Source organism: Aythya marila (genome assembly GCF_965140915.1).
Source record: "Aythya marila genome assembly, chromosome: 2".
NCBI lineage: Eukaryota > Metazoa > Chordata > Aves > Anseriformes > Anatidae > Aythya > Aythya marila.
This window is the reverse complement of record NC_139043.1, coordinates 26,471,931-26,616,109: the sequence shown is the minus strand read 5'-3', so window position 1 is coordinate 26,616,109 and position 144,179 is coordinate 26,471,931. Positions and strand designations below refer to the sequence as shown.

The following is a 144,179-nucleotide window of genomic DNA, read 5'->3' as shown; positions in this document are numbered from 1 at the left end:
CAGGGAAAATAGCCCAAACCGTAGGCTGCTGGAGGTGCTGCCCTGGGCTGGGGCAAGGTCCCGTTCCCACCACCACCAAGCTCTTCCCTTGAGTCCTTGAGTTGAACTCAGTATATTTATTTAATAAGACTTATTTATAAATATACACCCCAAAAGCACTGTCCCATAAATACTAATTGCAAATCAATCAATTTTCCTCTTGGACAGCCTCCTGCTCATGAATCTCGCCTTCAAGACCTAGTGCTAGGTCTGGAGTTGCAGCTCATCCCCTCTGCTTTACCTGGAGTGCTGCCTGCCCACGCTGCCGAAATGCCTCAGCCTCGGTCACTTGCAGGAGAGGATGCCTGCACCAGACTTGCTGCATTACAATTTCTGAATGACTTTGTGCACATACAAGAAACATCCCCCTGAACCATGTAGCTTGTGTGTCTTGTAAAAATTACTTCTAAATCTTACATTTCCCTTGCAGCTCATCTATTATTTGCGGGGAAAGCAGAAAGTTTCTTTTTATTCCTGTCTGTCTTCCATTAAACTAAAGAACTCTATAAATCAATAATAACCTTTTAGAGATGAACCTCTTTGTAATTATGTCTCCAAAGCCAGGTAATTGTTTGCATATTTTTATAGAGAAATAAAGAAAGGAAACATGTGTTCAGTGTGATTGGGAAAGGAAAAGAAGAAAAAAAAAAAAAAGGAAAAGGAAAAGGAAAATAAGGAAGGATTTAAACTGGTTATCAGCATTCATCACATTCACACTTTCCATCGATATTTTCTATTACTTGTAGCCAATTAATTTCTTTTGCACAAGACTCAAATCACTCAGCCCGACAAGAATACAGGCGCTGGAGAGGGGAAAGTACAGTGTATCAATTGGGATCTGATTTGGATTTTATTACAATATGGTCTTTATTAAGGATAATAATCTACAACCTCCGAGTTAGGGGAATGTTTGATTTCAGTCAAATCAATCTTTGTGTATCTCCCTGATGCCTCGGTGACATTTCCCAACAGGAAGTGGCTAAAAGCCCAAACGGGAGTGATCTCAGATTAAGAAACAACACAGACATCTTGAAGGCACTTGGTTTGTAGACCAAGATGACAGCAACCAGAGAGCCCCGGGGCACTTTTCCAGGATGCCTACTCCCTGTGTGCCAGCCATCTGGGTTCGTTTAGAGCCCCGGCCTGCCTCCGCCTGCGAGCGTGTGTGTGCTCGGGGTGGAAGCAGCGGCGGGGGCACACCGTCTCAGGTTGCAGGCTTCAGTGTGGGCTGCGCTGGGGGCTAAACCCTCCTGCCTGGACCTTCTCAAAGCGGGCAGCATCATCTGCGAGTCCCTCCAGAGGAGCAATTTCAGCAGGACCAGCTGCAGGGGGGATGTTTAGCGTATTCTTTATTCAAAGTGAAAGATGTTAAGCAGGAAATTTCAGAAGCCCTCTTGTTCGGAGAAAGGGAAAGGAGGATCAGGGGAGAAAATAGAAACTGGAAAACATCCATGAAATTAGTCCCAAATCATTGCCTATCCTGATCATTTCCTGACAAGCTGTCTGTCACATATTTGCGGCAGGTTATGCAGAAGTCTCCTTTACCGGTAGCACATCTACATGACTAATGCAAAAACTCAGCTACCAGCAGCTCGGAAATGACATCCGACGATTTGTTTTAGTTGGAATTAATTTTTAAAAAGGAATGTAATATTTTTTGAAGGGAGAACTCACATAGGATATGGCCAGCAGACAGCTCCAAGCAATACATTCCCTCACCTTATTGCCTTGGGAGCTAAGAAATTTAAAAGGCAAGTATATGAAGCCGAAGACACTGCCCTGTCCCCTGCCCTGCAGGCAGCTCTGTTGGGACCAGCAAGCCTTGGCGTGACTGGGAGAGGCCACCGAGAGCTGCCCAATGGGTAGGGATCATACCCTGCTTCCTCTGGGGATGGAAAATAGGCAGAAATTCAGAAATCTGATGTCGGTTCTGGAGAACTGAAGCCAGAAAAGTTCCTGAGGGGGAAAAAAATAAAAATAAGAATAAGAATAAAATGGATTTGTATCCTGTCAAATGGAATTGTTGCAGGGCTAAGGAAGGAAGGATCCAGTAGATCATAGACATTAAACATGCAGGACTGAATATATAACAGAAAAATCAATTGTTTCTTTTTTTTTTCTTTTAATGTGTTGAATTGTAATGGAAATAAAACAAATGAAAAAAATTTTGACTGTGATTTTTTTTAATTAAAGCAAACAAACAAAAAGTATTTTTAGAGTTGTTAGGCTATTCTAATTACATTCAGTGGGTTTGCTCAATGTTCTTCACCCAATTGCACTCTAAGGACCTAAATTCAAAAATAACAATGCCATACAGGCAGCAGGCCATGCTGTGACTCTAGGATTAGCCACAGAGCACGCGGCACAAAGTGGTGACCCAAATTCATACAACTACAGCTCGGCTGGAACTTTTTTTTATCGCAATAGACAGAAGCAGGAGAAAGCACCCAGAGAGAATGGATAGTGCTGCAACTCTTCCCAGAAAGGGAGGGTGTTTCTCAGCTGTAATCTTGATGTCTATCTGGTTGTGCTGATTACATCAGTAGGTACCAGATTTTCCAGTTTCAGGTGAGATCTTGATGGTGATGATTTCACTAGTAGGTCTATGCTTCTGGCTGGGTCACCAAGGTATCTCCTTCACGTGTTCTGTGGGACAGGTGGATAAGAAAAAACATCGAACTCCTGCCACCCTGTGCCATGCCTGCCAAGAGGTGTCGAACTTTTTAAACTAAGAAAGCAAAACCAGAAAAGAGTCACAAGCGTGGAACCACCTAGCTGTTTCATTTGTGTCCTCACACACTACGTGGCAACATGTGCAGAGAAGAGCCAGCTACCACAGTGATGGGCTCACGCCACCTCAGGGGCACAATCCCACCCAGGAGAGCAATCTGAACTAATCCTGCTGGCCATTCCTCAGGTTGTCTTGTTTTTCTTCTGATAAAAAGGCACTGTTAGTGCCCTGCTCTCTTTTATATGATCAGTTTTACATGTTTTTAATGAAGCAAAAACCTGCTTTCTTGAGCTGTATTGAAAAAAAACACGATAACAAACAGTACCTGCTCCCCACGAAGAATGTGGAGCAAATAACTACACACCTGAAATAGTCGCTGAGGCACACGGGAGGAACCAGAAACAACATACAGGTCTTTGCAGTTCCATTTCTGCGTCGTACCAGCTGGTGCATATTGAATAGCACGTGGAAAAAAAAAAAAAAAAATGATTGGAATGAAGCTGCCTTAAGAGAAAAATTGCAAATTCGTTCCTTAAGTAGCTCCTCTGAAGCTTGTGGAGTTACCCTAGGGATGGATTTGGTCCGGTATATGTCAACTGGCCCTGAGACATAATTTGAACTTCTACTTTTGCCAAATGAGCAAATATACACACACCATTTATTGCCAGTTCTGTTGGTTTAAGAGGTGCTCTGTATTTCAAAGCTAACATTTGTACCACTTGTTGCTGTGGTTGTCTCTTATTAACACAGCAAATAGCTAATGAAAATCTATGGCCTCGGAAAAACCCAGCTCATAAGTTTGGACTTTAAATTAGTCTGCCTGTCATATATACGCAGCACGGTACCCCACCACTTTTTGTCTCATTCAGTCAGCCCATTTATAAGGACACGAAATCACTGGGTACAAAGGTTGCAAGGAAAATTTTTTCCAAGAGGAAACAAGCCTGGCTCAACGGCAAACAACTCATGCTCTATTTAAAGTCAGGCAGCACTCATTTTTCATGCCAAAGAACCCGATTCATCCAGGGTGTAACTCCACAAACACCAGCGGAGTTCCACCAGAGACTAATTTAGTCCAAAGTGCTTAAAAATCATGCTTAATTTATACACATTTCAGTTAGGTCTTAATGCTGGCAGCTCCACACGGCCTTCCCTGTGCTTCACCTGCGCTATGGCCGCCATCTCCTGCAGCTTATGGTGCCACGCTGCTGGCTCCCTCCTCTTCGCCCAGCAGGGCTCATCTCTGCAGTCTTTCATCAGTGCACTGAGGAGATGGTGGAAAGCCATCTCCTTTCAAACCCATCCTCCTCCACAGCATCACAGAATGGCTGAGGTTGGCAGGGCCGTCTGGAGGCCACCTGGTCCCACCCCTGCTCCGGCAGGGCCACCCAGAGCAGGGTGCCCAGGCCCATGTCCAGGTGGCTTCTGAAGATCTCCAAGGAGGAGACCCCACAGCCTCTCTGGGCAGCCTGTGCCAGTGCTTGGTCAGCCACACAGCACAGACATGCTTCCTGATGCTCAGGGGAACCTCCTGTGTTTCAGGTTGTGCCCATTGACTCTGTGTCACTGGGCACCGTGAAAAGAGCCTGGCTCCATCTTCTTTGCACCTTCCCTTCAAGTGTTTATTCATATTGGTGTGTTCCCCCCGAGCCTTCTTTTCCAGGCTGAACAGTTCTGTCTCTCTGCTTTTCCTCACAGGAGAGATTCTCCAGCCCCTTCCTCATCTTCATGGCCCTTCATCAGACTCTTCTTAGTGTGTCCATGTCTTTTTTGTACTGGGGAGCCCAAAACTGGACCCAGCACTCCAGGTGTGGTCTCACCAGTGCTGAGTAAAGGGGAATTAAATTCCTTCCTCGAGTGTCCTCTTCTACAAAAGTGTGATGCTAGTCTGCCTATGACAAGCTGACCAGTCCAGCAGGAAAGTGTTTCCAGTTTCAGATAGACTTTTTCTGAGATGACACCTCTTTCAGGGATGCCAGGTTTACTTTGAATAACAATGTGATGGTTTGTAAAGCCCACTTAGCGCAGTTTTTCATAGCCCTACTTGCAAGGATGCATTTGTGGAAAGCAATAATAAACTGTGTCAGGTTCATCTGAGCCGTAACTCCCTGGACTGTACTTAACCTGTAACGCTTAAACAACATCAGAAGCTCAGTTTGTCTAAAATGTCTTGTAGTTCCATTTAATCTCAAATATAACACGTCCGTCACTTAACGGGACAACATTCGACTTGTGAATGTGCACTCTCAAGATGCCATTTACACACGTCATTAAGGTATGGCCCACTGGTGAGGGGATTGCATCCCAGCTGTAATCACCGGCCTATCCCTAACGTGAGCTATAGGCAGGTTGTGGGTTTGTAGGAGCTCCTCCCGGGATAATTAAAGCACTGAGCTGTTAGGATTTTTTAAACAAGGTTTCTGGCCCTTTACAAAACATGTGTGCTATATATCTTAAAACATGACATGTTTTCCTCAAGGAGTTCCTTGTCAAGAATCTTTGTATTTAATAGTGGGTGATGATGAGAATATGCCCTAAATGAAATGTAATTGAAAATGAGATTATGTAACTTTACTTCCTCTCTAAGTAGACTTTCCCTTGACATATTGTAGTCAGGTTTTGCATTGAAGTCTTTAATGTTAAACAAGCTGACAAATACAAGATTTCTTTGAGAAATTAAGCAAAAAAAAAACACCACTGAAATCTGATTTACATCTGCTAGTCACCTGCAGCAAAGGGGAGCAGAGATGTGTTCCAAAGTCATATACTTGAATGAAAAAAAAAAGCCAGTGGGTGACAAATTATAAAAAAGTTAGTTTAGAGAGAAAAAATCCTCATGTCACTCAAATAAATCAGACATCAAAACAAACAAGCTTTAATTTACTAATTACCCTATTGGTTGTCAAATAAAATTTTAGTCACTATTAGTGCAGCTGCATATTCTCTTTTGTAACAGCTCTTGAAGAAAACGGACTGAGTTTTTCTCTAATTGTAGACTGTTAAAGTGTATGATTTTTTTACATCCAGGCTTGAGAAGATGAGGAGGTATTTTGCTTGAAAGTTTTCCTACCATTTCAGCAGGCAAAGCAGAGTCTGGTTAACTATTCTCAGTGAGACAGTAATCTGAGTTTGTCCGGCAATTCACTTTCAGACCGAAAAAAAACAAGCTTTAATTTACTAGTTTGAACAACGAAACAGCTTCTACACTTTAGATGTCCATACAACATCAGAACAATAATGGAATTTGTGGGTTACAAAATACCAATTTCCAAAACCACTGGAGAGAAAAAGATTTGGTGCACTGCTCTTTTGCAATGGACCTGGTTAAACTTTGTGATTCTGCAAGTGAGATTATTTCTTGGAAAACTGCATGTGGGAAGGTTCCTTTTTAATTTTCTTTTTTTAGCCCTTTAAGATTTGCTACTTACACTGCTTAGTGGTTAAGGCAGCAAAAGTATTCTTTTATCCTTACAAAACCAATGGGAGCTTAATAACAGTCAATAGTTTTATTCACCATTTTTACCATAAGCACGCAGCAGTAGAAGGTACCAAATTCTGTGAAGGCTGCTGGCTTCCTGAGTTTCATTGAAACAAAGTAGATTTTCCTCACATGTCTTCTTCCCAGAAATGATGCTGATACTTGCTCCATCTTTCTTTTCTTTACTAGAGGAATAGTCCTTGAGCACAGTCCACGTGTGAATGACATGATCAGCAAAAGTAATTACAGTATCAACAGGAGCTAAGTTTCTGTCAATACTGCTGTTTCTATGTCAGTTTTCAGTTAAACTGAAACACTTTAAAAAATGTCTGGGGATGAGATTTTGGCATCCAACATTCAGATTAGAAACATTTTTTTGCTGGGGGTGGTCCGCACTGGCCATGTATTTAACATCTGTATATCCAGGTGAAAGGAGATGCAACTTTGGGTAGGGTAATTGCTCCCACTGGGCTGTGGAAGTTACAGTAATGCACTCAGGGGAATTGCAGCAGCTGCATGGCCAAGGAGAGGAAAGAAAGAAAATAACTGCTGATCTTTGAGCAAAACAAACGAACAGCCCTAAAATTATGCTGCCGCAGCATGCTGGCTTGGGTTGTGCACCTGAGACCTGACACGCTGGTCAAGCCTGTGCAAGAGGGGACACGGTCTTGGCCTGAGCACTGTGTTCTACCACTCCACTCTACAGGCAGATGGGAGGTGACCCCAATGGAGGTCCCCTTGTCACTGCCCTACTCTCCTGCCTGTGGGGCAGGCAAAGGTGGTACAAAAATTCTCTCCGATGCAGCTGCTTTGCATATCAGCACCTATGAACACTGCAAAAGATGATCAGAATGGTCTCTAAGTTCAGGGATGGTTTCTTATCGGTATGTTTGCATCTGCTTAGGTAGGCTTGTTGAGTGTTTCATGACTTGGGACAGCCTACAGCACACCTTTCCTTATGTGAGAACCAAAGAGGACTTCTACCAAATATTCCTTAGCAAACAGGCAATTCTGTCTGTCTATACCCTTTTCTTACATTTCCCACATAAAATTGCCATTTTCTTTGTCTGCTGCAGATAAATATCAATTTTTATTGATTTTTGATTTTATCGATTTTTGATTTCATTGATTTTTGCAGCTGAAAGCAGTCGAGTGCAGCCAGCCATTCGGCAGCCACAGCTCCTTGCCCGTGGAGGTGAAAGCCAAGAGCATCCTACTGGGACCCCCATGTGCAGAATGTGCATTTCAACCATGGGCAGTGTAAATATGAGTGCATGCGAACAGGACTGCAAGTGCTATGACGCATTAACATGCCAGGGAGCTGATACCTGTTTCTAGGGCTGCTTGGGGCCTCTGGATAAATTTAATCTGGAAGCCAGCAACCTTCTTCCACCATCACCCAGCAAGCAAGGTCATTAGCTCAGGCATGCCAAGCAGAGAAGGCTGCACTGGTTTTGACTTATTCCATCAGTGTTCCAGGTGGGGCAAGTAGGACACCACCACGATGGCTCACATAGCTCCAAACTCAGCAGGAGCTGAGGAGCCCCAGAGGTGCAGCTTGGCAGAGAAGGCCTGGGACAACCGCCCTGCTCAGGCTCCACATCAGGACTACTTTGGCTTCAGCCTGTCCACAGGGGCAAGGGGCAGTGGCTGGGGACCTCCAGGAAATGTGCCCAGGGCTGTTCTGGCTCAGAGGCCGGCTGGCATGGGAGGGCTGTGTCCATGCTATTAAGCTGTCCGTCCCCCCAGACCATTGAAAAGGACGAATGATTGATTTCTAGTGCCTGGAAACATTCTCCAGTCCCATTTAATTTATTAGCACAGACAGAGTCGATCTGAACCAACTGACAACCAAGTCCAGACAAGGAGCTGCAGTCCAGCTGTTCAGAGGAGCACCGCCAGCCACCCACAGCCAGGAGGCAGGAAAAGGGGGATAAGGAGTTTTGCTCCAACTTTGCTGCCTTTCTCTATCTGCTGTCCCCTATCCCAGCCAAATTTCTTTCTTCTCCTTTTGGACTCACTGGCTTTAAGTGGAGAATTGTTCTACTTGTGAGCACTCTGCCATTTCATCAGTGTTCTGGGTTCATTACATGGGATGGAGGCTGAGCTTATTACTTATAACATTTAAGTTGATGCTTACACCCACCCTCCCCTACCTCCAGGCACTAGATTATTGTTGCTTATGTTTTGGAATAAACCCATGTAATATCAGAGCTAGATTTTCCATTGCATTAACTAAATTTGTTGAAAAATGTGGAAAAAGCACTTGTCCCCAGCCTGATACTCATTTTACAGCATGCATGTTTTAACCAACAGAAGGGAGAATTCATGATGATGGGAGTGCAGTTTACCAAGAAATTTTTGATGACAAGGCTGTCAGACCCTATCTTACAGCCTTCTCCATTAGGAAAACATTTTCCAACAGCCCCAGTGGAGTACTCCAGCCTTTCCAGTGAAGCTAACACCCTAATTCTTCTTTTCTTTGGGCTGGTCTGTTTCTTGTACTGTCTTTGTGTACATATGGCATTTTCTAGCCTGATTCTCCCTTGCGGCACTCAGCTGGAAGCTCTTCCACCCAAGCTACTACCTACAGGCATGGTGAAAGTGGGACACAAAGCAGCCAGGGTCAGACAAAACATAGGAAGAGTTTGAATAGAAACTGTGAAGAGAAGGGAATAATTATGGCTGAAACTGGAGTGGAAGCTTCCCTCCTTTTTCTCGCAGGGTGTTCCTGTCCGATGTTTGCTCCATTTTTTATCTTATCCTCCGCACTCTTTTGTCCTTGCATCCCCAGGATCCCTTCTTTTCTGTCAGTGCCTGAGTGTCCTGGCCTGCTCTGCACAGTGCATTCTTTGCTTTTCTATTTCCCCTGTGCTTTCCTCATGTAGCCTTATAGCTTAGAGAAATGAATGTAAATTTTTTCTTCCATTACATGTGGCTCATTTTCTTTCTATGCTGCATTTTCTACTTGTTATCTGTATTTGTATGTAAATATCATTTCAAGTTCCCTTTATATAAAAGAGGGGCAACGAGCACAAATGGCCAGCAGAGCTATTGAAAAGCCACCACAGGACATACATCTGTATGAAAGAATACACTGCCTTTTGATACCAGTAGTTGCAAGGTCATTAATGGCAGGGACAGGAGACAAACAGTGTTAATAACAGGCTAGTAGGGAGCTGAAGGGGCTTCACGCTTCTCATGAAAGCTTTTAGAATTTTATTCAAATCCTTCCTGACAAGAAGGGGATGAGAGAACTGGGAGATTTCTTCCATCCTAGTCATTTCTTCAATACACCATAGCTAAAACAGAACACTGTAAGAGTCAGTGTTTCCTAACCTGGCCAATTAATACGCTATGCCTTGACCACAGAGGTGGTGGAGCCACCTTTATCTGCCCTCTTCTAAATGAAGCCCTCTGAACCCATAGGGGATTTAGATTATAACTTTCAGGGCAATTGCAGAGATTCTGACTAGATGGGGAGAAGAAGGATTATGAAAGAGAAACAGAGAAAGATATGGTCTGTTTCCTCAAATGCTCTCAAATAGTAAGTACACATACTTACAAGACTCATCCACCTCGGTGGAGACATATGAGGTGAGGTAGCTCATTCCCATGTGATGGTGAACCAGAATTTGGCTCTCCAATGTAATTGCTTTTACAAGTTGGGAACAGCATTTTCTTCAACAATAGTTCAATTAAGAATGTCAAGTAGTTGGGATCTGGCTTTCATTTCTGCTGTTTACTAATTAAATTTAGGTGGGATTAGACCTCTATGAACTTCAAAATGAGCAATTGTGATCAGCTGGTCAATGAACAGCTGATCAAGAAAGGTTTGCTTAATTAGGGAAGAAGAGTAATTAGCTTGTCAACATTTAAGCTCCAGAAAGACTACATGGAAGGATTCCTATCACCGTATTTATTGACCTTTAAACCCTTCAGCTCTTCTGTCATTGATGTTTAATCGAGTCACTTAGGCTGTCAGGCTAATAACTAAGATAATGAAGTAGTCTAGGACCTTGCTTTACTACTTTGTTATTTTAACGCTAATTTTAGAATGCCAAAAATAGGTTCACTAAAAATAAGACGTTGTGGGTGGGTTTTTCTCCTAAAACAATTGAGCTTCTGTTACTTCCCTCCTGGAACTATTGGGGCTTTATTAGTTTTTGAAGAAATTCTTTTGTAGTAAAAGTTAATTGTAATTTTCATAGTGGAGGGCTTCATAAACCAGTTTCACATGGCAATTATATTTGAGGAATAAAGAAGGGTAGGATTTGTTGTTTGTTTTCAAATCCATATGCCTAAACATGAAGGGAATATAATGCTTACGACATAGTGAAGGTAGCAGGAAGATGAATCATTTTATTGAAGGGCTATATCTTTAAAAATCAAAGTCATTGAAGCAGGAGCAAACACCAATAAAATGCTTTAAATGTATGCATGAGGTCTTCGTAAGGTTCTCTGGGTGCTTACCTGAACATTGTTTTTCAAACCTGAGTTGCCTGAATTTATTTTTAAATGTGATTTTGTTAAATTGTTTTCTGTGTATGGAGTACTTGGGGCTCAGACAATGTTGATGTATCTGTGATTTCTTTATTTACCCTTAAGTTACTGGTATATATTCTTAATCTTATACCCATTTTAATATATCTGTATTTTAGTATAGACAGATTAAATCAGTGTGTGATTGTTAAGTCTTTTCAGGAAAAAAAGCATGCTACTAGAATCAAATTCTGAGGAGAAACAGAAAGCATTTGAGTATGTTTTTAAAAATACTTGTTTGACACACATTTTTAGCAAATCGCTTTCTTAAAAAATCTTATTTTCTTTTGGTTCTACTTCCAGACTTTTTTTTTCTATGCAAAAGCACCATCTCTGCTGATACTCTTCACGTCCAGAATGTTATATCTATTTATGAAATTCTGGTTGTCTTTTAAAATAAAGTACACTTTCTTTCCCAAAACTAGACAATAAAACACACTTAATACCTGTGAAAAATTCTATGAGATTTTAGGTATTAAACAACATTAAGGGAAGTGGTTTTTTTAGTAAAATGTATTGGAAAATGTTTTATGTATCAGAAAATTATTTCAATGGGATTTTGCTTAATGTGAGTGGAAGAAGATAAATTCCTTACATTTTGGACATTTTTTACAAAGTGTTAGCCCATTCTTTTTGTTTTGAAACTGCTCACTATGCCAGTTTGACCTGTCAGCTTTGTAGTAATAATGGTGCCTGGCCAATAGGTCAGCAATTGCTAACTTTACTTTTTCTTCCTGTCAAAGAAAAGTACTTTCTTGAGTTCCCATCTCTTCAGAAAACATTCACCAAAATGAAAGTTATGCGGATAGCCTCAGTCTGTGCCTGACAGGTTTCCCAGATTATTATTTTGAGTGCCCTAGGTAGAGGGAATAAAGCTACTACTACTCCCAGATCCTGCAGAAACCCTTATCATGGAATCATAAGATGGCTTGGATTGGAAGGGACCTTAAAGATCATCTAATGCCAACCCCCCTGCCATAGACAGGGATGCCAGCCACTAGATCAGGTTGGCCAAAGCCCCATCCAGCCTGGCCTCAAACACCTCCAGGGATGGGGCATCCACAGCTTCTCTGGGCAGCCTGTGCCAGTGCCTCACCACCATTTGACAGTGAAGAATTTCTTACTAGTATCTAATCTAAATCTATCCTCTTTTAGTTTAAGACCATTCCCCCTTGTTCTATCATTATCTCCCCCAGTAAAGAGTCCTTCTCCATCCTTTTTATAAGATCCCTTTAATTACTGAAAGGCTGCAATGCATCCTCCCCAGAGTCTTCTCTTCTCCAGGCTGAACATCCCCAGCTCTCTCAGCCTTCCTTCATAGGAGAGGTGCTCCACCCCCTGATCATCTTTGTGGCCATTGAGCCAAATCCTTGTCCACTGGATGGTCCACCCTTCAAATCTATATCTTTCCAATTTAGAGATTAGCTTATCATGTGGGACCATGTCAAAAGCCTTACAGAAGTCCAAGTAGATAACATTGGTCGGTCTTCCCTTGTTGACTGATGCAGTCACTCCGTCACAGAAGGCCACCAGATTGGTCAGGCACAATTTGCTCTTGGTGAAGCTGTGCTGGCTGTCCCGGATCACCTCCTTGTCTTTCATGTGCCTTATCTATCCCAGCCCCACACTGACTTCTGATTTAATGCTGTGTGCTATGTCTAAAAAAAATAATATAATAATAATAATAATTAAAAAAAAAACACCTTTGGGCTGAAGCCATATCTGTTTTATTTGTCTGGTAGCCACTGTGCACACATTAAGACACAATACAAATGACAGCAAGGTCTTTGAGACTGGTTCTGTTGTTTACTGCACTTTCATACAGGGCTTAAACCTGGTGGCAGCTTCAGCGTTAAATAAACCATAACACTACTATCATCTTGCACTGTAGTGACTTACACAGTCTTCTGGGTCACATCCTTCTTCTTGTGGATCCCTGGTTTTGAATGAGATGAATTTTCCGCTTTAGGGAAAAATCTTTTCTGGAATTTCTTCACCGTTACTCCAGGCCATGCAGGCTGTCAAAGGCTACGTTCAGCAACAGACTTTTATCTGACCACACTAATGGGGGCTGACCTCTCCCCAGCCTCCCGAAGATACAGCTTCCCTCAACCCTGTCACCTTCTGATGTGTTGATCCCTATACTTCCTTCTGGTATCGCCAGCTGCTGAAGCTGGAAGGCAGCATGAGCATCAACCCTGTGCATATTTTTTCTGTCTTCAGTCTACAGCAATGTTTTTTGCCAACTGTCCCTGAGTTTATCGGGTTGCAGTTTTAGGGAACAAGGTGGGTTTGGGTTAGAGATTGGTTGCTGTTGGACATAACCACATTTTGCAGGTGTACTAACCCATCCCACACTTGCCAGGATTGCTTCCTGGGCTTCGTGCCGTGAAGTGCAATGGGACTCAGGGCTGCATTTTGCAGCTGCTGATAGAAAGCAACAGGAATGTGCACGTCTTGGGGCATGGTTCCTGCATGTCGATAGGTTGAGGTCAGTGGCCATCACAGGGAGGCATAACCCTGGTAGAATATATAACAGGGCATTATTCCCAGTATTTCCCATATGGAATAAAGGTCTTTTGCATGATCAAGTGTACATGCACAGATCACATACGGACAGTGGACTTGGGGTGGAGGGGCTATTTCAGAATAAAATATGCTCCTATAGAAATGCATATCCATTACTATGCCAAGAGAATAATTGTATTCTCATAATTGTAAAGGTGTTCTGGTATTCTACAAATGGTGAATTTCATTTTATTTATTTATTTTTTATTTTTGCTTCTACAGGAATGTTACGTGAAGCCCATAATTCATCTGCATCTCCAAGTTATTTCTCTGATGAACACTCTCTCTACTCTCTAATTACATTTCTGAATGTGTCTTTGACAAACACCTGCTAGCATCTCTGTGCTCATTACTTTTGGAATGGCTGCTGCATTTTGCTTTGGGTTTTAGTTTGTTTGCATCTTCTCTTAGCAGTTGTTGTCAGGGGATTCACCAGTTTCACCCAAACTTGCAGGCCTTCCCAGCTGCCACAGGCTAACCAGTACCTCATTATGCTGGGCTGACATGAAGCCCAGCCTGATGGCTGTGCAGCTGAGAGCTGCTTGCACCACAGATTACTAGGGAAGGAGGCTTGTGTCCATAGCTATGCTGCTTTGATGCCCTGGAGCAGAGTTAAGGCCATGTGCCCTGGCTACACATCACCTCCACCTTACCAGAGCTCACAAAAACAGCCCCACACAGACAGAGGTACAGGACACAGATATTTTCCATACTTAGCACTGCTCCTTTGCATCTTTGTCTGCATGCCAGGCACCCTGCAGCACCTCCAGGTTCTCCTTGATCCTACAGCTGAAAGCGTCCCTGCCTGGAGCCACCTCCACCCACCACCACACACCTCCTGCCACAACACATCTAAGCCCACGCCTCTGTGCACTTGGAGAGTCTTTGCTCATCTGGACTGGCCATGCAGATGTCCCACCAGCCCTGCCTTGGCCAGGAGGATGGATTTCTGGGACCATAGGAGCATTGATGCCACACTAGACTACCAGTGCACTGACTTTTTTATCCAAAAAAAAGGGTTTAATTTTGGCTCTCAGCAAGATTAAATTTACCTCATCCCTGAAGAAGCCCAGCCCTCCAAAAATCCCAGAAAAGTCCTCCTTTCCCTTCCCAAAAGGCTGATGACATAATTCTAAAGCAACACTGGATTCTGCTCTGGCCAAGCTGTTTGGATCCACCAGAGAGAAGCAATGAAGACCTTGGACTGTGGGTCTCAGAGCAGATGGCGGACATGAAGGGATGCACCAGCATGCACTGGCTGCAGTGCCCTGCAGAGCAGGAGAAGAGATGTCTTGGTCCATGAAAGCACTGGGTGGGACGAGCCAGAGATTAATACTGCAAAGTATAGGAACAAACTAGCAGAAAGCTAGCCTCAAAGTCAGGCTCCTGTTCCCTCTTTCACAGCAAGGTGCTGGTGAATGATGTTACTGGTCAGGCAGAGTGCCTTGCAAGGAGGAAAGCTTTAGGCTGAGATCAAGAGCTAGAAAAGCTTTATAAGATGTGCAGAAGATGTAGGACAGGAACAATGCTCAGAGATGCACGAGACACAGCGTGACAGCACTAGGGCAGCAAGGTGGGACAGACATGTCTGTGTGAACAGTGATGTGTCCTGAGTGGCGCTGCATTCAGCAGCAGCAGGACAAAGCTCAATAGACATGGGCTCCCGTTTTCAGGCTACTGTGAAGGATTAAGTGACTGGTAGGAAACTGCTGCAGATTTGCTGCTTGATTTTCCCAGTCCTACACAGATGTCCTGAGTACCTTAAGGCATCTCCCTGGCACTAGGTTTAGGCACCTGAATCCTGCCCTAGATGGCAGTAGTAGGACAATGAGAGGCACAGACCATTCTTCAGTGGGTGCCCTACCTTGGAAGTGACACAGCTGCGTGGCTTAATTCTGTATTTCACACAAGTGCACATGAAAATGAAAACTCCTCCAGGTTGCACTGCCAGCTGCAGCTTGTATGCACACCGAGATGAAAAGAATCAGTATTTTTACTCATAGTCAGCCAGCATGCATTTCTCAATGAAATTAGGATTTTTCTTATCTGTCTTCTATAGAACATAATTATATGAGCTACTCCTTAAAGGATAGACTTCAATGTCTGATACTGCCCCACTCTGGGCTTCCTGGAGCCCAGGGAGCCAGCTACTAAGCTGCCTGACACTCGGTCAGATTTACAAATAGCCCACACCGGTAGGCTTGTGACTTCGGTTAGTGCTGGTTCAGCATCGCCGTGAGTAACACTGCAGCCACTCATTCACCCTCCTCTATTTGCATTCCTGGACATTTCAGGAATGCATTTGAGTTAGATTCTTCACCGCAGCTGTATTGACTCTGAAAGAGAAATGCTGGCCTTAAAAAAAAACACCTCTAGCTCTGTGAAGGGATTTCCAATTGTGAACTGAACTTCTTTAATGGCAGAAATATTAAAATTCTCTTCTGCTATTCAAAATATGTAGGATTTGTGGTCTTATGAGCTTTGCAAATCTATTCTTTTTAAAAGAAAACACATTAATTAGACTCTATCTGCCTGAAAAATATTTTGGCATGAAAAAAATAAAATGAAGTGACTAAGAAGAATTTAAAAGAAGCTAGAATCCTTGCTACAGATGCCTTTAATCTTAAAAAAAAAAAAAAAAAAAAAAAAAGCTTTGCTTTTATTTATGCATTTATGTTGGAGGGTGTATGTGTGTGCATACATAATTAAGATATTTACTTTAAAAGGGTTTTAAATGTATTCACCAGTTTTACTTTAATATGGATTCTTTTCTTACAGTTGGACTCACCGTACTTTAGAAGTTAATAAATAAAATAGTACCAAAAATTACAATGCATATTTTTAAATCTCACATATTTTAAAAATAACTGCTTTTTTCCTTTGTGGGAATGCAGTGGCATTCTGCCACTGGCCATGCGCAGAACTGCCTGGCTGTGGGATTTGCTAAATAGGCTTAACTGACACACATTCTCAATGACTATACTATTTAATGAATTTGACTCACATAAGTGATAATACAAAGATGGTGTATATGCAACTGACATGTCTTAGGGGATAAAGGTTTTGCTAGCTCCTGAAGTGGCATCACTGTGTTTTCCTGACAACGGCATTGTGACTGCGTTTTTGGATATTTGAGTAAAGAAAGGGTTTGCATTTGCAGAGAGAGATTGGTTTTCCCTGGAATAGCAAAAAGTCCTCTAGGTGCTGAGCTCAGCTTACATAAGATTTTTCTCAGAAGGCAAGCTGGGAGCTGGCTTTATGTGCGCAAGTTAGTATTTGTTCCCTTTGCCAAATCCTTCCTACTTTTGTATACCAAAGTGATCACTGCTTTATTATTTTGAAAACAATAATTTCAGTCCATATTTCAGCCATCAGTTTCTGTTTTCTTCATTTTTTTTAAATTTTTTTTTTCCCTTCTCTTGCTTTACTTTGCACTGTTTGCCTCTGTGCAGTGACTTACTGCACACATATATCCCTGGCCATAGCCCAAACTGGTTAATTATACTCTTCCTACCTCAGATGATTCACCCTCTGCTTCCAAAATGTGAAGCTGTTCCTTTTTCCTCTCCTAAGCAGTCTCATATAGTGCTGCCGGAGAAGTATCTGCTATATTTAAGTGGTATGTGTGGCTATATTTCACTGATGTTTGAACAAGCCTTGTCAGGATTGTTCCAGATGAAAGTGCGTTAATTCCTGTTATTATCAGGCACAAATGCAACAGAAAAACTTTACTTCAAAGTGGATGCATACTTTGCTCCCTGAGCAAGTTGCTGGATGTGACAGCCGAAGGATTTTGGTGCCGCTTGTCTTCTTCAGCATGTTACTGGAATACAACGCCTGGCTGCAGCATCCCAGAAGAGATTAACTTCTGAACAGCCTTGACTTTCCAGCAGGCTCCTCTGTCCTGGTTTCAGTTAGCACAGAATTAATTTTCTTCCTAGTAGCTGGTGGAATGCTGTGTTTTGGCTTAGAATGAGAAGAGTGCTGATAACACCCCGATGCTTTAATTGTTGCAGAGCAGTGCTTATACTAAGCCAAGGACATCTCAGCCTTTGCTCTGTCCTGCCAACGGGCAGGCTGGGGGGTGCAGTAAGAGCTGGGAGGGGACAGACCCAGGACAGGTGACCCAAACTAGCCAAAGGGGTATTCCATACCATCTGACGTCATGCTAAACAATATATAGGGGTGGCTAGCCGGGGGGGGGGGGCCGGACTGCTCGGGGTTAGGCTGGGCATCGGTCAGCGGGTGGTGAGCAATTGCATTGTGCATCACTTGTTTGTACATACTATTATTACTTTCGTATTATCACCATTGTATCATCATTATTATTATTGTTATTATTATTTTTGTTATTTTTTTTCCTGTCTTATTAAACTGTCTTTATCTCAACTCACGGGCTTCACTTTCCATTTCTCTCCCCCGTCCCAGAGAGGGAGGGGGGAGGGTGAGCGAACGGCTGCGTGGTGTTTAGCTGCCGGTCGGGTTAAACCACGACACTCCTCTCAAACCAGGGCCATGGCACTGCCTGGTGGAGAAGGTGTCTTTGAGAAAGGACTTGAAGTCCTCTTCTCACTTCCTAGTTCCCAGCAACTGAACATGGAAATAGAAGACAATGAGATCTTCCAAAGTAAGTAGGATTCTTCTAAAGTGATGTCTGAGGGTCACAAGATATTTTCAGAATGAAAATTCTTGTCAGTAGATATTGTGTCAGCAAAGGTTTTTAAAATCTGCTAATCTCAACGCTAGGCTCTTATGAATAGGCACTTCATTAAGCAAAACCATGGTGCCACGACTCCCAGCTGTGATTTAGCTAGAAATGCTTCAGAAGTGTCTGTTACTGGAGTATCTAAACACTGCAGAGCCACCCAGAAGGACAGCAGATCAATTCAGTGATGAGAAGTCATACAGTATTTCAGCAGATACAATTCTATTCATTTATTGTTGTACCCCACTGCCAGCCATTGTAGGAAACAATGAATGTGGTATTCAAAAGTTGCAAGGCTCCTCCTAAATATTAACGAATAGCACTGGATCAAACACCACTCTAAACTCCTGTCTCCCAAAGGACCCTCAAAAGACGACGGCCCCACACGTGCAAGCATAGAGGTTATGTACCCACATGGGACCTTCATGGGGGAAATGGTGCTCAGCTTGGGAAAACACAGCACAAAACATCTGAGGAAGGAGAAGTAAAATACTCCAGCGCTGGAGCTGCATGTCTGCACTTGTTACAGGAACATTCCTGTAGATGTGTGCCCCATCATCATGCCAATCCCCACCTTCCACTGCCTGAACAACTTTAAAAGCATAATGTGATTACATTAGACCTGACTCCAAGTCATTGAAAAGTACAGTCACCTCATGTCCTGACAATTTGCCACCTGAAGCAGCTTTGATAATGTTTAGTTTTTCTTAATGGACAGAAGGAGTGTACAAAGAGGTCACCCAGCTCTGCCATTGTCCTCGTACCTCCCTTCATGACCCCCGCCTGTGTCAGGGCCTTCTCCGGCCACCCTGAGCACAGGCCTTGCTCAAGGCCTACATCACCTAATGATTGTCTGCAGGTATTGAATGAAAACAAAGATAAATCAGCCTGTGTGGCTGTATGCAATCTTTTCATGCTGCTACTACTGGCAGAAAATCTTATTGATCAATGAGCTACAAATTTAAACAATATTGAATGAAAACCATGTGCTTGTAGTATGCTTTAAAGTTCTGGAGCACTTGGGGGCTGGTGGAAGAGCAACGGGAGAACCACAGGGCTTGGACGTCTCCCTGGAAAATGTGCCATCTCACCTTCAAAGTGGACATATCAGAGCACTGTCAACAAAAAGCACTCACACAAGTCTCACTCATTGCACTGCAGCACTGGATTGAAGGAAACGTCTCGTCAGAACTCACTGCCAGTCCTCAGAAAATGTGGCAAGTGAAGCAAGGACAGGGAACTGCTGGATCATGACAATGAAATGCATTTGCTAAATGCTTCTTCTCTCAAGTCCCAGCAAGGTATCCCAGCATATATCTGGAATGTCTATAAAGACTGAAAGTCATTTAGCTCAAGCTTGGTGGAACCTATTACAAAAAGAAGGGCTGTAAAAGATAATGAGTTTAAACTTGTAAACTGGTAAAATTGGACATTAGGAAAACAAAATGCCTATCTTTTATGTAATAGCTTATATGTTCAGTATGTTAGCACAGAAGTCTTCACATTAAAAGAGGGCTAAATATGTTGCTAATTCTTTCAGTTTGATTATGGATTTTAAAAAGCATCAGACTCAAATGATTACAAAAGACTTTGATTTTTTAGAGAAGATTCTGAACCTCAAGCAAATAAAAAGCTTACACTCTTTGAGCACTTTTACTCAAAATCCTTGGGCATTCACTCCTGGTGGTAGTGGGTTAAAACAGGGTATGTCAGGCCTGTGCCTCCCCAGGAGAAATACCTACTTCTATTGTAAAAGAAATTGTGTGTCACTGTGGAGGTCAAACATTACCTTCCATTCTGGAAAAGAATCAAGATGTAAAGAGTTTTAGATTCTATATATCACATTGCTTTTTATTATTTAATGGTACAATAGAAATCATTTTGTTTGCTCTATCCTTAGCCTCCTTTCTTGAATGCAAAGAATGCTATCTCCTTCATCCACCAACACAAATTTGGGTAGTCTTCCCATAGAAACCAGACAGATGAGTGGGGAACAATGATCAGGCAGTTTCAGTAGAGGTGTTTGTGACTCTTCAGTGCTCAGTAACAATCTAAAGGGCATGGAACAATAGCACCTGAGATTTGCACATGTATTCACTTCTGATTTAGCAGTTCTCCCACAGAAGTAAAGGTGAGTCCTTCTTGTTGCAATGGCAAATCTCATTGGCATCAAAGGGAAAAGGATTAGCAAAAACTGAGTGCTTTTGAAAATCCCATAAGTACTATTTTAAACCTAGAGAAGAGTATTGGAAGGAGATGATTTGCTTTTTGTGTTGATAAAAGACATTTGCGGTGCAAGGCGGAGTGCTCTGCGCTGTTCCTTCCCTCTGCAAAAGCACCAGTTACCGTTTTGCCCTGCTTTTTCCTGTTTCCTCTTCACACCATTACCAAGGCAAAGTTTGTGGTGTTTTTGTCATCGTTTGACAAAAATGCACCTAAATGACCCGTTGGAGCCTGCTGCCAAGGCCACGGTGCGGCTGGCTGGCAGGGCCACTGAGGGAGGCTGGCAGCCAGGGCCTTCTCCCCGCCACCATACACCTTGTCCCACAGCAGGCCTGTGTGCTCCTGGGCCAAGGCCTCCCACCCAGGCGGTCACTTCTGGCCTCCAGCAAAACAGGACAGTGGTGAAGAAGCCCGCTGGTTGATTGACCCCATCCGCAGACAGCTGCTGGATCCATCGAGGCATCAGCACCCACTGGAGGCTGTTTATTTTTTTCACGTCTTTTACTGGCTCTGTGGCAAAAGCTCTAAATACTGCCTTTTATCCCTCTTAAAGCTCAGAAGAAATGTGAATGTTGTCTCAGTGCATTCGAGACTGAACTCCTCTGAGAGAAAAACAAAACACATTTCGCATCCAAATATTAAGAGTTTTCTCCAGCATGTGTGAAGGGCTCTTTATTTTACAGAAATATGAAGTGGAAAAGGTCCATGACCCATAGCCCCACTGATGTGGGGTACTCGTACCCTCTGTTTGGCCGAGAGCAGCAGTAGGGATGTTTGTTAACCTCCCAAAGAGCGGAAATTTCTGCATCTACAGTATATTTAAATCACTTCCAGCAGGATGACTGAACATCCAGATACAGGGCTTGGGTTCAGCTACTGACAGCAGGAGAGACCAGGAGAAAATAGAGCAGAGGGTTATACCCACTGAGGGACGAGAGGGGTTGGGAGGAGATCTTGGTGACACCCAGGTGTGAGGCCAGGACTGCAAAGCTCAGCCAGATGCTCAGTTCAAGCAGACAGTTATGGAAAAATAACAGAAAATAAGTGGGACCTTAGGGAACACAGCAATTGTCCTTTTGGAATTTCTCCACTTTATGAGATAACCAGGGCATGGTTTGCATTAAAAGGCTACTAGTGTGCACGTGTAGAGTATTTGCTTTCTCACACTGAATGGGTGCAGCAATGGCTCAGCAATGTGCATGCTGGAATTAAAAGAATATGTTTGTTCATTTACTCAAACACAGGCTACTAACACTGTCTCATAATACTGTATCCTTCCAGTCTTGTGGCAGAAGAAGATCAGAAAATAGGAAGGGCACTAAAACGTGCATCAGTCTTTTATTTCTGTTTTATCCACCACCACCCCTTTTTACAACTTTTCTTGCACTACACTGATTTCCACTCCTCCTTGTCTCCAAAACGTCACCTCCCAGCAGAACCACCTCTGCTTCACAGCAACCATCAGGGTGCATCATGAAGAAGAGGTGGAGCTGGCAGGGATGCTGCTGAGAGCCCCCCACACACTGCATGCACCACTACTGCCCCTTCCTCTCCCACACCTTCCCTGCCCAAGCCACAGCTGCTCCTCCTCATTTTGGAGATGTCCCTTTTCTCCAAACACTGGGGTTCCTATCGTTTAACATCAGGTGAATGGAAACATTGATTTTGTGTTGACTTAGCCCCAGCTGCTCACCTCTGGGAGCCAGAGAGTGGCTCAGTGAGTACACACTGGGCTAAGGAAAATCTGTTTTGATATAGCAATTGTAAAAACTGACATGTAAATATGAATGATCGTACATGCTTGCAGTTACTAATTTGTGCTAGTAGGTAAACAGAAATGTCAGCGGTCAGGGAATAAACAGGTTTACACATCCTGTGTGGAAACATGGGGCTATGAGCTTCTTCCATTGTTTGCTATTTACATTATGGAAATCAAATTGACAGTCAAGATGCCAGAGGTTAAAAATATTCTGCAAACTTAACTGAAAAAAAAAAAAAAAAACAAAAAAAAAAACAAAAAACTGTCAAGAGTTCAGGTAGCTTCTATTTTATTTTATGTGCTGTCAGTAATACATTCGCACTTCAAGAGCCTCTCGTATAAATATTTGCTTGCAAATGCCAGCGGAATGGAAAACTACATAGTGACTCCTGATGCTTTGAATCAGGGTCCAAGGCTAAATTGACCAACTGTTTTAAATGGACTGCCTTGGTAAATCTGCTGCCTCATTTTCAAACAATCTCATTTACTCTTTATCGGCCAAATATTTGTGTAAAAACTGTTTATTTCTGATTTTGAATAAGTCTCTATATTTCCAAGTATCTGCAGTGGTGCATGGTGATCTATCCTAGGGCTGTATTTTCAAGCATCATAAATCAGAATTACTACACTGAACTTAAAGGAGAGACCTTTGTATAAATGAGCTGAAGCTCTGGCCAGCCTAATCAATGTGAAGGATTAAATATTTTATTTTTAAACTGTTTTGTAAATTCAGTTAAACTGTGATGTAGTGGTAGTACTGCAATTGGTAATTGGCTTCTAAGCTTTACCAGATTCTTATCGTAATAACTGTTAGGAGGCAAATCAGTGGCATTCAGTGATGACTTACAAATATGCTCTATAATATCTTCTTCCTTTTGCTGTGTGCTTTTCTGAGGTTTGGGGTCTGAAAAATTAACTTTGTCTTCCCTGTGGACTTCTGTCTGAAACCTCAACTGTCTAGAGATCAAAGAAGATCCCTTGTCTGTGTTGTCATTTTGAGTGACAGATCAGCAATGTGTAATTCAGTAGATCAGCCCCTACTATGAAAATAATAATACCTCTTCCTTAGTTAGATCGGTAGAATCAAAGTGCTGGTCTAACACAACTTAATTTCATCCTTCAGAAAGAAGTCTTTCTTGAGCTCACTATAACTTCAGAGATCTTTCTTTGTAGCTGTTTCCTAATTAACCATTTCACTGCTCAACCCTGTGCTTTGATTGTCTTTTATCACCATACTGCATTTTATTTTTAATTTGCTTCCCTTTTCCCCTTTATTTTGATAGTTGTGATTTATTTTTGTTTTTAATGAAACAGTTCAGAGGGAAATCATTGTATGGAGTCCACCAGGAAGCAGTGAATGTGGCAGCATGGTCAGGAAACCCAAATTTATGCAAAATCTGCCAAAAATGTCAGTCAGGTCTCCCTGAACATCTGTGTGTGTCACAGACTTTTTCCTGGCATCACAAGAAGACATTTCTACATGCTACGAGAGAAACATGCTTTGTTAAAACTCAAAACTTGTGAGGACATAAAGTGCTGCTGAGATTTTGGGCTGTAAACGGAGGTGAGTTGTCTATGCATTGGAGGGGGGAACCATATTTCCATTTTCAAGGAGAAAAAGAGGTAGACAGCCTCCCTCTTAAAAGTGTGGCCACAACCTTTCTTGCCAGGCTTACCCTTAGATTTTTGCCAGACTCTCACCTGTAGACATAATCAGTTCTGAGCACATTGGAGGTGTGAACATCTGTATACACACATGGAAAAATTCCAGCAGGTGGGAACATGCAGTGTAACATTTGCTGTCAGAAACAAACAAACAAACAAAAAAGTGGTAGCTCAGCTTTGTAGCTGGAAATTGCAGAATGGCCATATGGGATCAGCTGGTCTGATCCGCATTAGTGACCAGTGCCAGCTGCCTCAAAGGGAGATGCACAAATCCTTACAATTAGCATTTACAGGATAATTTGTCCTTGTGGCAGTTCACCTCTCCTTTTTGCTTGTTAAGGATGTCTCATGCAATGGCACGTAAAGGGTCAGCACTTCTGAAGTTCTCACTCAGTTAAAAGATATTTTCATGCAACTAAAATTTTACATAGATCTGCTATTCATGTAAATGTCCAATCTTTGTTTTGTTTTCTTTTGTTTTGTTTTGTATTTGTTTGTTTAATCTTGTTAAATCTCTGGCATCAGGGTAACTTTAGCAAGAGCTTCATAGTTTCAGTAGCACTTGCAGGAAAAGGAGAAGTTCTGCCTTGTTGAATGCTAGAAATGCAAATTCTCTTTCCAACTCTTGCTTTTCAGAAAGATCTGAGAATTGCTCAGGTTTAAGTCAACTATTCAGAAGAGATGGCTAGGCCTAACCACACCAGTCCCAGCACCCAGTTCATTGTTTCACAAGCACACTTGTAAACTCATGTGGGACAAGAAAGCAGCAATCAGTGTCAGAAGGAAGGGGGCTTTATGTTTGCAGAGTCCTTTGCATCACCTTGCAGGAACAACAGAGAGGCCCAAAGAAATATTAATAGTACATCGGCCAATGGGAACTAATTATTTCCATGTATTTTCTTTTTTCTTTTTTTCTTAACTTCCATACTTTGGCCAACTTTTCAGTTGTTCTCGACAATGGCTTGTACTGTCCTTGACTCACAGTGTGAAAGGATTATCTCGATTGAGGTCACACAGTAGATTCCATTTCTCTGATTGCTTGTATAGTTCTTCTCTTGTCCAAGAAGGACCCAACATATGACTCATTTGATGCTTACTTTGTTATTAATACATATTTGTGTTAATTGTGGTCCTAGTTAGAAACCTGACTTGGTCCTAAAGTTAAGACTGTCTGGTGTTAAGCCCAGTACAAAGACAGTTCTTTTTTGCACTAATGCACTATATAGCAAGTACATGTTTAAGGCCACCTAGCATTGCCAGAGTAGTACAGGAGAATCAGGCCCAGAATATCTGTGAACTTCTGTGTGAAGCATGGTTAACTTTTCTCCCTCAAACTAGCCAACAGTGAAACAGATGCTGTTCTGCTGTCTTATGTCACTATGTCTAATACTTTTGCACTGTCCCTTTTTCACTGCAAGCTGTCCACATGAACCCCTTCTTTCATGTCTTCAAGCTTTCAGCTGTCTGTGCCTGCAGTTACTGAGAGGAGTGGAGGAGTGGCTGACAACGAGCTGTGGCACTTCCTCGGTCTCTTGGGGAAGTCTCTCCACATTTGCCTAATCAAGCCACGTACACGTTATGTCATGGTGACATGTCATGTCAGCCGGATAATAAGGTGCCACCACTGGATCTGAGGCAGTGCAATGAGATATTCCCCACCATTCCTAAATGCCCTGGCTGGCTTTGCAGGTAGAAGCGTGCACAATTTGGGATGCAGGATCTATGCATAGTCTATAAACTGCTGTATATCTGAGGGCAAGGTGAAGCAATAAAACTGAGTGTATTAAGAAATCAGTCCACTGAATTTCTTTATTGGTGATATTTCCTCCTAATACCTTTCCACGTGCTTGAACTGCTCTGACATTTTCAAGTTCCTGCACCTAAAATGCTGGGATATTCATTTCCATCTGATGAGAACAAGAGATTGTTTCATGTCACAACATTGGATTTGCTCAATTTGCCCAACCAAATTAATATCAGGATTTTGTTTATGATAAAAGTTCAGGATGCTTATTAACTTCTGGGAGAAAACACAAAAGCTCTATTATATACTGTATTAAAACAAAAAATCTTTGATGTATTCAGCATGTAACTTTTTGAAGTTTCAAATGCAATACCAGGTGAACCGTGGCACGGAGAGCCTTTACTTTGGTCTCTGCATCTATTGACCTGTGATCTCATGCAATAAGCAACTAATAAAAACATAATTTAGATACTGGAACAGATTTCCTTATAAAATTAGACTTTTTTCCTCCTGTAGTATCACAAGTCAAAGTATGTTTGTAATTGTTTTAGCAGTCTCAGAGTCTCAGCAGACTCTGCATGCTTACAGAAGTTAAACTACTTTCAAAGGGAATGGCAAGCTGTACAGTCACAGAGAGAGAGTTTAAAACCCCTCACATTCATTAAAATGCATTTGAAGAATGATAAATCTTCCCTACATGTCAGACAGCCATCTTTTCTGTTTTATTTTAAAAGCTACTTTTCAGAGATCTGAGAGTAAACAGCAGGCAAAGGCTTCCTTAACTGCACCTTTTTTTACTTTTTTCCCTCTCTCTAATAAAAGAGTGTTTATGGCTTCATACACAGGACTCGAAAGAAAAGGATGTGAGTAAGAAAGATTAAAGGTATAAAATCCACAGGCTATATTTAAAAGTAACTTTAAGTAGCTTTATTCAATAAAGAGCATGAAAAACAATTCATTCTCCTTTTAGTTTAAATCAAACTATTGCAACTTCCTTTTTTTTCTTGTTTATATAATGTTATTAGTTGGCATCAGCTTTTATCTGAACCTAATGAAAGTTTGGGAAAACCTAAATACAGTAATGGAATTTTCTGCATTAATTGAACACACAACATCTAATTACAAGTTTTAGAAACAATTTACCATTTGCCTAGAAGAATAACCAACTTTATGCAGACACAGCATTGTGATGAATTGATTCTAATTTCTTGGTTTCAAGCAGGGTAGCTAACTGTTTCTACTGTCAAATTCACGATGCTGAGATGTTTGTTTTCATAAACACAGATTATTCAGAAAGAGAATGAAAGTCTTCAAGCATTGTAATTGTCACCATTCATTGACCTCGCTAAGCTAGGAAAAATTCATGCCAGCTCAGGGTTTTCTTTCCAACTTGCTTACCCATAAAATTATAAAGTGCCATCTCTATATTGTCCTCAGTGAAGAACCACATCATTTATATATTCTTACCACACAGTGCTGAGAATGCTACACTAATTTAGTTGAAAGCAGAGATAAAACACATCTAATATGTTTTGTAATTATGGCAAGTGACTTTGCTCATTCTCTGTGTTCAGCCATCCTTCATATTCAGGGCAAGGGGAACAATGTTGCTCTATACTCCCTTTGCTATGTGCACCATGGAAGTCATTGCCCTTTTTAATATCGCCATCCAGCTCCCAATAGTCTTCTCACCTCCCTTTTCATTCACAGTCACAGCTAGGCTCTGTGAAAGTCACAGTGACTCTCTCATGCTGAGCCACTCTAAATCCACTACTCCTGATGCCATCTGACCTTCTAACAGTGATTTCCATGAGAGGGAGATGTGCCCTAAATGATCTGGAACTGGGCATTTTCCTACTGTCTTTCTGCCTTTCCTACTTTTCTACACACACACACAAAGCCTTTGGGTGTAAATATGTACCCCTTTTAGAAGGCATCTTGAGTCTGCTCTGAAAATAGGGAACTTCCTAACAATTTTAGAGCACCAAAACCCACCATTAGCTTCTTACAACACAAAGCAACTTCTATGGAGGATACCCAGAGAGGCAGAGCATTACCTGAGGATATTACCTAATTTCAATTCTTTCTCTCATAAGTTTTCTGCGTGACCTCAGGACATTCTCTTAGGATAAAATTTCCAAGAGGGATTTGGACATTAAGCCTAGATCTATAAAAGGGCTTATGTGATTAAAATGAAACTTAGGGAGGTTTTAAGTACCTATGACCGAGACTGCAATCTTGCCAATTCCTGCTCAACTACAGATTAACCTCAGAGGCACCTAAAGAACACACAGGTCTGAATTTTTATCTTTTCTTAAAATGCTTTAGAGGCAAAAGGTACTGCTCTGGGCATGCAAAAGACATAAAGACACCCATTCTGAAGCACACAAACTTCCTAAAGCAGCATTCATGGAAAATAAATGCCTAAGGAAAGGCCCAGTGGTTTGGCTACAGGAACTGGGCACCTCTGTTTTCTTCTTATTATGGGTTTGTAAGTGATAGGGACTTTCAATTAACAAGGAATTAACAAGGTTATGATACTTAAATATTTCTAAGCCTAATATTTTTAAGTGTAGAACAGCCTCAGGAAACGTTAGTGTTTTAAGTGCTACACTGTGATAAGAGCTGGAATTGCCATGAAACAACCACCTTAATATGCTGTTTCTTCTCTGAAATTCCAAGGAATTTGGAAATGAGTATTTCCTTTTTTCTTAAGCTATGAAATCAAATTTGTCAGAAAAAGTAGAGCAAACAAGTATCAATGTCAAAAAAAGAGTGAGTCTTCAAGAATCTTTCAACACCTGAGTGGTATATTTGTTGTGGTAATATGACAGTTATTTGCTCAGTTATGTGTTGGTCACAGGAAATGATACATATTGTAGTTTTTAGGAAATCATTACATTTTGCAAAATGTTTCATTGGTATGCTGGTCTGCAGGACATTCACACAGGACAGAAATCTCAATGTTGCAAATATCCTACAGATGTAAAGGGTTATTGACCTCTGTCACCATACATAGATAAATAAAAAATCTTAAAATTGGAACATTTCTTTTCAAGCTCACATATTTAAAGATGGTGGGTTTTTTGTTTGTTTGATGGTTTTGTTTTGTTTTTGTTTTCTAGGTAGCTGTTTTACTAGGAAATAAACTGTATTCATTATTTTATGGATTATTTCCTCCCTGTTTATAATTGTTTTGTCCAAAGGAGTTTATATAACTCTTAACAAAGGATCTTTGGGAAACATTTTTCTTTGGGAGCTGTTTCATGGTCTCACAGACACTTCTGCTTGGAACTCACTCTTGTCATTCTCAAAAACATTATTTGTTAAAATAATCACATTAATTTTTAATCCTTGCAACCATTCCCTTCAGAGGCTTTTCAAGGTAACAGGCAATGCTTAATCCACTGCTTAATCCTCCTCTGTTAGGCCTCTTCTGCAGCCGCTCACACATGCTAGCTATCTTATTCTTTTGCTCCCCTGGCTTTCTAGTCCTAGGTGACCAATATGAGAATACCATGAGAGGATCCCAGTGCTGAGCTTCAGGCCAGGCAGCTCAAGAAGCTGGTAAACTTACCTGTTGGTATGATTTGCTGGTACTATAAGCAAGAGGAGCAGTATACCTGGGGGGACACCTCCACCTGAGACTTCTTGCTGTTCTTACACCAACTTCTTTGCAGGCTCCCTGCAGGATTTCTCCTCCAAGAACTCTGAGGAAAAAGAAGCAGCAGCTTGGTAACGCGCAACATTTTGCACTGCAAGTAATTCAGACTAAATCATTGCTAAGCCCTGTTTTATCTTAAATATCTTTGCCTACTTTTTGCTAGCTCAAGTAGCTCCTGCCTGCATGCCTTCCTGTTTAGCCACTCTCAGCTGGCTGCCTTGGCTCTGTCGGGGAGACTTTTCGGCTCTCTGTGTGTACTGAGTTGGTTGTTTGGTTTGCAGGGTTTTCCATATCTGAGCTCAGCTGTGTGGTTTGTTTAGCTCTTGGAGACTGGGGTTGGCCATTTGAATTCCTAGGTCTTGTGTGTCTGAAGTGAACCGGTTTGGTTTTGCAAAAATATTCTACAGTATGACAGCCTCTTGAATAGTAAATCAGTGTTCAGCAGTGATGACAGACAGTATCCACAGGAATTGGGTAATCAATGGAGCCTCAAGTAATTGGCATGTTAATGGTAAAAAAATTAACTCATTCCAGGAACATGAATGACATGGATTCTTGAATGGTATTTTTTTTTTTTTTTCCAAAAAGGTTGTGATGTCAGTATCAATAATTGGCCCATAGAATATTAGCATAATGGAAATACGAGCAACGGATGGGTCCCTCGGGGAAGAAAACAATCCATCACATGAAAACATAATGGCAAACTGGTTACAGGATAATAAAAACAACATATACTTAAAGACTAAAGGTTTATTTGTATGTTACAATTACTACTAAACCTCTTAATGTATAATTACTAATCACGTAATCAAGTGTTTGGATTTCGAGCCCTCTTGATGACAGCAAATTAAGACCTTTTAAAACTGGAAGCTCTTTGGGGCAGGTGCCTATTTTTGAGATTGGGCATGGACACTGTGCTGCACTATTAACACCCAGTTCTGTGCTTAGGCTGGCTCAGTAATGTGAATAGTCAGTAAACCCAGACTTCTGAAGCACTCAAGATGAAGAAGGACTTGCCTTCTAAAGGGTCTCATGGTATGTAACAGTTGGGTTATGTACCATGGTAAGCCATGTATAACACTCAGATACATTGCAAGTTGTGACATTTATACCTGTGTATCATTTCACTGACCAATCATAGCATTATTTTTCCCTTAAAAAAAAAAAAAAAAAAAAAGTTATTTATCATAATATATATACATTTTTTAAGTGTCTGAAATGACCTACTTCTGAAACAACATGACTTTACACACCTTGCCAACAAGAAAGTATTGATAGAAACTAACAGTTAAATTCAGTTTTGTTGTTTTCCATAAACTAGGCTGACAAGAAAAGGCTAACTTCTCTTTCTAGCTTTCCATGGAATAGGAGATGCTGGTTTAGTCAGGAGCTGCGCTTCCTTTACTGTAAGAGTCCTCTGTTACACATAAATTAGTCTGTATAAATATGAACTACACTTGAGAAAGTTACTCCAAAAATATTGGGCTGCTGATATCTGACAGTCATTCAACCAGTGGGAGGAAAGATGTATAGCACTGTCGTTTTTCACAGAGGGAACAAAGGGACATGCTAAGTTACCACGGCTCTTCTTTGTTGATGTTGGACACTTATTCTGGACAAAGTGATCCAGAGGAAGATAAATAAAAAGACTTTGATTTTTCAAAATAGTGACTTTGAAATGTCCGGAAAAGAAAAATAAAGAAAGCCAGTACCATGTTACCACATGCCAGGAGACAGTGGTAAGTTTTTATTTTTATAGCACATTCTGGAAAACATCAGGGAAGGAAAAATAATCATAGAATCACATAATTATAATCCTCTATATTAAGAAATAAAATACATTTTTATATCACTTTTCTTATGTCATATTTTAGACCCTTTTGTATATTTTTGATAATTAACAATACTAAAAATTAAAGAGATTAGTGAAAAATAAATGTAAAATACATCTGCATTTTGATGGAAGGAAACTATAATAGTAAATCTGTCTCAGTTCCTGAGCTTATACCTTCCAAAGTGATCTGTGTTGTTTCTGTTGGCTGTAGTGGGCCTCTGGAAACACGGGAAGCTCTCGCCACGTGTTTGAGTGCAGGATTGAGACTTCATGTGGTAGGTCTTTGAATGTTCATCACTTTACACAGAAAAGGCTCTGGTCTACTAGTTACCACACTGTAACCAATGCAAGACTAAAAAAAGGGAAAATGGAATAACTGCATCATTTTCATACTCACGTCCAAAATAGTAAGCCCACTAAAATGGCAGATATATTATATAGTTTCTCTTAGTTTACAGTGAAAGTTGCTCTTGGACTTTTGTGGAAACCTTAAATCTTTCTTCTGTGGTTTATAAAAAGCTCTACTAGTGATGCAATCCTGAATGACCTCTGGAGACCTCAGCGTACTACCTATGCAGGTTCTTCTGACCATGCTGGAGACCATTTTGACATTGCCTTCAAGATCTTATATGTGAAAGGCTAACTGTCCCGTGCTGTAAAACCAGTCTGGTATTTCATAATGCTGAGCACCTTTGAAAACTGAGTGCATCTTGTAAAAAAAAGAAAAAAGAAATAGCCAAGGTTTCTCAAGGCTGGGGAAAAAACAAGCCAAACTGGGGCTGCACAAGACTCATGGCTACAAAATGTCTCATCTGATGTGAAAACGTGACAGAAGGGCTAATGTGTGCCCATAGCAGATGTATCACACCAGTTCTTCATTACTGAACACAGATTATGATAATTATCTACTGACAATTCCACTAAAAGATATCACTTTTATATCAATGCAAAGGTTATTCTTACATAGCACAATGTACTGCAGGTTGAGAGATGCCTGCATGCTCTCACCAAGCTAACTCGGATGTCAAAAGCAATAGGATATTTTTCAGCATTGATGCTAGCATTAAGACATCCCTGCCCCCTCAGAATGGCTCAAGCCCAACCAGGAAGGAACAAAAACTGTGACCAAAGGGACAAACGCTCCACAGAAGAGATTCTCAGAGTGATTTTTCAAAGACAAAGACAATGACAAGTAGATCTCGAACATTAATGTAAGCTTGCCATTTTGCCTTAAACATAAATAAATAAACAAATAAATAAAGGTATTTGAAAAATCTTGCTAATTATATCACACCTAATACTGAGGGCCCAATCTCCACTGGAGCCACTGCTATTAATATAGGATGAATGAACAATAAGACCAATAACTAAGAACAGCTGAAGTCCTAGACTGGTGTATTCAAATATTAATAACCCATGGGCTTTAGGAAGAAGAAGAACCAAAATGGTCATAAAGTTAAAGGCACTTTCAAAGTAATGCAGAAGTTTGAAATTGCATCCAAATCTAAACGAGGAGATAAACAAAGCATCCAAAAGAGGGAAAAATGGTGAAGTAATACAAAAAGAGAAGTTTTTATTTCAGAATGTATGCATAGCACTACAGTCTTTCCATCTAAGGCAGTATGGCATTCTTATTACTCAAAAGTAGTCATTATTTCAAATCATAATAAAAATACCCACACCACAGTTCTAATGAAAAAAAAAAAAAAAAAATCAGACCAGAAAGGAAAAATCACTGAACAGAAGTTATCTTCTCTTGGCTCCAGCAGCATTTTCTAAAATTCAGACACAAATTGTGGGCTCAACACAGTTTTATTCTAGTAAATGTAACAGGATCAGATCCTTAGTATTCATGACAAAAAAAAAAAAAATAACAATTCTTTTGGATTTTTACTGACTACCTTAATGCAGCAGCATTTTGTAGTAGTGTGTTCTAAAACGTAATTATGCGCAGTGGAAAAGGCCATCTCTTTTTGTAGTTTTACATTTATTGCCTTTCAATTTCTTTGAAAAGCAGTCTGTTCTTGCATTTTTGAGACTACGAAACTCATTTTTTGCTAGAACAATCCTTTTCTTACAACATAACTGCCATCTTCTTAGTGAAGGAAACACCTTCAGTTGTTTTCTGTGCCCCCTGAGACTCTTCTCCACCCTCTAACAACTGTTGACCTTCTCTTTTGTTTGGTTTCACTTGATCAGTGCTTTGAGATTAACGTGATGGAAATCGAATCTGATATCTACAGGCAGATACCCATGAATGCAACTGTATCAGAAATGTCACAATTGTTTACTGCTATCATTCCAATTATATTATAAGACCTATTATCTGCTTTCATTCTTAATAACCTACCCTGCTGTTTGCTTTTGCTTTGTTTTCTCCCTGATGGACTTTGATGTTTATAATAGGATGCTGAAAGCAGTCTAAGGAATCTAGGTGAGATGGAAAGGGGTAAAAGGAGCAGGTACCCTTTTGCAACAATTTTCTGCTTTTCCCTTAATCTCACAAAGTGTTGTACACCAGCCTGTATGGAGAGAGAGGAAGTAGACAGGCCAGTGCTTAAAATATATCCTTCCTACTCACCATCATTCCTTTTGTTTTGTTTTGTTTTGTTTTGTTTTGTTTTTCATTTTTTCCTGTAGACCCAAAGGACTTAAGTTCACAAACTTTTGAAGGGATTTCCTCACTATTCCTTCCATGCATATTTCTTCCTTCCCCTTACCTCTAAAAGGAATCCCTATAGATGCCAAGTTTCAGCTAGCCATAGCTGGAAACAGACAAAATAAATTCGCACATAAGCAAAAGAAAATTCAGGTGTAATATTATGAATATTCTCCTAATACAAGAATTTCTTATTGGTTCCAAGAAAAATGCTGAAATCTGTATAACCTGCATCCATTCCAGCAAGACTGGACAAACCAGTAAGAAACGCACTGAATGGTCTTGTCCACAGGATGAAAACGGCTTAAATACTCTGCTATCTTCAGTTTCTATAGTTTACAAAAGACAGTTTTTTGACAAGCAGACATAATCCTATATATGAATATGGATCTGTCACAAAGCTCATAGCAACTGCTCAGAGTTAGAGCTCACAGTTATCCAGCTGAAGAGACATTTCTGTAAGTTGCTCCCTGAATCAGATATGACTATGGGAACACCTGAGTGAAGAAGGAGAGTGATGATACCCCTGTGACTGCATTTTCATAGCCACTGGTTGACCACCATCAATGCCAGAACATAAAGTGTGGGTAAATTATCCACTTTACTAAGTGCTGTAGACTGTATACAGGGTTTGGATCAATGGCTTATTTCTCTTCAGAGTCTTCTCCACTCCAGCAAATGATCCGGTTGACTTCAGAAGGATTCTAACTCACATGAATCAAGACCACCAGATCTGCTCCTGGAGAGCGTGATTGGTTTCCTTAATGAAATCTTACCCCAGGCATCATTAATTTTAATTTGAATTCTAAGCAATTGCTTATGCTGTCACACATCTTTTGGCTGCTTGGGACCTTAAGGAAAATACACATCACAAAACCATCCCATCGAGTAAACATGTTTGTGACCTGAATCTACTTTTGCTTTCTAAAGGCTAGTTTGAGAGAGACACAAAACCTCAGACTCCTCCTGGTTCATTCATTGCAATTGTTGTTCGTAGCTGTGGTTGTTTTCTTTTGGACACTCATTCTCCTTTTCCTGCTCTGTGGCCTGTTTTGCACAGTTCACTCACTCAGGCCACAGAAATAGCTTCCCTCGGAAAACAACACTGGAGATCTGCAGCTTAAAAATGTCACAGTGGTACAGAAAAGATTGCAGAAAAACATTCAGGGAAAAAGATGAGTTTTCAGAAATGCTCTTCAGCTTAAAAAGTGGTCCTTTACAAAATGGGATACATTGAAGATAAACTGAATTTCTCAGAGCTACATATACTGCCATGTAATGAATGTACTTTTTGTGTTTATTTGCTTTGCATTAATGAGTACTAGAATTTACAGTTGATGGCAAAGACTTCAGGTTAAAATTAGAGCACTGTATTGTTTTGTTCCTGGAGGAGTAGTGAATATTATACAACCAATAATTATTTATAATTAAATTTATTTATAATTTATTTATAATTAACCAATTAAATCTTTCTGTTCAGCCTTTGGCTAATTCTTGATTAAATGTGTTCTTCAACAGCAGTAACCTTAAACATTTTTTTTCTGTGTATCTATTCACAATCTTTTCCCTCAGCTTCCAGCTAATCCAGCATGACTGCCACAAACTGAACTGAGAATTTCCACCAGGGCATCAGAAGAAAACAGCCACATATATGTGACTTCTACTCCTGACAACTGTAAGAATACACTGCAGAACATGAAAATTTCAGTTCCCACTAAAAATCAGTGGTGCATATTGCTATGCAACCTATTTTCTTGAGTTAGTAACAGGACTGTGCAAACCTAAAGGTGGGATCTGTGATCCTCATTCATACTGACTTCCAAATTCAGGAGCAGCATCATTATTGCCAATTAAATTATTTGTCCTTTAGGGTACTGCTCATCATGAATGGCACAGATCGAATTCCCTGAAAAAAAAAATATTAAAAAAATCATAAACAGTATACCTCTACAGACCAATGCTATTTCAACCACTAATGTTGAAGTAAGACCTGTAGTCTATTAGATTTTGTTGTTCAATCTGGGACTGGAACTTCTGCATCAAAAGTTGTATTCAAAGTTTTTAATTTTCCCAGCAGTGTAGAATTCATATTTCTTTTGCATTTGCATATATAAGTTTGCAGCCCATTTTCACCCTACATCTACAATTAATTCTAAATTAAAGAATAGTTACAACAATAATACAGGATGCCCTCTGAAGCAAAAGACAATGAAGAAATCAGTGATGTACTGTACAAATCTCGTTTCTAGTCAGAATGTTTTTTAATGTTATACAATGACTTCCACAACTGTGTCAAAAACAATCTTGCTTCAGAGACTTTGGTTCTACCTTGCCAAAGTAAATATTTCTATCTGTTCTAATTTCTATCATTCTCTATGGACCAGTATACCTGTATGAGGCTTTACAGTGTCTTATCAATGATTGTTTCAAGCAATGTCAAGGCTGTCTATACAGTCCATTCTGTGCAGTCTTTTACCCTTCTAGAATAGTAAGCATATGAAGCATTTTAATTTGGAAAAAAATACTCTTTTTTCTCTGAGTTATTTTTTGTAACTTCTCTATTTCTTCCAAGCAGGTGGGATCTTCCATCTAGCATGTAGATACAACAAGCAATTATTTATTTTTTACACAAATAACTTAATTATCATAAAACTCAAGATAATTTTTTATTTTTCTGGCATTTTCAATTATAAAATCTTATTTTCAATTGCTTATATATTAACCCATCAATCCGGTCAAGGATCTTGCATGCTATCTGGCTAACTGATGGTGAAATTTTTAAGAAAGTTTTAGCAAAAATTACCCAGTCATTTGGGAGAACAAGAAAATAAGAATGTTGTTTTCAATGCTAGAAAGTTTTCAGAAATTTAGCTGTGGCATCCACCATACTTTGGAGCAGATGAACAAAGACTAATAGACCGTTCATGCTTGTATCAGTCAGGCATGTGCTTTTCTGTGCTTTTCATTATCTCATGCCACTGAAATAAACTGCACAATATTAAAACTTTGGAAAATGTGAAATCTGCAAATTCTTAGCAATGTTTTGCTCAGGGTTGGTACCTAAATTCTTCAAATACTTGCTCTAAATGGAGCCAGCAGCTGAGGGCTGCAGACTCTCTGCACTCCCATGGAATGACTGTTCTTTGCTACTGTTGGCTTACATAGAACTTAAGATCCAAACTCAAATTAGGGAGTTTCTGTTCTGCTTCCAGTGCACAAAAGAGGACAAAATGGCTGGACTAGGGCAAAGGAGAAACAAGTAAGAACTGTTGTGTTGTGAAACTAGCAGAGTATGCAGTAAGAAAACTGAGACTGAGGAATAGGAGCCATTGAAAAAATGTAAAGGAATTGTCCAATGAGTTCAAAAACTGGCATAAGAAGAAAACTAGAACTGAAGAGGGATGAGGTTGCAAACACGAGGATTAGAAATTAGTCAGAGCTAGGACTCATTTCAATGAGTGAGCACATTCACTGGCTGAGAGAATGCAATGAGGACCAAGAAGAGAAAGGCAATCAGCCTGAGAAGGGGTTTCATGAGTAGCTGAGGCCATAGAACATCTGTTGGGCAAAGATCAAGCCATGAAAAGGAGGAAGACTAGATGATGAGGTAGTAGATGAAAGGCCAGTGTGGATTTGTGTATGACTGGGGCAAAAAAAAAAAAAAAAAAAAAACAAACAAACAAAAAACAAACAAACAAACAAAAACAAACAAACAAACAAAAAAGACCTAAAAATACAAGCATTGGACTACTTTACCTACAAGAACTGGAATACTTTAATGTGTCCAATGATCCCAAATTTTATTTTCTGCACCACAACAAAATGCGACAGAAATAATTACAAACAGTAGACACCAAATTAACTGGAGAGCACCATCATTCCCTTCCGTAGGTATTTCTGAAAATTCCACTGGCTGTCCTATACCCTGCTGAAAACCACACTGAGAATCTGTTCAGTGTCCTATGTACCTCTCGGATCAAGGCCTTTGAGGCAAAGGAATGCCAATTTATGTCCTTAAAACCATGGCTGAGCTATGAACTAAGCTCCTCAGCTCTTACAGGAACAGGTCAGATGAGGACATAAGCAGTGGCATTGCTCTGGGTGCCTGTATAGGAAGGCTTGTGCCACCATAATCTATTTAAGAAAATAAATTTTAAAATAAATAAATAAATAAAAACACCACACTTCTGCAGTCACATTCCCTACCATTTCACCATCCTTTCATGCATCTGATCCAGAAAATTTAGGACCTCTCTTTAGGCAGCACTAGAGGGGTTATGAAAAAGACCTGACTAGGCATTTTGGACACTTGAACAGAAGCTAGGTGCAGGTCGGTTATGTAAAGACAGCCAGAGGCACTGGGCTAGGCAGAGCTGGCAAGAGAACTTGGGATCACCTTCTGATACATAGCAAGTAGCTGACAAGTAATGATTAACAGACTCCAAATATCAACTTTAGACCATGTAGCTGTGGTCAGAATAAATGGCTCGTGTTAATGATTTACATAAGCAGTTCAATGTCGGTGGCACTGAGGTAAGTATCTTTCATTTTAGTAAGGAGACTGAACAGCCTGAAGGGAAACTGAAAGTTCAGCTGTTGTGATACTTGACCTAAGTACCTAACGTTTCTCCCTGAAGCATAGAGTGGTGTCTCAGTGGTATCTGTTATCTTAGAGTAGTATCTTAGAGTGGTATCTCCGTGAAATATAGAGTGGCCCAGGCTTAGCTGCTTCTACATAACCACACATGGATTGTGTTTTATTTTCCACTGAGAGAAGGCTCTGACTTGGACTAATAAGACTTCCATAAGATTTGATTAGTTAAGCTATTAAAACTCATCTATAATGCCTACAGCTTAACTTAAAATGCACCAATGCAAAATGAGATAGACAATCCCACAAAAACTGATCTGATCTCATTTTCTCGGTTCTTGTCCAAAAAGCACCAGGCAATGGGCTCTGCAACAGGCCCTGCAGACTCAGGCCCTGCAGAGAAAAGAGGAGAGCATGCCCTGGAAATTAAGGCTATTTCTGTCCACATCCAACTTTGGCAGCTTATAAGTCTTCTACTTCATATCCAGTACAACAAAGGAATAGAGAAAAGGCTGTCAATTTGCTTAGTTTTAAGGGCAAGTAAACAAAGGCCTTAATCATCACTATATAACTAGGAACTCCTTCAGGAGATAAGTGTTGCATAAGAAGTGTCATTTTGAAACTTCCCAAAGCTAAGGAGACTCAAAGATACAACTATGGGACTTCCAGCTGCTACATACTATACTATATGAGTTTCTGAACAATATAGCAATAACAGCATGCTCCTTCAGGAGTTCCTTAAAGCTAGCATTCCTGCCACAGGCCTTCCTATTAAGTAGGCAGCGATATTTTCTTGAGTTCCAAATGTTCCTCAGGTTCAGCTTCTGCAGAGACCTCATCAAATCCAATCTCAAAGTCAAAAATGGAAGTGAGTGGGTGCACAGCCAACGAAAATGCCAGCCTCTTATGGAAGAGCAACCAGCTTGTAGCTCTTTGCTTGTGACTATCACCTTAGCTTCTGAGTGGTGGCCTAGCAATCAAGAAAGGTACTGCTTTCAAACAAAAGTTGCGCATTTTCCCTCAATCAATATACTCCACCTATTTGCATTAACTGGCTGAATCTAGGAATGACCCTCGTGCTGATTTCATGTACTCTGCACTGACAGGGAAATACCAGCAGAGTTAAGTACACAGGACGTGGGTGCATTTTATGATTACTTCTCCAATGCCCCTACAGAAGCCCAAGTTAATGGATTCCCTCACCATGGACACCTCGCAATGTACACTTTAAGTCACTGTATGAATATAAACAAGCAAAGCAGTACATGAAGAAGTTTTTCTCTCCACTGCAGCAGAGACAATTTTATTTATGTTTTCCCTTTGCAGGTTTCTCTCTCTGTCCCTGGAAAAGGACTCTTTGCTGACTTCAGTCTGACTAGCCCTGTCACTGTAGTAGATGCTGTGGAGGAGATGAACTAGATTTCTTTCTGCTTCATACATTACTATTTGCCCACAAAATCCAATACTAGACAAATCATATTCTCAGATGGGAATTTACCCATTGATTTCAGTAAGCATAGCAATGGATTTTCTGTATTTATTGTTTAAATCTTGTTTCCAGCAGAAATAGTGGCTAAACACAAACAAGACATCTCTTGCAGTCCAACTGTCAGGAACTCAACTGAAGGTCCCTAAAATCTCCCTTCCATATGCAGAGAGTGAACATTCAGCTGGAAAAGCTCTGGGACACTGAACACAGAAGTTGCATGACACATTTTTCACCACTGATCACACAATTCATCCTGAAACATCATGCCTGCTTCTGAAGAATGAAACCATAGATCCAGATGGTTTCTTCCCACCTCCCCAAGGTTTATTCCAGCCACACCGAAAACAACAACAAACAAAGCTAAAAAAGAGGAAAGAAACAAGCAAAACAAACAAGCAGAGCCACTGAGAAAGTCTGGTTTCCTGTGGATGCTTCTGAAGTTTAAGAGATCACTAACTGGACTGACACATTCCCCTGTGGTTAGACTTTTGTAGTCTGTTCTTGGATATGGATTCTTTGGAGTCTATTAAGGGATGAACTTACAATGTAGTCTATTCTTTGGTGGAAGCAATAAGACGCCTTTATTCTTTATCAGGCTGCTGCTTTTTACAAAATCTGGAGGAATTCAATACCTCTGAGACTGCTACTTTTCTCTCAATCCTGGTTGAAACTGGCTAAAAGCTGACTTTTGACCAGATACATAAAAAGCAATGTGATCATATTAACTGCTTTTCTTTGGTAATCAAACAAAAAACAAGTGCTCAAAATAATTAGAAGTTATCATCATCTCTAGCTAAACACACTTGCTATCAATGCTTCCAGTTCTGTACATAATTAAGAACCTTTTGAACTTTTGTCTTTATCCAGCTCATTTTAACAAAACTAATACCAAAGCTGGGATACACTGATAATGGAGAGCTGTAAATACCTAGGTGGGGGATATTCCTGGAGTCTATGTAAAACATTGAAACTAATGGATAAGCTCCCACCCGCTTCAATGGACTTTGAGCTAGACCACCTTTCTCAAGCTGTGGAAAAAGACTAACTCATACTGGGTCCTCTGGAAATGTGTATTTATAATTAATGAATCTCCATGGAAAATATTTTTTTTTTAATTATTTTGGTTGGAAAACCAAAGAAAATTCTCAATTTCAAGATGATCAAATATTTATATTTTCAGACACGTAAGTTAAATATAAGAGAAACTCAGTGCCTTGTACAAAACTTTGCAGAAGTTCCACTGCTTTCTGAAGAGTCTTGGCTAACAAAAAGACAGCAGTCCTCCTGCACACAATGTATGTACAGTGTGTACATACAGTGCAGACATCAACACATACATTTCACAGCCATACATATGTATAAAGTGAAGCCTAGTTTCATCTGTGAGGAAAGTCTGGTTAAAAGTAGCATGGCTATTCCAGTACAATAAAAATTTTGATGAACCGACTTGTTAATGGATTTCAACCAATCTTTTTAGGGATACTATAACAATGCTTTAAATTCTAGACATTTTGTTGATTGGGTTAAATAGCAAATTAATATATTGCATTGAAAATCTGATCTACTTTTGCTCACTATTTTGCAGTGATTGACAGATTTATTATATTTTTCTTCTCTTCATAAATGCTTCAGAATGGAGAAAATCTAACATATCTAACATATATATATATACATATATATATATTTAAACTTGGTGTTGCAACTTTCCTTACTTAATAATTAAAATTACAAATAAAAGAAGCTAGTTTACCCTTTGACAAACCTCACTCTTCTTAACTTCCATCTGTGAATAATGGCCAGTGAGCATGCACAGTGGCTGGTACAGATTGGATTTGGTGTAAAATGAAACAATTCTGCTGGCATTGTTAGAAGCTGGCATTTGCACTTATGCAAATTTTTTTTTTTTACTGGTTCAGAATAACAATGATTTAATGCAGCAGCACGGTTCAGCACTTGACATGCTGTTATTGTGTTTTAATCTGTTTTTAAAAAAATACTCCTTATGGAAAAAAAAAAAAAAAGACAGGAAAAACATAGGTAACTCCTGTATCTATAATATAATTTACATTCTGTACTTCGCTTTAAAAATGGGGTAGTATTAGTACACAGTATGATAAATATTCCAGGCATATACAACTTGTGCTAGGTGATAAAATATTCTGAGCATGTCCTAAAATGATTCTCTCATCAGAGATGGCTTGTTACCTCCACCATCAGCAGATACTGATAATTAATCAACTGAAATGAATCTTTACAGAATAAACAAATCTGTTATACATGAAGGATGATTATGTTCTTTTGGCTGTGAAGATTTTTCATAACTTATTCATGCCAATGGTGTGCCTGAGTTATGAAGTATTTCTCACTTATGAAATAAATATAGCATCCTTTGTTTGTCATATTATCTCCTCTATTTTCTGGGCTTTACCCATGTAAATCAGCACAAATCTATCAGCTATGCTGATTTACACCAACAAAATTAACCCCCTATTTGTAATATCGATGGTTCCATCTCCTGCGTTGTTTCAGATGCATTTCTAAAACATAGCATTGGTGAAGCATTTTCAAATGTTCCATCTTAACAATAATCTATGTGTAAATGCCATCATCAGCCTAAGTCAGAATCATAGCCATCTCTCCCCAGCTTTCTGAATTCCACCATCTCCTGGTAGACACAAGGCACTCAGTGGGGGACAGCATCATAGTTTGAGATGGGAAAGACATGAAAATATACTACCATTTGTATGGATTTTTAAATGAATCCATACTTATGTGTGTTGCTTTTATGCTCACTTTTCCTTGAACTATTTAAATGACCAGTTTGGTTTTTCACTCACAGGAGCACTGATAAGACAATGAATTTTAAATAGGAACGTGAAAGTATTTGAAAATCTTATGTTCTAAGGGACGGGAAACAATATGTTTGGCTGGCCTACTCAGCAATCACAGATAAACAGCAGGGTTTAAATCACAAATACTTGTGTGTTAAAAAAAAAGAAAAAAAAAAAAAAGAAGAAGCATTGACAATCTTCAGACAACATTATAAAATAACCTGAAGAACAGCAAATATATGTGAAGAAATCATGATCCGCTGTGAATATTCTGCAAAGAGAGAAAGGACTGTGAATGATTCATTCAGACTGAGTCATACTGGATTTTATTAGAAAATTCTCAGGGTTAGGCCTACTGTGTGAGCACAAATTCTTGGCTAAGATTCACTAGACCGATGTGCTAACTCACACCAGCCAGACTTCCTTCATTAGAAACAAAACAAAACAAAACACAAAGAAACTAAAAACAGGGGGGAAGAGAACCCACAACCAAACAACTACAACAACAACAAAATCAAACCCTTAGCCTAAGGAAGGAGATACTGCTTCATGTCTTTCCTAGAGGCTTCACTGAAGGAAAGGAATCAATAAAGGATTTTTAAGAACTATTCAAGCAAAATCTGCTCAGGAAAACCTTGAATCAATTGTGCTCATTTCTTTTGGAAGTTTAGGTCTTTGCCACAAGGAATTAGGCCATTTGTTTATTTCTAGGAGAAGCTGTACTTACAGGAAGACATACTTGGTGCAAGTTTTGTGGTAAGTTAATATGCGCCATACTATTCGTGCTACTGTATGTATAATATAACACAAAAGAAGCCATCTGGAAGAAAATTACTGTGTTGTGGGGCAGGCAGAAGGTATACTGAGGGAAACAGCTCACTAATAGTCTTGAGGGTCTTGGGTCAGCCTTTGCTTTACCTTGGTCTTTCACTGAGGTATTTGGTGCACTCAGATTTTTCCAGATCAGATTTTCCCACATCCAGTTATTTCCAGATCTTTACAGAACCAATAAGAGACTTTCTTGCCTTCAGGCTACATACTGCAATGCCTACAGCTTAGGCATCAAGTTGCCATTGCAAAATCCAGAACATTGCAAGAGACTTCATGGAAAGAATAATGAATGTCAGAGTAAGCTGCAAAACGGCTAGAAGTCTGAGCTCTGCTTTATAATCAATAAAAAAATGCTGATGGTATGGCATATACTTGTATCAGTCCTTAATGAAGACTAAACAAGCCTATGAGTACCAGGCTGTCAGCCTCTCCAGGGTGATCTTTAATAAACTCAGCAAAATCCTGTGTGTCAATTAAGATACAGTTGCTCTGTTACATAATAACCTACTACACACCAAGAAGTGAATCAGCTCTCATTCTCTTCTACAAATAAACAACCAAAGCCTCATTTTTCAGCTCATGGACAGAGGCCAGATACTAGGTTGTGACTTACTTTGGAAACAAGCTACAGATCTTCCTGCAGAACCTGTGCCCATATGTATAAACAAATTCAATTTACCCTATATCAGAAGAGGGAACAACCAGGACCATAACTCTAGGTTGTGTCCTGTTGAAGAGAAGAGCCTGGGTGTGACTATGTGCTGTGTCTTGTGACTATTACAAGAACAGAAAAAGCCATTTATTCAGGAGACATGACCTCCTAACTTCTTTGAGAAATACTTATATATTTTGTGATGAAAACTGACTCAGAATTCACATCTGCTCACATCACATCTTACCATACAGCATAATCATGCTTCTCTCTGATCCAGCTGATCTTGGATTCCCTTCCATACAATGACACAGCTTCGCTAAGAAGAATGATAAATGTCCCTCCCCTATTCCCCAGAGCAGTCCATGGTTTTGTGGTTAAAACATACTGAAAGGAATATGAAACATGGGCCTGAATCTAACCTAAGTCAATGGAGGACTTTGAAAACAAGTTGCTTATGCAGCCAAAGAGAATGCTGTAATCTACCACAGCCATATCACATGCCATTTCAAAAGCGAACATTAGCCTTCACTGCCTTTTATAGGAAGATAAAGAACTTGGGCCTGTGCATGTGCACTAGATGTGGACAGATACCTGCTGAAACCTTTATGCTGATTGCACTCAGGTTTTCATACAAGGCAGGGAATGACCTTCCAGCCTTGTCACGACCGAGACACTCCTGAAGGCTTGCTCAGGACTTCAGGCACTTGGAGCTCTGAAAGGCTGGGAAATGAAGTGCTAGAAAAGCTTGGGTGCTCTCACATTTAGGGAACAGTTGAAAGAGGCTTTCCAGAGTCACTGCTTTTTATTTACTTGACTATTACCGCCAGTCTACTTGAAACATGTTCAGGTTGTTTGTTTGTGTTTTTCCTTGATAATGGGCTCAAGACCACGTGGCAGTATAACGTGAGAACTGTAGGAATTTTCTTAGCTGTCTCAGTTTTGAAAAAAACATCACATTGAGGCTTGTTTTCACAAAAATAAAGCTCAATAGGACAGACTTTCAGCCTTGCATCTAAATATCCTGGCTTCTGTATATTCACAAAATGTTATATTTGTATTCTAAGACGATTGTTATGCTATTTTCTCTCTGTAATTTTTCCTTCCTTAGTGGCATTATTAAAATAATCTGAGATTGTTTTTGTTGTTTATAAATGGACTGCTATTATCTATTCATTTGTGACAAGGTGACAGTATTTATTCATCCAGTTGTTTGCAGATAGAAACTACATAATTTTTATTTTGTGTTCACTTGAAAAGGTGTGGCTGGAGGAAGGCTCCAAGTCTGTTGTGCCCTAACTGCTGTTCTCTAGGTCAGAGAGAACTGGGAAGAAGGGAAAGGCTGGGCTTTCTCGGAGAGAGCTGTGCACACGCAGCAGGAACAAGGATGCAGGGCAGGCAGAAGAGGGAGAGAATCCAGCAAGTGGGAGGGTTTGACAACAAGCAGAAACTGGAAGACTGTTGAGAAGTAAAGGAGGTACGCTGTCAGGTCTCACAGGTGATGGAAGAAACTTCTCAGGTACACAGAAGACTGTAGCATTTGCTGTAAACCAAAAAGTCATTAATTTACCGAAAACAAATGAAGTAAAAGAGCCATTCTCCAAAGATATGTAGAGGGGAAGGGCAGATGAGTTTATGAATCCCTTTCATTTCACTGTTGTCTCACTCTAAGACAATTGACGACAATCAATTGACGGGTTAATCGCTCTGGTTTATATTTTGTTAGTTTCATGCATGTTTCAAGCTCCTTGGCTGCAGGACCCACCTGCGGCCAGCCTAAAGCTTCCCCAGGAGCCGGAGGCCACGAAGCCAGTGCGAAGGGGCATCGGCAGGGCCAGCGATCACCCCCGTGGTGGCCAGGGCTGGCGTGCCAAGCGGTGTGCTGCCAAATGGCGTGCTGCTAAGCGGTGTGCTGCCAAACCTGCCTCGACAGGCGGGCGGCAGGCAGCGTGCAGACCGCCTTCGAGGCCGAGCACGTTGTGCTTGTGGTGGCTCTGGGCACGGCCACTGCTTCTCACTGGGGTGCTTGCAGGCCACGTTCCGGCATCAACAAAATTCGGCTGGTGCTGCCTGCTCCCAGGGCATCTCTGAGTAAAACCAGCCCCGGGCCGTGCCGGGCCGAGGCGTGCAGCCAATGGGCCGGGCCGAGCCGTGCCTGGCAGAGCGCTGAGGGCCGGCGCTGGCGGGCTGGTGCGCAGGCGGGGAAGCCGCCTGCCGCGGTCGGAAGGGAAGGAGGGAGGGGAGGGAAGGGAAGGAAGGGAAGGGAAGGAAGGGGGTGGCTGCGCCGGGCACAGCATGGCTGCCAAGGTAAGGCACCGCGGGCGGGCGGGCGGGGACGGGGCTGCGCAGGGAGCCCGCCGCTGCTCGGCACCGAGCCGGCGAGGGCAGCGGGGAAGGGGAGCGGGGAGCCGGGGAGCGGGGGGAGGCCGCCGGGCGCCCGGCTGCGGCTGCGGCTCCGGCTCCGGCTCCGGCTCCGGCTCCGGCTCCGGGCCGGATGGCGGCGGGGGCGGCCCCGAGCGGCTCCGCAGCGCCCGGGGAGCGGCGGCGGGGCCCGTCCCGGGGCTGCCCGGCCGCTCGCCTCCGGTGCCCTTCAGCTGCTCCCTGCGGCTCTGCCCCCGGTCCCGCCGCTCCCTCCCGCACCAGGCGGCCGGGTGCCTCCGGGTTAGGCTCTCGCGCTGCTGCAGGAGGGGAAATGGGTGAAATATTTTTTCATCGGGGCTTTAAGCGCACGCCTCCACCCCCCCAAAAATAAAAAGGCAGTGAGGTAGCAGCCGGGTGAAGGCCACGCTGGAAGCCGGCAGGTTTAGCTGTGGCTGTAGCGCTAGGCCTGACTTACATAAAGTACCGTGTGGCCAACACATCTGGTTTCGCATACAGAGGCGTTTTAAAACCCAGCAGCTCGCATCCTGCCCCGGTTGAAGCCAGTGATGACACTTAAATTGCAGAAACATCAAAAAGTGAGGCTTCGAGCAGCAGAGCCAAGCACACACAGGCCTGCTCAGGCACTGGCCGGAGATCCACGTGCCCGGCCCCGCTCAGCAAGGCCATGACAGAGCTGCTCCTGGCGATATCCAACTCTCTAGGAACTTGGCTTGTCCGAAATACAGCCAGTTTTAGTGGTTGGACAGCACACGATTCCTCTTTGCCATGGTATACAAAATACTCACCCCCCAACCTTACGTTTATTATTAGTATTAAGCTTTCTATTATTATTATTAGTTGCCCACTGGTCCATACGCACAGCGTATCACTTATACCATGAAACTCTAGCTGTACAAACACTTGAGTCTTCAGTTCACTCAATTTATGAAACATCTACTTTTTTTTTTCCTACATCATCTTTCCCTCTCCCTCTTAATCTGCGATCCAACTGAACCTATACTACTCAAATATATTTTTAAAATGTTGTATGCATAGCTAGTGTTTGTCTAATCAGGTACCTCATGCCACGCATTTGCATGGTGGCCTTTCACTTTGGTTTATCATAGAGGTCAGACCACCAAAATCTTTCCAACAGCGTGTTGGAAAGGCTAAACGCTCAGGGAGAAACTGGGCTGAATGCGGTATGTTTCAGATTACGTCCAGCTTGGCAAAGAGGCACCTAATAAAACAAATACTCAGTTGTTACTAGCGTCATAAAGTTCCTTGGTGCATTGCAAGACAGAGATACAGCACTTCGTACTGCAGGTTTTACAGCCCTCAGGTAGCTTCAGAGGAAAGCTTCTACGTGTGGTCTTGAATGACCTATGTTAAAAAAAAAAAAAAAAAAGGCAGCAGCACATGGTAGAACTGGGAGCAGCTAGAATGGATTAATTATTAAGTTACCTTGGGAGACTTGAAGGGTTTTTATCTTTTTGAGGTGAAATGGTTGCTGTTAAACTGTTAAACACAGATGACTTTCTATTTTTATTGTAGTCAGCGACAAAATGTAAGTAGCGTTTTGTGCTCTAACGGTAACGTCTGAGCTCAGGTTCTGCAAGCACACACATGAATAACTTTGCCACACAAACAGCTTCTGGGCCTGAAGTTATTCACATGTGCTTGCAGGCATGGGCCTTGATTTGTGTTCTAACTTCCTCACTGATGCATCTCAGTAATGTTTGCCTTTTTCACCTCAGCCAAACAATGGACTGGTGAGTTGAATGATTTTTCTAAAATTCCTTCGGTACCTTTTCCTTGCCAGTATCCTGCATGACCGCTTCCTTTAATTTTTTAATTACACCATCTTAGGCGTACAAGGCTTTGAAACTGAATGTAATTGTTCTTCACTTGCAAAATTCCACTGTTGACGTTTTAAGTGGACTCCAGGAATTCGGTCTGTCAGGAGGAAAACCCAAGTGGGATACTGTTAAGGCTGCATAGTTAAGCACTCGGGTATCAAGAAATGGGCAGAGCTTTTTGTGTGGAATCTTTAATGTGGATCACAGGGCCATGTAATTTTCACCACTGCTACTTAGTGTCATACAACTTATACAATGTTTATACAGTGTATAAGTTTTTATACCTATTACACATAAATGGCTTTTGGGAGCCTTTGGAAACATTTTCTGAAAATGTTTTGCAAAAAACTTTATTATTAATTATATTGGCACAAATTTCTAGTGAAAACTATAGTTGAGATGTTTCAGTAGACTTTTACCCCATTGATAACTAAATTATCAACCTAAGTACTGACTTCATTCCCTGAACTGCACAGAACACAGGCTATGTGGAAGACCTTTATGGTAGCACACGTATAGAGCAGCAAGGAACGTGTACACAGTGTCTCGTGCTTTATTTCTTCATTTTTGAGTGTTTAACAATGCAGGCGCAATGTTTTGTCTGCCCTTTAGTCACATCTAAAGAGGCAGGTTACATAATCTAGCTAATGCCACTTGCTATTCTCCCGGTGTGTGTCCTACAGCCAAGTTGGCCGTGCCTGCTGAGTGAATGTAAGCTGCCCGGGCTCGCACGCTGGTGCAGGGTGCTGGCCCTGGCAGCTGTATCAGGCATGTGCAAAGTGCGACTTGGTATCTTTTTAAAAGCCCTACTGCTTGTTAAAATATAAACGTATTTTCAGGGAGAGGTTCTGAGATAGTTCTTAATGAAACCTGTTCCCACACCTGATTTTCCCTTTGCTCCTTTGCAACTTTATCTGTTCAGCTTCAGGCCAGGGAGTGATATTTACAATGGGAGAAAGTATGCATGTATATATACGTATATATATAAACTTTATATTTCATAACCAACAAGCTACATTAAAAAGCTAAAAATTGTATTAAAGCAAATTCTGAACTTGATTAATTTCTGTAGACTCATTAAAGCTTAGAAACAGTAAAACACCATGGGCTTTGCATGAAAGCACTTGCTCACCATTAAACTTCACCTCTGCCATGGACAGCATGTGAATAAATTTCGGCATTTGTATTGAACCGCATAGTACTTATATAGGATAAGATCTTTAAGTACCGTGGTATCTCTCTCATTTTCTAATGTAATTCATTTCTGTGCATGCGTGAACTTTTATCCATTGGGCGCAAGCCGGTTGCCTCAATTGTCTAGAATGTATAAGTTGCTTGTTTAAAGATTACTGTCTTACCAACAAAGTGCAACGCAAATGTCACGTGCTAAAAAAAAATAGTTGTAAAATGACTGTTCGAGTACAGGCATGAACCTTACATCAGTATCGGGTGGGACTCCTTGCATGCTTAATTTTAAGTGCATGCATCAATCTGTTGAAGAGCTGAGTGCCTGACTGTCAAAAATACATCAGTAAGGAGGTAACACAAAGAGATTTGTTGCTGACCTTACCAACATGACGATATTGGGGATGTCTCTAATGCTGGGGAAAGAAGCTTTGTTATGCAGTTTGGGTATATTTAACAACTTATTCTCTTTCTGCTTGTGTTGGTTTTCTGTTTGTTTGTTCTGAACTGTTAACTATGGAAGCTGTGTCAGTGGAGTTACGTGTTGTTTCTGGTTACTGTCGTGTTTACTATTAAAGATCTTAAACCTTGTCATGTCAAAAGTAGTTAGTGCCCATCACAAACTCCCTGTGTCTCGTGGTGTTCACGTAGTCAGACGTTTATTTCCCCTGAGGACCCCAGTCACACGAGGTATGTCACCTTGACTGAGCTCACTGGAGCTCTGGGAAGGAGCGATGCCGCTGGCCCTGGCTCCTTAGGCCTTGGGGTCTGGATGAGCAGTGGCTGAAATACGAACACCATGGCAGTAAGATTCAAAAAGATTGCGATTCTAGACAATGCCAAAACTATTCGATGCTGTTGCAACCATGCCATAAGGGTTGTTTTGCTCTCATGGGTACCTAGCGTGTTCCTTTTGTGCATCATCCAGCTGCATCGTGCCTCTTCATTCAGCTCCTTCTCCCGTGCTCCTTTCCTCGTGCTAGCAGCAGGGTGGGATGTGTCTGGGAACGGGACGAATTCACTTTTCTTGCCCTAGATGATGCCATTCTTCCTCCAGCAAAATGGTAGTGCAGAATGGCATTGTATTGCATGTGGATTCAGTGGACGCTCAGAAGGAAACAGGGGAGGGAACCGAGCATCATGATGGGTGCTGTGTCCACGAGGGGAGTGCAGCCCCTTACAGACAGATGCCAGCCACCCAGCAAGGTCAACGAAATTGTGGGGGAAGGTGGCTGGTGAGTAAGGAGAGAAGCAGCTCTGTTTCCTGGAAGCATCACCGAGTCTGTGTACCGTAGGTTTAGTAGTGTCATGACACTTAATTGCATCGTGATCACTTTTTTGGTCATAATAGTGCAGTGTGAGGGCTAAGTGGAAGTTCCCAGTGCTGGTCTGTACGGGCCCAGCAGTGCTTGCTGTGTAGGTTAACCTTTTGGAGCTGTACATAAGCGTGTACATTCTTAAATTCTGTATGTAGCATGCATGATTCTCTCCCCTCAGAAAAAAAAGTGTATTATTATGCTGCTAATGACTTTTTGCTGTGCCTTGACTTCTTAAGGCACCAGAATTGGCCTGGTAAAGGGACACTAAATTTATGTGGGAGTCATGGTAACTTCATGCCTCTTCTAAGTGCAGACTAGCACACGTGATGACTGTGACAGAAAGGAAGAAGGAAGCAGGCGGCTTACTCTCCTTCCCCCTCCTCTCCACCATTCTTACGCATTTGGTTTCATTCGGTTTCGTTTACTGCACAGTTCTTTGCTCATGCCATTTACCCTCCTGGGGACAGCTTGATCCCACAAGGTGAGTTGTGAGACCCACTGGCAAGAATAATCCCAAGGAGGCAGCCACCCAGGGAGCGACTCTTCTGGAAAAAGTGCAGAGAGCTCCCTTCTGGGAGAGCAGTTACCCTGAAAAGGAGCTTTATTTCTTTGTTCCTTTTTTTTGTCTTAGATGTGTTTGTCTGTTTTATGTACTCCTGTTTTTTCCCCTTTCCTTTACCAGAGCAAGGTGGGGGCCAGTTTGTGGATTTGTGTCTTTCATAGGTGAAATGGGATCGCATGTTGCACCTGCTGGGGGTTTTAACACGTTCTTGAAACCTGCTCTTTTCCTTTCTGGTGTCTCTCTAAGAGAGCAATTGCAGCGTAACCTCACTTCCAGGATAGCTCTGGGAAAGTGCTGCTGGACCCAGCAGTTATGCATATACCCTCACGTGCATCTCTTCCCTTGTGATAGCCACTGGAAAGTATTTTAAGTTACCTGGATCCTGTCACACCAGGAAATGAACTCCTCTTCCTATGCAGCTTTGTGTCCCAGCAAGTTAGAGATGCTTTGCAAGGTGTGCTTCAAATGACACGTTAAAGGCATTCTCCCTGACCTTGTAATCTAGACACGCTTACGTCCCTGAATGATAACAATGTGTCTTCTGACCAGCTTGTTTAGGCCAATATCTATTTTATTTATCTATGTTGTCCAAGGACTATGACAAGGAGGTATGTGATACTGCGTTTCCTGGAAGATGGCATGAATGTGCTGCTTAATTTTAGCTTCAGTGTTGCTTTTGATCTGTGCAATTGCTGCTGCTTTGGCTATAGAACGGCTCGACAGCGCTGAACAGACCCTGTATGTTTGTGTGGCACCAAACCTGAGCTTGTGTAAGGCTGCTGGGCACTTCTGTGATAACGCTGTTTTGCTTTGAGCTGCTGCACAGCCTTCAGAAACGTAGCAGCCGATGTTTTTATGGTGCTAGATAACTGTAGCTAGTAAGATGTAAGGTTGCATAATTTCTGGTGCATTCCCCTTCTGGAAAGTATCTGTATCTCAGGCATTTGTAGGGAGATAAAGAGGTCCTTATAAAAATACTCTATCTTCGATTGCTTTGGAATAAAGCAATTTCAACCGAAGCTTTGTTAAAACACTTAAAGGAACACTGCAAATGCATTTTTCATAACATTTTAAAATAATTTCATGCTATTTACCATACCTTAGAAACGTGCAATTGCAATTATATTCTTTACCAAAAATGTTACTCGGCCTGCACAAAACCCAGTGTGTTAAAGGATGAAATTGCTCATAGGGAGTGGGTTGTTGGCATTTTTCTTTCTCTTTAGAGAGAGGAGGAGAAAAAAAAGAAACATTTGAGAGAATGGAGGTGTGCACACATGTACAGCAAACTACATACATTTAGAGAAGAAAGAGGAGAAATAGAGCTTGTCACAAGGCTGACAACGACAAACTCCTCTTGCTGGATACTTGTGAGGTGCCTCAGCTCGGCTGCTGGAGCCGTGGTTTTGGTGTCCTGCAGCCTGTGGTGCCCCGTGAGGACTGCTCCCTTGCTGGCTCAGTCTTGGGGTCTCCCTGCAGCTCTGCCTTGCTCACGGGCTCACCTCTAGGGCCTGTGAAAACCAGAGCCTGGAACTGAGGCACAGAATGCCTTTTGGCCTTCTCTAGATCAAGACCTCCACACCTCACTGTTAGCCATTTGGCTTTGGCAGGAGAATTAGGAAACCTATCGGAGGCGTGCAGGACCAGGTATCAGCAGCAGGCAGCGTGCTGAGTAGTGGGCATCTCAGCTAGTGGGGGGGAATAACAAGATAAGGACCTCGGAGGAAGATCCTCAAGCAGCAAGCCGTACGTCTCTGCCTGAGGCAGGGCTGCTGCCTGGTTAGCCACACGAGGGCTGGGGGAGCAGGCCAGGACCCGCTCAGCTGCTGGTGGTGGGGGCACCCGGCTGGGAGGGGAGGTTTGGTTCTCCGGTGCCACCAAGCTTCTGCATTTTGCATGCCTGGTGCCTGGGCCTGCCACGCTTTCGGGGGGCTGCTGTGCGTGGTGCTTGGCTCGGTTTTGGCAGCGCCGGCGGGACGTGCCCCACGCGCGGCTCCTGGCTGGCTCCTGACATGGCCGCCCCTGCGCTGTGGCGCTGCCGGCTCTGCACGCTCCTGGGGCTTTGGCAATCCTGAAGGTCTTAAAACCGCATTTTGGCTCGTGGATGGACCATGTTTTGCATCATGCTCTGACCGGTAGCGGAGGGTGCTAATGGGCCTGGCCCTCGGGGGCTGAGCAACATGGATTTTGCAAATAGTCAACAAGCGTTTGATTTGGGGAGAGAGTGCTGAGGTGGGCAGGCTTCTGGCCAGACAGCAAAACCTCTCAAAAACATTTTAAAAATCATCTTAGTGTCATCACTGCCATGTGGTTTAGGAGGTTGTCAGTTCGTTTTTGGAGCCCTCAGCTAAGCTGGCCCAGGCCTTGGGGCCTGGTTCATCGCCTGGCAGTGCCTCCGCACTGATGCCGGCACTGAACCCGTGGTGGCCCTTCTGCCGGTGGGGAGGTGCCCCTCGGCTGGCTGAGGCACCTCTGTGCTTCCCGAACCTCCAGGCCATGGTGTTTTACGAGCCAGCCTAACCCTGAAGCTGCCATTCGCCTTGGATGTTATTACTAGGCACTTAGTAGCACAAGTTGGGTAATGTAAGGTACCTGTTTGGTTGGTTGGTGGTGGTTTTTCTTCAGCTTGCTTTAGGTCAGATCTGCTCCCTAATACAGCTCACAGTAAAACAGCACAGAAATGAGAAGGATTTTTTTTTTTATATATATTTTTAAACCAAAATTAGGTCTGTCCTGTTTTCTGTGAATCAGGCAATTCATTTGTTGACAGCCCTGATGAGGTAACTGTACAGGTGCCAGGGCTTTTTTCCCTTAACGTGAGATGCACAGGGCAAGAATGCAGACCCAAGGATGTAATGGTAAGTTCTGCATGGACAAAGCTGAGGCTGTCACGAAACTAGTTGCTTAGCTCATGTCCCTAGCATTTAGCTGAATGCCAGTGGGCAACAATCAGACTAAATCTTTAGAAGAGCAAAAGTAAAAAAATGGAACTGAAACACCAAGAAACTTTCCATTTAAACATTTATATTAGTTTCTTTGGAAGTCTTTTGTCCCATTTTCTCTCTGTAGCCCAGTAACTGCACTCACAGGAACATGTTGAAAAGGAAAATTTTGACGTGAATTTTCCACAGAAGCAAAAATAAAAAACAAGACTGCCCTTGTTGCGTTTTTTTTTGTTTTGTTTTTAAGGATGTCTCTCTGGTTGGCTTATTTATATATTCGAATGTGAAGTGACTTTGCTGTGGAAGGAATAACTACTGCCTTTTAGGCAAGTTTACAGCTGCATTTCCCTTGATTAGCCTAGTGGGTTCCTACACATTTTTCTGACAGTGCTGATCAGCTCTAGCTCAACACCGAGGGAAATATCACACAGAAGACGACCGGTGTTGTTTTTTTTTCCCTTAGCTTGGTAGTTGTTGAAGTACTGATACACCTTTGAATTGGTAGACACTGTGACCTCTTCTGAATTATCCATAATAAAACGTACAAAGGTAAAAATTAAAACTCTAGTTACAATGAGGCTGGGTTTTAGGTTACTGCTGCCTTTGTGACAGTGCACTCCACATACCCTTGGTCCCACTCCCTGCCACCCCCGTGTTAGCATAACTATTTGCTTTGTTCATCCCTTCCACAGGAGCCCCAATCTCAAAAACTTTGGACCAGGGCTGAAGGGAGGGGAGGTGTGTGTCCCTCTGGGAGTTTGTGCTGGGAGATGTTATGGGAAGGGAGGCACAGCCCTGTCCATGGTGTTTAGGGCTCTGAATCATCAGGCTGGCAATATAAGCCTTTTGGCTTGTACCAGCTGATATTTACATAGGCATTATTGCTAGCTGTTTCTTGGATTCTCTTTAGGTACTTTTATTTGCTTTCTGGTTTTGTCTGGTTTTAGATCTCCAGGTTTTGTTATTGTAGCTTTTTTTTATTTATCATATCGTAGTTAGAAAGCTGCTGTCCCCGCAGCAGCCTTTCTAGTGCCTGTCAGCCTGCTCTCCTCGTCAAGCAGTTGAGTTTACTGAATTTAGATGTAGGTTTTTTTTTGGGGGGGGGGGGATCTGGGACTTTTGATTGCTTTTGCACCAAAATGTTAGCTGTGGAAGCTGAGGTGAACCCAATTTTGGTTCTCACCCAAGCTCTTGATCAAGCAGTGCCGAAATAGCCTCTCCTTTTCAGTAGCTGTAGATTTTTGTATGAGCCTATCTCGTCTCCTAGGCCTTTCCAAATTTTCAACATTCTTGCTGTTAATGGTCCAGGTGGCTCTGGTGGCAACGAACAGGACAGATAACCACCCTTGAAAGTGTTACTTCTTGCTCCACAAGCAGTCCTTATGACAGGCTTGAAGACTTCTCAGCCATTTGAGTACTGTTTGAATTACTACTCTGGTTAAAACTAGGATAACATAGAAGAAAAAAAAAAAAAAGCTGTTAACACTGCATCTTACTGCATAGTTTAGTTAATTCTGCTGTGTTGTGGAGGGAAGCACACGGAGGTATGCCTGTCTTCATTCAGGCATGTAGGATCATCTGCTTTTTGAAGTGCGGTGCTTCACTGAGCACAGATAAAGGCTGCGCTGCTCCAGCACCTCTGCTCTAAATGTTGGCTCTCTGAGAAGTACCAGCAAAGCCGGTATCAGGTAAGCAGGGAGGCAAGCAGTACAGCATAAATTGAAGATGAGTCGCTGAAAAAGTGACCTTTTTGAAGCACATTAAATGCTTTTTAACCAGTGTACCTCATTGTCCCAAAGGTGCCAGAGCACAGATAGACTGACCTGCTGTGGGGTAGGTTTGGGTAAACCAGCAGCAATAATCCTAGAACCGTAGTTACCCCTAGAACTATTGGTGGTCTTCCGTTCAAAACAAAAATATTAAGATACCTCTTAATTAGAAATTTAAATAAATATATTTTTTCAATCTTTAGGTCCGACTGTAAATCAGTCCATGTGAAAGTATTATACCCTCAAACTCTTAACATCTAGTTTATAAATATATATATATCAATATAAAAACTTAAAGGCTTTTAAGGACTATTTTTGCAGTTATGGGGACATACCAGAACAGTAATATATGCGCTTTGTACAACCATGATTTTGATGTCCTTTACGATTAAGGCAATCGAAGAATTGTAAGGAGCAGCCATCAGTCCAAAGCTAGAGCACAGAAGAAGGTGCTGTGTGGCTGGATGACCATCGTTATTTGCCAGCCTTATAAGTAGGTAGCTGATGTTTTTTCTTCCTCCTCCTTCGGAAGCATCTATATTAGTGTCCTGGTGTATTAAAGCATTGGCTGTAGAGATATACAGCCACTAAGGAAATGTAAAGCATAATATCGCAGAGCAGTTGTAAAGCTGCGGAGGGAGGGAATGGGGTATCAAAGGCTGAATTTTTCTGATACAGCTGAACAGATTTATCTTAAATTGAAAAGTCTAGAAGGATGAGAATAGCAATATGTTGTATTTGAATTCAATTTATTTCCCCAATACAAATTATTCTTCCCGCCCATTTCTGACACTGTAATGATGTTGACACTTCATAAGTTAAAACCCATAAGAAACTGATTAGGTGGAGTTCAGGTTTGTTGTGTAAAATTCTGTTGGAACACTGATTTCTCCAGCTTTGTGCTCAATTTTATATTTATCTTTTCACATAATTCAGTTTCTGCAGCTGACTGTTACCTGATCTTTATTCACTGAAGATTTTAAAATGTTCTTTCCTGGAACCGAGCTTCATTTCCATCTGAGAGAATAAGTTTAAACTCCTCACAAAATAGAAGGTTCAAAGAAGGCTCCTTGGCAGGTTGGAGTCTTTTTTTAGTGCCGGCTTTGCAAGGAGACGAGGAGAGAACAACATCTAGCACGCTCTGTTCTTTTGTTTTTCTTTCTGGCATTGCACACTGGGAAAAAATATCTATAGATCTGAGAATATGGAGTCATGGAAGGGCACACATTTTTCTACCTTCTTCCTGATAGTGTTTGCATACTGCCTGAAAGTGCACTTAGTCAACAGCGGAGGATGCTTTCACGAGGATGATCCTGAGCCAAATGCCAATCATCCCGCCAGTAGGAGGAAGAAATTGTAATTGTCTTCATATTTAAGTTGCTGGGTTTTATCCCAACTTCTCTGAACTCTCTCAGCCAATAGAACCGTCAGGTTTTTTTTTTTTTTCTTTTTTCTTTTTTTTTTCCAGTCAATGGATATTTAATTCTGGGAAGTTAGCAAATGTGCCCATTTAATCTAAGTAAAGCAGTAAAGTAGAATAATTCTTGTAAGGAATAAATTAGAGCAAATTATTCAGTGTTGGAGTAGCTTGAGCTGCATCTGACTGCATCTTTCATCAAAGACTGAGAGCTTTGCAGTTAATCAAAATGCAGGTACCATCTCCAAAACAGCAAAAGCCATCAGCAGGATCACGACACACAAATTCTATGTCTGTGCAAGCCACTCTGGCTGGGAGGTCTGCATTCAAACGTGTGCGTGGTGCCTCCAAATCCAAGTGTGCATATAAATATGTACAACGTGCGTGTATGTGCATAGCGCAGCCCCCTCAGGCCTCCTGCACTGAGAAATGAGAATATGAGGTCTTCTGCCTTATTATTTCTTTCCATTTCTGTGCAGTTGTGCTGTGGCAGCTTCTTAGCTGAGTCTCTGGATGGGTGTGTGATGTTACAGAGCAGGAGAGGGACTAGGATTTGCCAGCTCTCAGCAGCAGGGCAGGAGGCTCCCTCCCGAAGGAGCTGATTGAGAGGCAGGTTGTGCAGCAGCAGCCGAGCATTATCATCTGTCCCTTGCTCTGTGACTTTCCTGTCGCATCCATCCATCGCACGACCTGTTACCTAGGTCTAATTTGGGGACGGAAGAAAATAGGTCTGAAAATTAACATCGCTGAGCAAACAGCGGGCCATTTGTTGGTGTAGTCATCTTTCTGTGCCTTGCAAACATGACCCGGGTCTACTCTTCCCCGAATCCCTGGCTACTAAAACCTCTTGGTCACGTGCTCTGTGATTGTAAGGCTTTATCATGTTTGACAACTCCTGCTTGGTGGAACATCACTGATTTAACAGAGCTTTGGCAGAAGAAACCTTTAAGCAAGGCACCGAGTCTGAAAAGCCATTAGGAAAAAAAGCGGTATGTAAAAATACCGTGTCTGGCTGATTCCTGCTCCCAGCCCATTGTGCAGGCTGAATCTGACTAGAGAAATCTTCACGTGTTTAGGGGAAGAAATTTTTGAATAATTTCGCATTTCCATTAAAATAGTTTTTGTCACTGACATCAAGTCAGCCTTCCTCCTCCCTGTCACTTCACCTGTCTAACGCTGCTTGCCATTGTGTGTCAGTCTAACTGGAAGCTACTTTGTGAAGATCATGAATTAGTCCCATGTTGATGCTGTACAAAAGGAAGAAAAACATGGCAACAACAAACTTCCTGCAGTTGCTTTTAACTCCATTCACACGCCTGAATCTCTTGATCTGCATCTTTTCTCTCAAGATTGACTGGTGGGAAGCAGTGGGTGCGGTCCTTCCTGCTTTCGGATGCTGTACTGCAGAAGTTTTGGACTTCTCCTTTCCTCTCAGAGTAAAGAAAATGAGAGTAACCCTAACCTCTTTTGATGCTCCTGTAGATTCAGTATTTTGGTTATGAGTAACCCAAACCAGAAGACATAATTCTGAAGTGTGTAACCATTCAACTCAAATACTGCATAATTAATGCAGCAATTAAAGCTTCCTTATTTTATATGCCATTGACAAGGATGGTAAACCAGCTTTTTCCTATTTCTTGCGGATGTGTGGGGAGGGAAAGAGGAGAAGAGGGAACTGCTGAAAAATGATGGAAACAGCATAGTATGGAGAACAAGACTTTCAAATGCATTATTTTCTGTTTTAGACAGTTTTATACACAATTGCTGTCTGCAGTTCTTGTATGGCTTAGAAAGCATGGGGGTGCTTTGTCCTGTGTGTGACCCAGAGTTTGATTAAATATAAAGTCATATCCTGACGAACAAATGAATCTACAATAAAAACTAGTGTAAGGTCTCCTGGCTATTCTGTTCACTGTTTGAAGGCTTCCTGGGCTGACACAGTTTGTGAAAGCCGTGAGGAGTAATCACGGTTTGATCACCCAGTGCTTTCATGAGGCAGAGCATCAGTTTTTGCTTTTCTAAGGCCTGGATCAACTGGCCAGAAAGGTTATTTGGGAGTTTTACCACGTTCACGTCAGTCAGTGGTAGAAGAGAACCACACCGTTGCATTCTCTCCCATGTTTCATCTTGTATTTTTAGATTTTAGTTTAACTGCAGTGTTAAAGAAAAAGGAAATCCTTTTCTCGACAAATCAAAATGATTTAATTAATTTTTTCTCTCTGCTAAAGATGCCTGTGTGAAAGTAATTTTAGGATTTTTTGTTTTGTTTTTATTTTGTTTCCTGTCTTTAAATCAGAGTACTCGGTTTGACATCATCATGATTTCCACAGCAACCAAATGATCTCATAAAAATACTGTGATGTGACTGTGCAGCACAAGTAAATGTAATGTTTTAATGGAACAGCTGTTGCTTTATGCAAATATATGTAATAACAGAGACTCGCTGAGGAGAAGCCAAATCATGCAAGCTAAAATCAGAATTGATTCTAATTAAAATGGATTAAAATGCTGGAAATGTTTCCCTAGTTTCTTAAGGAGAAATGAGAGGTTTTGAGTTGTTGTCAGGTACCTTACAACTATTGCAAATTTTGTAAAGTTATTGTGAACTTTTTGATAATTTTGGCCAAGTTGCTGCAAGCCAACAGTGGATCAACCTTTGGTAATACAATATCTGCCTTATGTGACTGATTTAGATCATCTGATATTCACATGTGAACCTGAAAATTATTTCCAAGTACACTTGTTAGTAGCTGGAGCCCTCTGTGCAGGCCCCTATCAAGAAGGAAGGTCACATTCCCACTGTAGCCTGTAGCAGCCGTGTAACCTGCCAATATTTAAGCAGCACGTTTGGTTATGGTTAATACTGAAGATTCTTGTTTTCTTTTTCCTTCTCATATTTCAGTAGCATGGTGTTATTATTTGCCCAAGTACCTGTTGGAAGGCTGCTGCTATTTTTCTTAGCTATGAGGAAAGGTTCCTGACTACAGGACTGAAGGTTTTCTTTGACTCCCATCCTTTACAGCCTTCCATAAGTTTGCTTTGTGCATGTGGTGCTGTCTGTTTCCATTACGCAGTTGTCTTTTGTTCTTTTACAGAGTGTAGAACTGGATCCATGCATACACAGGGATTCATGCCCACTCCCACACCCTTCCCAGCTCTCCGAGCTACTGAGGTGTAGCATTTTGAATAGAGTTGAATAGATGGATGTGGTTATAAATAGGAGCTTGGAAAGTGAACTTCTGTGTTCAAAGAAGAAAACACAACACTGAAACAAAATACATTTACCTGTCAGTTATTCCTGCATAATTCCTGTCACACAATTATTAGTCAAGGCATGAAATGTATAGGAACTGTTCTCCAGCTCATCGCCTCTTGCAGGTACTCACGAGTGTGAAGTCACAAATAACAGCAGCTACTCTCGCAACACCTTCAGCTCGACCTCTCCAAAAGTTTATAGCCACATCCATGTAATGCTTTCTTATTTCTTTATAATCATGAGATTACGAGTTACCTAAAAGCAGAGCATTTTGTGTTGACACCCCTCTACGGCGCTGCTGTCCCTGTGTGTTGTTTTCTTCAGAGAGCAGCAGGTTCTCGTTTGTGGCTGTAAAACAGTTCTGCCAGCTCACAGAGACCTTGTGTCACGGCATAACCTCCGCAACACTGACAGTCGGGAGAGAAAAGCCAGGAGAAACCTCTCGAAACACTGTTTGGGGTGTCTGTGGATGCCCTTGTTCTCTGGCAAAACACAGAGGGCTGAGGGCTGGGTAAAATTCATGTTGCCCTAATAGTCTGCCACTTCTCCTTGTTGATTATTGAGTGGTATTGGTGTCTATTTTTCTGCTGCTTCCAGGAACTTGTTTTGGTCTTGCTGTTACACTGGAGAATTTTGCTACCCTTTTTGTCTTTGGGTTAAAAGTTCTTTGGGTTTATGTTCCTGCTCAACATAAGCCCATAAGCATGAGCTTTACCTCTAGGAAATAAATTGCTAGTGCTGGGATAACTGCTGCTGGGAGCTGAACGTGAGGCTGGTGTCGTCCTGAGCTTATGGTCAGTGCACTGGTTGTGCAATGGCACTGTTGTAAGCCAACAAGCCCTGGGAGAACCAAAAGGTAAAGTCTATGAACTGGACTGAGGGAGCTGCCAAAGACATGTTAGCAGGCTGATATTTGTGATGCTTGGATGTGCCTCCAGTTCTGAAAGGTGTAAGGAAGCGAAAGGGAAGCAAAGTCACAGTATTAGCATCCATCATGTATCATTCACATGTGTTGAGCAGGAGAAGGGGATTTTTGAAAAACACATGTGAGTTGATGAAAAGGTCACTTGACCACTATCATTTGGAAACAAACAGGTTGTTTTTATTGAAGAACCCCCAATATATCTCATGTGCAATTACTGCAGTTGTTCAAGTGAGCAGTGATCTCTAGTTTAAGAGTCAGTGAGATATATTAATAGTACGTAATGCCATAATAAAACAGCTTGCTTGTGGATCTTTGGATTGCAATACTGAAGTAAAAACGTGTTGTAGAAGAGGTATGAGACAATTTGGGATACTGCTTTGAGGAAGAAGATGGACTGATGAGCACTTTATGGTAGGTGGCGAAAGTGGTGGAAGAGCTGACCTTTCCCTCCTAGCAACACGAAAAGTTGAAGAGAGATTTCATTTATTCATAGAGTTGTTTTCAGCTTCAGTTTCTTGCCGTAGCATAGTGCTTCACCTTGTATCACAGGAATTACAGCAATTACTTCGTTGTCCTAGTCCGAAGGCTGCCTACCAGCTTATAGTCCGGTTTGTTCCTAAGTATATCGTCTAGTATGTGCTTAAATTTTGAAGCAGATAGTACAGGTTGCAGTGTGATGCTTGTCCCTTTTGCTAAACGTTTTTGCTGAGCAGTGACTGTGCCTAGCTATTTTTACCTTAATATTGGGCCAGCTGTATGGTCCATCTGTTTTTCAGGCCTTTAATTAAGAAATCTGTAGAAGTACACAGTCTAGATGCCTTTTAACAAAGAAATAATTAACTATTCTTTGAAATTCTTATACTAATTTTCCATAAGGTATTTCCTACTCCCACCTCTGTTTCTGGACCTATTTGGAAGCATTTGAGGAACTGGACAAGTTCTGTATTTGCAAGGTGACGAGAATTTTCCTGGGTGTACGTAATTGTGTGTTGGTCCCCTGATCGGTTTGTATCTAAAAACACTATCGTTTATTGGGAATGTCCTTGTGCAAGAACCAGCTTACAAACAAGCCAGCTGCAGTAGCTTTGGGACTTTGAAGGTAGGATCAAAGGTAGCAGGTAATTGCCCAATAAAGTAGATCTGCTGGCTTTGATGCACTTGGGGAAGTGAGGCTTCCACTTACCATCGTGCAGAAGCTGGACTGGGCATTGTCCAGAGATTTGTAATTGTGACAGGCTGAAGATGGACGAGAATAGTTTGAGATTGAGATTTGCTGTCTCTATCAGCTAGCAAATTTTTTTTCTCCTTTAGCACGGTGGGAGGTAGGCTCAGCACAACTCTGGTTTCAGGAGCTTTATTCAGTAGCTCTGCATACCAGATCAGCCTGTAGAATCCAAGAAGACTTTGTTGATTAGTGTTAACAATTATTTTTCTTGGCTTCATGGTCCACCTTATGCGTTACTAGACAAAGGAATACAGTAACTGCTACTTGGATTGGTAAACCTACGCTTCTGCAGAATATAACTGTAAGCCCAGTATGTTCAACTGTGAGGATGAAAGCTGTTTTTAGAAAATAATATTTTTTGTCTCAAGGCTGACCATGTTCTCACCGATCAGACTGAATGCAATAGGACTACCTGCCTAGTACTTATCAGCTTCTCTGACTTTCCTTCTTACCCTAACCCTTGAGTAGATATGCCAAATGCTGATTGTATTTTCCTAGGAGAGAGATGCAGCGTGCTATGAAGGAGGTCTGGCAAGAGGGTCGCTTTGATCCGGCGTGCTGTGCCAGCTCTCTTTGCAGTTGTCTGGTTCCCTGCTCAGTGAGTTGGTCCACATCTTGCCTGCAGACTTCCCAGTACTGCTGAACTCTGCACAGATGGCTTTCCATTTCAGATCACAGACAAGTCCTTTTCCTTGGAGTCTGTGCAGAAAGAATGACAGTGCTTTTATTGAGGTGAGAATAGGCAGAAGCGTGCTGGGCTAATGGAAAAGGATGACTGGGGAAGCTGAAATAGGAAACAGTGCCCTGACAGATGTTGGTGCGGAATACTTACACAGTATTAATAGACTTCTAGTGTGAATTCAGACTTGGTGAGTAGCTGCATTTTACCCGGTTTCTGATATTCCAGTCACTCATTTAAACAAGAACGTAAGGTCAAACCCTGGCTTGATCTCCTCTGGAGCTGCAGATTTTGAGTGTATATGTGCACTTTTAGCCAGAAGGAAAGGTTATGATGAGCTAATCTGACCTCTTACATCAACTGGGCCACATGTGTTTAAGTCTTACAGGTGGACTCAATAACTTGTGAGGAAACCGAAGAATATCTCGAGAAGACATGAGGTTTCAATCTTGGCTTGAGGACTTTTAGTGGTGCAGAGTACATCATGTTCTGCAGTCATGTTTAAGAATGGAAGTACTTTTTAAAAAAAACAACTCTAATTTCAACATGATGCTACCAGAGTCTGCGATCATTTCTTAGGCCTTTCAGCAAACATCTCCCAGTACGTGCTTGTAGATAGCGTGCTCCAGAATTAATTAGACTGAGCGTGGCAGTGAGGCAGCCCTGCCACAACTCCAGTTCTGTGCTTGCAGCCCTGAAAGCCAGCCGTAACCTGGACTTCATGAAAAGGAGCGTGGCCAGCAGGGTGAGGGAGGGGATTCTGCCCCTCTGCTCTGCTCTCCTGAGACCCCACCTGGAGTGCTGCTTCAGCTCTGGGGCACCCAGCACTGGAAGAACGTGGGCCTGTTGGAGCAGGTCAGGAGGAGGACCACGAGGATGCTCAGAGGCTGGAGCACCTCTCCTGTGAAGACAGGCTGAGGGAGCTGGGGTTGTTTAGCCTGGAGAAGAGAAGGCTCCAGGGAGACCTTACAGTGGCCTGCCAGTACCTAAAGGGGCCTACAGGGGTGATCTTTAAGGTCCCTTCCAACCCAAACCACTCTATGGTTCTCTGAAAATGGACTGAAATTAAGATCCATGTGCAATGAGTCCAACAATATGAACAGCTCAAGGGTGTAAATCAACCTGGGCGTTGCTGTCCCTCACTGAAAGAGCTTTCCCTCTCTCTGTGCTCCCTCTGTCTCCCTTTGCTGAACAGTATTGCAAATGGAAGAGCTTAGGCATTTTTAGTTCTGTTCTTACATTGTGTGTGGCGTACAGTGCTGGCTGGTTCTTCTTACCTTTCATGTATCCACCTTAGGAATGAAAATCCCTGTTGATGTTTTCTGATGTTTCTGCCCAGTCCCCTCTGCAGCATGTTCTGACTTTGCTATAATTCCTGTATGCTGTGTTGTCTTTCTCTTTTTTTTTTTTTTTTCTTTTTAATAAATGTCAGTTGTTGGAGAGCTTTCTTCACTAAACTAAAAAGTAAATTTTTTTTTCAAGTGTTAATGTCTGTTACAAAACATCTTTTTGTGAAGAGCAACAGCAAACCTTATTTCCCTCAGGCCTGTTCTGTCAAATGCCTCCTCACACAATTAAAGAGATGTCACGTCTATCAGCTCATAGCTGGATTTGGCTTTATGGTGAGAAAACAGAGTAAGATAGATACCTTGTTCCAGTAACAAAACATGTCATGTAAGACCGGCTGTGTGGATGTTGAAACATCACCTGAAGGAGCAGCAGCTTGTGCCTGCGGGGCAGTTCTGCTCAGCTGCTCGCAGAACCAGGAGCAGTTTTCAGAGTGGTCCTGAAAGCAGTGCTTTGACCTTGTCCAGAAGGGAAATCTGCTAGCAACGTGCGGCATCAGGATCAGTTCTTATGTCTGTGTGTGCAGCCTGAGCTTAGCCCACAGTTGATGTGGATGGAAAGCTGAATTCACTATTTCTCTTAGCACTGGTAGAGCTGCATTTGCACCAGCCTTTCTGAGCTGGGACATCATGGAGGATCTTTTCCTTGCTTGGGGCCACACGGACCTTTCAAAGCAGCAGCTGGTGGATGATGCACTAACAACCCCATTATGGAGAGGTAGCCATCCCCTTCCTCTCCTGTTTCCCAGGAAATAGGAAAATGTGGAAATGGGCTGCGGGAAGTGCAGAGAAGCCATGGTCTGCAGCCACTGCTTGGGCCTCTGTGCATTCACTGACCTGAGCAGATGGACCATAAGCATGTTTTTGTCTCGAGTTTCCCAAGGTTGTTGATTAAAGTGAAATCAAAACAAAAATGAGTGGAAGTAAAATTATCAGCATGTACCCTTTTCCTTTGGTCTTCTCATCCTTGCTTTCTTTATGCTTAGATTTCTGGGACAGTGTAAAACTTTAAGGTGGATGAAAAGTGGTCCTGATAGTATTTTTAATAGATACAGATGTTTGAGGTGTCTTCTGTTTACCCATGTAGAGGTAAGATTCAGTGCTGCAGCAGTATAGAAATGCTGTGGGTTTTTTTTCCCTCCACAAAGCTCCCAATTGCTCTAGAGTGTTGGATTTTTGCAAATGGGGTTAAAGTAAATGTCTGCTTATTACACACTGAGTATATTTAGAACAGCTTGTACTGTAGCAAATACACATTTTTAGTTTCCCAGCTTCACAATTATACTTTGATTTTTTGCAACTGCCTCCACACAGATTTCTGTGCAAACGCAGAATCAGAACTCCAGCTATGGATTTTGTCAGTCAAGTCCTAGCATAACTTCAGGTGCAATTTTTTTTTCTTTCTTTCTTCCTTTTTTTTTTTTTTTAAGTATATATAAAAATCCTTTTTCATACAGTTTTCTTAAAATATTCCGTGTTATTTTGGTATATTTTCTGGCTTTTGTTTTTTAGTTTTTCAATGACCCATTTAAGCAGAGGAAGACCATAGTAAAGATCCCTCAATAAATCTACGGTTGAGGATATAATCCTGCTGTACAGACTTCTATTTTCCCCTTCTATCGTTTGCATCAGTAGCCTAGTATGGAAGTGCACTTGCAGTCTAGCTTGTACATTCACATTTACAGTTTACTATTGCTTTGGAAAGCCAAGAAAATAGGTAGACATGTTTTATTCATGTTTTATTGATAAACCTTTTGATGTTTAATTGTTAGGTGAGGATGAGATTTTGTGTCTTGCCCTTTGGCTCTTTGTTCACTGCTAAAGATGTTTTCATAAGTTTTTGGAAAATCCAGGTATGCTTACACAGTAATTTTTTTGGATTAGAAATAGATTGATGTGCTGAGTTGACTGTCAGATGATGGTTTTTATGTTGGCAAGCAAGGTTTTATCAAGTTATCTTGAAGAAAGAATGGGAAACTATAGCAGGCACAGACTGAAAGGATGAATCCACTTACTGCCAAAACCAGCAAATGGATGGCGTGGTATGTAAATGAAGAAAATAAGCCTGTTGGGCTTACTCCATAGTGCATATACAATATTCTTTAATTGATTGTTTTGGGAAGACAAAAGCAAAACACACACACACCAGCAAAACCTTTCTAATTATTTTGTGTTTTAGTTGTAAGTGACTGCTTGTCTGATCTGCAGAAAATCTAGACGTGGTGCTTTCTGACTTTACCATGTCAAAAATGTCTACACTGTAAGTTTAAATACTTTAAAAGGTTGGAAGTAGGAGGTGGGTGTACTAATAAAACAAATAATTATGTTGGAATTCAGTCTTCTAGGGAGCTGCTTTCCTGGACAGGTTAGTAAGTCTGAGTATTTTATTCTTGCCATCTGTCAGCTGGGGGCTGCATGTGGTACTCTGAAGTTCTTAGATGAAGGACGCTGGAAGCATAAGAAACTATATGGTAAAGATGGTGTAATGCTGAATTTCAGCAGAGAGGGATGTTGAAAAGATTTGATGCTTGGGTTATCTATATGACTTATTAACATGTGTTTGTTTAAGAATTGCAGGGCTGCAGAAGGGAAGCAGCTACAACAAAAATTTTGAATAATTTAGCATAACTGAAATGAGTAAAATAAATATGACCAGCTAAAGCAGTGCCTAATTTATCTAAGGTGAACATTTATTTTCATCACTCATTCTGTTGTTTGAATTCTTTCTTTTAAATGACACTTTGATATCTTTTCTATAAATTATGGATATTAATATAATTGTATTTACTTGTAGGTGGCTCTAACCAAGAGAGCTGATCCAGCTGAGTTGAAAACAATATTTTTGAAGGTATGTATAAAGTAAATATTTTACTCTTTCTGCTTAAATTTTTCATATCTTTTGCTCCTTTATTGCCGCATACAACTCTTGATAGTTTTTCCAACCATTAATCATTCACTGTATTATTACCATGTTAGACTTAAATACCATTATCAGAATTGAACAATGCTCACCAAGAAGTCAGATACATTCCTGAGTGATTATTGTATTGACTCAGAAGAAGTATTACTATCTTAGAGAAAAAAAATGCATTGTTCAGAGAATGGGGTGGGAGTTTCAGTATTGTTCCTACACGTGGTAAAATGTTAGTGTAGACACCTTGCTGTTAGACCATTTGGTAAATGTTCTTCTCCCATCCCTGCTGTCTTCCCTCAGTCAGGGTTATTCCTGCTTCTGTAGTCTGTAGAAGTGTTGGGAAGATCACCTTTTGAAGTGGTGGCCCTATTTATTTTTTAATTAAAATCCCTTCTGTGTTGACCTGCTATAGATGTGTGCAAGTGATTAAATGTCATGTGCTCGCTTTGTCTACTTGGAGAAGTGTGCTACAAGGTTTTGCTGGTATATGGCTTTCTTTGACCCATTTCCTAAATTTAAAGAAATATTCCTAACCCTATGAAGATTTATAAGTACAGTGCCTAGAATAGTTCAGTACTCTGATATGAAGAAAAATACAGAAGTCAGGGTAAGAATATGTACATAAGGTAAGTGCCGCAGTGCTGCAGGGAGCTCTTAAATCTGATTTTATTTTTTATGAAAGGGTTAAGTGCCTAAGAGAGCTGATACCTTTCTGAGTTCTACCCTCCTCCTTCCATCTCTCCAATGTCATATTTCAGTCTCCCTGTACTTCTTGGCATGTTTTCCATTGGCCCTTGTGATCTATTATTAACAGTATGTGTAGGTGTCACTATGTATATTGTCAGTATTTATAGATTTATCATATACTATCTGTATTTATAGCTCTGAAATTAGATTTGCAGTTGGGAAAGCCAAGATTTAACATATTAAGCCCTGGAACTGCTATCTGTCAGACCGAAAAGACTCTTGAAAAAGAATGGGATTTTCCTAGGTCAGTACTGGAACAGCAAGACCAAGGCAACGTAAAAGGCAGATGGGGTAGACTGCTGACTCAAGAAGATAGCAGCATTGAGGAAGGGGGTACAAGTGGCAGAGAGAAGACTGGTCCCTTCTGGAATATGAGGAGTTTGGCTGAGGATTAGCACTCTAACTGCCACCTCTAGCTTCTCTTTCTCGTCTTTCTAGTTTTCTCTGAAAAGTAGGGGTCTCAGTGAGCACAGTAATAAAGTATACATTTTGTTCAGTGCAGTACAGAAATTGTCATGCTATTCACCAAGAAGGAAGGATGAATGAGTGAGGTATGTAGGATTGTGCTTTACAGGCAAGCTATGTCCAGAGCAGTAATTAAACTGCTTCAGATGAATGGTGAAGCCAATACAGTTGCTTCTGCAGAGTGTGGGATCTTCACTTGTAAAATAACTTGACAGCCATTTTTCTACTTCAATTATGAGTTAGAAAGTAAGATTCCCTGATAGGAATGGTGCCCACTGTGTAGAAAGAAAGATGAGGCTAGCAGTTTCAATGCAGTTGATTACAGTAAGCTTCCAGTATTTTAAATATATCAAGATCCCAATAAAATGTTTGCAAATCTTACTTAAAATGGGGTTGAACTGGTTAATACTTGAGTATCTAAAATGTATGGAAATAAGTTACCAAAAAGCCATTAAGTACTATTGTATAATATCAAATTCTCTGTGGGTATAATTGCCAAAGTGAGGAAAAATACAATTGTAAAGAACCATTTTTTTTAATGTCTCTCCTCCAAAACCAATAGAATTGATGTTTTTTCTCTTTTTGTTATGATAATTTCCAAGAGTAAGCTTAGTTTTTCAAAGTCTTCTACCATAACCCCTAAGAGATTAGATTTTAGTGAAAGTGATCAAGCTGACATTTTCCAAGGTCATTTTCTATATGTAGTATAGAGAACGTGATTGGATTTCAAATACACTTGAGTAAATCACAATGACAAGAAACAGGGGGACACTGAAACCTTGTGCTGTTTTCTGTTATTGAGTGCCCTAGCAGGGGGTTAGCCTGGAAGAAAAAAATGAAATATAGAAGCATAGACTGTCTGACTTACTTGATTTGTTTCTCAATAGCAGCTGTGTTAAAAGTTTTTGAAGCTGGGTTTCTGAAAGATTCTGTCTTCCTGCAGATGATTACATTGAAATCAATTGATCTGCTAGTTCTTGTAAAAGTATACAATTGAAAATTCCTTACAGTGTATCACCTAGAAAGCTTGAACAGTGCCTACTGAAACGTGTGTCCCTAAATGCTAACCAATATATAGATGCCAAAGCAAGTTACGTGTTGTTTGGGCTTGCTTCTCTGAAGCCTTGATCCTTGAAGATATTGCCGTACCTGAAGACTGTATTTATATAGCACTAGAAGAAAATAATCTACTTACTGTTACACTTTGGCATCCCTCTGAGAGTTATATGCCTACTGCAGGTCTCACGGCACTCGGCAGGCACCAGCGTGGCTCTGCGAAATGAAAACTGGCAGTTTCCTTCCCTTAGCAGAGGCACAGCAATGTAAAACAAAACACGTCTTTGAAGCACGCTACAAAATATCAATAGGCAACTAATTTATTTATTACTTTGGTGTGGATAATGCTCTGTGGGGAGCTTCAAAAATGGTTATTATCCTACCTTAAAAATGCTAGAGGAATTAACAAGTTACTTTCCTGTTTTCAGTGCTTGTTTGTTATCCTGGGATAGACCTTTCCCTTGAAGCTAACAAACAGTTCTGCTAATGTTTTTAGATTACCTTACCCTTCTTCTTTTGTTTTAGTTGTTGTCCTTATTTTTTTGCCTTCCTTAAAAAAATATTTAGGGTTGATTTCAAGTTTGTTCTTCTGCAGAAGGTGAGAGCTTTAAAGTTTGAGGGAAGGCTGAGGAATCAGGCTAAGAGTGGTACAAAAGGCAATTTTATTTATGCATTATCTTCAAAATATTTTAATATCAAGGAAAAGGAATATGTAACTTGTTACTGGAAGCCTCCTTTGGGAGCAAATACTCTTGGATATATTGAACACTGTATCTGGAGCAGTCTGCCAGTACCTGGCGTTGGATACTGTGTGCCAGCAGTGTTTGGTGAGGTCTCAGGTCCCTCTGCTTATTTGTGCATTGTGCTAAACTGCCATTTCCAAGTTCTCGTTTTCTCTTATGTTTTTCTGCAAATCACTATTCTCTGACCTCCTTTCTTTCAGCAGCTCACCCAAGGAGGAGTAGCTGTAGGTTTTCCTTTGCTTAGGGACTAGCTGCGGCTGAATTTGGTGTGCTGGAGTTGCTCCAAAACAGCACCCCCAGGTGGACGCTCTTGTGGGATCGTTTACTCCACTAGCACGGCAAAGTCATTTTGTCAGGTGTAACCTGACATTTTGGCATCTTTTCATGCCAAAATGGAATGGCTGCACAAAGGAGTTGTTTCAGATGACTAAAATACAGTGGAATATCCCATAGTTGTTACATTTTCAGTGGACCTAAAGTGCCGTAGGCATGTCTGCAAATGCATGTGTGTTTCTTGTTCTACTTCAAAAAACCCACCGCTAACAACAAATCCAATCCATACTGGAGTGTGAACTGTTTCTAGACTAAACATGGTGAAATTGTTGAGACGATAAATAAATAATCACATAGCTGACACTCACCTGGCTGGGAAGCAGAGCCTTTGGCTGTTTTAGCATTCCCCGCTTAGTCTGTCCTGCTTGGGTGCAGATTTGAGGTTCTTCATGGCAGAACGGTCTTTATCTGCTGTAAGCCTAGGGCTGCTTGGGTGCTATGGATAGTGGCAATAAGTGCCTGGAGAAAGATGCATTTGAGTCACCAAATGTTGTATTCATTTAACAGTATGCAAGCGTGGAGAAGAATGGAGAATTCTTCATGTCTCCTAATGACTTTGTCACTCGGTACCTGAAGATAATTGGAGATGGTGTGCCTAATACAAACACGGTACAGCTCCTGGCGGGAGTGGTGGATCAGACAAAAGATGGGTAAGGTTTCTGTCTGTTTGTTTGTTTTCTTTCTCTTTGTTGTTCATTTATAAAATGTAAAACCATTCCTTCCAGAACAAGGCTGGTGGGTCTTGTTTTTGTTTGTTTTATTTTGTTTATTTTGTTTTGATATTTGTTTGCCTGCAAATATATAAAGGGACACAGCATCTTTAAAGTGGAAGGAGTAGAAACAATGTTTTGGGCTGCCTGTAGCATTTCGCTGAACAAACCATTTTCTGTCCACTGTGTATTTTTCATTCATTGAACCTTTCATGTTTGTTGGCCGGTTCCTATAACTTCTGCTTTCCTTTCTGTCCATGAGTCTTTCTGTCTCTGTTTATTTCATGTATTTGTCACAAACACATTCAAATAGCAATCCAAAACAAGTTTAGATGATGCAGAAAGAGATCGTAGGAAAACAAATGCCTCCACTTTGGTTTGACATAGCATTGTTAAGGGGTTTTGCCATTGCTTTTCCTCAAGAGGAAGGAGGAACAACAGCAATATTTAGTGAGCCATCTTGCAAACATGGGAAGACAGCAGTGAAGTTGGTTGCACGTGGCTTGCATTTGAAAGGCTGACTTTGCCAATAGGCAAGATTAGCTACCCCTCCATCTTCCTCCCCCCTTCTTTAATGAAACCCTAGCCTTTGCTTCTGGTACCTGCCCAGGCAGGCTGTCTCTTTGCCCATATGAATGCATTTTTTGAACCCTGCCTTTAAAGTATCTTTACAGAAACTTTAGAATAATTAGCTATGGACTTAAAGTCTGTAGTTGTGGTGTTTTTAGAAACCAAGAAAACTTCAGGCATGACTCATATCAGTGGTTGCAGAGAGTAAAATGGGAGATAAATAAAGCATGACTAGAGAATGCAGGCTTCCTAGGGAACAGATGCACGCATAACTGAGAACTTTTAAAATAGTTCCTCTGTTCTCTTTTCTGCTCAGGCAGCCTCAGGTATTTGGCAGCTGCATACCTTAAACCTCGTAGAGAAGTCAATGTAATGATTGCTATCCATGGCAAAAGAATTCTGTAAAAGGTCACGTTGGTGATGTTGGCATAATGGCAGCAAGAAAGTAGTGGCTTCAGATAGTGTTTGACAGAAAGCGTTAAGCTTTTTTTCAGATTTCTTCCTTTGGTTTGATGTCTATAAAAACTGCATTTTCTGGATTGCACAGATTCAAAATCATCTTGTAGTAAGACGATTGTGAGTATGATACATGCCTTGTAATTTGGACCTCCACAAGCAGAAGATGGTGTCAGAATGAGCAAAATAGAAAGCTGTAACCTATGCGAACTTGTTGACATGTTGGGATTTTGTAATTTGCAGTGAACCTGCAAGAGTTTTGCATTTTTGTAGTGTAGTATTGAAGCTTCTAATTGCCACTTTCTGCCATGGGTAAGGATTGTTTCTGCAGTCCAGCCTGCAGTGACAGGGGACTGCATGTTCCTACCACCATTTCGGAAGAGTCTCTTCTGGTATTCAGGCCATCTTCCTACTTAGCTGCTGCACTATTATGTAAAAGAATGGAGCAAGTTCAGAAAGTGATTAGCGTTCATCTTTCTAATCTGGCACTGTAGCATTTTATTTTTTTTTGCCATGTGGCCAGACGTTTGTACCTTGTGGTGATGGGGCGTAAAGTACTTCTTAGAGTGATCATTGGAAGCTGGGACAACTTGCTTTCTGGTTGCTAGAATGAAATCCCCTAAGAATGTCAACAGGACCTATTGGTCTTCTCTTGAATTCTTTCCAACTTGGCAGTCCAGAGATCCTGGTTTCAAAGTGAAGTACAAAACTGCTTTTGTGAGGCTGGTCAGTGCTAAGGTCATTAGAGTCTGCTCAGTACTTTGGCTTTATTTCTAGTAGAAAAAAAGAAGTGGCTTGCAATAGCAATGACAAGTTAATTTTGTTCTAGTGTTAATGGCTTAAAGTAGCGCAGTACTGAAAATACTACTACAGTATTTCTGTAAGTGTATTTGCACTGTAGGGGATCTCAGGTTTTGTTCTGAAGGAGCAGAGTCTGAGCCCAGAACCACCAGGGTTGTTCCTGGCTTTGTTAATATGGTTTTAATTCCTTTGGATTCTGCTGAGAAGTTGCATATAGATACCAAGTGTAGTCAGTGAGAAATACTGAAGGCTGTAACTCAGGTGGGTGAAGGGCAGACAGACATCATGAGACCTACAGACTCATTAGTAGAGCGCACAGATAGGTGGAGGGTGGCTTACTCCGGAGCTGAAGAAGTCCTCAGGGTGAACGATGGACATGGAAATGAACTTTATGCTTCATTTCATCTCTCATCTAGATAGGATTACTTAGCAAATGATCAGCGTTTAACAGATTCTGTAAATTCTGTGTGGTGTAAGGGCGATGTAGAGCAGGCAAGGCAGATGAAATGGACACAACACTGGGAATTTGCTTCTTGCATATTTTTCCTCAGAGACCTGAACGAGAAAGAGAAAATCACAAGCAGAGAACAGTATCTTTTACACGTGATCTCGCTGTGGTTGCCATGGACAAAATCTCTTGTGTAGCTGTAGCACAGTTCCTGCACTGCCAGGAGTTAAGGATCTGACAGTGCCTACAGGATTTGCTGTCGGCGTGACAAAGACACGAGACCTCTCAAAGGCAGGCTCGGGTTCTGTGAGTATCTGTTGCCATGGGAGCAAGGCTTGTCTCCATCTCAAGTCAGGGCACAGGAATATTTGGAGGTGGGTTTATCTTCTTGCCTCTTACTGGGGCATCTTTTTAAGGTTTCCTTTGAGAAAAGGGAATACCTTTCTTGCTGATGTCCAGAGAAGCATTTCAAAGTAGCGGGACGGTAATCACACAGGTTCTGAAAGTCTTGTATCGCGTGGCTGTAGCTTGCATGAAGCAGATTTGAGAGCCTTGCTTAGTTCCAGATCTTAAGCTTCTCATTCCTAATTTTACTTTGTGTAAAAATTCGGATTTTTTAGGAAAATTTACTTTTAATTAAATGCTTCACTTGGCTTCAGCTGGACTAGAAACTTACCTGAAATACTGCGGCTTTCTCAAGGCCTATCAGAACAGGCCAGGCATTTTCCATCTCGCCTACTGTAACATATTGCTTTTCAGCCTTTTGCTGTACTTTTAAATATCTGTCTAACAGAGTAAGTATTTACTCCACATCTCTGTTTGGACTGTAGTAACTAACACTTTACTGAGAAACATTATACGTTTTATTTTTAGAAAGGACAAACTGTTCAAGAATAACACTTGGAAGTGCCAGCATTTTCCATTATTATTGGATATAAATTTATTCTCTAATGTACCAATTTACACTATACTTAGTTTACCTAGGTTGCAGCATAAAATAATAGATGTAGCTTCAATTTGTGTCCTATTATGTTATCATGTTCAAATTGCTGATACAGTAGAAACATATGCATTGATTTCTGAAGAAACCTCTTCATCATTGCATTTGTATGTATTATTGCAGTGGGTAATGGCTTTTTTTTCTTTATATGGCTACGTGCAGACTTCCTCTGATGGAAAAGGATTACACCTGCCTGGTGCCCAGGTACTGTGGGCACAAGTGCCAGTGAAGTTTGGAAGAAAGGAGGGAGTAATAAATAGCAGTTGTGTTGCCCCATACACAGTTGTTGTTTTTGGCTTGTAGCTCTTGTGTGTGGATGTTTTTAAAATATCAGTCTTTCAGTCTTCCTGAATAAATTGTGCAATGTTGGCACTGTTAATGAGGTCATGAAGGTGAAGAAAGACTTAACCAGTTGGGTAGGATGTCTTTAACACCAAAGTAAATTTTTTTGTAAACATTTCAGCTTCCTCTCTTTGCGCTGTTACAATCGCTAGGCTTTTCTCTGCTTTTGTAACATAAATGAGCACTTGTTTAGGTAGATAAAATAACTCTTAAGTAGTATATTGAAGTCCATGTTAATATGTGCTGTTTAATGACACCTAATGATATTCAGCGAAGGGTTATGCTAAACCCAAAAGGGTGATGCTAAACCACAGAGAAAATGTGTTACCCAGGCAACTACCCTTGTGCAGTATAGAGAAGTGAGCATATGGCTATGTAGTACACATTATTTCAGCATCTTTAAGCATTAAGAATCACACGTGTAATTGACTGTGAAAAATTACTGCTCAGTTACTGTATTGTATGGTCATAATAGAAGTAAATGAATACGTCATTGTTGTTAGAATAGATCTGTTGGGAATCACTAGCAGGCTAGTCTACTTAGGGAGCAAAAATACAATAAGAAGAAAATAGCGGGTTTAATTAACATGTAAAAATTGGGTTAATTTGAATTCAGCTGGCACAGCAGATATTAATGTCTCTTCTTTAATAGTCTGGCAAGAACCACACAATTTGTACACTTTTAATCTTCCTAGGGCTATGAATAATTGTTTTTAAAAATGGATATGGGGTTATTTTCATCATCTCTCTCTGACTTATTAGGGGGGTTTATTACTTGCCAGGACTGACAAAGAATGCTTCTGCCAGTATCGAATATTGTAGCAGTGCTGGAGTCCTCATCGAATCCCGGCGTAGTGGCACAGGATGTGCTCGTAGCATGGCGTTGGGATTCTGCTGGGAAGGGCGCTGTGTCACCATTGCTGCACGTGTTGGGATCCCCTGATAAGGACATAGGTTGGTTGTTGTTTCATACAAACAGCAGCTGTATCAAGTCGGTGTTGGCAGGTAGTTTCAATTCTAAACAATCCTATTCAAGAGTCTCGTTGCCTGCTATTTTGTTCCTTCTGTCTGGGCTTTATAATATTTGGGACAGAAGCATTCAGTGCTTTGTAGCTGTTTGCTGTTGTGGAAGTTGTCAGGTACGTAACAAATAATAATGGATCATAATGAGCTTTTATAACCTCAAAGTCACACAGTAACAACAAATATGTGTAAATGCAAAACTAAGTAGGTTGTGATGAGTAGGTTTAAACTTAAATTAAATATTGCTTTTTTTTTTTTTTAAGCCTTTTGGTTTGGGAGAGATGGAAGTTTTCTGCCTTTTAAAGACTGAGTATCTGCAGCACGTTCTGGGTTTCACACTTGGTGGTACCGTGAGCTCCTCAGGAACTTGAAACAAATGATTTCACAGCCTGCCCGTGTGATAACGTGCACTCATGTTGCAGGTCACTGGCTTCTTTGCCAGTAAAACTTAAGGCCTGCTCATATGTTTATTGGCATCATCAGTTGTGAGTTTAATATTAAGAGTACCTGAGGAGGTTTCTTTTTATTTATTTTTCTTGCTACATAATTACTTATGGTGGCAAGTTTCCAAAGCTAATTATTTGTTAGAGTATTTCTGACTCTACATACGCTTTTATTTTCACTTTTATTTAGTGTGTGCGTATTGAGGGAGGTAAAGTAGAACAGCTTTTTTTCTATATTACTTTTTTTTTTTTTTTTAATAGTACTCTTCTGTTCATCCTCTTATTTTCATGTTCTTCATGGAAATCAGCTCATGGTACTCTGTGGCTGTTTAGTTGCTGACAGCAAGCACGCTTCTCTGTGACTTAAAAAATAATTCCCTTGAGACAGGGTGACTGGGAATGGGTATACAGTTCTGGGTCATCGTAACGTGATGGGATGAAAAGAATGCCTTTTTTCTTCAAACACATCATTTTTTGCTGTTACTGCGTACCGAGTGGAAGTTTTTGTGGAACCAGCCACAGTACCATTTTGAGTGAAAGTCCTGAGGATATTGCTTGTTTTTAAAGTAGAATAATAGTAATAATAATTTGTTTATTAACATTTGTTGCAATGAATTCTGTGCATCTTGGAAAGAAATCTTCATTCCCCAGGTATTTGCTGCCTTGTGGAGCTGTTAAAGCCACACGTTTGCTGCCCTGGCATACAGCAGCCCAGAGAGAGCCAGTCCTAAAGCTCTGCGGCTGGCAGCAGGCCCTGCAGCCACACATTTGAAGATGATTTTGAGCTGTACAACCCAGTCATTAAAGAAGCAGTGAACAGAAGAATGGTTAGCCTTTGTCCCTGTAAGAAAAGGAGTTTGATCTCCATTTAAACTCCTGGGCGTGACCCGGAGAAATTAAAACTGCTCAAGGCCTTTGCTGCAGCAAACCTACTACTGGAAACGACGCCAAGTTGCCTCATTATGTATTTCTGCTTATGAGCTACCCTAAAGAAAGGCACCTCTGCTTTTATCTGTGCTCTGCTAATGCACGGGTGTCTTGGGAAGCTGGCTACGATGATGAATTTGACTGAAGTGCTCTTGGGCGGAGGCAGGCTGTGCAGACTGCTGCTTGAAACCCGTGACTCCACACGCAGCACTCGAGGGCTGCCACGGGTGACTAACATGTGCTAGCAAACAGGTAGCACTCCCCAGTCCTTTCCTTCAGGAGTGAGTGGTAGCATGTAGGTTTTGAATGGATTTGCTTCCCAAAAGCCCTAAATCCCAAGTCCCAGGGGAAGTTATTCATATCCTGGCTGGCTGGCTTGGCGCTGGAGGGAGGCAGGCTCCCCCAGAGGGCAGTTCAGGTAGGCATTAAAGCCGAGGTGAGTAGCCACACTGAGCGCCTGGCTGATTTTATGGCCTGTTGTGACTTGCTAAGCAGAACAGCTCCTCGTTCAACCGAGTCATTTCCATCTAGCAGTGTAAAGGGCTGCTAACACTGATTGGGTGTTTTAGGATAAGGTTTAATCCCTGTTGATAACAACTTGTATACATTTTTGTCTTCTTTTGCATAATCTGTGTTATATTGTGTTTTTCTTTTCTGCAGGCAGGTGGTTTCATAGCTTTTGCTTTTTCCTTCCTCCTTCAGGTTGATATCCTTCCAAGAGTTTGTGGCATTTGAATCAGTCCTGTGTGCTCCAGATGCATTGTTCATAGTAGCCTTTCAGCTGTTTGACAAGACTGGCAAAGGAGAAGTCACTTTTGGTAAGAATGGTCTGCAATGCACGCTCTTAATTTAACTATCCCTACTTGTACCAAACTATTTTACCTTTTGTTACCATAGCAAACATAGTGATTGGTAATAGAACTATATAAGTGCCACTTTCTGGATGAATTATTTTAATCACTTCCACATGTATAATATGAAGTCAAGGACACAGTTATCTTCATGGCTTTCTCTGGAAAACTGGTCGCTTCTTCTTCTCCCCAGCATGTTTGTGCAGGTCTTCAGAACAGCAGTGAAAGGTGGCTATAGGAAACGATTGTAAAACCACAAAAAAGTTGCCAGAGGACTTGGGCAAACGTTGAGTTTGAAATTACCCTGAATTATTTTTTGTTTATATTGGCTATGTTGCAAGCTGGCTTCCTTTTAAGGCTTAATACTTTTTTTCTGTGAGATTTTTCAGTGATAAATATATTGTAACCCCACAGAAAATCCAGCTGTGCATCGGAGGTGTGGTGTTTGCACAGACAGCGTGGCATAGTTAGGACAGTTTAAAACATGGTTATGGGGACTATTTATTTCTAGACAGCACAGAGAGTTTTTGGTATCTGCGGGACTATCTGCCACCTGCCTAGTGACAAAGACCATTACGTCTGGAAGAATCAGAAATTAGCAGGCTTCAAGAACTTCAGACATTGAGCTGCACATGAAAAAGTGTGGGGCATTTTTTCACCCTAAGCACCTGCATTGGATAAAAATGTTATTTCTAATCTGTTATATTTGAAGAGGTTTATCCATATGTCTCAAGTGTCATTAATTGGTTATTAAACATCTTTAAATAAAAGGAAATCTGAATGACAGTGGCCCTTTCTCTTTCCCACCTTCCCCTATATGGTTCATATGTCCTTTGTCTTTTGCTCCTAGTGCCTGCATATACCATATGCTTAGTTAAAAAAGCTCTTTTCCAGCCCATTTAAACTGACAAGATCTCCTGTTACGGTTGCTTGAAGCATCATTATCTTCCTTCTTCCATCTCCAAAAATCTGTATTTGAAGTTGCGGCTGGTGAGAAGACTTACTGTCTCTTCTTGTGTCTGTTTTGTTTTTTCATTATTTTGGTTGTCTGTTGAGTTTGTGAAAGACATGTCTTGTGTACAATACTACTTGTTAGAACAGCTTTAAAAAAATTACTATGGATTCTAAAGGATTTGAAAGAATTTCAGGATAAATTTCTGCTGATCCTAACCTTGCTGAAGGAAGTATTTTGTGCCTGACAGTCTTGTGCATGTTTATGGACAGAGAGACAACGAGAGGCAGCATGCTTTTAAATCAGGAAGGCTCAGATATTTTGCAATGGTTTTGTTCCAGCATAGGCAAACCAGGCTTCCTGGAATGCCTGTGATGTGCAGGTTCTTGTCTGCGTCAGAGCCCCCAGTCGCTTGGAGCACTTGTTAATAATCTAGGAAGAACTGTAGTTGTTTGATCTGAATGCTGAATCAGTCCAACTTAGCTTTTTAACTTTTGGCGTTCTCGTTCATATTTTTCCTGCTGGCAAATGCTTCCCTTGGGGTTCGACACAGTGAGTCAAGGGATTCGTTTGGCATGTGAAGCCCATTGAAGTCCTTTTAGCAATAAGAGAAACTCTTATGCCAGGCTGTATTTAAGGTATTTGAAAGAAGAAGCATGCCAACATTGGCAGAACCTCAGGTATCTTTTTTTTTTTTTTTTTTTTTTTTTTTTTTTTAATTCCTTCCTCCCCTACTCTAAAATCATAAAAGCATTTGTAACTTCTGCATAGTACCTTGTAGCTACCGCCCCAGAAAATGCCTGGAGTAGGAAGGATGTGAGAGCTGTCTCAGTGCTGTGAGTTCTCAGCAAAACCAAATGAACTTTAGATAAAGCTAGTGTACGTTTTCTGTCATAAGGGAGAAGCTTTTTTTTTTTTTTTCCTATTGTAAAAAATAACAAATATTTTCACAAATTAGTTACTACAATGCTCTCCTGTAACTTTGCCACTCAGTGCCTCAGACATGCATCTGCGAGGTTAATTATGAGATCTTTTTCCATTGACTTGAATGAAAGTGGGATCAAGTCCTTATCAAGGTTAGGAGAGTTAAATAGGGGTTTTATGTACTGTGGAATTACAGTGTGAAAGAAAAAGGAGAAAAGGGAAAGGATCATTTTTCACTATGCTGCTGCTAAGTGTACTATCTCAAGGATCCCTTTATAAATGTGTATCTCATTTTACTGTTGTAAAGCATGGCTTATCTTTGCAGTCATTGTTTTTCTGTATAATGAGATAATGGTGTAAATATTTTAGCTTATACTGAACGAAGTGTAGGGCTTCCTGGCTGTGAACTGCCCATTTTCTACTAAGCAAGTCATCCAATTCATATTCTTCCACATGTGTGCTTAGCATGGCACCTTTGTAAAACAGATTAATAATGGGTTTTACATCAATGAGCTTTTACACTGAATGCCACTTCCAGGCTGTGGATGTTCAGGGAAATGTTGTGGGTAAAAAGTTTTGGTATTCAATATTTTGCACTTTTATTGCAAAACACTACATCTTTAGCTTCTGGGTTGGCAAGTCTTTTGCATTTTAGCCAAACCTTGACATCTCTACAATTTTAAATGTTTCTATTCTTTCAAGTTACAAGTTAACCGTATGTACTTCTTTTGGCAGAGGTGGCATCTATTTAAAAGAACCGATTCACAAGCAGCAGTGTGTGTGTGGAGGTGGGGGGGAATATTTCTAGTTTATTGCTTTTGGGAGATGAATGAAATGGCCAGCAGTAAATTAGTGGCCAGTGGCTGACTGAGACTACACCTGGCCGTTGCATCACCTTGTAGATTTATCTGCTGCTGAAGTGTCAAAGCTTTGACAGTTTGCAAGGAGTTAAAGCTCTCAGCAGGAAAGTGGGAGGAAGTTTAGCTGGCTTTTAAATTCGAGGCAAAGAGCAAACCATTGCTTCTTACTGTTGAGTGTTGACAGGCACATAAAAGCTGATAATGTAAGTCCAGGGGTTTAAGAGACTTAGTAGAGTTGCTTTTTTGTCGTATGACTGTATTTTAATGCCTCATTAAAGAAGCAAAGCCCTTTGAAATTCTTTACTAGATGGCATTAAAAAAAAAGGTGAGATGCTTGGGTAAAAATGTCAGTGTTTAAAAACTAAGTTGTCTTAACCTCTATCTTTAATTTTGGATGGATAAATGAAATGATGAGAGTTAACAATTCTGAGCTGTGAATAACACAGCAGTGATACCTGTGAACTGCAACTTTATTTCTCATATACAGGTTCTCACAGCCCTAATGAAGGGCAAAATTAACATTGTAGATGTCATTTTTTCTCATTAATAAAGGAAAGGCAGAAAAAGAAAAATGATTGCCCAAGTCTGTGCTGATGACCAGCATTGAACCTGACTTTGAAGATTTTCATTGATTTCTTTTGAACTAGATTTACCCTGCAAACAGAAGTTCTAACTCTCACAGTTATTGAAATGTAGCTGTGGTATAGTTTGTGGTTTTCTATTTATTTATTTATTTCTTCTAAAGTCTTCTAATTCGACCTGAAGCTGTTTCAAAATGGATGCTATGCTGTGCTGCCCTGAGAAATATGAATACGCCGGAAAACCCGTTAGGCCTTTCATTAAAAAACAAAAAGAAAACAAAAACAAAAAATACCCTTCACTCCCTAGACAGCAAAAAAACCCAAAGGGAATGGGGAACCCAAACACTAAATTGTTGCTTGCTTGGCATAACAACTGCAGAGTCAAGCAATGCATCTGTTTTTGTCTCAAAACAGAACTCTATTTACATGCAGACAGCAGCTATTGTGGCTCTGTGCTCCTGTTATTAATTATAGCAGTACACATTTCTTAGAGGAACACATGAATTAATGATGCATCTTACTAAGCACTCCTGCTTGCTTATCTGATACTTGAATTGCCTGAACACTTGTTTGTAAATTCATAAAAACATGTAGCTCTTCACTGAGGTTTGAAGGTGTATATACAGCTATTGTGATGAGCTTCGGGGTTCTTGCTCTGTGATAACGCTCTGACTCTTTGTCAATATGCTAAGAATTATGACAGGAGTACAACGCTTGCTTTCCTAACCGAAGGGTTAGGTTCAGACTTTATGAGCTAGCTTGATTTTGTTGCAGAGGATTATTTTATGCTTTGCCCTATTTTATGCTTTGCTCGGTGTGACCTGGCTCTTCTTTTGGGATTTTTATTTTTTATTTTTGTACAACACTTAGCTTAATGATGCCCAGCCTGGTACGCTCAAAACCATGGAAAGCAAGGAAAAGCTAAATCTGAACGACCAACCTTAAATTGCCGAGGCTGTGAGCTTTGATCATTTGCTAAATTGCAATATTCGGTAATTCTTAGCAAGTTTTCCATTGCAGGTTGAAATTGGTTAGAAACCATTTGTAGCTAGTGATGTGTTAGCTTACACCTACACAGCGAGGCATTTGTTGGTTTATAACTGACAGTTGCCTGGATATGATGATCCCAACAGCAGCATTACAAGTGCAAAATGTGTTTAGTCTCTGATATTTTTTGCTGTTTCTACTGGATTTTGCACAAGTTACAGCTAGTTTTAATTAAAAGAGGATGTAAGGAAGACTTGTAAGTATATTTATTTTTCTTCAAAACAACTTTTGAAGTATACTTGATATTATTTTCATATAATTTCCTTTCTAAACTTACGTCGAACTGGCAAGCTTCTCTTATTTTTTCTTTTGCCTGAAATGTTACATAACTAGGCAGACTTTCATGAAGGCATCTGAAGTGAAACAAAGCGTGTTTAGTCACAAAGCCAATTTGTCCTTTTAAGTGTTAGGAGAGGTTCCATCCGTTCATGCAGATGTGTTTCATTGGGTCTAGAAAATACAACTGCGTTTCCTAAGTCATCCAGAACTGAAATTTGGTGTTTGATCTTTGTTGTTTTAGTTTTCTTCCTTTTTTTTTTTTTTTTTTTAATTTGCTTTTTAAATTAAAGTCAGACCAAAGACTGAGCATCTCTCTTCTCTTCAGCAAAAAAACAAGGAATGATCACAGCATCACTGAACAGTTGAGGTTGGACGGGACAGTGGCAGCCAACTGCAGGGCCAGCAAGGCCAGGCTGCTCTGGGGACTGTGCCCAGTGGAGGTTTTAAATATCTCTGAGGATGGAGACCCTGTAGCTTCTGTGAGCAAGTGACTTACAGAGCTTGCCTATCATGATGGCAAAAAAGAAGTTACTGATTCCTGATTGGGATTGTCCACGCTCTGGCTTGCATCCACTGCTTCTTTTGCTTCCTGTGTGCCTCTCCATCTTCCCTACACCCTCCTGCTGGGTGGCTGTGGACAGCCACAAGGTTCTCCTTTAGCCCACCCCTCACCAGGTTGAGAAAACCCCATTTCCTCAGCCTGTTCTCATGTCACGTGCATCAACACCCAACTGTCTTTGTGACTGTGATGTATAGAGATGATAAAGTTATATTTTATTTTTATTTTAGGTAGCATATTATGTTTGTCTTGGTAGAAGTGAAAAGTGCTCTGCTTTTTTTTTTTTTTTTTTTTTTTTTTTTTTTTTTAACTATTATTATTCTTCAGGGCAAAAGGGGCAAGTTTAATTTTTATGCCCTCCTGGGGCCTAGTGCTTTCCAAACCTCTGGTCTTTGGGCTCTGGCAGTTTGTCACTCACTTCTAAGGATGCCAGGAAAGGTACCAAAGAAATGTAAGGTTGTTGCCAATAAGCTGAAATTATGGATATATTTCTCCAGCAGAAATATTTTAAAGGATTTACATCTTGAAAAAATGTTGAAAACCTTTTCTGTAAGCCAAATATGTAATGCTTTGTGTATAAATTTCATGTTATTTCCCCTGACATCCAAGGAGGGCAGAAGAAGCAGAGAAGTTTGGATGCAGGATCTTAAATGCTGAGAGCTACGGTACTCTAGAAAAAGAAACTCTTTTGGGGGGTATTTTCAATATTTAGCAGAGGTAATAGATGTGCTCGTCTCAGTCAGAAATCACAGCCAAGATGAATTGGATGATGCATGGGTTTGTCACAAGGAAGCACATTCAAAGTTTTTGAAGTGACCGGAGTAAAAACAACCAGAGCAGGGGAAGGTGAAGAGGATGACAAAGTGAGCACATTTTCAGCAGAGGGGTGAAACGTGAAGATTATCATGGATCTTTTGTGATTGATGAAAAATCACAGAGACAGAAGCATATTCTCTATGATGTTTTCATTGAAGTAAGATTAATCTGTACTACTGCTCTGCCCTTGTTGAGAAGTTTGGATAGGGCAACAAACTTATAACCACTGAATTTTGTTCAGTAAATAGCATGTATCATCTAAAAGAGAAGGCATGCTGAACTTTTTATTAGGATTTGTACCAGACTTCCTGGTTTTGTGGGGTCTTTGGGGGGATTTTTTGGTGATTTTCATTCTCATGACAGTCTTCTTAATACATCTGAATGACGTCTGGTTCGTGATACTTTTCTTAATCTCACCCTTGTGCAGCGTATGTGCTATAAAGCCTTTGTTGCTTCTTCAAACCACAAAATGGATATGTTTCACGTCCTAGTGAAAGCAGACACTCTTAGCAAAGGAAGACTCCATCCTCCTGCTTCTCTTCCCTGCTATGAATGCCTCTAAGGGAGCTGATGCTCTGGTTGGTGCTGTTGCAGTACTGCCTGGAGATGTGCTGAGTCAACCAGTTCATTTTATGCAGGCGTCTCGGGATCCATTGTAAGCTTTTGCTTTCCCCTGATTTGCTCCAGATGTTAATAGGTTACCTGGAGGTAATAAAAGGTGATAAACCATTGTGAAGGCAGCCACTTTTTGATAGAAGTGGAGCTTTATTGCACTTCTTTAAATGATCGGTTTGCATTCCAAAAAGACCCCAAAGCCAACACCATGATTTTTTGAGAACTTTTAACCTTTTTTAATCACTCATGAGCAATGTTTTCTGAACAACTGACTGCAGGTGCACACCAATATCAGACTGACATGCATGGATTGTGTGGTATCTTCTCAGAGACGGAAGAACGGCTCAGAAAGCTGTTCCAGTTCAGTGGGTCAAAAATCCACTTTTTATGAAAGGCTAACTGTAGATTTGCACGATTGACTATAATGGCTTCAATTTTAAAAGATAGAGGTAACAGAGAGCACTTCCAGTTGGTGGGATAATTCAAGAATACTACATGCTCAAATGGCTAAAATATTGTGCTTTCTGCTGCTACTTCATGGTACTTAAAAAGAAAAAAATAGGTGTGGAAAAGGTGGGAAAAAGCCAATTTGAGAGTAAATCTCAACTATATGAGGTCACTCTTTGGTTAACAGTAAGCCCAGGGTTAGCCATCTTTCATGCAGCTGTATATGCTGTTGGGGAAAAAAATACAACATGATTACTTGGCAGCATTTGGAGAGGAACCAGAAGCTTCCACACCAGAATATATTTAAACTGTAGCAGCAGAAGTATACTATTTTAAGCTTGATTTTATTTATTTATTTTCCATCCCCTTTTCAAATTGTCCTAGAATTACAAACTAGAAGGCAAAAAAACTTCAGCAGGCCCTGAAAGCTAGCAAGGTATATTGTTATTACAAATTTTAATATGAAATTTCAGATGGCAAAATACACATACTTTCAGAGTGTGTGTACTTCAGTTTTCTAAATTGGAAAATCTGCTGTTACCTAGCAGTTAATAACTATTTTTTCCAACATTTGGAATGCAGGACCTGATTTGATAAGCTGATAAAAGAAAACAAAACTGAGAACATGTTGGAAATGCTCAAAGTGAAAATTACAGTTTAGGTAGGTTTGGGGGTAGATAGTTAGACATTTTAATTGAACTAAAATAGTTTTATACTAATACGGTACTGTTGTGGGAGTACATTTTGTGGTGCATTTGAAATTGAAGTATTTAAGTGGGGGAAAATGTATGTTAATGCTTTGCAAGAAAGTGATTTTTTTTTAATACCATCTATCTAAGCAAAATAGCTGTTAAAGAAATAGAGCTCTCAAGTCTGTATTTGGAGAGTAAAGTGTAATAACTTTTATGCTCTTTTAGAATAATTTCTCTGAGCCAGGAGTTTGTTTTTATCACTTTGGTTGGTGTATTAAACTGCTGTAGGAAACAATCAGGTGAACTCTGAAGGAAATTTGTTTTCCTGGACAGCTACAGCAAAGTCAGCCCCTGCCAGTGTCAAGAAAGCTGTTGAGTCAGTCTGGATTCTGAAAGTCCTGTGCTTTTAACATCTCCATGACAGGGATAACAGAAGTGAGTCCAGATGATGATTTCACTTACCATGTGGAAATTGGGACACTGAATTTGAAGCAACAGCTTTGGTTACACACAAGCAGCACTGGCTTATGTTAGGCAGCAAAACCTCTGCTTGTCCACTACAATTCAGCACTAGTCCACAGCTGGACTAGCTCAACACGGCTAAATTAGTTTAAAATTACCATTTTTATTATTTGTGTTTAATTGCATCTTTGGGGATTATCTCTGAATTTGGAGTAACTAGTCCTATTAAAAAACCCATAAGCTACCACTTACACGTATATGCATGCACAAAAATTTAACAAAAGCAAAATGAGTTTTTTTTTTTGTTTGTTTGTTTTTTTTATTAAGGTGTTTATACCAAAATATCTATGTACAGCCACACGTTTTAGGTGCAGGTGAAACTGATCTTAGTCTAAATATACAGGGTGCACTAATGGAAGGTTTTGCACTCCTTTGAATGAATGTTTTAAAACAGAAGCATACCGTGTGATGGAGTGCAGATGAATTGCACTGACCTGAGCTGCTACCTTTTTTCAGATCAACCCCCACCCTTCTCGAGTCGTGAAATACAATCCCATTATCTTCAAATTATGTACTCGGTTTCTACCGTGCCAGCTTCAGCGTGAGAGTTCTAACGGATATCTTCCTAATAGTATTTTTCAGAAGGAAAGAACCTAACGTAATTTTTTTTTTTTTTTTGATTCCGAATTGTGGAATTGCTTGTAGCCCATGTTTTACAAGGAATTAAGAGGTAGAAAAATACAGCATTAGTGTACTGTGTCAGGACTTCTCACCCATGGAAATAGGTGGCTGTGACAGCTATTCCTGCTCTTCTTTGCTAAGGGATGTTGGAGGGATGAGTACTTTTCCTTTGCAATCCATAGTAATCAAGGTATTCCAAGATATTATTAATTCACAGCATGCCAGGTATAAAACCATTTTAACCCACTTCCTTTACAAAGCATCAGGGAGATCAAGAAGGTGATTGTACTGCTAGTACTTCCAGAGTGCTCTAGCTTTTCTGGGTAAATGTGGATGACTGGACAACCCAGTCAAGTACTTGGACTACCCATAAGGAAAACATCAGTTCACATCTTAGCTGAGCAGATGTGATGTGAGCATATGTTTTCCAAAATAAAAAGGCATAATTATAGAACAGTCTTAGTGCCAAACCGTGGAAGGATGGAAATAAACTCTGTGCTGCATATTTGAAGTTCACAACAGTAAATAGGAAAGGGAAACGGAAAAAAAAAAGACAAAAAAGGGACAAAGAACCCTTGGACAAAACCCAACAATTTCAGTCAAAGAAGATAATACAAAATATTATTGCTTGAGTGTTTTTGACATATATATGTACTTGTCTCTAGACATACACGTTTTTGCACAGGTCCGTCATACTTTATTTTTGCTGCCAGGAGCAGCGAGGGCGGCAGCTCCACAGGGCGGGTGAGCCTGCAGCCAGCAGAGGTGACAAGAGGACGGGCAGGCACAGGCAGAGACCTCACCAAGGAAGGGCACAGCCCCATGCTGCCTAAACAAGGAGACCAGAGCAGGTCTGGTGATAGTGACCAAGGTCAGCCAAGAGCCCAGCAACTGCCAGACAAGCCAGTGGTGATGAGGCAGGTTCAAGGACAGGCCTCAGTCACAGTCAGCAGGCTTGGGATCACTAAGGCAGGTGGGCAGGCAAACGTGTCCATATGGACTAGTTCAGGCAAGAACCAAGGACCTGAGATATGCGGCTTCTCACAGCTCTTTGCCCAGACCCTGATCTAAGTGCTCATAGATGGGGCAGGGGGAAGAGGTTGCAGAATCTGGTGGTGTGCACAGGGTCAAGAGCCTCATGGAAGAATGTAGTTCCAAATGGTCAATGAGGACTCAGTGGAAAGCCTGTAGAAGTCATTCTGTTCTCATCTGCACTGGGCTTTAGGTCAAGCCTTACTTACTGGTTGGCAAGGTGGTAGGGTTTCCAGTCATGACGGTGAAACGGCTACTCACAAATAGGTTAATTTGACCAACGGGACTTCCCTCTTTAATTTTTCTTTAACGTAAGATTTTATCTAAATGACTTTGTAATTGAAAACATTGAACTTTTTTCAACCATTTAAAGGAAGCTTTTTCCAAATGCTAGATCACAGTAGTGCAACATTAACAAAACACATAAAGATATCACCTATTGTCTGAGCAGAATGATGGGGGGTTGCATATTCTGTTTTTTAAAAATCCATATCTCTGTATAAAAAGGATCTGTCTGACACTCTCTGTATTCATTTTACTTTGTTGGAGCCAAGCTGTAGCTGTAATGCTCATACGTTCCTCTTCAGGCCCTTGAGTATGATGAATATAGAAGCAGCTACTGCCATAAGGGTTTGAAAAGTTTATTGGTACATGTGGAACTCTTGTTAGCTTATGATAGCTCATGTAATTTCAAATTTGTCTTTTGCTTTCCTCTTTGCAGAAGGTAGTCTGTGTTCTTTACAGGAGTTGCTACTACCAATATCATCAGGATAATCTCATTTTTCTCAAGGTTCAACTTCTTAGTACAGGTTTTCTACACCAAGCAAAATAATAATTGCATAAAGGTGCAACATACAACTGTATAAAACAAATCCCATTTTGACAGCCTATTTGCAAAAAAATTGCAGCTATTTTCTAAGTTGGATTTTTGTAGATGGTGATTCTTTTTGTAGCTATGAGACATGTAGGTACTTGTGCATATATATAGTTTGAAAGTATCCCCATCCCTAGAGATAATCAGCCCTCAGCTGGATATGGTCCTGAGCAACCTGACCTGACTGGATTGTTTCTGACAGGAGGCTGGACCAAATGAGGTCCAGGTGTCCTTTCCATCACAAACTATTCAGTGACTCTGAAAAAAAGTTCCTTAAAAAAACAAAACAAAAAAAACACCTGGCTACTGAGAAACTTTTCTGCTACTCTATGTTTTAAGGTGTATAGTTCAGCTAGTTGGTGGAACTTCACAGCTCCAGGTTTGAGGTCCAAACTACATTTTTAAATTGTACATTTTTTATTTTAATTCTGTATTTAGATGATTAGTAGGTTATATTTAGAAGTGAGTAATAATTTGGAGTGAGTTCCAGTACACACAATTGGATGTCTTCTGATGGTTAGCAGGCTTGATCAGGTTTTATGTTCCTTTGCGTAAGGTTCCTTTTCTTGTTTGTAGTGCCAATATTAAGAGGTGGGTTTTTTTGTTTGTTTGTTTTTGGCCTTTTGTCAGAAGTTAGCTTTTTTTTTTCACTTTTTGTTTTTTGATTTTCTTGAGTGGTAATTTTTCTTGTATGCCACAACCAAGGAGTGTTTACAAGGCAACTCGGGGGAGCAAGACACATTGTACTTGCAACATAGCTCATGTGTGATAACTAATCAAAATAAAATCACAGTGGCATAATCACAGGACACTGTAATTTTCATATGTAAACATAAGTAAAGATTGTGAGGAGCCTGCTGTCATCAAAAGAGGTTTGAGACTGCTTTTATATTAACTACGGTTTTCCTATCTCTTATTTCACATCAAGTAAGAAAGCGCTTTTTTTTCTCTTTGACAATGACAAGTCTGGAGTCCAACCAAACCTAGTTTTTGTAAATGTCAATGTTTCTAAACTCATTCAAACAGAATCAGTGTCTTGTTCTGTGTAAATCTGGGAGATGGGTTGAGAGGGACAAAGAAAACTGATGAGCATCTGAATGCTGTGTGGGAGACAGGCATCTAAATAGGTACTGTAGCTGTCCTGGGAATATCTTCACTCCTTTGGAAAAGCGGAGTGGTTGCTAGCAGGAGGAGACAGCTTTACAGTCCTTTTGTTTGTGGACAAAACTGGCTGCCTTCTTCATGCAGGTTCCTTTCTTTGAGGGCTGGGGGAGGAAGTCTGGCAGAAATCAGGAAGATAATCTCCAACATGTGACTTCTGCCCTAAGCTGTGTCGGTAGGAAGCATCCTAAATAACAGGCATTTGGTAGTGGGACAGTCAATCTGAACCAATTGACTTTTCCTCCCAGTTGCCTTGAGAGCAGAATTTTGCCACTGGAGAATGCTGGCTGACGAGACCCAAGCCAGTTGTGATGGAGCTTGAAGACACGAATGAACAATGCTGCCCTGGGGGCAGTGTCTCAAGTTGCTTGGAGAAAATTCTCATAGGACGTTAGGGCCTGAAGATCTGAATTTTAAGAATTTGAGGTTAACTAGGGTCAGTTTTTCTGTTTGTAAGTTAAAACCAACTTGTTCTTTCACAACTGATCCCAGGGATCGGTGGGTGGTGCATTTTTAAAGATGAAACTACTGACTTTGTTGAGATGTGAAGAGGTCTTCGATATCATCTCTACTGTCTCCACGAATCCCAGACTATGACCTCCCCCCTTGCTTTAGAACAAGCTGTCCTTATCCTGCAGGTAGTACCAGCTGCAGTGAGTTTGGGTCTGTGTGAGGCAGGACACTTGCCTCTTTCACCACCTCACAACCATTTTATGTATGTCGTAGTCCTTCATTAACTTAGGTGCTTCCTGACAGCTTCCAAGCTCTCAGCTGTTCCATCCTGGCTCTCACCCATTTCCTGCTTCTTTGTCTGACTGTGAATTTCACCCTGGCTGGGTTTCCCCAGGTCAGCAGAGCCACTGTACCTATCTGGCATGGACTGAACCAGAAAACAGAGCTGAACCTGTGCAGGAGATGAGACCTCATGGCCCCAAAGCGGCGTATCCCACTTCACTTGTGGCGCTGGGGTGAGCAGGAAGATGGCTCCCAGGCCTTGCCCATAGGTAGAGGCTGGCTCCAAGGAGGTGGCTTCCAGCTTCTTCTGCAGGCAGGGAGACAGACAGCTGTGCTTCTTTCCTTCCCCCCAGGCTCTGGTCATGCTTGGGAACTGGCCTCCAGCTCTGTGGCTCACAGAGACAGACAGGAGCTGAGAGGTTGGGTTCCTGCTCTTCTGCGAAGTGTGAAGGGAGCAGGAAGCCTCCTCCTGGCCCTACCTGTGGGTAGGGAGCGTCTCCTGGGAACAGCTCTCCGTGCCCACAGGTGATAGCAGGAGACAAGAACTGGCTCCTGGCTGGCATTGCTGGAGGCTTGTGCAGACGTGAGGGAGGAATACAGCAGCTGGGAACCTCTGGCTTTGAGCTTGTCTTTGGAAGATGTGCTTGCCATTTATTTTTGGCTGAGACAACAACTGCTCTTGCCCTGAAGTGGGCTTCATCATATGAGAGACCTGTCTGAAAGACAAGTACTTCCTCAGGTCTTCTTACTGTTTCTGTGAGTTAAAATACGTATAGTCCAATTCCAGGAACATACTGCCCTTATTACTGATGATACAGGTTGGTGTGTTTCAAATAGTATTCATTTGCCAAAAATGTCAAGTACTATCAAAACATCTGCCAAGCCCATAATAAACTGATGGCCAGTTAGGACAACTAAACTAATCTGAACTAAACTATCAACCTTGCATTTAGGTGTGATTAACAAAACTTGCTCGCCCTGCATCCCATAGCAAAAATGAGACTGTAAAGTCTGCTTTATGTTGGAGGTGGTGATAAGTTTGTATTCTGTCTGCCATGTCCCTCCACCCCCTGCCTCACATATGACTGTTCCTGTAAGGTAACTACAGAAAAGTGGATCTTGAAATACTGGTATTTTTATAGTTGATTTGTTTGAATGTGGAGAACTCTTGGAATAATACGAAAGCCTGAATTATAGTGACACAAAACTTTCATTGTTAGCAGTTTGAAAAGATTATGCTGAAAATTGGTTAGCTTTAGTCATCTTTTCATAAATTGTCTTTTAATTTTTTATCCTTTCTCGCTTGATTTTGAAACTTGAAATATCTAGTTGAGTCTCTTCCAATCAAATGCTGCGAATGTAGAACTTCACAAATAAGATTATTCCAGAGATTGTATTAGTGAGGGTGTTCAAAACTTTTCATTTATTATGATTTTGTTTAACAAAAAAGCTAGGTTAGCTTTACAATATGTTACTGCTTTAAATGAACAATATTGCTTTCCTGTTAGAATATGCTCTATTTGTTTTGTTTATGTAAATATATGCTCGTCTCTATTGTTATTTTATTTTATTATTAGACTAACATTTTTCTTTTTTTTTTTCCAGAGGATGCTAAGCAAGTTTTTGGCCAGACCACGATTCATCAGCACATTCCATTTAACTGGAATTCAGAGTTCGTACAGCTGCATTTTGGAAAGGATAGAAAAAGACACCTAACATACGCAGAGTTCACCCAGTTTTTACTGGTGGGTATAGTACAGGTTATCAAGATTAATAAGATTCAAAGTACTTGCAAAATACCGTGCTAGTGGGAAAGTTGTGAGAAAGACTGTGTGGGTTTTTACAGTAGGACTGCTGAACTTTGATAGTGGTGATAAATAGGATAAGCTAGCGGTAAAGTTGCTGATTCTGGGTAGCTCTTTTTTTCTTCTTTTTTCTTTTGTTTTTGGCACCTGTGTGCAGAAAGTCAGGTAGTTTTTGAAAGTTTCCTATATTGCATGAGTCAAAGAATATTAAATAACAGTATTGAACATTTTGGACCCAGACTAGTATTAAGAAATAATTTTGTCCATAAATAGAATGTTTACCAAATTGGTATTTAATTCTGTGCTGCTATCCAATAAGATGATATTTTGCATGATAATTGCTGCAGGCCATTTCCACACAATTCTTTCCTTTTCCTCATTTTTTGTGTGTACAATAGGGAAATACCACTTAGTTTTGCTTTTGGTATATAAAGAATAAAATACTGTATTTCTTTTACAAGGAATTCTTGCCTATATACACTTTGGGGTACTTTGTTACAGAAAGCAAAATATTGTGCTAATAAAAAAATAAACAGATTATCTGCATTTCAGCACTACTATTAAAAATACTCTGTAGTAGGAAAAGTGATCCTTGAAGTGGTGAACATGTGAGATTCTTATTTGTATTCTGTCTGAATACTTAATGCCTGTATTAGTATTTACACTAGAGAGTTTTAAAATGGGAAACTGCTTGAAGACTGCAAGGTTTCTTTTTTTCTTGTTTACACAAGTATGTTAGTTCACAGTAGGGGGTGGTATCATTTTGATGAGGAATAATTAAGATAATGCTATTGAGACAAATGTTTCAAATTGACTTTGTAGAACAGAGCCTAATTAACTTTGTATGAAGAGGACGTCAGGTATCACATGATTAAATTGTATTCCCTTAGGTTTTGTATTGACTGTTGCAACTCCTAAGTAGCTTGGATATGCACCGATTTTGTGACGCAATGCTGAGCTAGAACCTCTTCTGGATAAAAGAACCAAAACGTTACTTTATCTGAAAAAAGGCCTGTGGCCACATGTGTTCCTTGGTTGTTCCAGTACCTCCTTCCATACAGAATAAGTCCTGGATGTGTATCCTGATTTTGTTGGATTACAATCACAGGCTTAACAGACTACCAGTCCTGTTTGCCTCATGTATCTGTCTGTTCAGAGATCAGAGGAAAACCTGAAGAAAAACACAGAATGAAAGGAAGACGTGTATAATCCTAGAATTGGATTTGAGTTGGAAGGGATCCTAAAGATCATCAAATTCCAACCTCTCTGCCACAGGGAGAGACACCTTCCAAAAGAAGGTGTCCACTTGCATGCACATACGCGCATACGAAAGAGTTTCAGAGCCACCAGCCTAAAATACCATATAACCTCATGGCTGGGTATTTGGAAGATTTAAGGTTTTTTTGTTTGTTTGTTTTGTTGTTTTTCGTTTTTTGTTTTTTTTCCATTTTGGGTTCTTTCATGTTCTTTCTTTGAATTAGGACAAGCAGGAGCTGAGGCATGACTCATCTAGCTTTGGATTTAAGTCCTAACTACTAGGCTTTTTCATCCTAGCAGAGGGGTGATCCTCTTTTGTTGACTAAAAGGACTTCCTTCTATGTGATAATTTTCTGGGGAGAATTGTGTTTGTTTTTGGTGTGTTTTTTTTTTTTTTTTTTTTTGTTGTTTTGTGTTTTGTTTTTTTTTTAAACCTTTTTATACTGCAAAAGCATATCTTAGCTATGTAGCGGTGCAGAGTAAAAGGTTGTATTGGAACACATCAGGGATCCTCTCACGAACCAGGTGGTCCTTTCAGTCATGATCTTCATATGACAGAAAGAGGGAGGATGAGTATAAACATGGAGAGTAAGATCAACAATTTTAAGTGTCCTCTAGAGGGGTGAGATGCATTCAGGAAAAGTTGTAAGGCTGCAAATAAAGTTGTTCTCAGCATTGACACAGACAGCAGAAACTTTTAAGCAAATTAATTGTTCTAAAACTGCTGAAACAGTTGTCTGCTATCAGTACAGTTCGTTAGGATGCTCAGTCGCAGTAATTAGGTACATCTATTTACTTATTTTCTGTAACTGTAAATCCTAGGAACATGAGTTTTCTTACTGACTTGCTTTGCAGCTCTATATTATAGATAGTGAATTTGGGGCACAGGCATAGAAACCTTCCTTTAAGTTCTGTAACCTTTGGTACTCAGCCTTTCCTTCTGACATTCTGCCTTTGCATGAGTCAGTCTCCTTGTTCTGATGCCTAGACCTTGGACCTTAGACAGCAGGAGACCACAGTGGATACCAGATTACCTCTCTGCATTCCAGATGTGTGAATGCTCTTTATATTGCACTTAACATGGACCAGATGGTTCTGTAAGGCGCTTCAGGTACTGCTCTGTAAGTACAATGTAATTTGCCACTTCTAATGGAATAATCCAGCTAGAGTCAAATTCATTCATATTGGCTCCTATTATACCACATAAAGTTGTTACATATTCATTATCTGTTGCAGCATTTGGGCTAATCATCACTTCTGGCAAAGCTGAAGCTAGGCGGAAAATAACATTAGTATATTTTATCCATGCACAAGACAGATATCTTCTAGCTTTAAATAAGAAGAGTTTTTTTGGTGTTCTGAATATTTATATCCAGCCACCCCCTTTTTTGTCTACAGTAACAGAGAAGTCCAAAAGTATAGCCTCCAAACTACTTAGCTCAAGTATGCTTAACAGTCTATCTGCATGAATGCAGAGCTCAAGGTGTGTTGTTTTACCCCACTTCTCATTTTTGCTAGCTTAAAATTAGCTCAGATGTCTCTGCTGCGTATCAGTCACATCTATATCTGTTTGGATATAGTCCTGTTCTATTATCACTTAAACGGCAAGTCTGCTTCATGAAGCGCGATGTTGGCCCCTTTCCCAGCATGTGAAATCTATTCTGCAGAATGGATTTTAATATATGCTTATATGTGGACTTGCTAAATCCATTTCCGTGTTATCTGGGGATTTATTCATGCCCAGCATAGTAGTTGATGAAGTAGTAATCTTTAAACTCTTTATAATTGACACCCCAGGTTTTGCTCTGGTAGAAAGGATTGTGCTGCATATGATGGCTTGTAGATCCATTGGGATGGAACCCAAGCACAAGTTTCTATCTACCTGGAAAGTAATGAAGTTCATAATGAGCTGTAAGTGAAAGCTGAGGTAAAATCTGTAGATGGGAAATAATTTCATGAACATTTTGGTGCCAGCATGCCTGCCATGATGTGCAAATTAATTTTTCACAATGTCTTATACTAGCTGGGGGAATTTTGGACTCACAGCATCAAGGGAGAAGCTTATTTTCTAAAGTATATCTATGTTTACAACAAGTCTAGTCAGAGAAGGTTCTTTAGCATGTGCAATTTGTATTGCAAAGCAATGAGGATTGTATTCCTTTTAAACATAACCTGTCTCAGTAAGCAATACTGGACACAAATAGGTAAAACAAATGTTTCTGCAGATCAGATAGCGTCTGTAAATGCTACTACAGCTTTGCATTTTTTGAGTTTATTTTAAAGTCGTATTTTTTATATTACTGCATGTACGCGGCATAGGACATGTTATGAATGTCTCATCAGATTTCCCTGATAAATTGCTCATAGCTACTGACCCTCATTTTGAAACACAGTCAAGCTGTGAGGTGCCTTAACGTTGAGACTCACCAGGGACTGCTGGAATTGGTAGCTTTTCTTTGGAGCTAAGGAGTTTAAGGCGTTTATTGCATTGTTGTGCAATGTACAGTGATTAGAGAAGTGACATCTGTCTGTTTTGTGATGGATTTTATATGAGAAATTTGGTTTTGAGGCTAAGTCTCCTCTGCATATAATGTCTGAACGTTCTCATATGCCCTATCACTGTCTTGTTTGCATTTTGGGACTGTCCTGTGACAGAAGGTCCTTGTGCTTCCTTCCATTTGATGCAACCCGAACAAAGCAGTGCTTATCACAGCTCAGAACAGCTGCAGCCTGGAAAGACCCAACCTTGCTGAGAAAGTGGGATGTCTTCACTAACTATTTGCAGTCTGTTTAAACTCTTTCATTTCTGGTCTAAGGGTGTGAATAGGGAGCTCCAGAAGATGGAGATCACCCTATTCAGAGCTTTGACTTTCTGTCTTTTTACAGCTAAGCAGTTATTTACTAGCTGACGAGAGTATGGGCAAGTGGCAGCACTGAGGCCTTGACCACGTGTTTAACCAAGTGGGATAATTAATTCTCTCTAGTTAATTCCATGGGTACCAAGAAAGGAATCATGTAAGCAAGGAGAAGATGGGGTGGTTTGGCTTGTACTTGATTGTGGTACTAAAGCCATTTTGTAATTAGCCGAGTGATGACAAGAAACATGCCCTTAACATATGTCTCTGGATCGTGAGCGCTGCTTTGCTTCCGTGGCTGTGACACTGCTCTCAGCCAAGGGCCCACCAACACCTGCTGTGCAGAGGTGGTAGCAAACTGGACTTATGTTCTGCAAGTGGTCCTCCAGGTTGTTTTTTTTGTTTTGTTTTGTTTTTTTGTTTTTTTTTTTGTTTTTAACTGCATTTAAATGCTGGTTTCTGCCACCACAGGACTGTCAGCAATTTTGGTGGTTAAAACAAATGGAACAAGAGAGAGAAGAAAAGCAACATTCACTGTTTCCCATGTTATTCTTCTGCTAAATATAGGCGTTTTTTTATGATGCTGCCACTTAATGACAGTTGTTTTTGTTAATGTCTTCATATTTTTGTTCATTTGCTCCTGTGTTCCCATCTGCCAGGAGGTGAGCATTTAGGGAGACAGGGGTTGTTACACCTAACTCCTCTTCAGAGCTGCGTGCCTCCTGAGTACCTGCCTGCCTCAAGCTGACAAGTTTTTTGTGTGTGTTCCTGTGCTCCTCCCACTGTAAACCTCCCAGTGTTGCCTGCTTCCAAATTCTGTTGAAATTATAGGCACAACCAGAATGAAGCAGAAGCTTGCATGGCCGCATCCAGCCGGATTGCTCAATTGTAACACCTCCACACAGGGGGCTGTAATGTAAAGGAAACGTGACAGAACTGAAATTGTAACACTGCAAATTATACCCCACAAGCATTTCTCATTAAAAGCAGAAATTTCTGAATAATTCTGGGAGTGAAGTGCCCTGTTGAAACACCGATCGGGCCTTTCCTCTCCCCCCGCCTTTACCTTCTTCTGCCTAATATATGGGCTGCTTTTCATCATACCTTTCAGTTCAGGGTATAGCGTTTTAATTAGGAGTTAAGTCTAAAATTAGAGAGGCTGGGAGACTGAAGTGAAAAGGCAAAAATGGTTTGAATGGCAGCATGAGGTGGGTGAGTAGGATGGGTGGTGGCTGCAGGCCTTCTGTGGACCTGGTCCTGCACCTGTTGAGTTTGCCTTTCACCATTCACTCTCTGCCCCTTTGAATATTGCTGAGAGATAAACGGCGACTTACAGAGGATCGTGTTCACCGAGAGTACATCGGGCTTGTGATTCCTGACTAGTGTGAGTCTTGGATTAATGTGACTTTTAAGGCATATTTGCAACTGGAATTAAAGTAATAGGATAGTGTCGTTGTCCATTGCAAGACTTGGCGTAGTGTAACTGGCATACTTTTGCTGTGATTCCATTTTCTGAGTAATTGATTATGAATTTGTATTCAGACAAGGCACTGTATTTCCAGTGAAGTATTTTTAAGCCTTGAAATTGGAAGGAAGGAGATGGTAATGAGTTGTTTTCTTCCAGTCAGTAGAGAAACACTGATTGGTAAGTCAAACTATGTCACCAAAATGTAATTCTGCTTTAAGGAAATCTGTAGAACTACATAAAACTTTGATACACATTGTCAAGTTACCATCTCTGCAGGAATGTTCTTTTTAATTAAAAAATAAGAAAGAATCCTAACAGTAATTTATGAAGAAGTGGAGAAGGTCACGGTAGAAAAAGACACAGATTTTTGAGTGGTCTAATGCCTTTTTATCTTCTCTCAGTGAATCACAGACTGAGTTTATCAGGTGGTTGTGTCAGATAGTACTTGTGATAGGTTTCTGCCTGTTACTGCAGCTGACATATTGAGAGGTGATCTTTAACCAGTCACGATACTATGAGTTTTAAATTAAACTGCTGCTGTCCTTTATAGATACATATATTTTTAAAGAGGATGCTTTTTGAGGGAATGCTTTCAGTACTAGTGGATGTCTGTGTGGAAATCTCTGGTCATTGCATTGTCTTAATTCAAATGGTAGCAAAGAATTTTATGGAATATTTTTTGACCTGCAGCAACATGTGCAATAAACTGGATAATGCACATCATGGAACACTTTAATGTTCGTGCATGGGAGGTTGCCTCCACTTGTGGCATATCAACATGCCCTTCATTTCTCAGTTAAATTAATTGCATGACCTAATGCCCCCAGGGCAGAAAAATCGTAGCTGTTGTTTTAGATGCTCAGATCAGTGACAAAGGCCATATATGTTGGAAACAGTTGGAAAAGGCTGAAAATTATACATACAGTATCAATTAAAATTGGGTTACATGTAACTGTGTTTTATTAAGTATGAGACATTCTGTTGGATTCCATTAAATAAATCTAACTGTTAAGGTAATAATTCTGAACCTTTTGCTTTGTTTGTTTTTCATATATTTCCAGGAGATACAGTTAGAACATGCAAAACAAGCTTTTGTGCAACGGGACAATGCTCAGGCTGGAAGAGTCACAGCTATGGACTTCAGGGACATTATGGTCACCATCCGACCACATATGCTGACGCCATTTGTTGAAGAATGTCTAGTAGCTGTGAGTAGCTCTGGTAGCACCATTGGGAAAGACATGGGATACAAGGCTGAGGTTCCTTTTTTATGTAACTTGACTGCTCTGTGTGGCACATAGTCCACATTACAAATGAATGTTTGTAAGCTTAGCAGTCATTCTACACATAGGAAAGTTAACCCTCATTACATTATGTGTTCTCAATGTTCCTGGTCTCCTGAGACAAAAGACAAAGCGAGTAGGTGGATCTTAGTAATGACCTACAAATGTGGAGTTCTGTGGCTATTTCTGGTCATTCCTTTCTTTTTTTTCCTCAAAGTAAAAATGCACAACACTATTGCACCCTATTTAGGAACGCATCCTCAAAGAACTTGCTTTGTAATGTCAGTTCTGGTCTTTGGAGGGTAATTTCCAGACACCTGAGAGTGTGTATGAACTGCAACACCATCCAAGTGCATTCACTGATAGTAGTTACGCATCAGTGTACACATTTTTTGGCTTGAAATACATTTTATTATTTAGTGGACATTTTCCTGATTTCTAGACCCTATTGTTATATTTCTGTTATCCATTAAGCAGAATCTATAATTTTAATTTTTAGTAATTTATTAATTTTCTGCTGTATCTCATGAGGAAAGTCTCTAGTTTTCCAGGAAGGATGGCCTTTCAGAACATATGAGATTCGTCTTTTGTGAACTGTGTTTCTCACAAAGCAGAACTTCTATTACAGCATGATAGGCCAAATTAAATATTATTCATATTTAGATAAATATGAAGAGGGAAAAAAAAAGGTACATTTGGTTTTGACCACAGTTTCTAATCTTGGAAATTTGTAGCAGCTCTTTCCAAATAATATGAAGTTTGGCTATATCCAGGTTTAAAGAAATTTGTTCTTCTTTGATTTGTAATGGAGAATTCCAGGGAGATGTGTGAAGTGATGAGAACTGCAAACTGGGTGCAGAATATTGGAAGGAGCATAGAGTGAAAACCACAGCCAGAAGACTCATGGACAATGATTTCTGATACCTTCTTCCTCTGTTCTCTCCCCAGTCTTGCTAGCAGCTTTCCTGGGTCATATACTCTCTCAGAAAATATCAGATGAGGTTTTTGATTCTCCCTCAAGGTCAATTAAATTTTGGCAAGCTTACACATTGTTTTCAGAAATCTTGTAGATCATCAATCTTAAACTTTAAATTAGTGAATTGGCCCAATATTTTTTTTTCTGTGTGCAGACCCAACACCACTTCACAATAAAGGCTTGGGTTCAGTACTCATTTGAGAATGAATAACTGTTTGAACCTCATTGTTCCCATTTGGTTTGACTGCCTGATATAAGCCTGAGAGCTTACTGCTGGTTTTCCACAACTTGAAATGCCTGTGAATTTAAACGTTTGAATTGACCTTTTTCAGAATATGTTTTGATTTTGTTGAAATTTTCTATATAGTAATATACTTTACATGTAGAAGTAGATTTCCTCATTACTAGAAATAAGCCAACTTATAAAACATTTCCAACTGAAACAGTACTGAAACTTGAACTTTGTAAATTACTACTGGTTATGTTGTTATAATCCTGCATATGTATTTGTTTAGGTTTGTAGGGTGGGGAGAGTTTTACATTCTGGTCATGATTAGTTTCAGTAACATAAGAATCTTTCATAGTTTTCTTTATTTCGCATTATTATTTTTTTTAAAAAGCAACTCTGTGCTACTGTCACTCTTACAAAGATTTTGAAACATTAATTTTATGTCAAGATTTTTCTAAATCTTAACACTCTCCCTTCTCTTTTCTTCTTTTACTGTCTCTACTCTAGGCTGCTGGAGGTACCACTTCCCATCAGGTCAGCTTTTCCTATTTTAATGGATTTAATTCTCTCCTTAACAACATGGAGCTCATTAGAAAGATCTACAGTACTCTGGCTGGAAATAGAAAAGATGTGGAAGTCACTAAGGGTTGGTATAAATGTTTGCAGTCTGGAAGTTTCCTTGGGCATTTGGCTGGGGCAGGGTGGAGGGGAAGACCTCATCTGTATGCTTTTAAATCCATGGGAGGGGGAGACAGCCTGCTTTGTTCCCATTTCTTGGTACATCCGTAGTTTTGTACATTCCTGCTGGAGTCCACCTTCCAGGTTTTTCATTTGTTTCCATCAGAAAAAGGTCCTGGTAAAACTGGCAGTGGGGGCAGGGTGAGGAAAGTATGTATAGATATTTAAAAGTTTAAAAAACTTCCTAGGACTCCTGCCAAATTGGCAGCCTATTAAAGTGACCTTCAAGGGTAGTTGAAGAATTCCATAAACTTGTATTGGCGGCACAGTAAGCTGATCTACAAGCTTGGAACAAGATGTTATCTGCTATATCTAACCACTTTTATAGAGAATTCCCTGTGCAACGCCAAAGTTTCATTAATGTGGCCTACCCTGACTATGCATGAAAAGTTCCACATCTCTTGACTCCTGATTTTTTTTGCCTTTTTTTTTTCCCCCTGACCCGCAACTGATTGATACCGTATGTCAAATATCCTAAATCCTGCTGATAGCACTAAGCTTTAAGACCAGAGAGTAGTGCTCGTTTGCATGATGGATATACCATTTCAAACATACATTTATGTAGCGGCAGGAACGCTTTAGTGGTGGGTCACTTTTATTTCTCTCTCCCCCTTCCCCTCCACACCAGCATCTTCTGCTTAATACTAAAATATAAAGTAACTCCGAAGTGCTTTGGATTACATGTATCTGGGTTGATTAGTTTTTCTTTCTCTTCTGTATTTCTGTTCTGTTGCAGAGGAGTTTGTTCTGGCAGCTCAGAAATTTGGTCAGGTTACACCCATGGAAGTTGACATCTTGTTTCAGTTAGCAGATTTATATGAGCCGCGGGGGTAAGTGAAGAATTATCTATCCTTCCCTTTTTTCTTTCCTCCTCTCTCATACTCTGAAGGAGAGGGAGGTGGCAGTGGGAAGCAGAAGGGTGTAATGTAGTGGTCAAGTGTGGGTAACTCCTTGTGATCCAAAACCTATTTGTAAGCAATCACTAAGCTGAATTAATTTCCTCAGGCGCATGACATTAGCTGACATAGAAAGAATTGCTCCTCTGGAGGAAGGGACGTTGCCCTACAACCTGGCTGAGGCCCAGAGGCAGGTAAGAACAGGAGCCAGCAAGATGCTGTTATGTATTGTGTTCTGTACTTAGTGTTAGATAAATAGATATCCCACCTCTCTATATAGTCATAAAGCTGAGTTGCTTTTCTCTTGTGTTTTGTAATATCTGTGAGGAATATCTTCTTGTTAGAATTTATTTTTAACCTGCATCATGTCATTTCCATCTCTTCTCTGTGCCCCTTTCTCTTGGGTTGCATTTTGACAGGTTAAATGTAATTTACTTTGGAAAGATAAAACAAGATGTATGAGTGTTATCCAGCCATTTAGTAAATATTAGGTGTATACCTAATTAAGTTGTTTATGTTTCATGATTCTGTTGCTCTCTGTTCTTTTTAATGAGGAAAGACTTCCTGCTCTAAGTATGGATGGTAAATTCAGCATCTAGTCTATTAAATGACAGCCCTTGTTCTGAAAATGCACGCATGTTCAAGGCTTCAGAGTATTCTCTGCTTTGCTTTACACTCTGCTGAATATCAAAATAGGAGAAATTATGTTTGGTCTACCATCACAATTTCCCTATAAGCAATAATATTCTCTGTATGTACAAAAACTAAAGGTCTTCTCTTGATGGTATAACAGAAGATGAACTTCTGTTGTGTTAGAGGAAAAAAGAAGTCAAACTTACTGATTTAAATGTCAAACTTACTGTTTTTTTAGTTTTTATATTATTGTAGCATATGTTATTTTTTCATGATACAAGTTACTATACAGATAGATTTAAAACTAAGTCTCTGTTTCTGTTTTCCTCTTTCTCTCTGTCTATTTTAAGGCAGTCTTAACTTTGTGTCTTGTGAGACTAACTTTTTTTGTTTTGTTTTGTTTTCCTACTCTGGGTCTGTGCAGAGACGCCAGTTTGACCACAATGATTTGATGCAGGCTACATTTTTAGGGCTACCAGGCCATAAGCCAAGCCTGCATGTGTATGTGTGTACACATGCGTCTCTTTCACTTCTCTTTCTTTTTCTCCTCCCTCCCCTACACTTGAACACCACCACCACAACTCCAAGACAGTATCTAGGATGGTGGTTTTCTGTTTGTTTAAGCAGTGACTAAATGTTGACTCTGCTGGGGTGAATTCAAATGAGTAGGCTCCCAAAAGCTGGCCGTCTATTCCTAGAAGACTCCTAAAGGAGTTAAAAGCTTGGACCTAAGATCAAGTAACATAAGTTACAATAGGTGGCAGTAAAATGTAGCCAAGAATGCGGAGTTATGAAAGGAGCAACATCTTCAATTTTTGCTTTGGGGCCACTGTCTTTGCCAATATAATTTATGCCATTTTAAGAGGCTAGGACATATGAACCTGCTTAAAATCTCACCATTTCTCCGTATCTGCCTCTACCTTTTGGTTTTCCCATCCAGTTCCTTTTTAATGTCATCTGCTTGATGCTCAAACTGAAATGATTTTCAGCAACACTGATGCCTTCATCTTGTTTTTTGGCCAATTCCAGATAGATTGGAGTATTAGCTTAAACCTAAACTTATTTTCAGAAAAAAAAATAATTAAAAAAAAAGTATATAAAATCTATATATATTTCAGAAAAAAATCTATATGTATAATCTATTTTTCAGAAAAAAATCTATGAAGTACTAAGGAACCTGCATAATTTTTGTTATACAGATATATTTTCTGATATATTTTTACTTATATATATATATATATATTCTCTCATTGGATAGCAATTTTTAATCTGGAGCAGTTCTGAAATTTATTTTTCATTCACTTGAATCTAATGCTCATGGAGTGTAAGAAAACTGAAATTGTAGGGGTATTTTATGAAACCCTATTGTCCTTGAGCAAATGTATATGAATAATGCTCGCATACATGCTTTGACAGCCTGAGAGGTAATAGGCACACCTATTTTTGGCCACAATTCCAAACTGGAGTTGCTTTTAGCTGTAGAAAATTAATAACCTAAGGTGTAATATGTGTGCCCTTTTATATGCGTATTTGGATTGTTGATTTTAGAGTTGTATAATTTCTTGTAGCATCAGTCTTTCTTGTATTTTCTGTCCCAAACTGAAGAGGCTGTACTATATGATGCTTAGAAATGTATTGAAAAGAAATAATAATTAAAAACAAAATCTCCAATGTATTCTGGGATTTTCTCCAGGTATCTGTATACTGTCTAATCATGAAATATTCCCTTATGAAATACAATTGTCTGATTATTTTTCTTGTTCTTTCTTTTATTTTAAATCCTGTCTCAACAGAAAGCTCCGGGTGATGTGTCTCGACCTGTTCTCATCCAGATTGCAGAATCAGCGTACAGGTTTGCCCTTGGTTCAGTAGCTGGAGGTTAGTCATGGCTGAGCAAAATAGAATTCATCTTCACTGGTTTTTGCTTGTATTTTTTTTTCTTCTGCACTTCTTCCCCTTCTCCACTTCTGCCTTTCAATTGATTGTGGAAGGTTTCCCCATCTTTCCCTTGAATCCACATCTGAGGACTGGGATGACTATAAGATAGAAAGGGAAGAGGTGGTCTGGTCTACAAGAATTTATGGAAAATTGTTGGAGTTTGCGGGTGGTGTTTCTACTTAATTTTGTCACCAAACCAGTTTCAGAAGAATCAGATTAATAATGAAGTAGGGTCAAGAAATGCTTTTGGTTAAAATTGTGGGTGGTAGTTTTATATATCCAAAACGTAGTAAGGAGAAAAAAAAAGATAAAACCAAGTGCAGAGAGAGAGAGAAATGTGGAAGATGACAGTTGCAGACAAACACCACAAATCATTATTTTCTTACAGCTTGATTTTTATTTGCAGCTGTTGGAGCCACGGCAGTCTACCCAATTGATTTGGTAAAAACTCGTATGCAAAACCAGCGCTCTACAGGCTCTTTTGTGGGAGAACTTATGTATAAAAACAGCTTTGATTGCTTCAAGAAAGTGCTACGTTATGAAGGTTTCTTTGGGCTTTATAGAGGTAAGTTTGAAAGGTGGCATATACTAATAAGATACAATGAAGAGTTCAGGGGAACAATGAGTTTTTAAGACCATTTTGTAAAGACTTCAATTTTGTCTGGCTTGTACTTTTGCTTCATTTAAAATCTCATATTGATTTGCATTCCTATTCTAGCTGAACTGTCTGTGAACTTATTGATAATTAAAACATTGTAATGAGAATGTCTTTGTGGGACCTTTCTGTCCTTGCCTTCCTCATCTGCAATAGGGTAGCAGCAGCAATTTCCTGTAGCGAAACTATATTATTAGTCAAGTTTTCATTCCCTTAGCAGTCCTTAGTACCAAGAATGTTTTGTCCTGTTTAGTAAGAAGTTAGACAAATCATCCTTTCTGGTTTTGTTTTGTTCTGTTCTGTTGTTTTTTTTCAGTGTTCTTTCTCATCTGTTTTCTTACTATTAAAAGCATACAACTGTATTGAAAATATGGCACCTTGTTATTAACCAGATCTCCTTTTGTGATATCTCTTGTGACAAATCAAATCTCTTTGAACCAGTTCCATGTGCTTCACTGATCACTGGAAATTGTCATCTTTATCAAGTTTTATGTATACCTCTTCTGAGCTTGTCAGTGTTGAGTCAGCCAGAGAAATTAGCTGGGATCAACCCACTTAGCTTAATATACGTAACCATTATTCCCAAGTTATGAAATTAGTTGTTCCAAGCTCCCTTTATAGTCAATGGAGAAAGCTCCAAAAGCTCGTCTACTTGGTCCAGGAACTAAATCATCCTCACTTTAGACATCTTAGATAATTGCCCACAGTCAAGTGATGGATTTTTTATTTTGTCCTTGTCACTGTTATGGTGTTAGTGATGTAAGTTCAGGTAAGTCAAAAGTAGTTATAAAGAAACATAAACTACTGAATTCTGTGCATTTGTCTGTAGTTCTTTTCTGTCGAAGAGATAAAGCAAATTATATTTCTAGTATCTGCATTACTGAGATATCTTTCCCCCATCTGCCATGTTTATTGGGGTGGATTTGAAATTTGCATTATTTATTTTTAGCGATCTTGCTTAGGAACTTTTTTAATTTTTGAAAATGAGAATACTGTAATGACTGAACTGAATTTCTAAAAACAGTTGAGTCAGGAAAGAGGAATAGATTCAGTAGAACAAGTTATGGTGTGGCAAAGCTGTATGCACCTGAAAGGGGAAAACAAACAAACAAAATGGAAAAACAAAACAAAACACGCTAACAGTTGCATAAGACAAAGTGTGAAACAACTCTAAAAGTAAGTGTTGTGATACATGGGCACTCTGTAATATATGATCTGACTTGCTGGAAGTTGGCTAAAGAGCTTCTCCACAAAATACAGACTTCGTCATTCTTTCAGCACAATTGGAGATGGGAAGAGTCTTGTTATCAATTGTGACTGAGACCATTTTTTGAGTAGGCCTAGTAATTTAATAAAGGGTATTGAAATGGTTTCCATTTTATAGCAATCGGGATCATAAAAAGTCTCAGTTATTGGCTAAAGAACAAAATATATTCCCTGCAAATGTATGCTTGCTTTTTCCATGATCCTGAAAGAATAAATACACAGAACTCCACAACCATCCACTCCTGTCTTATGTAAATTCTGAACTATGGTGATTTTTCACCCAGAAAAAAAAAACTCAGAAATGTCAAAAATGTGGATTCTTAATTCAATTTGTTTGTTGTGGTTTTGGAGTGATCTTTCATTGCCAAAATCAGGAAAATATTGAAGCCTCCATCAGTATAGCTTGGTTTTCCATTCTGCATCCCCTTTGATACTTTTCAGTCTTCCTAGGCATACAGAATAGTAAAATCCCAGACAGTTTGGTGGTGCTGGTCTTCTAAACCCAAGACAATAATCTCATTTCTGGATTATATAAGAGAAATTGTGCAGTGGCAAAGAACACCATCATTTCAGAGGCAAATTGAGACCTGCGCTTGTACAGATTCTCTACTTAAAAGGCAGCCTGATTTAACTTCTCTCATTAAAAAGAGTGAAATGCTGAAAGCTTCCTAAGAATTTGGAGCTTCCTCTGCGCATTTCCATAAATTCAGACTCTTGCCTAATTTCTAAGTAGATCATGTCGGGGAAAGCTGAGCAACCACGTGCAGAATAAAGGTTTCCAGTTAAGCTTGAGAGAGGACAGGAAAATTTGCAAGGAGCATTTTATACATCAGTATGTTTACACAATGTAGCGCAGTAAAGTTATAGCATGAATCATGTAATTCTAATCTTAGTTACCAGGCTAGCTAAGACAAACTGAAGTACATCACCTTTTGCTCCTTGTCAGTAACTGCTGTTCTTTCTTACACTGTGTGGCAGTCAGAGTTAGGCACATTTTTTTTCTTCTACTGGAGAAGGGAGCAGTAATTGGTAGTTTTCTCCTACTTAGCTGAATAGTGATGCAAAACCTTTAAGAAAAAAAAAAAAACAACAAAAAAAACTTGTAGAAACATTTGGAGCAGTGGTCTGTTTGTCATACCACACTGCAAGATAGCCAGCAGGAATTACAAACCCTACTCTGAACCCAGCCATTTCAGAGGATATTTTTAATACAAGGCACATAGTTACATCCAGTGAAGTGAACTGATTTTTTTTTTATAATTATTTTATTCCAAACTGGAAAAGGGCAAAACCACCATGTTGTAAACCACCATCTCAGATAAGGATAAATTACACCATCTTGTGGATGTACAGAGAGCGCTAAATTCTGTTTAATGCAAATTTGGTTCTAAGGATAATCAGCATTTCTACTGAGAAGATGCTTTGATTTTTTTAAAAAACCAAATGTGATATCAACCGCTTTAGAATCGTTAACTTTATGATATCCATTATTTGAATGCTGCATTGTTAGATTAATTTTTGTTAAGACTGTGCATCTGAGATAGAATTTTCATCTCTCTTTCTCTGCATGGCTTAAAAGAAAATTCATCTCAGGTACCTATAATTTACTGCTGTGGCTACATTTATACCTGAAATATGTATTTAGAAACTTGCAGGTATTTATATATATGCAAATACAAGAAAATTTTGGAAGCTGTGATCTGTCAACATCTCTTCCAACTGATGAGGTCACCTATATTTCTTAATATTATTTTAATTTTGTGTCCACCTAACAAGTCACAGAATGCTTCACAGTCTTAAGCAGTGAGATTTAGAGATTATTTCATCTATACCTGATAGAATTTTTATGGAAAATAAAAATACCAGAGATAAAATGCAGCTCATTAAAATGTTCAGTAGCGGTTTTCATTTTGCTTAATGCCACTTCACCAAGAGGATGAGAAAGACAGGAAATGCTGTGGAAGACTGTTATCTGTGATCATTAACTGGTAAGGAACCTGTTAGTTTTATTTCTTAAGATGGCGCTTCTAACACTGCAGTGACCCCAGATGCCTTCTGATCTTAGATCTTAACATCCATTCATTCATTCATGATCCAACTTCATTATTCTCGATGGACTCCCATGCAAATGATACAAGACCGTGGCAGGAGCTTTCCTCTAGAATATCCAACGAAGTAGCACTTTTGTAGAGTGGAAATACAAGCCTGCTCCTACCCTAAAGTTTTGTCACGGCACAACATCTTCATGAAATAAATACCCTGTTTGCAGTCTGATCGAGCTGTGCTTAAATGGCAACTGGAAATTAATTGTCCAATTTCTCATATGAATCCTGTAATAGAAAAATGTTGCAGTATTCTGTTCCCACCTTAACATCGTATGTCCAAATGGTTTCAACTATTTTACCTACACTGAGCAACAGCTCCTTCACTCTGTAGGTTTTTCTAATACCACGGGAAGACGATGTTCATTACACAGTGTGAAGCTGAAGTTTCACTGTTAAGTCTGAAAAATTCTTTGACCAAATAAGACTTGCTCAATACCATCACCACAACTGAGCTGGATGAGCTCTTGCATGTATATTGTTCGGTTATATTTAGGCTGCTTTCAGAAAGTAACTCTGAATGTAGCTTTCAGTAATCTTTCTCACGTAAAGAGCTATGAAAGAGCACTGGATATATAAAAATGGGTTGTATAATGTGTTTGCTATATTCTATACTAGCAGGCTGCTGTTGTGCAAAATGTTATTCTGGAATGTTACAAGAGCATACAGTTTTTTAAGACAATTCTGAGCCTGTCCTACATCTGTGCATGTGACACATTGCTGATCTGCTAATGCACAGTGATATTGAAAAATGCTCAGCATGTCAGGATAACCCCAACAGAAAAATAGCATTTTCTTACGTGTCCCTAGATGTGCTATCTTTCTTCTCAAGCCTAGCATCTCTATTCTCCTCAGAACTCTTTCAACAGTGTTTCAGGGCTTCCATCAAAAGGATAAATAATAAAGAGAATTGAGTTTTGATAATCATAATGTATAGAATGCACAGGTACCACTTGGAAATAGCTTTATTACATAGGTATGAGAGCAAATGAAGAGTTCTTCTACCTGTCTTAGCTGGAGACAGTGTCTTTTTAATCACTGAAGATACAAATTCATTAGCAAATATGTCTGAACAAAACCACATCTGTCCCATAGATGTAAATTTAGGTTAATATTGTAGCAGATACAAAGAGAATTTGGTCTTTATAAGATTAAAGCTGTAAAAATTATATTCAGTGTATATCCTTGCTTTTATTCTTAGTGTGACAGATGTACAATATTCAGTCATACAGTTGTGATGGTTTTAATGTTTTTTCATTGAGGTTTGAATTCAAGTCAACTATGCAACTAAAATTGATTCCAAAACTCAAATTCTGAAATTATACTTAGCAAAATCTCTTCTTCTGAGCAACTGTATGTGAACTTAGTATTACTGCACTCTTTTGTTTGAATATTCAGCCATGTGATCATATTTCAAATTGGTTTTCTCAGGTAACTGTTAGGTGTGTATGTGTATCAGGTGTATGTGCAATTAATTACTCTTTTTGACACTTTAAAAACAAAAATACTAATACAGGGGCAAAATTTTAAAGGTGATAGTTTATAAATATGTCTGGCTTTTTGGCTCCCACAAGCAAAATGGTGCTATTCTCTGCCATCTTTTCCTTGTTAAGGAAACTAACCAGTAACTGGTAGTAACCAGTAAATTGATAGATGGTAGCAGAATGGAAGAATAGGCTAGTCCAGTGCATGTTCATTTTTCTTTGTTATTCTGATGTTTAGCTTTTTGGGAAAATGCTTTTCAGCAAGTGAGCTCTTAGAGGTGGAACCTTAATTGTTGTCTCTTTTTCTCCAAAAAGAAAACCATGGAGACCTGCAAATATCAGACTTAGTAGAAAGTACCCAGAGGTGCTGCCTGAGCTGCTAAAACAAAGGGGTCTGCACCAGCAGCCTATTCTAGCCTGTGTGATTTGAATGGTGCCTTAATTTCATTATCCTTGTGAACGCTTACAACATCATTCTAGCCCCAGGCTTACTTGGTAAGCTCTGCATGTTTTTGGGTTGTGTTGCCCAAACGAGATACAGTCTATTCACTTCAGGCAAGTGAAACCAGTAGTCAGATTCCCACTTCCAGTTTATACTGCATCACTTCTAACAAAATAAAACAGGAAATTCCATACCCGGGAAGAAAGTAGCATAATTTAAGAACTGGTGAGTTAACTGGGCAAAGTGCTCAAGAATGCAGTCATACATGCTTGAATGTTTTGCATTATTTTGATTCTTTTCCCCTTGGATCCTACCATCTAGTGCTACTGTTTTTGCCAGAAAAAGGTAATGCACACATGACTTTTAAAATAAATACATCTTATATCTTAAAAATTCATTAGAAGGTCTTCAAACATTTTTCTGTGAAGATGCAAAAAATAAATGTTAGTATAGCACAAAGTACTGAAACATAGTTGGCAAAATCTGTATTGGTGTTTAAGCGTAAAGCAAACTAATATCACAGATTTAAAAAAGCTAAAGTAGCTATGGTGTATGTAGGAAGTTAATCTGACTTGAAGTGAAGTGGTAGCACAAAGTTTGTTCTCAAAATGGAATGTTTAAGTACTCTCATTAAATCTAATAACACAAAATCGCTGCAAAAATTGCCCGTTTCTAGGTGGTGATCTCTACATACATTTGTTGATTTGTTTAGTTAATACCAAGTTACTTGATGCATTGAATTCTCCTTTTCCACGTTGCAGGTCTGTTACCACAGCTATTAGGAGTAGCACCAGAGAAGGCCATAAAACTTACCGTAAGTTTGCAAACGGATTATTTTCACATTTCTCCACATTTTAAAATCTGTCTAATTATAATTAGCATGTTAAAGATTTTTATTCTTAATGTGTCAGCTACATGGTACACTGCATTCCATCATTTTTGCTTGATAGAAACTTAATTACAAACGCACAAACCAACTATTTATATCTCACTTGCAAACGTTACAGGTGGCACACAAGTCACATACTTACATGTATATTTTAAGAATTTTACTGAAAACTTATTGTTTGGATTTGCTCCAAAATATAACAAGCTTACTCAATTTCTTCATCTTATCATCCTATTTGTAAATAGTTCAGGCCTGAGCAAAAATTTAGTAACTATTTATTGGATTTTGTGGGCTTTAGTTGTTGCTTCTTCATGTAGTTTAATGTTTGATTTTTGCACTACTGGAAATTATTTGAACATGTAGTGAAGTGTTGGTAAAAATAGCATTATATCCCAATTTCAATGACTGGTTATTCATAAAAACTAGTAGAATGCATTTTAAAAACAGAAAGGTACTTACTGTTGTTAATGGAATTACTATTGCATTAAAAATTATTAAACATTCTGATATTAATTTGGATTTATGCTTAAATTTCCAAATGTAGTGAACATTTAAAAAATCTTAAATGAGTTTATCATTAATTTTTAGACAGTGATTATATTATTTAATTATTGAGTTTCCATTTTTTTCCAGTCATTCATTAACTGAAAGCTGAAAATCGTTGTTGGAAAGAAAATCTTAGCTAACTTTGCAATATGTCATTTGGTTTATCTAATATCTGTTAGCTTGGTAGCTTCATGGTTGTATTTGCATTTTCAGTTGCACAAAATTTGCAGCTCATGAGTGTTTTCTCCAACCTTTTAATTTATCAACTTTCATAAATGTTTGTTTTTTAAGGTTAATGATTTTGTGAGAGATAAGTTTATGAGTAAAGATGGCTCTGTCCCGCTGGCTGCAGAAATTCTTGCTGGTGGCTGTGTAAGTATCTTTAATTTCCTTCCTATGAGATACATGAAAGTACAGTGTGTAAGGTTAACTATGTGGACTAAGGCTTCTGTTTAACCACAGATCCGGTTCAAGAGCAGACTCTGCTAGAGCATCTCAGTTCTTTCCTAGATAGGCCAGCCGCTCTTGATGAAAGGGTAAATGTTTCTGTGCATCGTGCCTTTTAACTGCGCTGTATAATTCTCACAGCTTAGAGTTTGTTTCCTTAATAAAGAATGTGTCTTTATGAATGCTGGCTGTAGCTTATGGCCTAAAGAGGATTCATGCTAACCTTTCCAGAAGTTAATAATTAGTTACTACTTTGTGGCACCCACTCTGCCACGTCACTTCTTTCCTGATGTGTTATTGTGCCCACTAATTTTCACTTTTTGCAGTGATACTGGCTTTTTGAAATGGCAAAAACTACTCATGCTTCTTTTGAGTTCGTAGCAGACGTAGGCTGTGTAATGTTAACTCAGTGCATAATGCATTCCTGAATGTAGGCTGTACTTAAAACCCACTACGTTTTTAAGATTGTTTTCCTCGCACAGAGTAGTATCTTAATGAACAACTGGTATATTACTGGGTAAATGATAATATTTCACATTTTGGTCTCGTTCTGTCTGTTCACATTACAGCTTACTTTATCTGGCGTATTGATTTTGTTCTAGCAAATGCAAATACTTGAAGTAAAATGAATAGTTGTTCAAAGACCAGTGCACTTTACAGATAAAGAACACTGTTTATTTAAACTGGCTTTGATCACTGGGGCAGAGCAATGTTGGTATATTTTCAATCTATCTTTGTTTCTGTTGTCATAAGACAGATGAGGTCACATTTTCAAGCAGCTTCTACCTGTGTTGAAAACGTAGATTGAGCAGCAACTTAAAAACAACTGCTTGTGTCTTAACCTCAGTAGGTGCAGACATCTGTTGTGTGTGTGCTTGCGGAGAGCATGCTGCGATTATCTAAGCCTCGGGGTGCAGTGGCTTGATTACGTTGCAGGCTGAGAAGCCCCGGCTTTCTGTAATTCTCAGGAGATGGGGCAGGATTTGGCTGCTGTCTCACTGCTCCCTCTGTTTGATCACTGACCTGTTGTAGACTGCCAGGTAGGATCCCTTGTTCTGTAACTTTAGGAGCATTCAGGGGAGAAGAAGGGGGGCGGGGGGAGTGAAGAAGAATGTGGGTCTCTAAAGCCCTAAATAAAACGCATGCTGTAAATGAAGGAAAAATGCAATAAAGTACTTGCAGAGGAAAAAGTATTTGCCCCTTACACTAATAAAACATCTTATGAACATAGCAGCCATAGAAACTCAGCAAATTTTTCATTTAAAATGCCATTTGATCTAGAGTTTTTATTTTTACAGACTGCTGTGAATTTTTTTAATGCGGTAGAAAAAGCACTCTTTACAGAGACCTGTCATTCACGAGTACTGCAGCAAGCTTTTTGCCAGTAGTTCACTGCAAACTGGGGATCTGCTTGAAGAGATAGGTGGCTTGAGATGTGTCTTAAACATTCTGTAAGCGTCGGATTGTCATATTTGGTATTTGAAATACACATTAGGCATGGGATGCTGCATAAGGTTCTGGCAGTAGACGTGCGGTGGCAGAGTGCCCCGGGTTTCCTTTTAATCTGAGTGCTCTGCTTAAGGGGATATTTTGGTGCCAGGCAGGTAGGCTGCGACTCGTCTCTTCTGCAGGTGGTCTTTGTGGTTTTATTTTATTTATTTATTTGTTTGTAATTTTAAACTGAATTCAGACTGGCAACAGAGGCTGTCATTACAAGTGGTGCCTAGCGTTTTGGGGAAAGGAGATGAATTTTTCTCTCATGGTGTAAATATATGCATAAAATGTGAGATGCCAAAGGCAGGCCTTTACCTCAACCTTTCAGTGTAGGACTGGCCTAACTTTTTGTCCCAGTTTAAGTTGGTGTGAAGGTTGTGATTTCGATGGAAACAGTAAGGACACTGTTGAATGCTTTTGAAAATTTTCAGCCTTGGATTTTACCTCATTCCAAAATGTAGTAATCGCGTATGTGGGAGGCAAGAAGACAGAAGAGAGCACGATGTGTTAGTCTAAAAAGGGGCAGCCAACTAGGATGAATTTTTTTAAAAGAAACCTGCCCTATCATCTTTCCAGTCTCCACATCCAGTTCTCAGCTGCGATTGTGTTACAAACACAGATGTTAAATTTTCCTTTTTCTCTGCTTATATTTCCCCAGAGTGCACTCATCGCTTAAGCAAGGATTTTGTGGGGGGATTCGTGCTAGGTTTTAATGGTTTAAATTCCAGTCCTATAAGTGCGTTACAGCATTGTTACTTAAGAAAGGGAGGACCAAGCAGATACTTGGATGGTTTTGGCTGTTTAGTAACATAAAGGGCTTTGAAGGGGTCAGTATCACCTGAGCAGCTCCACTCTGCTGGTCGCCCAACCATTGCCAGTCGTTGACTTTTAAGTCCCTAAGGAGCGCTCTTTGCATCATAATTACTGAGAATTAGTACACATGGCTGACTTTTGCACTTGCAACTAAAGCTGATTGTTTCACTGAACAAGTCTTTTTCTGTTTTGTAAACTGTTTTCTCTCCTGAAAAAAAAAAAAAAAAAAAAAAAAAAAAGAAGAAAAGAAGAAAATAGAAAGATCCTTTACTCCCTGACCTCGTGGCACTTAGTTCAGTTAACAGCCTGTTTCATAGCTTTTTATTATGTGAAGATGAAAGTGATAGTTTGAGGTGGTTTTTTTGTTGTTGTTTTTTGTTTTTTTTTTTTGAGACCCTCAAGAATACAATTAAAAGTACAGCCTGGATATTTTTATACAGAATCTTAAGGAGGGTTGTTATGTTAATCGCTGACTCAAAATTTCCATCTCCTCTGTAAGAATTTTTCCTAGTGCCTATAGGACTTGTTACCTATGTAAATATATAAGAAAAGATTTGTACGATGACTGAAGCCCACCACGAACACTGGTCTCTCCTGTGTATTTAGTACTCTTATCACTCATGCGAATCCTGTATAGCCCTTACCATTATTAGACCAGTAAAAAGCTCTGGTTCCAAGACGTAGTGTAATGATACTGTAGGACTATGATCTGCTAAGCCTCTAAATGACAAATCTGACTTAACTTCCTCGAATGAAAAAGTGCAAAAAACATTAGGCTTGATTTCTGCTGATGCTGTAACTTACCTTCAGGGATTCTTAGATAAAAGGATGAGTTTGGGTAAGCTCTAAGTGCAACCTAAAGTCTCTTTATTTACAGTGGCAATAATCTTGTAGTCTTTTTTTTATGGTCTTTAATTTATATATAAAAAAAGAAAAAAACCCTACTCCAACTGATTTTAGTTGCTTTAGTTGCTCTCTTCAACCTAATTACTGAAAAGCTTCATTTAAAAATAATCTGATATTTTTTGGTACAGCACTGGTTATTATTCCTGTTGTCAGGTTATATTAAACAACTAAAACTATCTGTAAAAGTGTCATAAAGGTTATTTTTGGGGTTTTGAAATGTTAGCTACTTAGTTACCACTACGGTTTTAGATGAGACAATCATTTTGCTTATTTCCTTAAATATATGAAGCAGTTTCACGTTTAATTGAAAAACACACACCGTGTTTCTGGAACTAACAGTGGAAGAAATGCAAAGATTGAAAATAAAGAGCGATCAGAAAATACACACATTAAGAAAAACAGGAGAAGTATTATAGCACGGCTGAAAAGAAACAGCGATATAATATACATGGACTTGTCTGCTTATAGCAATACAATTATATAGGTAAATTGGAGACCTAATGTTCTGCAAGAAAAGGGAGAAACGTTTTGCTTTGTAACCTTTCCTTCTGCTCTCCCTCCTCTTTCCAAGTGCACGCAGTCTTTTCCTTCCCAGCTGCTCAGTGTGTGCTCACTATTAGCTAGTTTAAATCATGTAGCACAATACAATTACAGACCCCGTACAGATCTGCTTTTATTTAAGCTGTCAAGACAATTTTAGGCATATTTCTAGAGACTTTATAGTAATCATCATAAAGTTGAAACATATTGGACCTGCTTGGACAACCTCAACTCTGCCATGGAACATAAAAATTAGATATGGTTAAGACGGAGTTCATCTAGAAAGTGCAAAATCCTGTCCAGAATTAATTTTTATGAGGGAATACAATGTGAAATTCCAGATGAATTGTGCCAAATAACCAGTCCAGTGCAAATAGTTTTATTAAGCTACTTACAACGTTTATTTTATGTTTGAGAGAGCAGTAAAGATAAGTCCGCATCTGAGCTGCATTTTCTCTTTTGCATTGTGTTTGAGGTAGAGAGATGGACTACAACTGCTACACTTCCTAGATCTCTAACTTAGAAAAATTCAGACATTTCTAAGTTGGAGGCTAAACGATATTGAAGGTGTTATTCTTGTATTCATTTTTCAGAAACCTAAATCTGACAAAATTCTGACCTATTTGGCAAGGAATTGTGAGCTATGGATAAAAATGAAACTGAGCACTAAGAAGGCAGGGACGGAATCCCTGCATGTATATCTGAAAAAAAAATCTGAACAACTCTTGCCACAGTAGAGTCTTGGTACAGTTTATTGAGATACTTAAGTAATAATGGTCTTCTTTACAATTACTCACAGTAGCTTTGAAAGCAAATGACATTCATTTCTTTTCTTGTACTCTTAACCGATTTGTTGTAAGATGTCTATTCTCCCTGTAGCCAGGGACTGTAACTTCCAGTGCTTTAAAGAGCAGTTCTACATACACATATAAAAGCCCAGCAGTCACATTTCTTGTTTAAAAAAAGGTTCAAAAGGCTCCTAATATTTTTTTTTTCTTGATGGAAATAAAAGTATTTACTGCAAATAATTGATTTTGTTAAATAAATCAGATTAAAAGTATATGTAATTTAATTAATATAATGTAACAGTATACTGTAATTAATTAGATATTTTAAAGTATAGTTTTCTTCTCTGAACCACTAATTGTAGTTATTTTCAGCATGCTGGTTCTAAGTAATTTTAAACTGATACAAAAAAGAGCAGCTCGATATGGACTTAAATTTAACTTCACGTTTGCAAACCCATTGTGTTTCAATGCTGCTTTGTTTTAATTGTCTGGGATAAATTTTCAACTAATCTTATTTTAAAGCCTTACAGTAAAGTTTGGGAAGGCAACATAGGGTAACATGATAGCCCTTCCCAGAGGTTGTACCAAAGGGTGGGGAAGTTCCTGGTGTAGGGTTCCTGCTTTTCTTTGACCTCACCCCACATTTCCTTGCAGGTTTGGATGTTTTAAAAAATAGTTCGCTGCATCTTTCACCCGGTCATACCTGTTTAAACTGGACTTTCCTGAATACATTCAGAAGTTATGCAGAACATGATATCGCTCTACTTTGAATTTTCCTTTTAGATTAGTTCATTCAATTTTAATTTTTTCTAAATGTATTTTCCCATAACAGCTAACATTTACTTTCCCCCTTTCCTTCCCTTCTCCTCTTCCTTTTCACATCTCTTCTTCCTCAGGGAAAAGAAAAAAAGTGAGACACAGATTAGGGGTGGAATTTTTACAAACTGTAAAACAAAAAAGGGTGCATAGATGTAGGCTGATATATTTCTTATTATTGAGCAGTTCAGAACTATTAAAAAGCGCATTTTTGCCAGCAAACATACCTCATATTCTTTCCATTATTTTTTTTTTTTTTACTATTTTATTAGAAATATTGACTGAAAAAGTTTATATGAAGATGCATTATAGCTTAAAACATAATTGTTTTGACAATTATATTTTATTACCCATCTCTTTCTCCTGTTACTACTTCTTTTACAGGCAGTAAAATATTGTAGTGTTTACCAGTGCAAGTTCAAAAATAGCAATAAAATAAAAAAAGGAAAACAAAACCTCAAGTTCAAATCAGGAATTAAAATCTAGCTTTCTAAGAGAAAAAGGAAGATATTTATTGATGTCACAGTAATTTATGATGTGACCAAGAAATAATGGGTCTCAGTTTTAATACAGCTACCATGCCTTAAGACTTGAAAGGTCTGTAAATCATTAAACGATTCCACAACTAGTCAAAATAGACAAGTAGAGCAGACAGAGCCAAATGTTAACATATTTGACAGGTCTGTAGCTTAATTGCTTTTATAATGCCAATCAAGAAGGCTCCACTTTGATTTTTTTTGGCTGGGCTTCTGAGAACTGAATTACCTATAACATAGAAAATATCAAATCCACAATTTTAAATTATTTTCCCATCGCGGAGCTGGTCAGTGCTTATAAACAAACCTTACTCCTGTTTGTTTCTGTTTAGCCCAGTTATTAATAAACTACTGTAGGGAAGTTGTCACAACTTGTATCTGAGTCTTGCAAATCTGTACGAAGCAGTAGCAGGAATGTTCTTCTTTTCAGGCTAATTACAATTCTATTTATGAGCACATTTACGGGAACGTTTGAAGAGGCTTGCTTTACGTTTTATGTACATGTGGACATTAACAAGAGTTCGTGATTATAGCAGCGTTCGCTGTTTGTGCTGCTTCAGACTAAAACCTCTGCCAGACCAAGAGAAGTCTGTCCTCGGAAGACAAGAAAGATTAGCTGGGGAAAAACACAGTTCTGCCTGAGCAGCATGAAAGCTGTTTCTGTGCTAGCCTGGTCGGGGTAGTGAAAAGCAGATGATTGAGGGCTCAGGAAATCTCCTCGTGGTCTCAAGAAAAGGTATTTACTATATGAACTCCCATTGCTAAAGAGCATTATCAGAATCCTGTATAGATAGGACCGCAGATGAGAGCACACAAAATAGCACAAGATGGCTTGTCTGGATTTTTGAAGCCTGGCTTTATCTGAAAAAAGGTAACACAGAACCAACCTTTTGAGAACCCAGTGTGATTTACCTTTGACACAGAGTGCCACATAATTAAGGTTTCCACCTTTGAAATATATAAGAAAAACAGTCACTTTGGACATATGTCTGTTACTCAGTACCTTTTCTGGTAACAGGCAAGTCCATAGTGAAATCACCTGTGCAGCAGCTCGACACAATTCATCTGATGATATCTTTTGGTATCTTTTGATACATAAACACCAAGACTTTTACAGGTAGTTTGGAGCACTGCAATGGCACTCTGTAAATCTCCCTTCTAAGCCTTAGAGTTAGTGATTCTGTGTTAAATCATTTATGATTATTTATTTTTAGTAATGTTGCCCTTTGTTGAGCATTGAGGATGGTGATTCTTGAATCCCTTGAGTGCCTTTTTAATTTAGATTTATTTATTTTTTATGATGGAACAATCTTAATTTTGTGTCTGTACAATGCTCAGTACTTTAGGAACCTTGACTTTAATTAGGATTAATGTATGCTAGCAACTGCACAAGAAAACAAGTTGCATCTGGCAGGCAGCAAGGAGTAAAGGCTTGGAACCGAGTGTGATATCCCATATGACTGGATATGATAAATAGTTGTCTAGAAATTTAGGAACTTGCACCAGTCTGTCGTCTTGTAAATCCACTGAGTAAGCAAGACATTTCAGACAATTTCTTTTCAAGAGGTTAATTGTATAATATGTTGCTTATGTGTTTTAATGGTTGGCATTAATTGCTATAATTGACATTCTTGGGTGATATTGTTGGAAATATTAACACTCTCATAGCAGTAGTAATCCTTTCTTCATCCATAAACGCTAAAAGATGGTATGTGACAAGTTGGATAAAGAAGAAAGGTCCAGGCTGACCCTAAATGCTCTTAGCTGAAAACAAGAAAAAGGCTAGGGCTCAAAGTAGTAAATAAGGTTAATTAGATGTGCTAGAAGAGTTAATGAGCAATAGTAATGAAAGGCAAAGAACTTAGTACTTTCTTCTGGGATGGAAAACAGAATTTCCTTCCTGAATTGCAAGTTGGGTTATTTTCAGAACCTACATTGAAGCTTTCAGATGGATATTTGAAAGCTTCAGGAGGGTTAGATCTGGTGTATTGATTTCTTATCTAGACTCAGAGAGACACAAAATGTGGTTACATGAAAAAGAATGGAAATTTCTTGTCTTAGTGTAATGAAGCAGGTGAAAACCTGTTTATTTACCAATAAAATTTATTACAAGGTGATTTAGACATGTGAAGGAGAAGAAAACATTCTGACTTCTTAAAACTGGGGTGTTGTTAATCTGGTCATTATTAAACTTTTTAAAAATTATTATTTCAGTATAGGGTGGGCTGTATTTCCCCATGGACAAAAAAATAAAGCAACAGAACACCTCAACTATTCCTACTTCTCCTTTCTGTTCTGTGGGGTAGGAAAGTAGAAGGAGGAATGTGATAGATAGTAGTGCTACTGTACAAGGCTATACTGCCATCGAGAGGTGTTGGGTGATATCATACCAAGTACACAGTTAAAGAACTGCAGAAGTGACAAAAAATATATTTATAAACATTCACATACATATGGATGCATGCTAGCTGTCCACGTGTTAAAACACGCTGAACATTTTATGGGCATGCAGATTTCTAGTAACACGTGTATCAGGTCTAGGATGATGGAGGGATGTATCTCTTTTGTTTTCTTGCTTTACATCAAACAAGACCGTAAGTGCTTGTGATCAGGTCAAATGTTAAATTCTTTCTAAATAATATGGGCCCTCTGTGGGCCCCTTCAGATAATTATGCACCAGCTCTAGGTATTCGCTCCTGTAAATAAGCCAAAATTGTAGCTTTTATTTAATCACATGATAATAAAAGCAATGGATTTGCTGTTCCAATTAGATCGTTTGTTTCTTTAAAAAGATGGAAAAAAAAAACAAACAAACAATAACACATTGGAAGAGCTGATGAGGAATTCAGAGTTGGGGGTATTCAAGCTTGTAACTTCAGTCTAGAAAAATTAGTGTTACTGGGAGCTACCTACATCAAACATTTGATAAAAGTTATTCCAGAATGATTTTTGTGATGTTTAATGGAGAAATCATTAAGCTTAAGCTGCCTGAGCTTTAAACTGTGTTTATTCTGGCCAAGAAAATAGTATCCCAGTTCTTACCTTTGGGAGTGTACTTTAAAAGTTTAAAATGAGGAGATAAACTTTTAACTGCAGAAGTTAACAGATAAAAAGTTAAACTTTTTGCCAAATAAAATGACCGATATGATACAACATGTTGGTTATGTTTTGTCTGTTTTCTCCACAACAGTTTATACCAGTACCATGAAGAGACTGAAAAAAAAAAAATAGATGAATGAGATTTCTTTCATTGCATTCACTAAGTAAAAACTCAGACGGAAGGGAGAAACAATGCTATTGTGATTCAAGCTACTGATCTGGAGATCAGGGTATCTGGAGACTGTTACTAGTCAACCTAGGGGGACACACACACTGGGCATACAATTAACCTCCTTACCTTAAATCCCCTGCTTGTAAAACTGGAGTCATTGTACTTTCCTCACAGGAGCACCGGGAGGAAATGGCCATTAATATTTATGAGAGAGACACTTGCATGCTATGATGATGAATAACACAATAGGAGTTACCAGTACCAGACAAGCAAGAAATCATTTCATTAGAGAGTATGGTAGCCATCTCCAGTTTGCTTCCCCTCCCTTTTGAGAGTAAGGATCTGCAGTTACCGGCATAGACGGTAAAATAACAGGGTGATAACAGCTCCCCACCAGGCAACTGTCCCTGTTACCACTGGAACTGCCCATGCACCGGCTGATGGCAAACCAGCCTTCGTCTCCATCACCAAGTAGGCAGGTGGCAGAAACCCTCCTCCCCAGACCTTCTGTCAGGTATCGTCTGCCTCATCGCTTTCAATTACTCATCATTTGATTTTGAGGGTAAACCTTTGGTCAAATTCAGGGGATGGCAAAGGTTGTGCAGTGTGCTGGGCTAGTACCAAGACGGATTTGTAGAAAGACTCCATTGGAAATTTCCAGTCTCTTTCGTTAGGTGTCCTCTGTGGGCAACGAAACCAGGAGTCCTCACATCAGTTGTTCCAGTGTTTTTGGTAATGGCTGGTGCCTACGGCTCTCAGTGCTTTAAAAATTTGAATACAGCAAGCCTGCTTGTGTGAGGTGGGTCAGTAATAGCATCCCCATTTTTCAAACGGCAAGCTGAAACAGAGAAAGGCTTGTGTGATGTAGCCAGAGCCACAAGCACGGGACGCTCCAAGTATCACCACAGCCAGGTTGGACATGCAAACACAAACACTGGTGTGTGCCAGCACTTTAAACACTTCCCGTTCGTTAAAATTCAGAAATTATTTGCCTTTATTCTCCTTTAAAATCAGGTACGTTTCTATTTCCTTTCTCTAAATATGGAATTCACTTATAAACATCTTATAGATTTTTAAATTACTCAACATTTTGGTGCATTAATAATCATAAATTAAACTCAATTTTGCTGTCATCTTTTGAGTTTTGATATGGTTTTCCCATAGTGAGTATTAAAGAACCACTTCATGTGGAGTCATGCACAATGAACTGCAAGAATCATACTGAGAGAAAGCAGTTTGTTTGTGCTAACCTAGATCAGTTGATACGAATCGTTAAATAGTGTATTTTAGGGGATGGCTGTGGTGTAGCAAATTTGCAAATGAATATTAGCACCTTGCAATTGGGATATTATCCTTTTAGGAATAAAAAAGAAAAGGGTGATGGCATGTGGGAACACTTAATATTTGTAATACATAGACCGTACAGTTTATTACATAGGAATTTAAAATTCACCAGAAAATCCTTTCCAAGATTTTTTTTTTATTATTTTGAGACTTTGCAAGATGAGTAGACAAGTAAAAGAAACTGTCTCGTTTTTTGTTTTGAGTGCTTACTTAATATGTTTTAAGTGCAAAACTGAAGTCAGTACATGTGCCAAATAATTTATCATTCTAATTTCTGATGGCAATAAGAATAGCAATTTTATATGTACCAGGATTCTGGTTTGGTAAATGCAGTTAAATTAAATTATGCCAATTTGAAAGTCAAAACCAGTTGAGTTACACAAGAGCATGCTTTTTCTGGTCAAAATAGGAAACATTTGGGATATTTTGGGGGTTATGTAAAGACTTTAATTTGTAACCACACCGTGTATGCTCAGTCTAAGTGGTAGACAAGAATAGTTGTTCGTGCGATTTGCCATTTCTTCAGCACATTATTTAAACCATATTACTGTGCCTATTTTTTATTTTGAATGATAGTTAATCTGAGCTGTGATTAATTCTTTTAACATTTGGATAATTTAAAAAAGATGTGCACATACCGTATGCATACTAGACATGGCTGAATGGAAGTGTTTTTAAGGGGAATTTATTTTATTTTAGTCGGTTTTGTTGTGGGGAGTGTGGAGGTTGCCCTTTGGATAGTCTGTGACTTCTGAACCTAGAAAGAGCATAGATGCTAGGCCTTATAATTAAGAAATTAACAGAAATTAGAAGGACACTGATGAATTTGGCCAGATAGAGCTTGAAGGTTTGAATACATGCAGGCTATGTTATGTAACCTTTTTTTATTTTTTCTAATTTTTAACTGGGGATCTGTTGGTGTAGCAAAAAGGTTATGTTTTATGCTATATACTGTGAATGAAATGAGCTTTGCTAGAACTAGTTCATAGTCTAAAATGCATCCCACCATTGCGTTTTAAATCCGACTAACTTTCAAGATCTGTTGAACGATACCTTACCAACAAATGGAGGCTGACACTCTAAAAACATTGAACAGTTTGTGATTAATGGCATCTTTCAGTATTGTAGACCTTCTCTCTTACTTGCTGCACAAATAACGATGTGGAGCTCGGATTCTTGAATCAAACGGCACTTAATGACACCGAAAGTGGTGTTTCACTGGGATTTTAAAAAATGAAAAGTTATCTGCAGTTCTGGTCTTTGGAATCCCTGGGTGCTTTGTTGTATGAATTCTTGCCAAAATCGAAAAAGCTTCTGCCAGAGTTTTACTCTTCAATAGTGTTTTCACTTTCTAAGTACTGACAGGTTCATCTCGAATTCTTTCCTTAGTTACTAATTCTTTCTTTTGCTTCATTACTTGCTTTACAATGTTCTTGGCTTGTCAGTATTGCATAAATTGGTGTTTGTGAATATATCCTTGCAGCAAGAATTGAGCTAGTGTTTGGTTGATGTGCTGCAGTGTCCTGCAGTGGCTGGCCTGCTTCCTCTCTGTTTTCTGACCATTCATCTCCTGTGGGGTAGGTTTCTTGCCTTGTGAGATGCAGTTCGTTAGCTAATATTAAAACTCACATCTGCTAATAACTCAACTGATTGCAGCAGGATTAAAAATATCTTCTCTCGAATGTATCGGGACGTTATGTTGGAAATAATTTAATGAGTTAACATGCTGCCTTCTATTTTTAATTTCAGGCTGGAGGTTCTCAAGTGATCTTTACCAATCCACTAGAAATTGTCAAGATTCGATTACAGGTAGCTGGAGAAATTACCACTGGACCACGAGTTAGTGCCCTTACTGTGCTACGGGACTTGGGCTTCTTCGGTCTCTACAAGGTACTTTTTTATTTATACAAAAGTTAAAAGACAATTATGAATATTTCAAACCGGAAGATAATTTCAATGCTCCCTCAAACTTTAATGAATGAACATAATTGTACTTCTTTTTAATTCTTTTTTTTTTGTGTGTGTGATATTGTATCTTCATTTTTCATTTCTAATTAAGGGAAGGAACTGTCTTGTGTTTGTGTGGTTCTTTTGAATTTCACTAAAAATTCCTTTTATCATTTCAGCAGATCTGGCTGTAAGTATTGTTCATTGAGGATTAGTTTATGATTCCTGATGTTCTGCCTGGTGTAAAAATAGACTTATTTTCATCTGCTTTCATGATATAGAGCTTACAGTTGTGGAGCAATGCTTTTGCTTTTCTGTGTTTGATTCAGCAGCTTTCCCAGATGTCATTGTTAATCTGGTGGTGGGAATTAATTACAGCACAATGAGGAGTGAGGAAATACAGACAGTGGGAGCCCAGCGTAAAAGTAAACTCCTAAAGCAAGCTTCCTCTTACTAGTTTAGAAGAACTTCGTAACAAATAATCTTGGGAAAAGCTGCTTTAATGAATGTGCTCTATGCTTGTGCTTTCTCCATTATCCTCCATACATATATATAAATACACTTATATGAAAATAAAGTTAGGTTTAATGTTAGACCAATAAACACACATGCACACACACAGACTACAGCAGGATTAAAAACATCTTTTGTAGATTCTAACAGGATGTATGCTTGGGTGTATAATTTAAAGGGCAAACATACTGCCTTCCACTTTCAGATGAAGTAGGCAAGATACGGAGGGGTATGGAAGGTCCTGGAATACTTTGAGATAGCCACTACGCTAGGTATTGAAACAAAAATTGTAATGAGTGCCATACACTGCAGACCATCATGTGGTGTTTCTTAAAATTTCACAGCTTACTCTACAGGAGAAAGGTTTCACACTGGCTGTTTGTCCCAGTGTTTCTAGTGCAGTGCGTAGGATTCCTCTGTTTCTTATTTACAGCAGTGCAACTGTAAACTGAAGATGCTTCAAAAAAAACAAATGAGCTCCATCCCCCTCCTCCACAATATTTAAATTTCATCCACATTTTAAAGCTCACAATCCTTTTAAATTGTTCTTTTAACATTACAAAGAGGAAGCCTGCCCGGGGAGTAGATGTATGTATGTTTTGGCCTGGAGAGAAGTAGCAGGTCTGAATAGGATTTAATGGGGAGTTGTTTTTCCCTTTAAATCGACTTGCTAATTTTTTAGGTGTTTTACTGAAGCTGATGCCATTGTGTAAACTCCTAGTAAATGACATTATGGTGTCGATCAGGTCAACATTTACAACTGAAAACATGGATATGGTAAACAGTCTGCATCCCTGAGGCTGTGTAGGAATGGAGGGCAGCTCCTGACTTTTACATGAACTGGTAAAAATAAAACACAAAATGAGAAAGGATGAGAAGCTAGTTGACTCAAGGTAGCATTTCTACTTTTTTTTTTTCCTGAATACTTGCTATCAGTTGTCCAATGGTGTTCACTGTGTTTTTTCCATTTTTAAATAATACAACCTGAGATGATATGGCTTATTTGTGTTTTCTAGCATATATACTATGAGAATATTTTTAAGGAATACACCTGAACATGAGCTGTTACATCACTACTTTGCATTGAGACAGGCAGTGTTGTTTAATCGCAAGCTATGTGGTTTCATTGGTTCATTCATTAAGTCCATTTATCTGCACCAAAAAAAAAAAAAAAAAAGCTAAAGAAGGGGTTTTAATTTGGTTTTACTCTTCTGCTGTCTTTTTTTCTCTCTCTCTGCCCGTTTCTCTTCTCTCCCTGACCCTGCTCCTTGTGTTCGTATCCTTTTGTAAGTCCAGCTTGAATTCGTTGCCTGCAAACACTGGACAGATTTGGCAAAACTAGAAAACAACCCGGGAGCTGGTCATCCACCCATCAGAGCACAGCCCACATCAGAAAGCTCGTGTCCGAGTGCACCCTTAGTGACTGCTAGCTCTGCCATTGGGCACGCTCGTGCTGTTATTCACCAAATATTTTAGTGCTGGAGCCAAAAAAAAAAAAAAAGAGCAGTCCTATCTGCTGTCCTTTCCCTACACCACTGTGAACATTGGTGCAGCCACATAATAATCAGGAATGGGAAATTAATTAAAACTGAAAAAAAAAAGCTTAGTTTCGTGAACACAATAAACTTGCTGTGTAGTCCCTCACAATGGTCTGTCCGCACAGAGGGAGGAGAGTGGCCTCACAGCATGGGGAACTCATCGTTCTGCATCAGAGAAGCTTCACGGTGCCTTGAGGTGCTTCTGGAAGCAGCAGTGCTAGATGCATCGGCATCATTTATCTGAAGGCCTGTGCTGAAGCTGTCAGCGTTGGCGAGGTCAGGCAGGGATTAATACCTCAGTGCATCGCGTGTAAGTCGCCAGCCCCTGAAAGCACTGCCCAGAGGCACCAGTGGTTGAAACTGAATTTCAGCCTAAACCAGATTTGGAAGGTGCTATCTGCGTGGCTGGTGCTGCGCGTAAATTAATTCAGTGGCTGTATTGAGCAGTTGAATATCAGATAATAAATACTGTACTGAAGAGAACTGATCTTGATAAATTTGGAGTGGTTGTACTCTTAACTAGTCAAATTAGCTATAAAACTATCAAATAGAAATGAGGATTTTGTGTCTATCTCAGTACTTGTCGTGCTGGTCAGATGAACAGGACTTTCATTTGCATCTTAACACTTTGGTTTAGCTTTGTTTTTCATGTCCTCGTAAAGATATATCTGATGCCCCAAATGTATTTATTTTAGTAGAACTAAATAATGATGTATACACGCTACTGCAGAAGAACAAAAACAGATACTTATTTTAGAAAATATTTTTGTTTATGAATCTTGAAGTTATAGGCTTGATGGGCCTTCATGCAAATATTCCAGATGTTTAAACACTGTTGTGTGCTAGTGATGATTAAGGACCAACTGATTCACTTAATTTTGCAAGTGAAAGCAAAATTCTAGACTTCTCAGGATTTTTTCTATTGTTTGTTTGAAATGTTTTTTCTTTAATTATTTTTTTAATTGTTTAACAGTCCAAAACTTAAATGTAATATTTTGTTTTGTAGTCAATACTTTTTTCATTTTTTTTTCTTTTTGCTATGAAGTATTTTCTGAATAATTGTGATTTTTTTTTTCTTTCTTTTGTGGCCCAGAGAAAGCAAACCCAACAAAAATTGACTGTTCTATCAGCTTTGGTTCGAGAGCATAATGTTCCCTCTTTTCCATTTGACCTGTTAGAAACTCTTGTAAAACTGCTCTGAGAAGGGTCGACCACAGTTTTCTGCAGTGGTTTCCACCACTGCTCAGTATCTGAACATGAGAAGGCGACCAGCCAAATAACTCACTTCTGATGACTGGATTAATAGAAAGGCTCAGGTAGGAAGGGACCTTAAAGATAGCTGGTTCCAACCCCCAAATGGCCATTAACCAGTGCCCGTAGTGCTGTGTCCTACACTACAGCAGGTGAAGTTTCCATTCTAGCATCAGGTCTGATGGCACTACAGGAAAAAGTGAAGATGGCCACTGTCTGGAGGAGGCCATGGGATGGTAGAAGAAGCTGTGAAGTGACACCATCCCCTGTTGCCTGCAGAACCTCCTTAGGGGTCTCGCTGTGAGAGGGGATGGAAAGGGATTCCCTCAGCCTAGCAGGTGGCTGGTGAAAGCCACAGAGAGCAAACATTGTCTGTACTGCTTACTGATTTTCTGTACTGCTACCAGTGGAGAAAATAGACTTGCTAGAGAGATGAAATAAATGGGGATATATCACATACTTAATAGAAAGATGGACTTCAGAAGTTGTGATGTTATGTTGAAACTAATATTACCATAATGATATTATTTTCAAAACAGAAGCACAGGTATCTTCAAGCAGCTGTATTTCTGTGATGAACGAGCACATTACCAGTCAGTCCATCAGCTCATGGTAGAGCAGAAGCGTTTCCATTGCTTGTCAATGCAAGTTTACTTCGGTGTTGATAAGTTACAAAGCTCTTAAATCAGGAATGGTCATCCAGTCCGTGGCACACTGGCTCTTCTGGTTCTGTCTGTGCTTTGGTGCTGTTTCACTTACCACACTGCAGGGAGACTGCATTACGGTTCTGTGTTCCCAGTTCAGAAATAAATCAACTTGAAAGCTGTTCTGACCACAACAGATCAATCCAGCATGCTCTGCTTACTTCCTAAGAAACGTTTCTGCTAAAATTTGGGTGAAAATCTGGGAGTCCAGTATAGCAGTCAGCAGGGAAGAATGCACTGCCATTAATTATACCCGCAGCCAGAAGGACTGAGGGTACGTCAGTCCTAGCTTCACAAGGCGAATGCCTGCATGTCTTAACAAGACCTACTGCTTGTTGTTTGAATTAGTTCATTTTGCATTAATTTCTAACCGTGAAACGCTTTTTGTAGATTTTCAAATAAAAAACTTCCACGCACCCCGATACGGGTAATTTCAGTGCTCCCGTTGTCCATTAACGGAGAAAACTAACGCACAGGCAAATAAATCTTGTGTCACATGTCAACAAATTAACAAAGGAAATGTTATGTCAACCTTTTTTGCATCCAACTGAGCAAATCTTGTATTGATTATGGTCGCAATTATCCCAGTTTTCTAGTCCAAGTGCAGAGCCAGCTGGTGATCAGTGGGAAGCTGGGTCACACGGTTTTGATGCCCCCCCTGTTATAGGGAAATTAATATTCTTTGGGGCCGTTCATTGGTGTGTTAACATCGTGCTCTGCTGTGCTCATGTCAGAACAACTCATGGGAGTGCTCTGCTGTGATCTCAGCTCTGTGCGCTGCTGGACTTACAATGTTAGAGTAATTTGTGTTGAAAGCTGGTCTGGAGTTCATCTGGGCACCCTGACTCGGTGTTTGACCACGTTCATGTTTCTAAACAACAACAAAACAAAACAAAAAAACTTTCCAACAGGAGGGGTCTTCCCTGCACCCTCCTTTTAGGTGGCTGAAGAAAGCAGTAAGGTGTCAGAGCTGGGCAGAGTTCCCTCAGCCTCTCCTTATGTGCCACAGGCTACCTGACCGCCTTGGTGGCAGCGTGGCAATGTCTTTGGTGTACTGGGGAGCCCAGAACTGGCTACTGGACTCCAGTGCAGTCTCACCAGTGCTGAGTGGAAGGGGAACATCACTTCCCTTGCACCCTTGCTAATGCAGCCCAGGGTGTGGCCGTCTTTGCTGCACAGAGGCATTGCTTGCTCATGCTCAACTTGTCCACCAGCACCCCCAGGACTTGTGCTGCAAATTTGCTTTCTGGCTACTCAGCCCCAGCCTGTCCTGCTGCCTGGGGCTTTTCCAGTTCAGATGCAGGACTTTGCATTTGCTGTTTGGAACTTGATGATATTCTTGTCAGCCCATCTCTCCATGCTGTGAGGGTCCCTTTGCACAGCAGCCTTGCCCGCTAGCTACTCCTTCCAAATTCAGTATCATCCAGTAATCTGCTGAGAGTGCAGCCCGTGTTCCACCGCTGTAGCTATGAAGATGCTATGGTAGATCATCTCAAAAACCTTGCCTATAGTCGAGGATGGTATACAACATCCATTGCTGTCCCCTTATCCACAAGTCTGGAGGTCAGGTTGTTCAGTCACGGTTTGGTACACCCGTACTGGGTGTTCCCAACATCTCCCTCACCCTTCATGTGCTTGGGAACAGCTTCCAGGAGGATTTGCTTTGTAAATCTCCCAGGGACCAAGCTGTGTCCAAATAGCTTATAGTTTCCCAGATCTTTCTTCTTGCTCCTCTTCAAGGTGGGTGTGATGTTTGTCTTTTTTTTTCCAGTCATCTGAACCCCTTTGACTGACTCGACCTTTTGGCAGTAATAGCAGGCTCCCTGTGACACCAGCCAGCTATCACAGCACCACCGGAGGTGTCTCAGCTGGCCTCACACACTCTGTGTGCAGATGGCTTAAGTGCTCTGCCTACTGGAGGTAATGCCGTGCTCCTGCAGGCATTTCTAGCAGGCTCATGTAGATGAGAAGCCTGAGTGCGGATTTTACTAGTAAAAAGCAAGGCAAAGAAGTAATTTCACCCTCTTTCATGTTCTTTGCCTCTGTGTTTCTCGCCCCGTTGAGCAACAGCCTCATAATTTCCTTCGTTGTCCTTTTGCTGATGTGCTTCCAGGAGCCCCTTTTACTCTCCCTCGGCATATCTCTCTAGATCCAGCTCCAGCTGACTCCATTGCTGCGCACCCAAGCAGTGTTTCTGCCTTTCTCCCGGGTACCTTGTCCCAGCCTCTGCTTCCTTTTTCCTTTCAGCACTGGAGCTCGCTCATGAGTTCCCTGTCCATCCGTGCTGGCCTGACACGCCTGCTCAGCTTTCTGCACAGCAGAGCAGACCGTCCTTGTGCTTTCAGGAGGTTATCCTTGAAGACCAGTATTATCTTTACGTACCCTTGTAACCCTCAATGTTTTTGTTTGGAGGGAAAGCACTATCATGGTGCACAGAGGTCCAGGTCAGATCACTCAGATCTCCTCTCATCTTCCTTCCCCACCAAAGAACTACAGACAAGTAGATTTTTTTCCTGTCATTTAATTGTCCTTCATCACAAATACAATTTAAAATGGAAGCTTCCTCCAGATTCACTCTACCTTAGATGTTAAGCTACTAGCATTTCTGTAATGATATGCAGGTTTGAAATAAAATTAATTCCAGCAGAAAGAAGACTTGATACATGCAGCTCATTAGGCCCACTGCTGGCTTGAAGCCCTGTAGTTCTTTAAAGCTAGAAAGCAAATATTGTTTTTTCTACCTTTGTCTAAAATTCAGAACTGCTTGTGTAAATACAATTTTAGGCCATTGTGCTTCTCAAAACCCAGCTGCTCCTTTGGGGAGCACATTGCAGCACTTTTGCAGAAGGAATTTGTTGCCTCTATTTGTCTTATTTCTGCCAGTAATTGTTGCTGTGAAAGCACCAGGGCATGGAAGCGTATGGGTGGTAAATCCTTCTTCAGCTGCAGATGTTCCGTAGATGACAGCTATTCTTAAAAATATAAAGACAGAATATCCCAGTCAGGGAAAATATCATTTAACCTAGCGCAAAATACCATTTATGTTGGCAGAAGTGAGAAAGGATACATTTCAGGTTTTCACTGTTTTTAATAGATTTCATGTAATTTCTGATCACAATAGAACATTGAAGTGATTGTACAAGATCAGGTAATCTGTTTTTTGCCTATCTTTTACAGCAATATGCATAATGTCCTATTAAAGTCAGTTGAATTTATAGCACAGTGGTTTCCAAAGACATCTTTAAAATGTTCACGTACTGTTCAATGCTGGCATTGTGAGTATACCTACTTATTTTGTACACCATATGAACATATATAAAAAAAATAACATTAACTTTGCAATAAATTATTGCTCCTTTTACACATAATCACTCTGGATAATGCTTTGCAGCATAACACACGGTGATGCTTCCTAATTTTGTGCAACAAAGTTATTCCGTGATTCCCGAGAAGATGGGAATTAATATGGTAGTGAAAGATCCTGTGAGGAAAGGATACATCGGTTGTGGTAATGTTCATGATTACAATTCCTAGAAGGTATTTAGCTCAGGTTCGTGCCTGGGCTGATACTGCCAACAGAGCTTGCATTTCCAGAAAGAGTGAGAAAAGCTCCCAATAGTCTGTTCTTCAATGATTCTTTGACAACTGCATAAACAGGCTTCTGGTGTGTTGACCTGGAAAGTGTAATCTCAGTTGACAGGATGTGTACCGAGCTCCCACCTGGCAGCTTTTGATAACAGCCGAGGTATTTCGCCTCTTCAAGTTGTGGGTTTGCAGCAAGATGATAAACATATGAAACGGAGCAGGAAAAGTTTTGAATTATATTAATTTGCATCCAGCACGCTCGTTTGTGACTGTGTTCTCATACGTGAGAACCTGCTGTTCAGAAAGTTTATTTCCAAGAAAAGCCCTTCCGCCTAAGTGTTAGAATTTTTGTCTGCAAAGTGAATGTGAATTGCTGGCACAGCGTTAGAAACCAGTGCTTTATTCCCCAACTTGATGTGCTAAATCAGTTTTGTGTGCTGGTTGGGGTAAACACGTGTGAATAAAAACCTACAGCGGCTTTTAAGGCAATGTCATTTTACAGTAGAAAAAATTACAGCCCTTGGAAGCAAATGCCAGTAATATTTGTCCGACTGCTACAAAACCTGTTAGGTGCTGTCACGGCTCCGGTTCCAAAGGGTTAACCGGGTAGTAAAACCCAAGAAGAATGCAAAATGATCAAGAAATGACATGCTGCCTATTGTTTGTAGCTATAGGATCAAAATAACAATTATACATGCCAAATAAATTCTAAACCTGTAAAGGAGAAAAAGAGGGGGTGGCTGTAAGTACAGGTGCCAGAAGCATTAAATAACCCTCGCAGACAAGGTGCACCACTGTTGTCTTGAATGCTGCTGGGTCCCCCCAGTCTGGCATTTTTCCCCCTGCACTAGACAATGTGCATTCACTGCAGGAGACTCGGTTAAGCCTGCGTCTCCCAGACCTGCCGGCTCCTTGTGCCCAACCCGACACAGAGGTGCCTTTGTCAGTATAATTACCCTCCCCTTGTAGTAGAAATAGTTTGTTTAGGGCCTTCTTTGCAGGTAGAGCTGGTATAAGCAGGAATTAGCATGCTAAAGAACCTGCCCCAGCACTGATTTGGGCTTATTTATCAGAATCTTTGGCAATCCGTTGTGTTTTGTTTTGTTTTTTTCTTTCTTTTTTTTTTTTTTCCCCTCCATTGGTGTATTCAGTGAGATAGTATCCCAGATTAGGAGCTTTAGGGTTATTAAAGGGATGGAAGGTGGGAGCCAAGAGGCGTGTAGGATCTCCCACCCATGTCACGCCTGGCCGGGCTGCGCCTCGGCCGCCAGAGCAACCCCGGGCAGGCGATCCTTACGGCTAGCTGGGGACTGATTAAAACTCCGTATGGCTTTCAGCACGTTGTCCACATCAAAAAGGCGCGAGAGGCAAAATAAATGTCGCTTTTGCTTTTCAAGATACTGCGGCCAACTTCCCTAAGCCGTCCTAATTGGCCTAGGCCGGTTGCGGATGATTAACTTGAAGTTAAATGAGGCCTGCTTTTAAACACGCTTTCCCAGACTTTAAGCGGGGCGATGGGGGGAAACTCTAGACTGTTGTGATACTGGAACGGAGCCAATCCGGGTTATTATTCAAGTGGATCCAAGTTTTGATCCGGGTTTTGTTTACACTCGGCCAACTAAGTTGATGGACATCCTCTCTCTCGGTGTCCCCGAACGCGTGTTGTTGGTGATATCAGCAATGTGCTCTTTCTGTCCTCTGAAGAAGAGCCTGTTAACGAAGGGGGAGGAATATTAGCAACCCAGGTTTGGCTAAGAGTTGCTTGCAGTTGGAGTTTATTGATTTCCATAAGTTATTTTAGCTATGTAGAGATACTTTGGAGTATGAAAGAAATTCAGGGGGAAAAGCGTGCACGGTGCTTAATGGCAACACTGCAAGGAAAATAAAAGTAATGTGCCCTGAGGGCAAAGGCAGCGAGGAGATTTACTCCGAGGAAAAGTAGGCTCTAAAAAGAAACCTTGGAAGAAACTGTGTTGGGCTGGGAATGTTTCATTAGTGAATTTCATAATTTTTCTGTGAGGTAAGTACAGTGCAGACATTTGATCGTTAAAAAGTTGTTTTTTCATACAGAGCTTGGTAAAACCCCAGTGGTTTGGGTTTTCTTTTTTTTTTGGAATGGACTGTTGGGGGACACGGGCAGCTCCCAGTCTGAAAAGGACAAGAAGAAAGCTGAGGAAGCTTCCCAGTGGCTTCCTAGTGACTAGCAGAGATTTAGTGGTTGCTCTTAGATAAAATCTCTATTTTCTCAGAGGTGTTCTCAATATACACATACTGGCATCTCCTGCGGACGGGCTTACAGGACCTGATTTTACCATAATGCCCTCTCTGGAAGGCACTGCAGGCTTTGCAGTATTCCTGACACCTTGCAACCCTTGCGTGTTTGCTGGATAACCAGCATCCAGCTTGCATCAGCAGTCTGTTTTCACTGCTGTTACAGTACAAGCTAAGCTCACAGATAGGAGCAGGCATATCATTAGGTTTAATTAAATTCTGGGCGTATTAGCACGTCACCTGCGAAATGCCTGGCAGCGAGCCATGCCCTGGCGGAACTGTACAGCCAAGTGCAGGAACAAGGGCATCCCAGGAGGGCTGGTGGATGAACCTCAAGTAGTTTCACCACAGCTCCACCCTGGCTTCAAAGAGAGGAGGCTTAGCCTCGTCCGCCAAGCGTGTCTTTCTGAAGCTTGAGCTTACCCGTTTCCTAAATCCACCTCCTGTTTGTGTCTGCCCGCCTGTCTCAGCCCTGGTGTGTCCAGGCTCAGGTGTCTTCTGGATCTCCGTGTTGGGCAAAAGCAGGCTGCAAGTCGCTTTTGCTGTTGGAGCGGGGATGTTATTTGGTATTACACATTGGTTGACCTCCTATAGAGGCTTTTTTTTTTTTTTTTCCTCCTCTTGGTAGAAAACTTAGCAAGCTTTGCTTGCTTGCTGCTACCCCAAAGTTTTCCTTGCCTGTTTACTGCCCTCTTAATTTGAAACCTTCTGCGCTGCTACTAACGACGTTGGCTGTTTGTACCACTTAAACAAGTGGGTATCAGGAGCTGAAGCTTGAAAACAAGCTGTATCCCAGATCACTCGTACTTCAAAATTCACAAATAAATCACCCCGTTACTGTTGTGTGAAAGGGCCGGTGTTCTGGCCCTCTTCCTCTCCCTTGATACATGCTGCAATATCAATTGCAGTGTCTGCAGAGATGCATGGACCAGGCACTGTTTTCTCTGAGGTATTTATTGTAAGTGGGAACGATAAGGGATGGACCTGGCCTGTGACTTTTCTTCAGACATACCCTGAACTTCCTTTGCAGGCACATGGCTAAAGCATCAACTATTTACTACTTCTCAAAGGTACTCTCAGAGTTTATGCCAGCACATGACATTTTCTGTATTACCAATAAATAACTACACTACTAGGGAGTAAGGGAGAACAAGCAGACAAGATAAATATAACAATAATAATCACTGAATCAAGAGACAATGCACAGACGCTACTCAGCAGAGTGAAACACGTGTATCTCACAAAATTTTGAGAGGAGGAATTGCTTTTCCTGTAAGCCCTTTGTGATAAGACAAAAATTGTGATGTTGCTCCGTTCTCTGGTGTTCACAGTTCATCGTGTTAAATTTGTTCATTCTCAAAACCTGTTCTTTTTTTCCACACAGGGTGCTAAGGCGTGTTTTTTGCGTGACATTCCCTTCTCTGCTATTTACTTCCCCTGCTACGCTCATTTGAAATCTTCATTCGCAAATGAGGATGGGAGGGTCAGCCCTGGAAATCTACTCTTGGCTGGATCTATAGCTGGTAAGTGCCCCAACTTCTTTCTGCGTGCCATTATGTCACACCTGCAGAGCAGTAGTTACAGCAATGGGAACTCTGAAAAGCTCAGAACTTGCAGCCTTGTGCCCAATAACATTTCTACCATGCTGTAGAAATGACTTGGGGTTAAAAATAAAGATCGTGTAAGTTCGTGATTTATTCGTAATGATCAGGAGGTAAAAGGAACGGAAAGATTTATGTTCTGATGTTTTGTCATCATCTCTAATCGTTGCTTGTGAAGTTACTGTGCTGTTGGCTTTGGCTCGTTGGCCAACTGGTAAAGTCCTGTTGAAATGGTTCATAAATGAAATCACTGAAACTAAAATCACGGCAGTCATGAAATTCCTTGTGATCAAAGGAATCTTGAATTTTGTTGTATGGAATCCAACAGCCATGCTGGCGGTACAGCTGTATGAACACAGACAGAACATGTGACAAAATGATGAAACTCACTTGCTATCCAGGGTACATGTATTTGATACACTTACTTGGCTTTGTGAGGACTTCATCCTTATCAGAACAGGAAAGCTTGAAAATAGTTCTGATTATTTAGAAGAAGACTTTCACTTGACAGTAGAAGGTATAAGATAACGTAGAAGAGGGAATGTAAAAATAAAGCTGAAACCATGACTATGACAAAAGGTAAAAATGTAGAGGGCTTGGGAAAGGTGCTGCCTGCACTACGAAGCTGCGTGATGGATGGGTGCTTGTTTCTGTCTGGCTGTGTTGTGCTGGAAAACAGTTTCAGAAGGGGTCATCAGCTTGGATCCTGCTCTCTTTCCCACTGCAACAGGGACTTGGCACAGAAGAAGGCAAAAGGTGTAACTTGTTGTCTTGTGTGCCACAAGCTGCTGCTTCCTAGACTATCCAGATACGAAAGAGGTGCTGAGTATTTACCTTGAGCACTTGCTTGTTTCAGTCTGCTGCGTAGTTGATTTATAAGGTTTGTTGTTTGATTTGCAAGGTTTCTTCTCCCTGGGGGGAAGCTGTTCTCGGTCAGGATTACACACGGGGCTGTCCCTCCTGAAGAGCAAGGACCTTTTACAGGCAGTAACTGGATGTTGGCCGTGGTCAAGGCCAGTACAGATCAGTCAGTGTGCCTTGCAGAAGCGCGTGGCCTCGGCTCTGTGTGCTGGCTCTGCATTCAGTAGCTCGTAGGCCAGAGGAATCAACCCGGCACCAGGAAAAACAGCTGTGTTCAAACGGCTGCTGCTTAAAAATCCTTGTCCTCTACCCTCCCCCAGCCCAAAACAGAGCCAGCCTCCAAGCCCCTCATGGACGGAGCTTACGTCCAGCTTATTTCTCACCCATTTTAGTGGAACAAAACAATTTTTGAACTTTAGATCATATTTACAGACTTGAAACATAAGCTGGCATTTTTAAGCCAAGTCATTTCTTAGATTTTCCTATTTTTCTCTTTCTGGCCATTGTCAGGTGATTGCAGACTGAGATAACTGCCCCTTTGAAGTTCAGGCACAGAAGCAGCCTTTATTGTTGCTGATATGGCTTCCCAAACTGGCTATAACGCCAATTTTATTCAGGGCTTCCTGTGAAATCCACTCTAAGTTAACTCTCATGAGCAAGTTACGGCAGTAAAGATGGAGTACTCATCATGCTGCGCACAAAAACAAGAAACATCTTGACTGGATGCAGGAAAAGCGTGGTGGGGGGCGCACACATCAGCTCCGTTTGCCACGAGAAAGCCAAGGGGAGGACACAACCAAAGCCCCGCCACCTCCCAGCTACTGGCTGGGGCTCTAAAGGACACCAGCTCTCCACAGCCCTCCGTACTGGGACGTTCAAGCTGGGGCTTAGCTGCTCACCTGCCTCTCTGGCCAGCAGGCGTTGCTGTGTGTGTTTTCCTCCCTTTTGTTCTTGCTGGGGACACGCAACGCGGCTGTCACCCGGCTGGATCCGCCGCTGGTTCGTGCTGTTCGCCAGATGTCTCAACCTGTTGGGCCACGGCGCGTTCTGAAGAGATGCTGCTAATATCAGCTACAGGATATCTCCCTAATTTGCTCCATCTGCTTATTGCTTCCCCGAACTTCCTCCTCCTCCCAGCGCTCCTCTTTTTTTATTGTCGGCTCCCGCTGTGTAATTTGTCTCGTTCCAATTGTGAGCTCCTCGGGGCAGCGACCTGTAAAGTTTTATTTGTCTGTGAAGTCTTTTGTGCTGTATAAATAGCTCTGAAAACAGGATTTAAAAAAAATACCAACAACTTTAAATGCAAACTATCCTCAGGAATAAGGAATGAGGAATAAGGAGAGGGAAGTCAATGTGTAGTAAGCAAAATTGTTTCTAAGTACGTCCTTTGGTTTTCCTTGAAAACACTGGTTGGCTTTTGAAGGACAAAAGTCCAAATTTAAATTGAAGACTCAGCCAATATCCTGGTGTGGGTAAGGATAAGCACAGAGGAATTTCAACCTTTCTAGAGCTGAGAAACCTACGCTGGGTTTTAGCGCTTGCCTGCCAGGCTGATCACTGTGCAAGTTCAGCATGTGTGTGATCCTTGGGGGGGACCAGGAGGGGAGGGGGAGTTCTGATTTTGGTGGCACTCGCACATTTACATCTCTCAGAAGCAGTTTGCAAGAAGGGTGCTTTGGTGCCTGAAGCCAGACCATGCTGGTTTGGACAAAACTTGTTACAGAATTATTAAGCCTAAAAAAAAAAAAAGGAGAGGAGATTTATGCATCTACATCTGACCAAGTTGGTTTGGAACAGACACAGGATGGAAAAGTAATAAAACCATAAGAGACAGTGTCTTCTGGGTGCAGTCTTGGTGCCTTTTTTTTTTTTTTTTCTCCTTAATTCTAAACATGGGCAGCCCCAGTTTGGACAGGAATGAGTTTAGAAGTCCTGCCCGTTGGTAATTTGGTAGCTTTTGCCTTTGGCTGATGATCTGCCAGGGTAAATTTAAATCTTCCTCCAAGTGTTTTTCTGGGGATGTCAGCTGTGGCTTTGCAGCTGAGCAATCTGCCACCCCTAACGAGGAAAATGAACCTTTTTTTCAAGCCCTAGCCCTCGCGCCTTGCTGAGCATTATCTGGCTGTGGTGGCAGTGCTGTGCGAGGCTGAGGGGGACGTGTGTGTGCAGGCTATTCCAGCACAGCGTGCGGCCAGAGCGCCAGGAACCGCAGAGAGGCGTGAAAAGGAAAAGGAAAGACCGACCTCACCTCCCAAAACTTTGTGCTCATTAGCTATGCAAGTTTCTGGTTAGCGCCGAAAAATGCAGCCCGTGCCTCCCAGCTCGACAGGAAGCGTGTGAGAGGGGTGTTCCTCCAGGAGAGGCTTTCTCGGAGGGGAGCCGCGGCCGCCACGGCTGCCTCTTGCTGCTTGTTTGCCTTCCCAGCTTCTGCTGAAGGGAGACGTCTGCCCCTGGGGTTTGTGGCACCTGTGAGAAGCCAGCAGTGCCCCCCTGATGGTTTTTCTCTTCCTAGGTATGCCCGCGGCCTCTCTGGTGACCCCTGCGGATGTCATCAAAACCCGGCTGCAGGTGGCAGCGCGGGCAGGGCAGACCACCTACAGCGGCGTGGTGGATTGTTTTGTGAAGATCCTTCGAGAGGAAGGTCCAAAGGCTCTGTGGAAAGGAGCGGGAGGTGTGTGAAACAGCTCTGATCACTGAGGGAGCTTTAGTTGTGTGTTTTTTTGTCACTTAGAGACTGTTTGCTCTTCTTTCAAGCTCGTGTGTTCCGATCATCTCCTCAGTTTGGTGTCACTCTGGTGACTTACGAGCTCCTGCAGAGATGGTTCTACGTGGACTTCGGGGGAGTGTAAGTATGTGGTGTCCGAATCTGCCCGGGGCCCCACAGCTGCTCTGGGTTCTGTGTGTCCTGGATATGTCAGGGGAGGACCTTACCATCACGTAGGGCACATCGCAAAGGTTTTGCCCATATTATTTAAGCCACACCACAGCTGGATGTTCCAGGACCTGCATCACAGCAAGACGTTACCACGTTTTATGTCACCATTTTGAGCTGGGGACCTGGGTTACGGAGACAGCAAGAGGCTAAATAATGGGGTGGGGATAAAGCTGCCAGGGATGTGTGACACCTACCAGGTCAGGACACACTCTGCATTAATCCTCGTTAGTGTGGTAAAGGGCATTTCGACACCCAAAAAAGTCTCTAGGTGTTACCAGGCCCAAATACTGTTTGATGGAGCCTCAGCTGTGCCTCCTTTGTGGGCAGTTCATGTGGGTGCACACGTTGCTATTTTAACATACCAGCAGCAGCTGCAGAACATTTAGGAAGCTTTGGGGACAATAGATAGAAAGCCACCACAAAAGTTATTTAAACTCTGCTAAGTTCCCAGATTGGCTGCACGTTGTAGCAGAGGCTGCTGGAGCACAGCTTCCCCACGCTGCAGTTTTGATTAGCAAACTACGAGCTTTATCTGGATTTGACCATCCCCTGTCTCAATGAAGGTGAAGGCCCGTGACTGCTATTTGTCAGTACATAGCAGCACTTAATTTAGTCGCTCACTGGGAGGTGCACGCAGATTGATTTTTGGAGGAGATTTTTGTGAATGCTCATTTTGCACTATGGAAATTAATTCTTCTTATTATTATTTTGCAGAAAACCAGCCGGATCAGAGCCAGTTCCGAAATCTAGGATCACGCTCCCTGCTCCTAACCCTGACCATGTTGGTGGTTACAAATTGGCAGTTGCCACTTTTGCAGGGATTGAAAACAAGTTTGGACTTTACCTACCTCGGTTTAAGCCATCACCACCTACCTCAAAGGCTGCTGCAGCAGTAGGACCCTAAGTTTATTGCTGTAGATTTTTTGTTATTAGTTGGGAAAGAGCCACTTTTCTAATTGGTTAATACTTTTGTTCCTTTAGCTTCTCATCATATAAAACAATTTAGCTTCATTTGAGTTTTAAAGCAATTTTCATCTTAAACGTAATCATTTGTCTTTGTGCTTCCTTAACCAGATCACTGTGAAATTCTTACCAGTTGTTTTAAGTTTGGGACCATGAATGTATTTGTCCACATCTGACATGTGCTTGTGTTGGGAAGACACTAATTTTAGGTTCCATTTATTGGGGAGGGTTGGGTGAGAGCTGTGAACCAGATCATCTTACAGGCAATGCTCGGTTGCAGATTACCAGGGCGGATGTCACACATCGTCACTCAAATGGAAAAACTCAGTGGATATCACGGTGCTCGAAGCGGAATGATTCTGACTGTACGTGTAAATTGGTTATAAACTTAGTGCGTGGCTGTAGAGGTCAGCGAATAGAGACCCGGTACCTGAGTCTGCCAGGACAGCTTCAACTTTTTAAATATGTACACGCACAAGTTCTGTTTCTGGATTGTATTATGAAGCTTTTATGTGGAACATGTTTTTGTAATGGAAACCACATTTATAAATGTTTAGCCGTTGTATTATGTTACTGGTATCAAAATGCTCAAAAGAAAGTGTTATTGTCCATAGTCTTTGCACTTTATGGCAGTACTTTGGCATTCTACTACACATACAAGGAAATTTCATAACTAGGTGCCTATCTTGGGTTGCTGATGTTTGGAATTCAGTTTGTATATGCACTTCTAGTAAAACGCTGCTTGTTTAAATAACTGCAATAGAAAATTCATGCACTGTATCAATGGTACCTGCCTTAACTGCTGGCTTGTAATTGGCAAATAGGTGGTTTCAGATTCTTATTTACTTCATTGAGTCAACAGAGATTAAAATACTCTAAAAGAAAAGATTTTACTTAATTTTTTGGTGCCTTGCACAGTGTTTAGAAAATGATGTATATATGAAGATAGAAATAAACCTTTCAAACAGATGCACACATGGTATTCTGTTACACAAATGGCATTGTACATCCAAAGGCTCGCTCGGCTTCATTTATGAAATTAGCTTCAAGTTAAAGCTAATACTGGGACAAGGAGGCTATAGGAACACCTGCAGCTCGAGAACAAAGTTACCTGTATCCCCCCATGTACAAAAGAAATGCATTGGTATGGTTGTTGCACAAAAAAAGAGATTTTTCTTCAGTCAGAAAACAGGATTGAAGCAAGCTTTGTTTTTTTTTGACCTTTCCCCCTTTTTTATGTTGTTTGTTTGTTAATATGTTATAATCAATCTGACTACCCAGTCAGTCGAAGATAATGTTGGGTGTCTTCTGTGATCCCTCTGAAGACCAGGATTGGGCCTTTATAGAAGGATGCTGTTTTCTTCAGAAGGGTCAGGGGGTGTTGGTGCCTGCAATATTGATTTTAAACTGAGAGAATACCTAGATGCAATATCTTTGCAGAAAAATAAGGGGCATGATATCACACTGTATTGCAATATGTTGAAATACTGATGTGGAAAGTGCTATATTGCTGTGTTTGTCTTCGAGTCATCATAAAAATTATTTTCTTGGACAAAGTTATATTCTGAAGCTACCGGTGAGATGGCGCCGTGTCAGGAGCAGCCCGCGGTACCGGCACACCTGGAGGTGCGGGGAGAAGGCCTCAGCCCCATCTGTCCACCTCTCCCCAGCTGACAGCTCCCTTGTCAAAAACGGGTTAAAAAAAAAAAGTTGCCTCTTGTATCTCTCCAGAATTAACTATCAGGGGTTTTGGTTGAATCTTGTCATAAAAGTTAAACGTTCTCCCTGGGTGCTGCCCCTCTTCCCCCGGCCTGGCAGGTCCTGTGCCCTGTGTGCCTGCCACCCAGCCCAGGAACAAGGCCTGGGAGCAGCTCTCCCCTCACAGCTCTGTCCCACCAGGCCCCAGCCTCCCCCATTAGCTGTCCCCTGGGGGTGGGTCTGTCCTCCACCTCTCCTCAGGGCCAGCTGAGGGGATGGAGGGCTGAAGAGCCCCTGAAGGCTCCAGCGACGAGCCTGTGGTGGCTCCAGTGGTGCGTGACCCAGTTCAAAGTGCTCTGAGCTCTGCCTGGAGATCTCGGGGAAGATCTTTCGAGCACAGTCGGCTTCCCCCAGACACAAAAGGACGCATTCCTGCTCTGAAAAGTTTACAGGCCAAGAAATTGCCGGGTTGCCTTGCAAACAAACAAAAGGCCCCGAG

The 144,179-nt window shown here is 40.5% G+C and overlaps 1 protein-coding gene across 2 annotated transcripts; it reads left to right on the top strand.

Moving 5' to 3' along the window:
* Positions 1-46,243: 46,243 nt before the first annotated feature.
* On the top strand, positions 46,244-143,427 carry SLC25A13 (solute carrier family 25 member 13). Of its 2 annotated transcripts, none has more exons than XM_082755284.1 (18): positions 46,244-46,312; positions 67,645-67,698; positions 71,616-71,758; positions 78,531-78,646; positions 93,002-93,141; positions 99,843-99,989; positions 101,777-101,915; positions 102,744-102,837; positions 103,013-103,097; positions 105,330-105,414; positions 105,881-106,039; positions 112,185-112,237; positions 113,150-113,230; positions 125,563-125,703; positions 137,007-137,145; positions 140,597-140,755; positions 140,839-140,929; positions 141,734-143,427. In XM_082755284.1, the coding sequence occupies exons 1-18, from the start codon at positions 46,301-46,303 to the stop codon at positions 141,921-141,923; spliced, it is 2,028 nt and encodes a 675-aa protein (XP_082611410.1). In that variant the 5' UTR covers positions 46,244-46,300; the 3' UTR covers positions 141,924-143,427. The 2 variants fall into 2 exon arrangements, with proteins under 2 accessions (XP_082611410.1, XP_082611411.1); XM_082755285.1 differs by lacking the exon at positions 46,244-46,312 and adding an exon at positions 48,054-48,138.
* The last annotated feature ends 752 nt before the right edge of the window (positions 143,428-144,179 follow it).

What these genes read in the sequence shown, in the direction of transcription:
- SLC25A13 (XM_082755284.1), top strand. An exon ending in CAAAGGAGAAGTCACTTTTG is followed by an intron (nt 78,647 to 93,001) that starts GTAAGAATGGTC and finishes TTTTTTTTCCAG; the next exon opens with AGGATGCTAAGCAAGTTTTT. An exon ending in GATTTATATGAGCCGCGGGG is followed by an intron (nt 102,838 to 103,012) that starts GTAAGTGAAGAA and finishes TAATTTCCTCAG; the next exon opens with GCGCATGACATTAGCTGACA.